This window comes from Geotrypetes seraphini, chromosome 10 (genome assembly GCF_902459505.1).
Source record: "Geotrypetes seraphini chromosome 10, aGeoSer1.1, whole genome shotgun sequence".
In the NCBI taxonomy this organism is placed as follows: Eukaryota; Metazoa; Chordata; class Amphibia; order Gymnophiona; family Dermophiidae; genus Geotrypetes; species Geotrypetes seraphini.
Window position 1 is genome coordinate 48,984,373 of NC_047093.1, and position 133,999 is coordinate 49,118,371.

A 133,999-nucleotide genomic window follows, 5' to 3' on the forward strand; every position below is an offset into this window, starting at 1 on the left:
TATCTCTGGGATTTGGCTGGCTGCAATGAACATACATGCTGCCAATAATAGGTGACTTCTAAATTTTTCTATTAATTAACCTTCTGTTCTAAGAGAGTGTGGTGCAGTGGTTAGAGATACAGCCTCAGCACCCTAAGGTTGTGGGTTCAAACCCCGCACTGCTCCTTATGACCCTAGGCATGTCGCTTAGTCCTCCACTGCCCCAGGTACATTAGATAGCTTGTGAGCCCATCGGGACAGATAGGGAAAATGCTTGAAGGACCTGTATATAAACTGCTTTGAGTGTGGTTGAAAACTACAAAAAGGCAGTATACAAATCCCAATCCCTTTCTCTTTCCCTTATAAAACAGGTTTTATGCCTTAGGCCCTCTTTTACTAAGCCACGAAACAGACTTCTACCATGGCCCGGGTCGCTAAATGCTCATAGGAATCCTATGAGCGTTGAAGAAGCATTTAGCATTCTGGGCTGTGGTATAAACCTCTCGCAGCTTAGTAAAAGGGGGGGAGGGTGTTAAATAGCAGGGGTATAAAATGTGATTATTCCTGAGAATACTCAGTCATTCTTGATGTAAACAGCTATGAACTCTTGAGGCAATGGTAGGATATAAATTATATATGTAATGTAAAAAAAAAATGAGCTTCTTACACTTTAGCACACTAAGCTTTAGTAAAAGGGCCCCTTAGTTATAAGGTTACCCAAGTAATGTTTGTGCGCATTTACACCAATGTTGTAGCAAGTCTAAAAGTGTGCTGATATAGTATTTGCATGCGATAGGGGATAGTTCTGAGATCTATTTTATAAAGGCACTTAGACCATCTCCACTATGAGTTGCCTTTATCAAACAGACATTTTGCTACTTTGACATAGGTGTTCTGTTAAAAATTTACTCTTGTAGGGGCCAATTTTATTCTAGGTGCCATTTTAAGTCTATTTACATTGTGAGGACTAAGGAAGCTTGAGTGGTAATGCTGTGATGGGGAGGGGATCGGGCAATGTGTTCTCCAGACATAGCTTTAACAAGTCCGAGTGGAGAGACATCATTGTTAGGGAAGAGGAGGGGGGTGATCAAATGTGTAAAAAGTTGGAGAACTGTCATATATATTACAATGTTGATGCTAAGTATGTCATGATTGCAATAAAAAATTTAATTAAAAAAAAAGATCACATTAGCAGTAAATTTGAGAGATTCAACATATTCAACATTCCCTAGCTTCAGTAGGAGCTCCACTCTTACATTGGTCTGTGTAAAATTCATTGATTTGAAGACATTGCTTGCATAGAGTGCTACATAACAATCCTACTCCTCTCACTTTGACATTAAGATGCATTTTACTAGTGCCTCACAAGCTCTCATGGTGGTATCTGTACAAAGAATTGCATAAGGCAGATTTGGTGAAATCTCAAGCAGGAGGAGAGTCCTGTCCTTTGCTCTGGTATACTTTTCATTTCTCTTCCTTATTTGGCTGTTAGGAGCTGGACCACATTATGCTCTGCTACAATTTCTGGCAGCTTAACCGGCTTCTCCCTCTGGGGGTGCAACAAATCCTGTTTAAAAAAAAAAGGAGGTCAGAATGATTCAGTGTCCTAAAGAGCTGTATCTCTTTCTCAATGGAAAGTTCAGGCCCTAAACTGAAAGAATGTTCAAGTGAAGTTAGCTTCAGGACTCTTACCTTGGGTACATCTGCGTTTGTAAGCAATGGCCCACGCTGGCTAGTCTTGGATAGCGTGCCTATATTGCGTAAAATCGCCGCGTTCAAAGCAGGGCGTGGAACAAGTCCTAGGTCACCTACCCGGTAGTGTGCTGTGAATGCTGAGCACTTCATAGGGGATGAGGAACTGAGCCAAAGAAAAGAAACAGACAGTGAAGGGTCTCTTTTCTCTTCCTCTGCCATTTTTTCTTACTTTTCCCCACTGCTTAAACCCTTTAGGAGTCCTTTTTTCCTTCATATGCTGATTGCAACCTGGTTTACTAGAATGTTCTTTTCAGTATAGGAGGAATTCATAGACAGTGGATCATCCTGTTTCTTAACCAATAGCCTGAACATTAGAATTCTCTTTTTCAACCCAGAAATTTCTTGGTAATAGAATCCCTCGGGGTTAAGCATTCTTGCCCAGTTTGTTTAAATACAATCATGCTGCTTCAACGTAACATTATTCAGAGTTAACATGTTGTATTTCTAGACCACCTTTCCAATTTTAGCTCCACAGGCTTTGGAAGACGGGAAGGGGCACAACATTTTACTGCTGGCTGCCTCCTTCTCTTATCTGATGTAGTAATACTCCCTTCCCCAAAAGCATCTTCCCCTCTTGTGTCTCCTAAAACCTTATTACCCATCACACCTCTTCTACCATAGGATTACCAGACATGTCCTCCTTTTGGTGGTCTATTGGGGCATCCAGGTGGCTTTCCTATTTGCCTGGGTTTCAACATTTAGGGGGTGGTAGCGATGAAGGGCAGCTGTGTGGCAGGCCGCAACTTGATTGACCCCATCCCATCTGTGAAATCTCAATTTTTGGGCCTCCTAAAAGCAGCAATGAACAGGATGCTCCTGGCCTGCTCCCTGGGGCCTTCCCTCTGATGACATCACTGATGCTGCAGCAGAGGGAAGCTCTGGCGGGCAGATCGGGAGCAGTCTGATCTTACCGTGTAGCGGTATTAGCAGCAATTCCCACACTCTGCCTGCCGCTGATCCAGAAGTCTCTCCGCGGTAGAGGGAAGACTTCTGGGTTAGCGCAGGCAGCATGTGAGAGTCACTGCTGATACTGCAACCCGAAGAAGCAAATCTGGAGTACAGGGGAGGAGAGAAAGTTGGTGGCACAGGGGGTGGGAAAAGGTAAGAGGAAGGAAAGTCGGTGGCATATGGGAGGGAAAGAGTGAAAGGAACTTCAGGAAGGAAAGCTGGTGGCACATGAGTAAGAGGTAAGAGAAAGGAAAGTTGGTGGCACAGGGGGTGGAGAGGGAGACATGCATGGTGAGGAGAGAGGATGAAATTGCACATAATGGAGGGGAGGAAGGTATATATGATGCATGGAGGGGGATAGAGAGATTTGACACAGGGCACAAGGAAGGGAGTGAGAGAGGTTTTGGACATGGGGATAGATGAGAGGGAGATACACAGGAGGAGGAAGGGGAGAAGGAGGGAGATGGATCCAGGAGCATGATGGAGAGATGCCTGGAAATGGGAGTAGGGAAAAGCGTGGAGAGTGCAGCAAGAAAGAGATAGGGAGATGTCAGGCTACAAAGGTGAGGAGGGGATGCTGGGCTATAAGGGTGGAGGAAGGAAGATGCTGAGAATGGTAGAACCCCCAAAGGGGAGGAGAGGGTGGCAAGGAAATGTGGTAATGGAGGTACATTGAAAATGAAAGGTGAATGGAGGGCCGAGGAAGGAATTAGATGGGGAATGGGAGAGAAGATGGAAATTTGATGGGTAGTTGGAAAGTGAAAAAGAGGAGAAGGGTAAGAAAAAGGCAGAAAAGAGCTAAAAAGGAATGATCAATATGTCTGAGGCAGGTGTAGTGAGAGAATAGACAGGAGAGAGTAGAAAAGACAAATGGATAGAAGCCACTTGAAGGAGAATTAGCAGAAAAAAAGAAACTGGAACCAACATGATGGAAAAATAAAAAAGCCAGACAACAAAAGTAGAAGAAAAACATTTTAACTGTTTAAATGGAATATGGATAATAATTAGTAAAAATATTGTTTAAATTTTGACAAATAAACTTGCAGAATTAGCTAGTTTTGAATTTTTTTGCACAGAATTCTGCCAGCAGTAAACAAAGAGGTAGAAAGGGTGAGAGGGAGAAATCTTGCTTATGTTGGAGGGGAGGGAGACATACATGGCTAAGAGAGAGATAAATGTTGGACATAGGGTGAGGGCAAGGAGAGAGAAAGAAATGTTGCACATGATAATGGAGGGGTGGAAGGAAGAGATGCATGGAAGAGAATAGAGAGGTTTGACCTAGAAATATTGGATATAGCAGTGGAAGGGGAAGGTACAGAAGCAAAAGATGAATGGTGAGCACGGGGAAAAAAGAAAACATCAAATGGGCAGGAGACCCTGGTGAACAAGATAACAGAAGACAAACAGAAATCAGAGCCTGGGACCAACATGATTTGAATAATAAGATGACCAGACAACAAAAGGTAGAAATAATTTTATTTCTATTTTTTGATTACAATATGTCAGATTTGAAATGTGTATCCTGCCAGAACTGGTGTTGGCGAGTGTGAGCTAGGACCTAACAGAGAGGGTGAGCTAGGACCTAAGAGAGAGAAAAAGTCTTTTTTGTTTTGTTTACATCACAGCACCGGCATGGGGTTGGAGAGAGCAAAGGGGGTTGGGGTGGATGAAGAGCTTACAAAAATAAACTCGCCAGGCCATTTTAAAAAAGGAAAAGCAAATCGAAAAATCAATTCAATAGGCCAAATCGAATCAATTCAAATTTTTTTTCCCTAAATCAGGCAGCACTAGCCTGGAGTGGGTCCCACGGAGGAGAGGACATCAGGAAAGAGCAGTCCATGCTAAATTGCTAATACAACGTTAAAATTCATGCTTTCTGGTTGCTGAGTTACTCTAAAAGTAGTTTTGTTTCCCTTCCCTTCCCTCCCTCTCACTTATAGGTCTAGCATCCATCCAACTCCCCTCCACTTCTCTTTACCCTGCTTGACCTGCTAGACTCTCACCCCACACACACTTATGTTGCACTTCCCTCCCTCCATGCGGTCTGGCATACTGGACCCCCCTCCCCCCCTCTCACTTACCCAAAGCAGCAGTGGCAGCTGATCAGCAGAGGCAGTGCTGTAAACAGGCTGCTCGCAGCAATCCGCAGCAGGGCCTTTCCTCTGCTGTGTCGGAAGTGATGCAGCAGAGGAAAGGCCCTGCTGGGGCTGGAAGAAAATCATTGAAGCAGTGGCTCACAATTAAAAATAATCCCCTGATGCAGCCGTAGGGCGAAACAGGGCCTGTTGGGATTTCTATGTGAATCAGTTTGAAGCGGAATTATTCACGATACCGCTCTAGAACCTTCGAATGACTCCTGCGGTGATTTTGCACTGTTAAAAATAAGATAAGTGCTCACTTTTCTAAGAAACTTATAAAATCCTTTTAAAAAAATGATAATAAATAGGTAAAAAGTATAGAAAAGTAAACGATAGAATATAAGACCAAGGATGTATTTCTCTATGACAGTATTTTTACTGGCATAGTTAGTTTCTCAGTTTTGAGAAACACTGAGGTCTTTTATCGTTTACATAAAGTAAAAAGAGTACTATACTTGTTTTTTTGACAGTATAATTATTTGAATATCAATTTGGTGTGGCTATATATTTGAAGATATTCAGTTTGTATTATTTATATACATTATATATGAACATAACATAACTTTATTCTTCCATACCGCCATAATCAAACAATTTCTAGGTGGTTTACACAGAAGAAGGCTGGACAATCAGCGAAGTACAATTAATTAAAATACAACAAGTTTCCTAAAATCTTCAAAGTAAGATTTTGGTTAACAGTAATATCCTCATTTAGGAAATAAATTTGTCAAACAACGTTGACTTAATTACTTTTCGAAATGTACCATAAAACAACATAACTCCACCAATACAATTACCCCACCAGGTCTGCTGCTTACTTGCTTGAAATGCTAGAGTCCTATCCAGAATAACACCTAAAAAGTGCATCATAGAATATGAGCACTTTAAATAATAAATATCAGTCTAAAATGAACACATTAGAACAGAAAAAGATATATAGAAGCCATCATATCTACCAAAATATATACAAAATATTTCATCGGAACCTTAATGTGTTACACAATGAATTAAAAAAACTTAAACATAATGATAACAAATATTAATCAGATGAAAGGTAAAAAGCATGATGATAACAGATTTTGGTACAATTCATATATAAAACAACCATGAAATCAATATGAAATAAATAACATATTAAAGCTCAAATTTGAATTAATCAGACAGAATGATAACCAATATTAAAAAATGATTATGCTAATGATTGCTTTAAAAAGATCAAAAGACGTGGTGTAACAAAATACAATGCAAAATAGGAACTTAATACAAAAGACCATCTCATCAAAAGTCATGATATATCAAGATGCAATACAGCTTAATAAATATAATAAACATTTCATCAAGAAGTATAATGTAGCAGGGGGTGCATGTTAGGGGCAAAGAGAAACACAAAACAGTACGTTTGTATAGAGAACATAATATGACATTAGAGGAATGTGATGCAGATGAGAGGAAAAGGCTGAGTGAAGTGGGCTAAAAAATGAATAAGATATAGAAAACCAAAATAAATAAATAACTTGAGACCATAGGACTGGCTAAAAACAAAACCAAAAGAAATGGAGAACGTAAGGCCATGGGACTAACCAGCTCTAAGGGAGAATGTAGCTGGCTAAATGCTATGCGTCCGCACAGAGGATGAATTTAACAAAGCTTAAAATAAAAAAGAGTGAAAATAAAACTTGAAATAATAATCAGAATTAAAGCGTTGAATATCCGTAAAAGACGATTAAGCCGGGTGTAGGAACATAAGAATTGCCGTTGCTGGGTCAGACCAGTGGTCCATCGTGCCCAGCAGTCCACTCACGTGGCGGCCCTCTGGTCAAAGACCAGCGCTCTAACTGAGACTAGCCCTACCTGCGTACGTTCCGGTTCAGCAGGAACTTGTCTAACTTTGTCTTGAATCCCTGGAGGGTGTTTTCCCCTATGACAGACTCTGGAAGAGCGTTCCAGTTTTCCACCACTCTCTGGGTGAAAAAGAACTTCCTTACGTTCATACGGAATCTATCCCCTTTCAATTTTAGAGAGTGCCCTCTCGTTCTCCCTACCTTGGAGAGGATGAACAACCTGTCTTTATCTACTAAATCTATCTCCTTCAGTACTTTGAATGTTTCGATCGTGTCCCCTCTCAATCTCCTCTGTTTGAGGGAGAAAAGGCCCAGTTTCCCTAATCTTTCACTGTACAGCAACTCCTCCAGCCTCTTAACCATTTTAGTCACTTTTCTCTGGACCCTTTCGAGTAGTACTGTGTCCTTCTTCATGTACGGCGACCAGTGCTGGACGCAGTACTCCAGGTGAGGGCGCACCATGGCCCGGTACAGCGGCATGATAACCTTGATAATGTGATGATTATAAACTGTCTTTGATAGTGATGGAAAGTCCTGCACATCTTTAATCAAAAACGGCTATATAGCAAAAGCCACACAATGAACCACCTGACATACCTGGGTGCTAAAGTAACTAACAAAAAATATAGATAAAATGTAAAAAATAAGGGTAATGATGTTATAAGTAAACAATGTAATTAAGCCAAAGAGGAACGGATGGCCTTAATAATTGAAAAGAAGAAAAGAGAAGGAAGACTCGCCGAATAGCAGAGATGGAAACACCCAGAATAGCCAACATAGAAACCGCCATATAAAAGACCCGAACTAAAAACATAGTTGTTATGCATTAAAATAATCTTATGGGTAACAGACTGATTAGATGAAGCTAATGGCATAGAAAGACCCCATATGAAGCAGAAGACTTACCAAATAGCCGGTGATAACTGGAGACAGGCATAATATCACAAAAAAATGCTATGGCTGCTTCTGCCGTGGTGCCGGACCGGTCTCATCTTGAAAATTAGGTAGGCCTCAGAATGGGAGCTCTATTTCCATCCCCGTGGGAGTCCCGTGGGCCTGGGAGGAGTCCCGTTGATCTTGGGAGATTCCCGTGATCCCCGTTCCTGTGCAGACCTCTAATCAGGATCATTGCCGCTGCTGCTTCAGGGAATGTATGGAGGGATGGGGGGGTTGTCTGGTTAGGATTGCTGCCTTTGCTGCTTTGGGGGCTGGAAGGAGGGACTGGGGGAGGGGTTGTGGATGCAGAACCCAAGGTAAGAGTTGAAAGCACTCTCGAAGAGGTAGGCTTTTAACTTGGACTTGAACACTGCCAGCAATGGAGCACACCATAGGGATTCAGGCAGTTTGTTCCAGGCAGCAAGATAGAAGGAACGGAGTCTGAAGTTTGAAGAGGAGGAGAAGGGCATATTTAGGAGGGACTTATCAGCTGAGTGGTGCTCACAGGGGGGGAGGGGGGACATAGAGGGAGATAAGTGAAGAGATATAGTGAGGGGCAGCTTAGTGAATACATTTGTAAGTCAGTAAGAGAAGTTTGAATTGTATTCAGAAATGGATGGGAAGCCAATGAAGCAACTTTAGGAGAGGGGTAATGTGAGAATAGTGGCTCGCACTGAATATGAGTCGTGCTGCTGAATTTTGGACAGATTGAAGGGGAGAAAGACGGCAGAGCAGAAGACCTGAGAGTAGTGAGTTGCCAGTAATCTAAGTGTGAGGTGACGAGGGCATGGGGGGAGAGAAAGAAGGACATGCTGGATGGAAGGGGATAGAAGGTAGAATTAGTGAAAGACTGGGGGAATAAGAGGAAGGGAAATGAGAAGTGTGGTGTGAGAGACGAGATAGAAAGTAGACAGTAAAAAGAGGGAAATTGAAGACTATAGAGTAAAAATGAATGAAGAGAGGGAGAAAAATAAACTGACGAACACTGAGTGGAAAAAAAACAATGTTAGAGATGGATGTTGTAGAGGAGATAAAGAAGACAGGAGGAGAGAGAAAAATGACAAAACCCTGGTATGAGAGTTAAGAGATGAGTCTAAAATTGAATTATTTGAACACCAGAAAAAAGGACATGTTTGGTGTACACCAAATACAGCATTCCAGGAAAGAGCATCCTACCAACTGTGAAGCCTGTGAAGCATGGAGGTGGAAGTGTTATGGTTTGGGGATGCTTTGCTGCAGCAGGACCTGGCCAGCTCACCATCATAGAATCCACCATGAATTCTACCATGTATCAGAGAGTGCTTGAGGAACATGTGAGACCATCTGTTAGAAAATTAAAGCTGAAGTGGAACTGGACCCTACAACATGACAATGACCCAAAACATGCCAGTAAATCCACCAAGAACTGGCTGAAAACGAAGAAATGGAGAGACCTGGAATGGCCGAGTCAAAGCCCTGGTCTTAATCCCATTGAGATGCTGTGGGGTGATTTGAAATGGGCTGTACATGCAGTCACCATGCAGGAAAAGGATCTAGGGTCCAGAGAAGAACGACAAGGATGATTAAGGGCATGGAAAACTTTCATATGCTGAAAAGTTGGAGAGGCTGGGGCTCTTTACCCTGGAAAAGCAGAGACTTAGAGGGGACATGATAGAGACTTATAAAATCATAAAAGGCATAGAGAAGGTGGAGAAGGACAGACTCTTCAGACTAACCAGGCCAACAAAAACAAAACGGCATTCAGAAAAATTGAAAGGAGACAGATTCAAAACGAATGCTAGGAAGTTCTTCTTCACTCAGAGGGTGGTGGACACCTGGAATGCGCTCCCAGTGGAGGTGATAGGGCAGAGTACAATATTGGGCTTCAAAAAGGGATTAGATGACTTCCCGAAGGAGAAGGGGATTGAAGGGTACAGATAGAGGGTAACTATACAGGTACTAAATGATTAGGAAATACAGAATTTAGGTTAAGGACCACTTACAGATCACGGACCTGGGGGACCACCGCGGGAGCAGACTGCTGGGCACGATGGACCCCTGGTCTGACCCGGCAGAGGCAATGCTTATGTTCTTAGGTATCACTGAAATCCTCTGCTCAGTGCGCAGAGGTGGCTAAGAAGACAAATAGAATGTTAGGAATTATTAAGAAAGGAATGGAGAACAAGCTGAAAATATTATGGCCCTGTATTATTCCATAGTGCAACTGCACTTTGAATACTGTATGCAATTCTAATCACTGCATCTCAAAAAAAAAAACTATAGCAGAATTAGAAAAGGTACAGAGAATGGCCACCAAAATGATCAAGGGAATGAGATGGCTTCCCTATGAGGAAAGGCTAAACAGGCTAAGTCTCTTCAGCTTGATAGCAGTTCATAAACTAGTGAATTAAGTGGAATTGGTAGACATGAATCACTTGACTGTTCACGCTTTTCAAAAGTAGAAAGACTAGGAGGCGTGCAATGAAATTACTAAATATATTTAGAACAGATCAGAGAAAATATTGCTTCACTTGCCCCCAAATTCTGTATATGGTGCCTAAGGTTGTGTGCGCACAACTTCATTGATTAATTGGCCTAATCAGCACCAATAACCGCCAATTTTTGTTTCAAGTGACACTAATTTACACTAATTAAAAGATGCACGCACAACTCGGGAAGCGCAGTTCTATAAAAAGTACGCACCAGTTGCAGTACGTGAATTTAAAAAGAAGACAGGGCCAGGCAGTAGTTAAAGCTACATCCTCAGCACCCTGAGGTTGTGGGTTCAAACCCACGCTGCTCCTTGTGACCCTGGGCAAGTCACTTAATCCCCCTCCCCATTGCCCCAGGTACATTAGATAGATTGTGAGCCCACTGGGACAGACAGAGAAAAATGCTGAGTACCTGAATAAATTCATGTAAACCGTTCTGAGTTCTCTTGGGAGAACGGTATAGAAAATTAAATAAATAAAATAAAATTGTGGGCATTCCTAAAAGTTATGTGCATTATTATAGAATATGCCCGATGCATGCACAATATAGATGTAGGCCTGGTTTTAGCTGGCCTAAATGAGTGTGCCTAAGTTATGAGACACTACCTCTAGTCCCTTATATTTCCTCACCTAAGTAACATTTAATTAGATTGTAAGTTCTTTCAAGCAGGGATCATCTCTTGCTTGTTTGTTGTGCAGAGCTGCGTACGTCTGGTAGCACTTTATAAATAGTAGTAGTAGTAGTAAAAGTGAGGACAATCAATTTATTAAAACATCCTATATTCATATCATATATATGTCATGTACATAAAATAATGCAGGCATAAAATTATAAATGTATAAACTGGACCCCAACATGATCTGTGTTTCAGCTAGGGTAGCCTTCCTCAGGGATGTGTAAAATAGAAGCAAAATAAATCATAGACATATATACAGTCTGAAGACATATATAATTACAAAATAAATAATATGAAGCATTGTAATTATATATGTCTTCAGACTGTATATATGTCTATGGTTTATTTTGCTTCTATTTTACACACCCCTGAGGAAGGCTACCCTAGCTGAAACACGGACCGTGTTGGGATCCAGTTTATACATTTATAATTTTATGCCTGTCGTATTTTATGTACATGACATATATTTGATATGAATATATGATGGTTTAATAAATTGATTGTCCTCACAGTGGTTTGACTCTGTGTCCCTTCCCCACTACTTTTTCGTTGACATAACATAACATAGAAATATATTTACAGTAAAACCTTGAATTAATTTTCACATGACTGCAAAACCTTGATGTTCTATGTGGTTTACAGGATAAAAGAGGACTGAAAATCACAGTGAAATACAAAGCATCAAACTTCTAAAAATTTTTGCAAATAAATATATTTTTAACAAATTTCCTAAAATCCTGATAAGCAGAACTGGTTATCAAATGACTAAAATCTTTACCCCAAGTAGCAGCCTGAAACAACAATTGTGGTTGAAAATATCTTTTATATAAATGATCTTTAGCAGATGGAAAGACAAACAAAGCCTTTAGGTGCTACTCCTATCCCCTCCAACATACCTGTCTTCTGTTAATGGCAGAGTGTGTGCCCCATGAGCTATAAACTCCTCCAGCTTGGGCCCAAGCCCCATCTTGGCAGCACTGCTGAGTAACATCAAGAGTGCATGCAACATCTGGTTGCGACGCAGTTGGAACTTGAAATCCAAATCCCCACACTCTTCATCACCGGGCTTCTCCTGCAGTGCAATACCATAGACTCAGCAATTGTCCAAAACAACACAGAGGACTGGCAAAGACCGAATGCTATGAATAAGGGATGTAGCAGGGTCAGTGGATCAATGGATTCCACCTTTAGCGAACTGCCTTACAGTCACACCATTAATAACTCCCCAATACACCATTAATAACTCAATTCCAAATGCTATTCTCTATGCACAGAAACAGTATACACATGGCAGAGAAACCTTATGGGTCCTTATCTAGTCTAGCCAGTTTTCTTCCTGTTGCAGCACTGAAGACCCCTTTGGAACCAAGAGTCCTCTGTGGTCATCCTACGGTTTCCTGAATTTCATCAGTTTTTGATACAGAATTATTTGAGCTTACTACTAGGAGCTTGGACAAATTATGAGCCCATGCTATGGGTCTCAATGGCTTGTTTGGTAACATAGCTAAGCTTGGGTTGTAACCATGGTAACTCCATATGGGTCATTTCAACCTTCTTAGAAGCTCAGTGCTGCTCTATCAGTGCAATTTAAGGGTTATAAAATCTGAAGAAACAGCTGGCAGTGTGCTGATATTGCCATTCTTCGACCCCCTTTGTCAACTGCCAAGACCACAAAATTCTGCTTTCCTCAAAGCACACATAACTGTCTAATAGGACAGGTGACAGGATGCTGCAGCACAGATTCACTGTGACAATTTGCAACCCTTGGAGCTTTGCTGTCGCCAGGATGATGAGCTTATTAATGCTGCAGGAGATGCAGAGATTTGTGTCTTTACCAATAATATATCCTTCAGTGCAAAGGCAGCTTGTTTAAGAATCTTCTCCAGCAGCTTACGATTCTTCTGCTCCTCCTCTAACTGCCCTGCTAGAGTCACCTCCTCAGTCTGGTGCTTTCCTGCCTTCTCCTCAAGTTCTGTAATCTGCTGCCTAACAGGAAGAAAAGAAAATCGACTAAGGAGAGACCTGGGTACTGTGTGCAAAAAGCTATTAACTAATAGGCCAGCGATGGCGAACCTATGGCACGCGTGCCAACTGTGGCACGCGAAGGCCTTGCAGCTGGCACACACAGGGCCGCCATCAGGGCAATACTACCAGGGGGTGCACAGGAGAGAGAGCTGAACGGGGACGATGGGGGACCCGCGGGGTTAAATATAACTCGAGCCGCGAGGCTCGTCTTCTACTCCGACTGCCCTGCCGCTCACACAGCCGATCGGAAATCTTCCCCGACGTCAGCGCTGACGTCGGAGGGAGGGCTTAAGCAAAGCCCGCCCTCCGACGTCAGTGCTGAAGTCGGGGAAGATTTCCGATCGGCTATGTGTGCGCGGCGGGACAGGCAGGAAATAGAAGACAAGCCTACGTGGCTCGAGCTACATTTTGCTAAGAAAGTTGCTAAGATGGGCTGGGAGACAAACGGGGAACACAAAAGGGGGAGGGAGTGCATTTTGGACACAAGGCATGAACTTGGGAGAAAGGAAGGGAGGGAAAGAGATGCTGAGGTGGGGGAGGGAATGGGTTTTTGGACACAGAAGGCATGGACTTGGGAGAGAGGAAGGGAGGGAAATAGATGCTGAGGTGGGGGAGGGAATGGGTTTTTGGACACAGAAGGCATGGACTTGGGAGAGAGGAAGGGAGGGAAAGAGATGCTGAGGTGGGGGAGGGAACGGGTTTTTGCACACAGAAGGCATGAACTTGGGAGAGAGGAAAGGAGGGAAAGAGATGCTGAGGTGGGGGAGGGAATGGGTTTTTGGACACAGAAGGCATGGACTTGGGAGAGAGGAAGGGAGGGATGCTGAGGTGGGGGAGGGAATGGGTTTTTGGACACAGAAGGCATGGACTTGGGAGAGAGGAAGGGAGGGAAAGAGATGGTTGTGTACACGGGGAATAGAAGAAAGGAGAATTTTTGGTCATAGGGAGGGAGTGAGGTACAGACAGTGGCATACCAAGGTGGGGGTGGGGGTGGTCTGCCCCGGTTTTACGCCCCAAGGGGGTGCACAGCTGGCCACCCTCCAGTGTTCTCCCTAGGCTGGCAAACTGCGTCTCTTTAGCCACTTGAGTGCCACCGCCGCCATTGGGAACAGGTCGGTGCCAAGTTCTCCCTGCTTTTCCCTGTGGGGCCGACCAACTCTCGCCACCCGCGTCAATTCTGATGTCGGAGAGGACGTTCTGGGCCAGACAATCGCTGCCTGGCTGGCCCAGAACGTCCTCTCCGATGTTAGAATTGACGTCGAGTGGCGAGAGTTGGTCGGCCCCGTGGGGAAGAGAAGCAGGGCGAACTCGGCGCCGGCCTGTTCCCGATAGCGGCAGTGGTAGCCTATTCCCCAGTGGCGGTGGCAGCATTTTCCCAATGGTGGTGGCATAGGGGAGAGCAAGGAGAAAGAAAGAAAGGGGGGGACAGGGAGCCAAAAAAAAAAAAAAGAAAGAGGGCTGGGTGAAACAAAGAAAAATGGGGCACGGAGAGAGAGAGAAAGACAGACATACAGAATGAAAGGGGGTATGGAGAGAGAGAAAAAGAAAGAAGGGGGCAGGGTGAAACAAAGAAAAAGTTTGGGGAGGGAATGAGGTCTGGAGGAGAGGAAGCATACAGGAGGCTGAAAAAAGGAAAGAAATATTGGATGCACAGTCAGAAGAATAAAGTGCAACCAGAGACTGATGAAATTACCAAAGGTAGGAAAATGATTTTATTTTCAATTTAGTGATCAAAATGTGTCCGTTTTGAGAATTTATATATGCCGTCTATATTTTGCACTATGGCCCCCTTTTACTAAACCGCAATAGCGTTTTTTAGCGCAGGGAGCCTATGAGCTTCAAGAGCAGCGTGGGGCATTCAGCGCAGGTCCCTGCACTAAAAACCGCTATCGCGGTTTAGTAAAAAGGGAGGGGGAATATTTGTCTATTTTTGTATAGTTGTTACTGAGGTGACATTGCATAAAGTCATCTGCCTTGACCTCTTTGAAAACCCGCGGAATATAAATGATAATTAACATTTTCTCTGCGTACAGCGTGCTTTGTGTTTTTAAAATTTTATTGTTGGTAGATCATTTTGACTTGGCCACAAAGGTAAGGGGGAGGGAGGGGAGCTGCTGAAAGAGTCTACCTTGACGTGGTTGCAGGTTTACAAATCTTTTGGTCAAAGAGTGCGGCGACAGAGAAAAGTATGTGTGTATTCGGCCCATGAATGAAATCATTAAAACATTATAAATTGCCAATAAATTGAAATGAAAACCAAAGGATTGTGAATCAAATTGATTCTCTGACAATACAAAGATTCCAACCTTTAAAAATGATGTTACATAGTTCAGGCAACTTTATAAAGAGTTTTTAGATACTAAAATCTTGTTATTAAGGTTTAATTGACGTGCTGGCACTTTGAGGAAATTCTTTGGTTTTGTGCGGCAGTTTGGGCACTCGGGCTCAAAAAGGTTAGCCATCACTGCAATAGGCTATAACAAATACACCTGCAACTGACAAGCTCTGTACCTCATAGTTTTCTTCTCTTCACGAAGGGACTGATAAGCAGTTTCCAGCGTGTTAAATTCTTGTTCCTTTTGTGAAAATTCTTCCAGTAAGATTTGCTGTTGATGGCATTTCTCTGTCAGCATTCGGATCATCTAAAATACAAGATAGACAGGAACAAGATCAGCAGGTGAAAATGGTGGTGGTAGGGGGGAGCAAATTCAAAAGATATGAAAGAGTGCAGCTATGCAGTGTTGGCTGTTGGGAACTATGCGGTGGGGTAGGGCAGGGGTGGGCAACAAGGGCCACGATCCAGTCGGGTTTTTAGGAGTTCCCCAATGAATCTGCATGAGATCCATTTGCATACAATGGGAGGCATGCAAACAGATCTCATGCATATTCACGGAGGAGCTCCTGAAAACCCGACTGGATTGCGGCCCTCGTTGCCCACCCCTGGGGTAGGGGCGCAAAGCCACGTCTCTCACCTTCTGGTTGCTCAGGTTGTTTTTCACCAGCTGCTTTTCGTTGTGCTCCAGCATGGCCACCTGCTTGCACTGCTCGTTCTGTGCATCCATCAGCAAGTCCTTCTCCTGAATTAGCTCCATGCTCCTCTCAGATATTTTGGCGAGCTGCGCCGAAATGGACACATTTTCTCGAATTGTGCGCTTCGTTGTCTCTGCCATCTGATTATTTGATATCTTACGAAATTCTGCTGCCACCATGTTCACTCGCAGTAGCATTTCCTTCTTCAGCCTGTACACAGATAACTAACTTTGAGTTTGACCCGTGCAGAGGCTCCTTCAACTCTTCCCCAGCTCATCAGGGAGCTGCAGTATGTCCCAGAGCACCCACTGTGGCCTGTTGGAGAGATGCTGCATGTCCCCAAAACTTTGCTGCAGTCCATTTGGGAGCCATGGTGTGCCCCCAAGTCCTGTCCTATTAGGGAGATGCAGTGTGCCCCCAAGCAGTGGTGTAGCAAGGGTGAGAAGAGCCCAGAGTGGTGATGCCCCTCCCATGCCTCTTCTCTGCTCCCCGCTCCTTCCCTGCCCCCCCCCTTGAGTGCGCGCACACCCTTTCCCTACTCCGTACCTCTTTTAACTTCCCCAGCATGAGCAGCATTGGTTCTCCTTCTGACATCACTTCCTAGGCCCGGAACCCGGAAGTGACATCAGAGGGAGAGCCAATACTAGCGTGAACAGCAGGTGATTGAAGTTGCTGCTCGCGCAGGCGAAGAGATAGAGGTATGGTGGGGGGGAGAAGTGAAGGCATGTGCGTGGCGGGGAAAGAGTGGGAAGGAACAGGGGATGGGGAATAGAGAGGAGGAGGGGTACTGGCACCTTCACCAAGAAGGCACCTGGGGTGGACTGCCCCCCTTACTATACCCCCAAGTCCTGCCCCGGCCCATCAGGGAGATGCAGTGTGCCCCAAAGCCTTGCCCCAGCCCATTAGAGAGATCCAGTATGCTCCAGAGCCCTGCCCCAGCCCGCTAAAGAGACCCAGAGCCCTACCCAGAGGCCCTAGAGTCCTACCTAGTCCTTTAGAGAGCTGCAACATGCCCCAAAGCCCTGCTCTAGTTCATCAAGGAGCAGCAGCCTTCTGTACTGACCTGTCTTTATCAATTACAGCTTTCTTCTCAAGATTGTAGATCATCTCTTTATGTTCCTCCTCTTGTTTTTTCAGCTGCATTTCAAGGGCTGCAAACCTGGCCATCAGATCTTCCTTATGGAGTCTAAACTCCTCCAGTCCAGCCAACCTCCCCACTAAAAGCAGAAACCAATTGGCATTAATGTAAGAGTGTGTACCGCTTTCTGGGAAAAAGGCATCCAGATCCTGCATGTCTCTCACAGAAGAAGAGGAAGGGCATAAATTCTTTAACCTTTTATATTAGAGGAAGGTGTAGATGCTGCAGCTGTGGCTGCCTCCACTCTGCTTACAGTAGAACATTTGCATAGGACCTAAATCCAGTGTATATGAACAGAAGAAAGAAAATTAGAATAAAGGCAGATCAAACTTTTCTTGAGGAAAAAAAAAAAGTACAGTTAGACCCACAAAGCAATCACTAAGTACCAACAGATATAAAGGTGAACATTTTTACAGAGCAGCAAGAAAATCACTAGAGATATAAAATCAGAAATAAGAATTTAACCACAAAAATCCAAATCTAACAGAAGCCTTGCTTGATAAACGATATACTGTACAATGCTAAGAAAAAAAGGAAATAAAAGTATCTAACCCTTAAGCAAAAAAGGACATATTCACAAACAAGTTGCCTTGCATTAGGCCCAAGCAGGCATCTAGATCATGCCTACCAGCGCCTAATGTAAGTGGTTAAATTGGGCTTAAGTGGCGCGATAATTGGTCATACCATAAAAACCCAGAAGCCCAGAAGTGGGTGTGTTTTGGGGCAGTGCCGGACTTCGGCATCACTATGTGCCTCTGGCCGCGATTCTGACAGGGCCCTGGGTGCTAGAAATGTAGGCTTGTTAAACCCTAGCCTACATTTCCGGCACCTAGGGTCCCTACTCAACGCAATTCTGGAAGCAGCACCTGTTTGTGATCGACATGTGGCAGGTGCTCATTTTGTAGGCGCCTGCCATGGCAGGCGCTGCTTTCAGAATCAACTCTAAAAGGTCCGATTCTATAAATGGCGCCTAACTGAGTAGGCACCTAGGAAAACAGCACCTACTGCGTTTTATTCAAAGTCTACAACTAAGGCACCAGTATATTAGGCCAGGTTTTTCTTGGCCTAAAATACCAGTGCCTAACTCAGGGGTGGGCAACTCCGGTCCTCGAGGGCCGGAATCCAATCGGGTTTTCAGGATTTCCCCAATGAATATGCATGATATCTATTTGCATGCACTGCTTTCAATGCATATTCATTGGGGAAATCCTGACTGGAATCCGGCCTTCGAGGTCCGGAGTTGCCCACCTAGACAGGAGAGAGAAGAGAGAGGTGGGGGTTAAGGGGGGGGGGTGTAGACTGACATTTTGGTTATGTGCAGTTTGCATCCGGGTTTAATAGCTAATGCAGTCCATACCACTTCCTTTAAATGAGCAGAGAGCCTGCATAGCTCTTTGCGCAGTTTTCTTCTGCGCTATTTTGAACATAGGGCAGTCATAATAATACTGAAAATTGTGTGCAGAACTTACATTAAAGGCTCCTTTTACTAAGCTGTGATAGCGTTTTTAGCATGTGCAGAATTTTAGTGCGCTCTAAACCCGCGCTACGCGGCTAGAACTAACACCAGCTCAATGCTGGCGTTAGCGTCTAGCGCGCGGGGCAATTTAGCGCACGCTAAAACTGCTATCGCAGCTTAGTAAAAGGAGCCCTAAGCTGCGTCCTAAGCTTCCCACACTTTACCACACTGGACCCTGAGATATATTTTTTAAATATCAAAATACTTAAGAACTTGGAAAGAACTTAAATCCAAAAACAAACTCAGTTTAGAATCCAGAATGCTAAAGTGTGAAGTAAGCACTCCCAGTTCTATGAAAGATATCAAAACCTGATGATCTCACAAAATATCAAAAACACATTAGAGATAAGTAAGAACAGCCATACTGGGTCAGACCAGTGGTCCAATTAGCCCAGTTTTCTGTTTCCAAAGTGGCCAATCTAGGTCACCAGTACCTGGCAAAAACCCAAATAGTAGCAACAAAATCTGCAGGAGAAAAGTCATCAAAGATGACCAAGTACCATGAGACACTCCAATAACAATGCAAGAAACTGACAAATGCATCCAAAACATATGCTCACTGAAGTATATATCCAGCAGCAAACTAACTAAACTAAACTAAACTAAACCTTAAGTTTATATACCGCATCATCTCCACGGATGTGGAGCTCGGCACGGTTTACAAGAACTTAAAATATAGGAAGAGAAGGAAAAAAAAAAAGGCTTATATGAACTTATATATAGAAGAGAAGAGTAAGGGGGGATAGAATTACATTTTAGTGAAAAGCCAGGTTTTCAGTTGCTTGCGGAATAATTGGAGGGAGCTCAGGTTCCGCAGCGGGGTAGTAAGGTCGTTCCAAAGACCTGTGATTCTGAAGAGAAGGGATTTTCCCAGTTTGCCTGCATAGCAAATACCGTGTAGAGAGGGGAAGGATAGTTTATACCTTTGGGCGGGTCTGGTAGAGTCAGGAGGAGTTATAAGATAGTGGGATTAAGGGAGGAAGGATGCCGTGAATGATCTTAAAAGCCAGGCAGGAGCATTTGAAATGGATTCTGGAAATCACTGGGAGCCAGTGAAGTTTGGCTAGGAACCACTCGTAATTATTTAACTTGGCTCTTCTTTCAGGCCATTTCTCTCAGACCTGGTCAGAGGGACATTCATTACACCAAGCCATGGGAATAGCATGAACCCAAATATAATTATAGATGGATCTACATCTACAACAGTTTGCTATATTATAAAAAAATACTGATAGAGTGAAGACAGAGGTGGGACCTATTGTTTCCTGTACAGATAAGCACATTGAGCCTCTTGTTATACTGTTTGTTTGCTTTACATAGCGCACCAATTAAATATTTGAGGAGGTTTTTTTTATGCCTGTGAGGTGTATTATTGGTGGTGGCCTTTTTTTCATGTTTGTTTATACCTGCTCGGTGGGCTCAAGCATTCAGTAAAAGTGTGATGATCATCACTGCCATCTCAAATCAGAGGAGTTTAAAAAAAAAAAAAAAGATGCAGACATCTTCAAGAAGGAGCAGAAAGTAAAAACAGATGTATCCTCAGTCTAGTCCTATAACACAAGGTTGCCAGCCTTTGAAACCCCCATAGCCTCTCTCAATGGCATTCTACCACTACCAGCCTACATAAATTCCTTTTCCTCGGACCTTCTAGTTTTGTATACTTGCAGCTTACCAGACAGATTCAGTAAAATTATTCACATTTTGCAAACAGGTCAGGTGCGTCTTATGGAGCGAAAAATACGGTAATAGCTCAAGTAGAGATCATTATTTATGAGTAGGAAGAAACCATGGACCCTCCTCCTCCTCCTTCCCAAAAATCTTTTCGGAGCAGCAAGGAATGTATTGGGATTTGTTTTTTTAAATTCTTCCAGTGTAATTGGATGAACTGGTTCATAACAAAATCATTGTCATTTGAATCAGGGTTTTCTATAGGAAAACAACTCAAACTGAAATAGAATAGGGGAAAAAAAAGAACGAGTGCTTAATATTACATTCCCTACTGCAGTCATAAAAACCTACCTCCAATATACAGTGCCCTGGAAAAGTCTTCATATCCTTCTACATTTTTCACATTCTACTGTCTAAAAATACAATTCAGACTACATTAAAATAGGAGTCTTTTGGATGATTTACACAACATATGCTATATTTTCAATGTTAATTATAGAAATATTCAGAATAAGAGACCAAAAAGTCTTGATTGCATAAGTCTTCACATCCTTGATTTAATACTTGGTTGAAACCTCTTTTATATCAATAACGGCCATAAGTCATTTAGAATATGCTTCCATCAATTTCCATAGAAGGAAAGTACAGTTTTTGAATAATTCCACCAATAAGAATAGGCAAACTCTCTTTTAATTTTTGATTTATGTCATGAAAACTTGATCTTGATTAGCTTCCAAGTTTATTAAAATTTTGATAAAACATAAATCGTAAATTCTAAGCATTTTACAGATTGAATAAAAAAAACTATGAACTCTCTGCCCCCCTCCCACCCCCCCCCCACCCCCCCAGAAGGGAATATAAAAGCAAAGGAGTCAATTAAAGCCCAAGCTCTTGGTGGTGGGGTCACCTATGCACTGCGGTCTGCAAATCTTGTCACAGATTTTCTGTTAGATTTGGGGTTGGGTTTTGACTGGGCTACCTGAGGACATTTTACCTTCTTCTTACTGGACCACTCCACTCCACTGTTGCTTTTGCTTAGGATCAGTACCCTACTGAGAAGTGAAGCTAGGCTTACCATATGGCTCCAGATAAAGGAGGATGGATTGAAACATCCGGGTTTTACTTCCACTGAAAGCAATGGAAGGAGGACAGACAGATTGAGACATCAAGGTTTTACTTCCATTGTATGGAAGTAAAACTCGGATGTCCCAATCCATCCCCCTTTTTCTGGAGTCATATGGTAGCCCTGGGTAAAGCTCTCCAGCAAATTAAAACAGTTTTCCTCCAGGATCTGCCTATACTTCACATCATCCATCTTTCCTTTGATCTCCTCAAGCCTCCCTGTCCTTGTTATAGCAAAGCACTGCCATAACATAATGCTACCATCATCATGCTCTACTGTAGGGATCAGTGGACTCTCCCTGTCTGCCTGCCCAGGTCCAGCATCTCTCCCCCTCTCCCCACACCCAGTTGCTTACCCACCCTCTGAGTCCTCCACAAGCACTAAAGACTGTCTTTCTGGACAGTAAGGCCTTTCCTCTGCTCCCTCCCACAGGAAGTTGCATCAAAGCAGTGAGACATGGCAGAGGAAATGCCCTGCTGGCCAGAGAGGCAGTTTTTAGCACTGGTGGAGAACTCGGTGGGCAGGTAAGCAGCTGGATGCAGGGGAAAGGGGGGGAAATGCCGCACCCAAGTTTGTAGACGGGAGTGTTCACTGGGCGGCCCTGGGCATTTTGCCGTGCCCACCCAATGGTAGCTATACCCTTAGTAGGGATGGGGTATCAGGGTAAAATTTTTATTTTACTCCATATACATCACAGATTTGTAGAGTAAGCTTAAAATTGTTGAAAAACCAACAATTTTCCCAGTCTCAGTCTGAGATTTTTTTAAACTGCAGCGACCTTCTTCAGCAGTTTCCTTAACTCATGGTATAGAATTTGAAAGAATGGCTTGATCAAAGCAATACCTTGATACCAAACTGTTTCCACTTAGCAACCATACCTGACAGTACCCCAATGGATATTCACAGATTGATATACAAGTTTTCCCCAATCTGTACCTTTGAATAACTTTATCCCAGAGTTCTTTCAGAGCTCCTTCTTGGAATGTTTAGAGCTTTCCTTCAAATTCATTTCATATAATAGAAATAGTTTGATCCTTCACCTAGGAGCATGTCACTCAGCTACTAAGACTGGAAACAAGTTGGCACTGTTTAATTTGATCATGTCAAAGCAAGTTTTGGAAATGGGTTTGCTACGACAAGGGGCATGGAGATTTATGCAATCAAGACTTTTTGGTTTCATATTCTTAATTATGTTTTCAATATTTAAATTTTTCTTTTGCATTAAAAGTGTACTTTAATGAATTTTGAATTTTTTTCAGATAGTAGAATGTGAAAAACATACAAGGGTGTGAAGACTTTTGCATACATACACATATTTAAAATATCTGTACAAAAATATATATTTAATGGATAATGGGTTGCAAGATATATACACACCTAGTACCATGTTCTCTGAGGTGAGCTGATCCTTGATTTCCTGGGCCTCGTGCCGTTCATGTGCCAGCTGGGCCTCAAAAGCATCCTTGTCTGCCTCCTTTGCCTGCTGTATGGTGATAAGATGCTCATTCAGCTCAGTCAATTCATCTGTGCGCTGGTCCAAGGTCCGCTTCAGAAAACTCACAATCTCCTTTTTGTCCTTGAGCACCTGGTCATACTTGGCCTGGAAGATAACCGCACTAGTTTCCAGCTCATCCAGTTTCCTTTGGTACCTGATAAAGCAAAGTAACTACTGAAGAATAATAACTCAGGAGCAGGAAAAGGAGAAAAGAGAGAGATGAAAACATAAATCCTACACAAATGAGAGAGAGAGAGAGAGAGAGTATGGATGGGGGTGGAAGACGATGCAAAAAAAAAAGAAGGGAAGATAAGGTGGCAGGAGCAGGGGAGAGGGAGGTAAAATATTAATTGGTTAAATGATAATTTGCCAGTGCAAACCACGAATTCACTCAAATCGACCCAAGGCTAACTTCCAGGTTCCTCTTTGCTGTGCAGCTCTTCATATTGGGGCAGGCTTGGGTGGACAATACACGTCAGCAAAGGATGAGAAATGCTAGGCATATTGGGGATCTTTCATCTAGTAGTTTAGAGTTATCTAAGCAAAGGACACAGCAGGAGCGTAAGAGTTATTTGGAAAAAAAAAAAAGGAAAATGCAGGCAGACAGTCCAGAAGAAGAGAACCCTCACCTGATCACTCTGCCCTCCAGGTCTCGGATCTGCAGCAAGTAAAACTCTTTGCTGAGCTCGGAGAGTATCTCCGGAATTGCGCCGCCTCTATCCACGCCTTTCGTGCTGGGCGGCTTTTTGCCAGCCTTGACCCCCCCTTTCTTCTTGGGGGGCATGCTGCGGCCGGGCGCAGGAGCCCGCACTACAGTCAGCTCCCGATCAGGGATCGGCTCGGTTCCGTTCGAGCTCTCCCTTCCAGCGCCTGCTTATAAGATTCGGAGGCGTTCTGTTGCTGGGGAGTGACGTCACTCGCTTAGCAACAAGCGAGGAACCGCTTAAAGCAACAACCCGCTCCGTTCGAGTTCGGGGCTTTGCGTGGGGATGACGTCATAGAGAGGGTGAGGAACCCCCCCCCCCCGGTTCCGCGGGTTTCTGGCCGTGTTTCCATGAAACCCACGGAAATGGCAACTCCGAGCAGTTTGAAAAACAAGCAGGGGAATGTCCCTTTGGCGGCCGTCAATGAAGATAAACTGTGCAGGGAGCCATAGAGCCTTTCACTTGTTAGGATGAAGATAAGAAGTGATATAGGCTCAGGAGTAATCTAAGGCAATACTTTTTTTTTTTTTTTTACAGAAAGGGTGGAAGAAGCGTGGAACAGTCCCCGGTAACGATGGTGGAGACAGACTGTGGGCCCTATGCGCTAAGCTCCGACACCACAGCAAGAATAGCTTGCAAATTAATAGCAAGAATAGCATGCAAGCTATTCGTGCAGAGCAGATTGGTAAAAGGGGGGAGGAACTGTGTCTGGTCCTTGCTCAGAAGCACAGCTTCTCCTCCTGCCTGCCAGTTACAGCTGATCTCATGGGGAATCCCCTCTCAGCTGAGCTGGCAGGAGTTTAAGTTCAATTTATTTGCTACACCACCAATATAAAACCAAGGTTAAAAATCTAAGCTGTTTATATAATAAACTATAGCTAACTAAGCTGTTTATAAAATAAAATATAAAAGGGAATAAAAAATACTAACACACTAGCACAATAAACATCACAGAAACATAAGCTGGCAGGACTGGGATGCACTGGGAGAGGCCTTAGGACTATCCCATGATGCACCAGGAGGGGGCAGGGCCACCATTTTAAAGAGACAGGAGGTATGTGGCAGAGGGGGGTCCCAAGCAAGCCCCCAAGCCAACCCAGCCCACTAGACCACCAGGTTTGCCTTTTGGGTAGGGGGAGCCTCGATGGGACAGGGGCCAAATTTTTTAAACAATTTTATTTTAATGGATGCTGTTCTATGTGTTGTGTGAACACACAACACAGGCACAACAGCTGAGCCCATTAAAACCAAAAAAGTCCTTTGCAGATGAGCTGACTTTTTGGATTTTATTTTGAGATCAGCTGTTGTGCTGGTGTGTGCTCACACCAGCACAGCAGCTCCAGAGCTGCCAGAAAATTTGTGCATCAATTATTTGGTGCTGGGGGAGGGGGTGTACCCTTTTGTGCTTCACTAGGAGAACTCATTTAAATACTAATGAGCTCCTAGCGATACATTTGCATAGGGTTCTCGGTAGCTGCTGCGATGATTGGAAGCAGTCAAAGAGAACCCTTTTCTGCATCAGGAGGACAGCTTTCAGTGCCAGTAAAAGTGCTTTAATGGCTCTAACTTTCTCGGAAAGCTTTTGTACATTGGGGTGTGTTTGTCTGAATTTAAGAAAGTGTGGAACAGGCTCGTGGGATCTCCTAACCCTGTCCTGGAGGACCACCAGTCAGTCAGGTTTTCGAGTTAACCCTAATGAATATGCATGAGAAAGATTTACATATAATGGAGGTGACAGGCATGCAAATCAGCTCCATGCAAATTAATTAGGGCTATCCAGAAAACCTGACTGGCTGGTGGTCCTCCAGGACAGGATTGGGAGCCATTGTCTTAGGGAAAGGAAGAGATAGTGGATGCTGCAGATGGGCAGACTGGATGGGCCATTTGGCCTTTATATGCCATTGTTTTTCTGTGTTTCCACAGATCTCTGCATGTTGGTTCCTGTCCAAACAGGAATGAGGGAGTGGGATCAGCTAGCTGCTAATTGCTGGGGCAGGAACTGGAGTGCACAATTTATCCACATTGATGGGCTGCTGAAGCAGGAAGCAGTGGGGAAGGGGATGCTTCCCTGTTTGTTTTTGTGGCTAGGGGAGGAAAAAGCAGGTAAGGCAGGGGGTAGGAAATAGGAGGAAAGAGAGAGGATGATGGGGGGAAGAGGCTGGAGAGAGAAATAGACAATGCTGAAAGGTGGAAGCAGGGAGGCTGAGGGGTCACAGTAGACAGTGAGGCGGTAGAGAAGGATGGACAATGCTGGATGGTGGGCTGAGGCAAAAATAGGTCCGTGACAATCTAATTGAAAACACACCACACGGTTCAAGTCAGTAGCAGTCTACTTTTGAACACAGCTTGCTGTTCAGGTTGACATTAAGTCTAGGTGTGGACACAGCACACTGTTCTAAGAGCTGTAATCCACAACTAGACTTATCAACCTGAACAATGAGCTGTGTTCAAAAGAAGACTGCTTACTTACTTGAACTGTGTGATGTATTTACAATTAGATTGTCACTGACCTGTTTTTCATGCAGCCCCTGACACAACCCCAGAGGGGGCGAAACAGGGCCATGTTGGGCAATTGAGAATGGTCAATGTTTGTTGCAACACAACTATTTATACAGTTTTATGCAGGTCTGCTGGTTTTGGTTTTGTACAATGCAGGTATTACAGACACTAGCAGCACATTTAAGAGACCGAGTTCATACCCTAGCTTACACCTAAGTTTCATTCTTGTCACGCGGAAAAAAACCCAAAACATTGTAAATCTTCAGCATCCTACCAGAAGGCATCTGTACTTTGCTGTTGCAGAACTTCACAGGCAAATAATAAATCAGCTTGAAACACTAACAATGGTGATACATGTAAGTCTTTCCAGGGAGGCTCCGTAAACAAAATGGAGTTGGGACAGGTACCTGCATATAATGTATACAGCACTGCATAGGTCTAAAAGCGCTATAGAAATGATTAGTAAAAGTAGATTCAATAAATGACTAGTATTCTGTAAAAGGCACTCTGCACCAGTGGCATAGCAAGGGAGGGAGGTGCCCAGGGCGGTGGTGCCTGGCATCGCCGCACCGTGTGCCCCCCTACTTTTCCCTACCACTCAAGTGCTCTACTGTGTACCTTTTTAAATGTTTACCTGACTCGAACAGCAATCTTCTGCCTCCTGCTTATGCCAGCCTCGGCTCCCTTCTGACGTTCTGTCCTGGTCCCATGACCATGAGATGTCAGAAGGGAGCCAAGACTGGCGCGAGCAGGAAGTGAAAGATGCCGATCGCACCGGTGAACATTTCAAGAGGTATGCAGGTGGGGGGGGGGGCAGGAGAGGCACTGGTGCCCAGGGCAATCCGCACCCCCTACCCCCCCTTCCTACATCATTGCTCTGCACAGAGCATCCTTATATAGATTAGCCTAGCACACATTTTACACCTAACTTTGGGTGTGAGCATTTATATCTGACAAGGCTGGTGTAAATGCTTACACCCAAATAATGACAGTTACACATGCAAAATGCAGGTAATATATAACATTGTGCATAATTTCTGGGAACACCTTTAATCTGCCTCTCTTATGGCCATGCCCCCTTTGGCGTTGCATACTATGAAATTTAAGTACGTTACAGAATAAGGAGTAGGGCCAGTGGCATAGCAAGGGTGAGAGGCGCCCCCCCCCAGCAACATTCCTGGCATGAGCAACAACCCCCAAGCTGCTGTCGCTCCAGCTCTGTCTCTTCCTCTGACATCAATTCCTAGGCGCGAGTCCATGAAGTGATGTCAGAGGAAGAGCCGACATTGGTGCGACAGCAAGTTAGGGGTTTCTGCTCGCACCAGGGACATTACAGAGGTATGGGGAAAGGGAAATGGCGTGCATGCATGGCAGAGATGAGGACAGGTTCCTGTGACCAGGGCAGAACCCTTCCCCCCTCAGCCCCCCTTACTACGGCACTGAGTAGGATAGCTCTGCACATTACCTTCTAATTTTTTAAAATTAGGTGCTTATTAACTACACTAGTCTTGAAGCCCGTTACATTAATGGGTGCTAGAATATATGTCTGTCTGTCTTTCTTTCTCTCTCTCTCCCTGGCACCCTTTCTTTGTCTTTATGTTCCTCTCCCTGTGTCTTTCTTCCTTTTTTTCTGTCTCCCTCCTTCCTGCTGTCTGTCTGTCATTTTTTTCCCTGTGCAGCAGCAACAGCAGCAGCAGTATTTCCCTTCCCCTCCAGGTCCCTGTGCAGCAGTAGCAGCATTTTTCCCCACCCCCCTTCCCTACTCTTACCACGATGTGGCCTGCTCCTTTTGGCCCCTCCCCTTCCCTTCCCGCGGTCTAGCCTGCTCCAAGGGCCCCCCTTCCCTTATTGCGTTCCTCGCAGGCAGGCCCAACTTCTCCCTGCACGTTACCTTTTTTTTTCATTCTGTTGCCCTCCCTCGCGTGGCTCCCTGCCTGCCTGGTCTTGTTGAGCGGCTCGCAGATGGAGTCTTTTTTTTTCGGCGCTTCCCTGCCCGCCCCGCAGTCTGGCCTGCTCCGGGCAAATTTTTTTTTTTAAAGTTTAAAGGTGTCACGGCGGCTCCTCTCGATCCCCGCCAGCATCAGAAGCCTTCTCCGACGCTGGTGCGGCTCGTGAGAGGAGCCGACACCACGATCTTGTGGAGAGCAGGGAGTCCAGCGCTGGCGGCCAGTCCTGCCCGCGAGTGTAGGTAGGTGCTGTAATCTGGGGACTCGCACATGCGCACTCCTACTGCCACAGACCTACTGATCATGGATGAGAGATCACAGAACACGCAGGTAAGAGGGCGCATGCGCGTCTAGGGTTTTATTATATTATTAAATTAGATAGATAATTGTTAGTGCTTAATTGATTAATTTACCTAGGATCCATACTCAAATTTGGGTGACCTGTACAGAATCTACTACTACTATTTCTTATCATTTCTATAGCGCACTGTACATCAAAACACAGAAGAGACAGTCCCTGCTCAAAGAGCTTACAATCTGGTCAAGACAGATAAACTGGACAAGGCAGTCAGGTGGGGGAATTAGAGGGAATGATAAGACAGATATTGGTGCATAGAAGGTGGTCTAGAGTTAGGAAGTGAAAGCAACTTCAAAGAAGTGGGCTTTGAGTCTGGCTTTGAATCCTGCCACAGACAGAGCTCTGAGAATGAGTCTCACTACCTACAAGTATTGCCCATGAAGCTTAACAGACAAAGGCAAAACATTTCAAGTATTCTGGAAGTGCCCTTTAACATAGGACTTCCTAAAGACTTATGCACAACCTAAAGAAGTATATAAGGCCCCAACTGTTAATCTATGAGTAAAAGGTTCCTCTTCATCAGGTAGAACCCTTTGGACCATACAGAGACAGTGTCCACAAGGTCATCCACAGCTGTTTACTGTGTGTGCCACCATTCATAGGCCCAGGACAGAAGAAGAAGAATGCAGCCAACAACAGTATTTTGATCTAGTGACCATGCAGGCGATGGACCAGTTGGATCATTATCAACAAGGAATAAATCCAAAGAAATCAATTCAGTTGGTAGCAGCTGGTCTGTGGTGGCTAGCCATTGTGATTATATTAAATCTACAGTAGAGAATGACATGGGGAGAAATTTGTCCCCGCAGGAACTCAATTTTCCCATCCCCCCCCCCCCCCCCCGTTAGTTTTGTTGCTGTCCCTTTCCTGTAAGCTCTGCCTTAACCTCACAAGCCACGAACACTTATGATTTTATAGTGTTTGAGGCTTGTGCAGATGAGGATGGAGCTTGCAGGAATGGGACAGGGGCAGGGACCGGAAAAGAACTCACAGGGACAGGATGAGTTCCCACGGGGATGGTGAAAATGTGTCCCTGTGTCATTCTCTAATCCACAGTGTGATTTTTTAATACTTCTATTGTACAACACGTATGCAATCTGACTTTCACAGGGTATCTGACCCTAATATACTGAGACCTAGCAGTTCACCTTTTCGTTCTGTTTCAGTAAGGGAATACTTTGTGTAAGCTGTTAGATAACACAGATGTAAGTGATGTTAAATTACAATATATGCAGTGCCGTATTAAATAGATACAAGTTTTACAATAGTAATTATTGTCAAGGAAGTTTATTTTGTTTAAAAATTACAGGCCTTGCTGCCATCTTCCCCTCCCCACACACATCCAAAAAAGCCCCACTTCTCTTTCCACAACTCCACCTAGTCTAGTGGTTCTCAACCCAGTCCTTGAAACATACTAGCCAGTCAGGTTATAAGGATAGAAACATAAGAAGTTGCCACCACTGGGTCAGGCCAGAGGTCCATCGCGCCCAGCGGTCCGCTCCTGCGGCGGCCCATCAGGTCTGTGACCTGTGAAGTAGTTCCTTAATGAATATGCATAAGAAAGATTTGCTTACAATGGAGGCAATGCATGTAAGTAAATCATGCATATTCATTGTGAATATCCTAAAAACCTGGGTAGGTTATGTCCCAAGGACTGGGACATAACCTACCCTAGTTCCTAGGATATACTGTCTGAGCCCAGGGCCTACAGCCCCATCAGGTAAAATCATAAACACACCACATGGGCTGGCCCCTTAGCTTTGGAAGCAACACTGGGTGCAGCACTCAGGTTCAAGTCAGGTGTCCATCAATACTAGCTGGAATCCCACTTAAGTGCAGAGCGAAAGGTCAGCTACAGTCTGTTACAGAGAACCGTGCTGAGAGATTGTCACAGAAGTGATACTCCTGCAGCCCTTGGGGCTGGCCAGACTGCTTGGTACAACTGTAGCATACTATTTGGGGTAAGGTTTTATAAATGAGGATAGAAACAGGAGTGGGGAATAATATAACAGAGAATCAAATAGAAGTTTCTTAAGCTCCACTACAAGCATGTCCTTCTCTGCTTCACCCTCATGTAACAAGGAACAGAGGTAGTGTTCAAATGCATTTAGATGCTTTACAAAACCACAGAATCATCCAAAAGGGAAAATGATTTGCAGTTTGTAGTGTGGCATTTTATATTGTTGTCCTTCTGTATGTGTGACGTCCTTTAAGGTTGCAGTCTATTAGCCCTGCATTTTCTCTGAATGTTTGAGACCCTTCTGAATGGCTGCCAGAAGTCACTAGTTGAAGGTCTAACATACAGCATCAATGACAAAAACACCCGTTTTTATGCTTGGCCAAGGGACAGGATGAAACTTGTATCTAGACTGCACAGCAGAAAGTTCACTTTGGTTCCCATGACGAGACTCAGTCTGATCATCCGTTGGTAAGAAAACCCACCCGTCTCCTAACCAGCGGCCAGTGTTCCGATGGCTCAGAGAATGTAGGATTGTCAGGCGTTGACAGACAACTTGAGTTGCAGGTCTTGTGTACAAAACGCAGAGAGGTGCATGGCTTCCAGGTCTGAATGTAAACAAGCACCTGTTACAGAAGAGAAAAGGAAGACATTGCTCACACACATGAGACAACAATGGCTTATATATCAGCTGTAGACATTCGTTTATTAGAAAAAAATCAGCTGAAGTGATGCTTAATTCCACCTTTTGATAAAGCCTTCAGATAAACAGCTCTCACAACACTTTCAGTCATGTGTCTGAAAGATTCTGGCCCTAAACTCCCCAATCGGGCAGGCATCTTGACTGCTCTTCTGGTATCATACGAGATTATCACAGTACCTTCTCCACCGAGATGATCTTCCAGCTGTGCTAATATATTTGTCACACAGGTTTACACTCTAGAGTTTTACACAAATGTCTGACATACAGTAATTGTGACATCTTTGCTTCTGGAAGCATGACAGCCAAAGAACAAAGCAGTGAGTGCTCCTTCTGTGTGACCTGCATGCAATTGCCTTGTGCTTCCTGTTCTTTGTCCTTACCTTTACTAGAGTTCACTGTGGTGCATATGACTCCTAAAGTCTCTCAGGGTTTTCTGTGATCTCTTCCAGTCTGTCTTTATTGTGTCATCATCCCATATAGTGGATATCTCGGTGTCACTGACCCAATTTGGGTCATCAGCATAACAGACAGGATACAACAGAAGGGGCTGTACCGAGAACACCTTCAGATTCCGGTTCGCAAAGTGTGCCTTGTACTGTTCACTGAAAGAGCACCAGAAAGGGTTTAGTCATCTGTTACACAATAACTATCTGATGAGACAGGAATTGTAAAATTTAGTCTTCAGGTTTTGGCAGGCAGAGGGAGGGCAAAAAATTTCTGCATGCACTTTGGATGAAGATGTACTGTTTTCTGACTCCAGCACAGCCTCACAGTGACACCCAAATGTTTAATGTTAAATTCTGAACACACAGAACTGTAATTTAAACATCTGCTAACTCAGCTGGAAGTATATTCTGTCATTTTACTCAGTGTAAAGAGCCTTGAATTTCTTTCTAATCTACAAGGTCACAAGACATCTATTTATTTACAGTGGAACCTTGGTTTACGAGCATAATTCGTTCCAGAAGCATGCTCGTAAATCAAGTTACTCGTATATCAAAGCGAGTTTCCCCATAGGAATGAATGGAAACTCGCTTTGATTCGTTCTACCTCCTCCTCCCCCCCCCACCCGAGGCTACCGGCGCTGCTCCATCACCCCCTCCCCCCCGCTCTAACCAGCATCACACCCCCTGAACCGGCATCGCACCCCCCTAGCGAACACCACTCCCGCGAGAACCGCATCGCACCCCCGTGCTGAAAGCGGCATCCGTCCGCCCTTCCTCCCAAACATTCTCCTTACCCCATCTGCCGGTTGTGCGACTGAAAGAAATCTCCCGCCTCTTGCCTGGGCTGGGCCTTGAGCATCTGCGCATGCTCAAGGCCTTCTGGCTTTCGTTCTCTCCGAGATCTCGGAGAGAACGAAAGCCAGAAGGCCTTGAGCATGCGCAGATGCTCAAGGCCCAGCCCAGGCAAGAGGCGGGAGATTTCTTTCAGTCGCACAACCGGCAGATGGGGTAAGGAGCATGTTTGGGGGGTAAGGGCGGATGGATGCCGCTTTTAGCACGGGGGTGTGTGTGTGATGCCAGTTAGAGCGGGGGGAGGTGCTCGTGTAGCGGAACATGCTCGGTTTGCGAGACAAAAGTTTGCTAAGTGTTTTGCTCGTCTTGCAATACACTCGCAAACCGAGGTTCCACTGTATTAGGATTTATTAATTGCCTTTATGAAGAGATTCAGCTACAGTGGTATACAACAGGTATGTAGGGTTAAGCACAGGAACAGGAGTGAAGGAGTAGCCTAGTGGCTAAAGCAGCGAGCTAACAACTAGAGGAACTCGGTTCAAATCCCACTGTAGCTCCTTGTGATCTTAGGCAAGTCACTTAACCCTCAATTGCCTCTGTCACTTAACCCTCCATTGCCTCTGGTACAAATTTAGATTGTGAGCCCTCCAAGGACAGAAAATCCAAATACTGGACCCGATTATACACCACTTTGACAGCTTTCAGATAACCACACAAAGCAACAGGCATACACCCCCTCCCCTTTCTCCCAACACAGTGTACATGCATATTCTCATAAACACACACAAATACCAGACAGGTTCAAAGACAAGATGTACAAGTGCACAAAAAAAACATAGAAAGATCACTATCACATGGTGTAGCCAATCTGCCCATTTAGTAAATGATAGCAGATGAAGACCATCCAGTCTACCCAACAAAACCCTTTTTTCTTCTATGCCCACCCTATTTATTCTTGAATTCTGATACTGTCTACTTCCATTACCTCAACCTTGGAAATTTTTCTCTTTCCCTCTCTATATCTCCCTTGTCATGCCTCTCTTTAAGCCTGTCCCTATGTACTTTATAACAAAGATCATTGCCCATTTTAATAACCACCCTCTGGCCTGGCTCTATCCAGTTATCTGCTTAAACATACACCCTGCAATATTCAGCTGGCACTGAACACGGATATTCAATACAAGGGTTTTTAAAAAAAATTTTAAGCTGGCTAGCACATGCCCGGTTAACTCATATTCAGAGCTAACTGGCCATTGGTTAGCACAAAGTTAAGAACATTTGAATAGTAATCATATTTATGCACTAAAACTGGCCATGCACTGAATATCAGGAGATAACCAGACTTCATCCCCACCCCCCCAAATGCCCTCAACATATCTGCCTTGCACTTGCACTTTAGCACTAAACACTCATTATCTGTGGTTATCTACTCTGAATGTGAGCAGTTAGCTGCCGATAAGTGAGTTAACTGGTCAACAGCTGTCCCAGCTGGTCAACTCACTTTGAATATCAGCCGGACATTTTCCAGTACTGCACATGTAGTCAGTCGTCCAATTGAAATGTCAGAGATAAGCACCATCAGCTTTTATCCTGCTGATTATTCCTCTCTAATACACCTAAGCTCTTGCCAGCTGGGTACGAGTGCTTTCTTGCAATGGTCGATTCTGTCTGCTTTAAAGTGCATTTTAATGAAATGGCTGGAGCCAGATGCCTCGACTCTTTCTTTGTGGAAAGGTAGGGAGAATGAGAGGACACTCTCTAAAGTTGAAAGGGGATAGATTCCGTACAAACGTGAGGAAATTCTTCTTCACCCAGAGAGTGGTGAAGTGGAACGCTCTTCCGGAGTCTGTTATAGGGGAAAACACCCTCCAGGGTTTCAAGACAAAGTTGGACAAGTTCATGCTAAACTGGTGAGACTGGTCTTGACCTAGGGGCCGCCACGTGAGCGGACTGCAGGGCAGCATGGACCACTGGTCTGACCCAGCAGCGGCAATTCTTATGTTCTTATGGAGGATTCAAATGATTACCTTGCTGATCTGGGAACGTCGGAGTGTCCTGACCTATCTTCAGCATGAGGCCTGCGTTTCACAGCTACCTGGGAGCTTTTCTGGAATACCATGACTCCTTTGGCCAGGAGTCGGATTTTGAATTGCTGACTGTGATGTTCTTATGTTTTTGTTTATTTTCCGTTGTCTTCTAGTATACTGTTTTGTTCTTTGATGCTTAGTAACGGTGGGACTCCGGGAGTGGGGGGGGGGGGAGGAGAGAGTTTGTATTTTTAAAAAATTTGTTTGAGCTCTGTTTATTGGATGAAAATGTTGAATCTGTGTATTTTTCTTGGCTCAATAAAAATAATTTAAACATACACCCAAGCTTCCTTCCAGCTCTTCCTGCTTCCTTTTCTACCTTAAGATTTAATTATTTATTTATTCAATTTTCTATACCGTTTTCCCAGGGGAGCTCAGAACGGTTTACATGAATTTATTCAGGTACTCAAGCATTTTCCCTTGTCTGTCCTGGCGGGGCTCACAATCTATCTAATGTACCTGGGGCAATGGGGGGAATTAAGCGACTTGCCCAGAGTTACAAGAAGCAGCGTGGGTTTGAACCCACAACCTCAGAGTACTGAGGCTGTAGTTTTAACCACTGCACCACACCATACTACAACTCAGATGGAAACTCAGAACCATCAGAAAATACTTTGATGCAGCATCATTCCGCTTATTGGTTCAATCTTCCATCTTAAGCATGCTCGATTATTGTAACATCATTTACTTGGGATCCTTCAAAAAAAAAACAAAACAACCCTTCAAAGACTCCGAGTTATTCAAAATTCGTCAGTTCAACTGATTTTTGGATTGAAGAAATGGGAACACATAAGCCCCTATTATCAAAAACTTCACTGGCTGCCCCTGGAAGCACGAGTTTTGTTTAAATTTTTTTGTCTTTGTTTTAAATCAATAGTTGGTCTGGCCCCCACGTACTTGGTTTCTCAATTTAATCTGGATAGTTCTATTAGGTCCACACGTAGAATTCATCTGTTCACCTATCCGACAATAAAGGCCTGGACAGAACTCTTGCCTTCCAGGCAGGTAAATGGAACGATTGGCTGGATAACATTATCACGCATTCCTCATCCTACTTCAGTTTTAGAAAATCAGTAAAAACGAATTTGTTTAATCGATTTGTAACCTAAGAATTTTATAGTTTTTCACCTCTTCCATTCTGTAAGCTTGCATTCAATGTCTTTGTATGGTGACCACTTCGCTGATTGTCCAGCACCTCTTGTTGTAAACCACCTCTAACTATTATGGCTTGTATTCGATGACTTTATATTGTGACCACTTCGCTGATTGTCCAGCACATCCTGTTGTAAACTGCCTCAAACTATCATGGCTTTGGCGGTATATAAGAATAAAATTATTATTATTACAATTAGCCCCAAGTCTCATTTTTCATTTGTGCCTAGATCTTCACTCCCTATACAGTACCACTCTCTTTTGTTTCTTTTTCAGCCCAAATGCATATCCTGCATTTTTTGAGGATCAAATCTTAGCACTTAATTCATCTAGGACAGTGGTTCCCAACATGTCCTGGAGGACCCCCCAGGCCAGTCGGGTTTTCAGGATAGCCCTAATGAATATGCATGAGAGAGATCTGCATATAATGGAGGTGCCAGGCATGCAAATCTGCTCCATGCACATTCATTAGGGCTATCCTGAAAACCCGACTGGCCTGGGGGTCCTCCAGGACTGGGTTGGGAACCACTGATGTAGCACAATCTTTTGACCGTTTCATTTCACTGGAAAAACTAACCATTTGCCAATCCACAAGATACTCCTCCCATCTCAACTTTTTGATTTCCTAACGAGCCTCTCTTGAGGGACTTTATGAAATGTCTTTTGAAAATGTAGACACTCAATATCAACTAACTTAATAGATGCTTCCGATAATCGCCAGGGTCCACTATAAATGCGCCTGTTTAGCTTTCAAAATCCTACATGGTATCCTCCCTCCCTTTATCCCTCTTTCTTGGAATTCCTCAAACCCTAATACCACCAGATCCTCCCACAAATTAAAATTATCCTTCCCCTCGCTAAAAGGCATTTCCCACACAGAAAAGCTAGGGACCTCCCTCCACTTCAAAATCACTGAGCTCTGGAACAACCTTACCTCCCCTCTTCGGAACTTGAGCTCTCTCCAAGTTTTCCGCAAACATCTGAAAACCTGGCTTTTCTTAAAAATGTAAGTCTCCCTCCTACTTAGGAATCAAGGAAACTCTTTTATCTTGGCATCCCAAGTCCTCTAAATTTTCTTCACACTTCTACCTCTAACCCTCTGTTGTAGTTCCTTCCTATTTCTCCTACTGTAAACTGCGTCGAGCTCTACGAACGTGGAGATGATGCGGTATACAAACCTAAGGATTAGATTAGATTAGATTAGTTAGGTATGACCACCTTTTGCTAAATCTGTGCTAACTTCGCCCAAGCACATATATGTTTATCATAGTCTTGATACAGACAGCACAGCAAAAACCCATAGAGAAACAGACGGACGGAAACATGGACTGACTTGAGTCGCACACGCAGAAGCCCAGTCATACATATTCTAAAAACTTGAATAACTTTTTTTTTTTTTAGCTTAAGACAATTATGGCTCTGTTGCTCACTTTGGATGTGTATCGGACATGATAGGCAGGAATTCATCCACAGGAAGCATACGGGGCAGTGGCTCTGCGTTTAGCAGCTTCTGTGCTCCCTGCAGAGAGATAACATATCCCAGCGTCCAATACGAATAACTTGCATGCACCAGATTCTTCACACCCGCCACAGGCTCCTCTGGCTCAGTGTTCACCTGTTTCCTCCCCAGGTAACTAGAAGAGAGTCATTCAATCAGCATTCACTTGTGTAAATAAATGTTTGTATTCAGCATGCGCAAAGTATGCGTGTGTGTGCGTGCAACTTAAGCATCGTTGTGTACATATAGACAGTTTTAGTGCTGCTCCATGTGAATGGATCTCATCCTTCAGCTCTCCAAGGCTAGGAAAGAATATGTATGAAGTACCTAAAAACTTACATTAAGTCCCAATTCAGTTCTGCCTCGGTAACCTCTTTTATCAGCCTTATTAGGCGTTGCTTAAAGAATCCCTCAAAGCGCACATCATCCTCCATCACCAGAGCATAGTCCAGCTGCCGTTCTACAACCTGCAATGGGAACAGCACAAACACTGCACCTTAACTCCAGAAGTGTAAATTTCAGAGACTGGTCTACAAAAGAAGGATCATTTCCATTATGGTGCACAGCAAAAACCACAAAACCAAAGGCAAAAGTGGAGGTGATGGACAATGGCAGCCAAGTTTATTACAGCCACTGTGCCAATGAAAAAAACCAATTAATAAAAACTATTGATAAAATCAAATCAATAAAACAGTTCAATAAACAGTCCAATGAGAAGTCTAATAAAGTCTAGTAAAAGCATGCTAGCTGGCAAAAAGGAAGCAGCAAAAAGTCTGTATCGTAGTATTGTGGAATGGAAAATATCCCAGTTAGTTTACATAGTAGATGACGGCAGATAAAGACCCAAATGGTCCATCCAGTCTGCCCAACCTGATTCAATTTAAAATTTATTATTATTTTTTCTTCTTCTTAGCTGTTTCTGGGCTAGAATCCAAATTTCTGCCCAATACTGTGCTTAGGTTCCAACTATTAAAGTCTCCGTCAAAGCCCTCCCCAGACCATCCTCCACCAAACAGCCATAATTATGCTTCAATAGTCGATTCCAATGTGGTAAGCAATTACATTGGACTGAAATACCAATGTATCAATCCATAAGATGGCTATAAATAATGGCTTAGAAACAGTGAAACTAAATCTAATTGGAATTTTACCTCTTTCCAGACTGTAAAGTGACTGAGGAAGCAACCAACTTCACCTTTAGTAAGAGTTCTGCCTGAGAAGGGGTCGAAGTATCCTGGCAGCAGGTCCACACCTAATTTCTTAATATCACTGCTGTTCAAGGCACTGTAGAGCAAACAGAAAAAGCAGAACTTAAGGCAAAAGGTCTATGGCTGGCACAACAGATGAGTCTCACAATCCTTAACTTCTGTACTCAAAGATAAACATAAAGCACGATACAGATAAGTGTATATAGATTATATTTGGTTGAATTGGCCAACCTCCTTAGGAGGTGAGTAAATATTGTGTACTAAGATGCAATACTAATCCTAGTATTATATGTGAATATATGTAGGATGATTGATTTTGGTATAAACATATGCATATAAGTAGGATGTTTGATGTGCCCATGTGTTGTAACACCTCACAGAAGCTCTTTGTAAACCCTCTACAGAAGCTCATGTATTGTAACACCTTTACGGAAGCTCATGCAAACTGCTCTGAATTGACTCCCCAGTCATTAGTAGCGGTATAGAAGCTCACTATAAACAATTCTCTTCCAAATTTCAAGATGGTATGAAAATTATTCCCCAATAAACTGAGCTCTGGGAATACTGACCTGTCCAAGATCACAATGAGTGGCACAAGCACTATACCATAGTCTTTCTCTGCTATCATGTACTAACTAACTTATTCAGTCTGCCCAATTAACTCTTGTTCACATTGCAATTGATTCTTGAAGCTGTGGAAGTTTGGATAAATGACTTTAGGTTCAAACTCAACCCAGATAAGACAAAACATTTTTTAAGCGTCTCCATCAGATGCGATCAAGGAGGACTCTTTAAATTTGAACAGTAACATTTATTCCATCCTACCGACTATCAAAATTTTAGGAGTCTACCTTGATCGCAAATTATCCTTTGATTTTCATATTACTTCTCATGTTATTTTTTAAAAAATTATTATTATGTTTTATTAGGATTTTATATACCGCCTATCAAGGTTATCTAAGCGGTTTTACAATCAGGTACTCAAGCATTTTCCCTCTCTGTCCCGGTGGGCTCACAATCTATCTAACGTACCTGGGGCTATGGAGGATTAAGTGACTTGCCCAGGGTCACAAGGAGCAGCGCGTTAGTACAGTCTCTTATTTTGAGTTCACTGGATTATTGTAATGTTCTTTATCTTTCGATTTCTAAGCAAAACATAAAAAGGTTACAGATCATTCAAAATACTGCGGTACGATTGATTTTTGGATTGAAACGAACTGATCACATATCACACTGGCTGACAATGGAAGCTAGAGTAATTTTCAAGTTCGGTTATATATGTTTTAAAGCTTTGAATGGACTTTTGCCCAGTTATCTTTTATGACCATTTCAAATTCATAAACAGAAAACATTTATGCAAAGTACGATTCTTTGACTTTCCATCAGTAAAGGGATGTGTTTATAGACGGTTCTTTGGTAAAATGTTAACATATCAGGCGGCTATATGGGAGAAACAAGTCAGCACTCGCATATCATTTTCCACTTCCTATTTGGCTTTTAGAAAAATATTGAAAACATATTTGTTTGGCAAATATTTTGACTAATTTGCTGTGCTCATACTATGTTGGTTAGTATTTCTTGATTTGTGAACTGCATAGAACCATGAGGTAGTTACGGTTTATAAGAATCTATGTTATGTTATAAAAAAGTTGAAAAACACGTCTTAATTGCCCAACCCAAGCAGCGGAGCAAACAAAAAAAGATTTTAAACAAATGGCCTCAAAGTCCAAAGGACCAATAAACATCCCAAGGGGCAGCCATTCTTATAAGGGGAACTATGTTTAATCATAGGCCAGTTCCGGATAAGGTACCACAAGGAAAAAACTTCCCAAAAAACAGGAGAAAAACCTTTGGTTAAAAAGTCTGGGCTACAAAAAGCACGTTATGTTATAAACCAGGAGCCAGCTACTGGTTTTCTACTATCCTGGGTAGATTAGCATACAACAAATTCCAACAGTTAACCAAACACCCGATCTTTCTCATATATCAGAAGCAAAATCTGCAGCAGTTGAAACTACTTCTATAACTAGTGAGATTATTGCCTAAACTTCCAATCTCCTAGGTCCCAGTGACCTTTGCTAGACATTCTGTTATCACCATCAACTTACTGGACTGGACCCAGTTGGTTTCTGAGGCGTAGTATTAACCTAGTCATACCATGGTTTACAATATCAATGGCTTACGCATATCTATTCCATTGCCTGAGCTCTGACAGAGCAGGTTATATGCAATACATTGTGCTATAACCACAGTTTAAGTCTGACACTCGAAAGGACCCTTAGGCCCATCTGTCTACCCAGTTTTACTCCTAGTGCGTAACCATGGCCACCAGTTCATCTCTGCTTTCTCATTGCCTCTTCAACACTAGGAAGTCTCTGTGATATCACTCGTTTCTTGTTGTTTTTTTTTATTCTCTCATGCCTCTTACACCTTTCTATGGGAAAATCTCAACTTAACATGTCTAATGATATACACAATTTAACAATAAATATGAAATAGAAAACAGCTACTACAGTCTTGACACTGTGCACACCCACATGAGGGAGCTGGAACAAACTATATTAGAAAACCAAAAATTACTCCACCCGATACTGCCATCAAAGAAAAATAGGGAAGCTTGGATTAAAAAACAAGAGACCACAGTCCCTCCCCCCATCCTCCCTATTGATACCAACATAAAATTACATTACCTTTTATTAGAAGCTTGGCACAAACAACAAACGTTAACCATTGTAATGGACAAAATATCATTACCCTAATGTATTTTTCCTTTGTTTTACTTTTCTTTATCAATTGTATTTCTAACCCTTATCTTACCCTATGTCTTAAGTATAAAATATTATGTATTAGTTTTTACCCAATGTTATTATTTAAAGTTTGTTTTGTATTGTATTGTCCTTATTAGACTATATTTAACATGTTCATCGCTTAGAATTTGATTAAGCGATTAATCAAGAAAAATAATAAACTTGAAACTTGAAACCCCTTCCTATATTATAGAAACATTCCAAACAATCACGTAAGTAAGAGAAATGACAGAAGGTCTGGGTTCTTGCTCCTCCGATCATGGTGTAGTGTACAGAGACAAATCCAACATTATCAACCCCCAACCCACTGTACCCCCCTCCTCCCCATGTAACTCTGCAAGACATGCAGTTTTTTTACACAGGGCACCTCTAGTAGCGCAAGCGGGGTGGGGTCTGGGCCAGTACACAAACAGCCAGACACAAGCAGAGAAGATAAAGGAAAGTTTTTTCTTAACTCAAAAAGTAAAATCCTACACCCCGTTACTTCACAGGGCCAGGCACACAGTGAGCAGTCTTTTGGTTCAAAAGTCCTAAGGTGGAACTGTGGCTGATGGGATCCAAGATCTGGACCGTGGTTTGTAACAGCCACTGTCCCAAACATAGTCTTGTAAAAGTCTTCCGTCATCCAGGTAACAAGGTCTGGTCCTAGCCAGACTTAAAAGTCAGGTTCCCAAGTATTCGGCAAGAAAAGGTTTGGCCAATCAGAATGTCTAGTGGTTGTAGTTAAGGTATATGATGGCGCCACTTATTCCTCCTTTTCCCTCTGGGCCTCCTTCACCTAGTTTTCCTTAGGCAGGGACTTTGTCGCCACAAATGCAGTGACATCACAGCTGACGGATCTGACCTGGAAAAATGGCAAGCTCAGTAAAATCTAGTAAAACATTTTGCGCATGTATACTCTTTCCTGCCATTATATCTACTGTGTAATATTACCCTGCCATGTCCCCCTTCAGTTTTTCCTTTGTCCACGGTTGCAGAATGACCCGTTTTTTCCCCCCCCATCACCAGTTCTTATCATTCTTTATGATTTCAGCCTAGCATCTCTTCTATTCAAGATGCCAGACAAAAAGCCTAGTTTCAAACAGTGTATATTATGTACACATAAAATGTCAGTTACAGACCCGCATTTAGCATGTCTCTATTGTTTGGGAGCTACTCGGATGTTAAAATATGCTGTAATTGCTCAAATATGCAACCTAAAGCATTGAAAAGGAGGCTGCTAAAATTAAAAGACTACCTCCAACAGCAAATTGCTTCAACTGAGATTAGGTCAGGAGAACCTCCGTCAAAACAGAGAAAACTACTGTAACTCCCAGTGACCCTTCAAACTTACCTCAGAAGTCTATCTCTCCCCAAATGCCTTCTGTAAAACAAGGACAGCGGGAGAACCCAGGGCATTCTCTCCATCTCTTTATGGTGACAACTTCAACTGTTCCCACTAACCTTCAAGGACTGCCTGCTATGATGATGTCGAAACCGATGTCAACATCAGCATCACTCTCAATTCTGCCATTGGCGCTCACCTCAACCACCATTCATCAGATGGAAGCTGTGGCCCCTCCTTCCAACACAACAGGCCAATTAGAGAGCTCAGTTCAACGTCAGCATTTGGAGAACTCCACACACCACGATCGACAACATTGTTCCCAATGTTGGAGTCAATCACCTCAATGTCCAGCAGGACAATGGCATCATGGTGAATATCACCACCTTTGACACCAATCTTCATCTGGTTATGTAGGACAAGTTAGAGAATACCAGCAGGTTGGACAACATTATAAGCAAGCAATTCACTCATGACTCCAGGGGTCCAATCCTTTGGAGGCCTCTGGTTTGGAGGCCTCTGATGCATCTGAATCAATCAGCTCATGCTGCTCGGCATCTTCTTTATCTTCTCAGAGCAAGCTTTCAAAGCATGGGATATCATCTCAAACTGGGGCTAGAGATTCATCAGAATCAAAAGCAAACTCAGCTACTGAATTATATCAACTATTTCAGCAGTTTTTGGTGCAACAGCATTGTTTCTACCATTCAATATGTACACATTTGGCAGCACTAACTGTTTGCCACAACATCAATGACTTCACGCTCATGAAGCACCCAGTATCCACATATGTCCACATATAAAACCGCCAAATCCCGCTTGGGATCCGATATGGCTCTTTCCTCCCTTATGAAGCATTCCTTGAGCCTCTACAATTAGTTGAGCTTAAGAGTTTGACATGAAAAACTTTGTTCTTGATTGTGATAATCTCTGCACAAAGAATCAGAGAGTTAGAAGCCGTAGTGTACTATGCACCCTATACTCAAAATATTGTACAACAAGAAACTTTTGCGCACCCATTCAAAGTTCCTTCCGAAGGTGGTGTCTCTCTATCATTTAAATCAGACTATGTTGCTCCCTACCTTCTATTCCCAATGACATTTATCAGAACGTGATCAGGATTTACATACTCTGGATTGTAAAAAAGCAGTAGAGATTTACCTTGACCTCACCAGTTTTCCACAGAAACCATTGCAACTGTTAGTTTCCAATGGACCACCTGCAAACCGAAGACTAGTCTCTAAGAGAACAATGTCACTGTTTTGTCATCAATTGCATGACACACAGACTACACCTCCACATATCACAGCTCACCATTTGAGAGCCATGGCAGCAACTACAGCTTATTTGCAAAGAGCTACACCACTTGAAATCTGTACAGCAGCAACCTGGTCATCCACGCATACGTTTTCCAGGCACTGTTGCATAGACCAAGCATTGCAGGAGGATGCATTGCAGAATAGCTACACTTCATTCAGTGTTGTGACGTGACAACCTGCCACCTCCTCCAGTTCAGGTAACAGTTTTTCTTCTATTCATAATACTGTTTACAGCAGGGGTGCCCAAATGGTCGATTGCGATCGACCAGTAGATCTTCCTGCCTCCCCGAACCAGGCCAGGTGTGTACAAGCGCCGGACCCACAAGTCTTCACCTCCAATGCCAATTCTGACATTGGAGAGGAAGTTCTGGGCCAGCCAATCGCTGCCTGGCTGGCCTGGAACTTCCTCTCTGATGTCAGAATTGACGCAAGAGGTGAAGGTTTGTGGGTCAGGCGCTTGTACGCGCTAGGCCTGGCTCGGGGAAGCAGGGAGATATCAGTATGGTGGCTTTTGGGGGGGGGGGGCAGGGAGAAAGAAAGAATCAGGGAAGTGGAGAAATTGGCACGATGGCTTTGGGGGGGGGGCAGGGGGAAAGAGAAAGACAGAAATAAAGAGGGGGCAGGGGGGGAGAGAGAAAGACATTGTTTTTTTATCATAATCGTCCTTCTTTCTATCATTATTATTGTATTCCATTACCCTGCCTTTCCCTTTGTTTTCCTTTTCTGTTTATTCTGTTAGTCATTAATTTAATATGTTTTGTTCAGTGTCCATCTGTCTTTTATAACCCCTGTATTATCTGTAAATTGAATGATTTGTTCATCGCTTAGATATATGAGTAAGCGATTTATCAAATACTTAATAAACTTGAAACTTACTAAACCGCGATAGTGGTTTTTAGCACAGCTCCCTGCGCTAAAAACCACTATTGCGGTTTAGTAAAAGGGGAAGGGGTATATTTGTCTATTTTTATATAGTTGTTACTGAGGTGACATTGTATATTTTAAAGTCATCTGCCTTGACCTCTGAAAAAAACCCCGAATACAAATGATTAACATTTTCTCTGCGTACAGTGTGCTTTGTGCTTTTTAAAATTTTATTGTTGGTAGATCACTTTGACTTAGTCATTTTAAAAGTAGCTCGCAAGCCCAAAAAGTGTGGGCACCTCTGGTTTACAGTATAACTAAAACTGATTACCTTCAAAGCTTGAGTCACTACATGTGTGGCGATGAAGATCTCTGTCCATGGAGATATAGAAATTGCTTACCTGTAACGGTAGTTCTCTGTGGACAGATGATCTAGCCACAAAACCCTCCCACCCTGTCACATGCTATATACGCAACTGAAGGGAAGCATGGTGAAGGGAATGTTATGCAGTAGGTACAGTGGTAGGAGAGGGCACACATGCGCAGAAAGTTTTACTAGATTTTTCTGAGATTAATATTTTTCTGTGTCAGATCCATCAGTTGTAATGTCACTATGTGTGTGGCTAGGGTTATCTTATGGCTCCAGAAAAAGGACGGATTGAGACATCCAGATTTTACTTCCACTGAAAGCAATGGAAGTAAGGGGGACAGATTGAGGCATCTGGGTTTTACTTCCATTGAAACCAATGGAAGGAAAACCTGGATGTCTCAATTCGTCCTCCTTTTTCTGGATCCATAGGGTAACCCTATGTGCGGCTAGAAGATCACCTGTCCAGGGGAACTACCGGTAAGCAACTTCTATTTCTGACCCTGCCTTATATATTTCCTGGCAGTTGTTTTCCTGTCTCTTCCTGCCCATGTCACTTCCCCCTAAGGAGGAGCTACCTAGGTGGTTCTGACAATGTGACAGAGTATCCAGCAGGGGGAGTGGTAGTGTCCTATAGACTCCCTCACAACATCCATTCAAAATTTTACTGTAAACTCTAAGAGAAAGCAGTTGTAAATATGGTTCCCATATTAAAATAAACTTCTTATAATATTTAGGACCTCTTCTAACCCTGTACAATTAATTTAGCTTGCATTTCTTTTAAAAATCATCACTGCATTTAGCAACTGTTTTATTAAATTGACTAGTTGTTTAGCCCGTTACATTAACGGGTGCTAGCAGCCCTTCTCCCTTACTTTTACCTCCTCCCTGTCCAGCAGCACCCCCACCCATTCCCTGCTCCCCCTATATAGCAGTAGCCCTTTTCCTTTTATCTCCCCCTGTTCAGCATCACCCCATTTCCAGCTCCCCATATCCAGCAGTAGCTATTCTCCTTTGCAGGAGCCCTTCTCCCTTCCTTTTATCCCCCCCCCTCCCGGTCTAGCAGTACCTCTTCCCTGCTTCCCCTATCCAGCAGTAGGCCTCCCTTCCTGTTACCTCCCCCCCTGTCCAGAATCACCTCTTCCCCGCTCCTCCTGTACTGCAGCACCCCCTTACCTGCTCCCCCTGTCCAGTCCGGTGATCTCCAGCCAACAGGATGGCTCCTGCAGGGAGTCTATTTCCTGTCCGGTCCGCGCCAGGCGTGCGAGCCTGCTCCGCCCCCTCCCGACCTGCTGGGAGTATTTGAATTAGACCCGACGGTTCCTGTTGAGGGAAGCACTCCTCACCGGACTCAGCGGTGAACTCCAGCCATCGGGCCGACATCCGCCTTGGTTTGTTGTTTTTTTTTAGTTGAAAGATGCGGCGGTGGCTCCTCTCATGATCCCCGCCTGCGTCGGAAGTCCAACGCAAGCGGGGATCGTGAGATTAGCCACCGCCGCGTCTTTCAAAGAATCGTAAGCCGCGCATGCACACTTCCTATGTGTCAAATGCAGGGCTCACGTGACAGTGGATCGCAGGCGCTCCTCTTGCTCTCTGGCTGGTGTTAACGTCTGGGGCATTTTTTATTGTTATGTGTAATCAAGGCAGAGATGAGAAGTGGCTCGAGCCGACGCGCTTCTGCTGGGGACTCGTACAGTCCAGTCCTTCTGGAGAGTGTAGGGCAGTGGGGCCGTAGTAAGAGCGGGGCATGCTGCAGTCTTGGCGGCCACGGACATACGGATCATGGAAGCACGCCGATAAGACTGCGCATGCGCCGCCTACGGTTTTATTATATAGATGAGTGGCGATTGGGCAATATATTTTTTTACAATAGTTTCTCTAGACATTTTTAGTAGGAAGAAGAGAAAAAGAAAATGGAGAAATGAAGAATGACAGCATCCCTGAGGACATGACATTATGACTGGATGTCTTGAGACTTCTAGGATTCAACTATAAGCAACAGTTTGGCGCAGCAGGACTAAACCGCATTCAAACTGTAAATATTTCTGACCCTTATCTTCCATTAACATTCAAATCCTTATTCTTACCACCTCAATAATATACTGTAGTTTCAGTTCAACAATTACTGGCAGCAGGGACCTACCTTCCATCCACAGCATCCATCACCTCACAGCTTATTTCCAGCTCGTATAGAGAGCGGAGCATCCGCTCGCGACGGTCTGTTCGGCGCTTCAGGTTAATTAGAAAAACCTGCCCATATAATGACAACCAATACAATCAGGGCTAAGAACTCTGTTCAGCACTTTCCTTCTTCTTTGGGTTTACTGCTCAACTGAAACCAGTCTCTATTGGGCTTTAATTCCATGAAGCCTTATTATTCCCTCCCACCCCCACCACACCCCTCCATTTTATAACTCCCCCCCCCCCCAATTCAAATAGCTCAGCAATTGTCTTCGGCCAAAGACCACAGAAACTCCCAAAATCCAGTGTGCACCCCAAGTAAGTGCCACCACTGAGTGATGGTTGAGACTATATAGGTACAAAATAGGTACCTGTCTAAAATATGTAAACCGCTTTGATTGTAATTATACACAGAAAGGCGCCATATCAAGTCTCATCCCCTTTACTCTTCACTATCACCCACCTTCCCATGAAGCTTATAGTTTGGTCACCACAAACAAGCCCAAACCCCACCAGCTTAGGAAGCTGGGTTATGGAACCTAGGAAGCTGGGTTATGGATTTTAATCAGGCTCCTGACCCCGACCTATATGTTGAAAGAACACAAATGTCTTACAAACTAACCTCACCAAAGCCCATCTTATCAGGGTGTTTGGGAGACATGGAGACATACTGAGAGGGTATCATAGAGGGACCGTCCACTGAAAAAGAGAAATGTTGTCAGACACTGCAGCACCAAAAATTTTTTTTAAAAAAAGAGTACACCTCCTGGACCGACCCGACCCTGCACCATTCCTCAGAGATGCATCTCATAGCGCCAGCATTTTTTTTTTTAAACATTCAAGTGAGATAAACTTCTCAGTAGTAAGCCGCTCCCCCACACCTCCTCCAACCATAGAAGAAAAAGGGGAACATGACAGATATTTGGAAGATTCTATCAGGCTTCAAAAAAGTGAGGGAAGATGGAACAGAAGAAAATTGCAAATCATGACCGTTGATTCAGCCAAGAGGAAGGTAGAAAGAGAACAAAATCTTTTTACTGAGAGGGTGGCAGGTGCCTGCAATAGTCACGAGCAGAGCTAGCAGCAAACAAAACTAAAATGGAAATTTAAACTACCTGGACAGGCTCAGAGAGCAATGGAATGGTCAGGTAGAGGGTACTTGAGTATTTGCTCAGTTGCATGAAACTTTATAGCAGGGGTGTTCAACCTGCGGCCCAAGGGCCACATGTGGCCCCGTGAAGTATTTTGTGCGGCCCCGGTCAAGGGTGATGCAGTGTTTTCCTCTGCTGCTCCCAGGTGTTTACTGTCTTGCCGGTTCCCTCCTCTGTCTTGCTGCAGCGTTTGTGCGGCCCCAGAAACATTTTTTTAGGCCAATGCGACCCAGGGAAGCCAAAAGGTTGGACACCCTTGCTTTAAAGGGTCAGAGAGGAAACTACACATGCCAGCAAGCTAAGAGTGACAGTACAACTGCATCAGGTGCCAAGATAGCACCGGGTAGTCTTCATGCCATGAAGCTGGGCTTAAACTGCCTGAGGTTGACTAGGGTGAGAACAATTGTCAGTGAGCATGTTAAGGCTACAGCTTCTAAAAACTGTGTGTAAAGACATGGAAGAGGGTCTTACTTCTGCTCTTTGCATTGGTCTTATAAGAAAGAAAACAATGACTGTTGGTAGGGGGCAGCCAACACTAACACAGTTTGGATACACAAGGGACAGGCGTGGTAGTTAATGTTAGGAAAAGACTTGAGAGGCAGTGGTTGTGGGGGATAAGGGGAGGAAGTATTGGATTTTATGGTTTGATTGCCATCAGTAAAATATATACTTTATAGCATGGGAATTCATGCCACTGCCAACCCTTTCCCTCCCGGGAGAATCTCCTCTCCACCACAGATGCATCAACCGGCGCCAAAACTCCCTGCACCCCTACCACCGGACAAACCGAACTGCTACTCTCTGCACAGTGTCAAGTTCTCCCTCTAGAAGTGTTTCCCCGCCTTACCTATTGTATTTAGCAGAAGATGTAGAAAGTTGAGTCTGTCCTCCTCCAGGCCATGGTGGGGCTGGGCTGGAATATTAATGTATCCAAACTGCTGCTGGTTGCAGAGGTAGACCTGTACCTCTAATAGAAAGCAAGCAAAGAGCATGAGTGCAGCAAGGAAACAGAAACAGGCAGAATTTGAAGTGGGCCTATGGGAGCAGCAAGACAAGCGATGAGCTTGGAGTAATTTACAAGGTAGCCCAAGCACTAGAGAATGACAGCCAGTTTGATCAGACAGTCCTTTAGGCTCTTTGTATCTAGAATCCAACTCCATTTCCTTAGGCCCATTTATTTTCTGCTCCAAGCTGTTCCCCCTCCCACAAAGGGGAAAAAAACCCAAAACCTGTTACTAACTCGTTTGCTTGTTATCACTGTTCATTAACCTTTGCCTGCTGCAGGGTCTTCTGCATAATCCTCATTATTGTTGAAGCCAGTCTTTAGCTAGGGAGTCCCACATGTAAGGCTATTATATCCTGCATGTCCTTACAGAAAGCGTAACCTGTTCTCAGAGGACAAACAGGCAGTGTCGTAGTAAGGGTAGGAGGCTCCCGCGGCGGTGGCATCCCCCCTGTGCCTCCTGCACTCCTGCACCCTCCTCTCTGTGCCCCTACTCCTTTTGCGTCCCCCCTGCTCCTCCCTGCCCCCAATTCCACACTTGCACTCTCCCTCCCCCTGTACCTCTTAATCATCGCCAGCACGAGTGGCTTCTGCAAGCATGCTCCTCGAAACAGCGTTGGATTCCCTCTGACATCACTTCCTGACCCTGTGACCCAGAAATGATTCAGAGGGGAACCAGGTTTGTACAAGCAACAGGCAGCTGCAGCCAGGAAGATGCAGGTGCATGCCCAGTGCAATGTTTTGAAACACTGCTGAAACGCCGTTCTCACTGGGATCTGCCAGATCACATTACCCTGCACAGAAGGCGATGTATTCTGCTGTCCTTGGAAACATCTGCTACAGGTAAGTAACTCTGTTTTAACCCCCATCCCCAAAATCTACAGTCCCTTATTCTGCATGCTAACTTCTGGTCCCAGCTTGACTTTTGTTTTTGATCTATTCTCCTAGTTCCAATCTCCTGGCTCCCAATGCATCTTAACTTCCTCCCAGTCTCCCAATCCTCACCTGCAGCAAGGCAGGAATATGCAAAGATGATGATGTCATCAAAAGGCCAGCTGTAGCTAGGGTGCGGAGGGTAGAACTCCAGCTTCTTTGAGTCACTTTTGCGAAGGTCAATCAAGAAGGCAGAATGCACCATAGGAACAGGGAAACATCCCTTACGCTGACGATTCTTGGTGGGGAAATATTCTGTTGTTCTCCGATAATACCCCTGGAAGCACCCATAGATCAGAAAGGATGGTGCATAGCACAAACCCTACTCAGAATGTAACAGCAACCTGTCACATGCACACAATGACCCCACATACAGAGCTTTACCAACCCCCAACAAGCCTCATCCAAAATTCCAGCTTATCCTTTACACATAGCCATCCTGGCTGCCAAGTTGATGACACGGTGACAAAATTCATCACCATTCCCATCCCCACAGATAATCGCATGAAACAATCCCATGTCATTCTTTAGTGTCCGTCTCAAACTCATTCCTTCTATACCAGCATTCTTCAATGCAAGACTTGAGGGTCAGTGGCTGTGCCCATTCATACTCTGATTTTTATGTGAGCCAAGTATAAGATAATGAAGCTATTGTGACATTACTGATGTGATTGGCTCTTAGGCATTGGTGAAATGAGGTACTATGACATCACAATATCTGCTCTAGATACCCAAGACTGTCATTCTTTAGTGTCTATCTCAACCTCAGTCCTTCTACACTAGCATTCTTCAATGCAAGGCTTGAGGGTCAGTGGCTGTGCCCATTCATACTCCGATTCTTATGTGAGCTAAGTACAGGATAATGAAACCATTGTGACATCATTGAAGAGGTTGGATCTTAGGCATTGGTGGAATAAGACATTATGACATCACAGTATCTGTTCTGGATACCTGAGACTGTCATTCTTTAGTGTCAATCTCAACCTCAGTCCTTCTACATCAGCATTCTTCAATGCAAAGCTTGAGGGTCAGTGGTTGTGCCCATTCATACTCTGATTCTTCCCTCTCTCCTTAAAGAATCACATGGAGATGGTTCCCCACGATTATCAGCAGGGACGGAAACGGTGATGTATTTTATCATTGTGTCATTCTCTACTACCAACCTCCTAGCCCCATCTCTCCTTACCTGTGGTGTTATCCCACACCAGAAATTGGAGTAATAAGTCTGGGAGTCCAGCATAGGTGCAATCACTGATCTATTCTCTGCCATGAGCAGCTTCAAGGTCTGATTATTCATCAGGATGCTGTCAGTATCAAGATACTAGTGAGAGAGAGAGAATATAGAGCAGTCACTCCACATACATCTTTTGAACTCCAGAAGAAAGCTACTATGGTGAGCACTATCAGTAAATTTGAGAAACGGATCATACTACACATACCCTGGCTTAGGAGTGAGGATCTTTATTATTGCGATACATTCAACACTAAAAATCCATGTTAGGTTTGATAACATTTTTAGATTTTTAAGGTTTGCTCCCTTGGCTGTTTGTCTTTGCTATTCAACCTTAACCCATTTGGAGACATTCTCCACCACACTAACAAATTCTGACTCCTCTCAGTACCTGCTGTCTTTTTCCAGGGAACTGGAGCAATCTCCCTTCCATCATATTATATTCTGCATCATAGGCAGTGGAACACTTTTTTGTTTTTTTTTTGGGGGAGAGCCCAGAAGCTCCACCCCAGAATGCCCAAACTCTACCCCAGACCCTGCCCCCATAATAACTGTAAATGCCATTTCTTCCATTCATTTTTCATATATACACACAATATAATCTTATTAACAACGATTATGCATGCTAGGATTGGAGCATCAATGATCTGTGGCTGGTGTAGAATTATGGAATGCCCTGCCTGGTATCTTGTGCTTCTGTATGGGGAGGATGAATTTTTTAAAAAAGGTTGAAAACTCAATTATTTGCCAATGCCTTCCTATGCTAAGGTATATTTCAGTTGATAATTGCCTTTTAGAATTTTTGATAGCAATGTATGATGTAAAGCTTGCTTGCATTTTTGAATGAATTGAATTTGCGTTCTATCACTGGTTACAACAGATATGACCATGATGTTGTTTTCTGGGGAAATTACACCCTTACAGCCAAAGACAAAGTCCGCAGCCTAGGAGTGACTCTTGACTCAAACCTGTCGCTCTCAGACCATTTATCAAATTTAGTATCTTCATCCTTCTATTACCTCCGCACTAAAATGCATCCGTGCCTACTTTTCAGAAAACGATTTTGCCCAGCTACTATATGCTACTATATGGTCATTCCCACTCTTAAATTTATAAATACCCGAAGACAATATATCTTCACTGTTACAGCACCACAAACATGGAATTCTCTCCCACTTTATTTAAGGGAGGAGAAAAATCTTGATAAATTCAAAAGCCAACTTAAGAGCTTTCTTTTTAAAGACGCTTTCAATACTTAATTGAAATGCCAATTGCTCTTTATAACTCCCTTTCATTTTAGTCAGCTATGTATACTATTTCCAATAAATTATTTTGTTTTCCCTTTCCTTTTGTATTTTACCCTTAACGGTCCCTCCTTTCCTATTATAAATTGTATTTCTTTACCCTCTATCCCAGTGTTTCCTGTTGGAATTTGTCTAGTTTTTAAATGAGTTTTATATTTTTACTATATTATTGTTATTGTTTTATTATGTATTCTTTGTATATGTAAATCGCTTAGTAATTGTGATAGGCGATCAATCAAATAACGAATAAACTTGAAACTTGAAACTTTGTACCATCCCGCTTAGATTACTGCAACGCTCTACCAGTAGGTTTACCAGCAAAAACACTCTCCCGTCTACAAGGTGTGCAAAACGCCGCAATCCAACTCCTAAAAAAGTTGGGCTTCCGCAACCATGTCCCCTGCACTAACATCCATGCACTGGCTGCCTATCCAAAAACGATGCGCCTTTAAAGTCTTAATGCTAGCTTTCAAGACATTCCACAAAATGACACCAAACTACATAGCATCAAAACTTCTAAATTACATCCCCAACCGATCACTGAGATCCCAAACTGAAAAACGGCTGGTCCTGTCACCAGGCCGCTCACTCACGTCTGAGAAAGCCCGAAGATGCTCATATTCCCATTACATACCCCTTCCACTAGATCACTAGACAGTCTTTGGAACTTCAGAAAACCATGACAACCTTCCTCTTTACAAACCCAGCTCTGTGAAGACCCACGTCTACACCCCAGACGGATGGAATCCCAAAGACACCACCTAATATACCAAACGGAAACTCGCTACACCTCGCATGCCACTGCAAATATAACTTGAATTTCTACCACATTCTCTGACAATCAAAGTTGCACCCACCTGCAAAGAAAAGCTATTCCACTTCCTAGTATCTCTACACTGGAAATGCTGCAATTTAAACCACCCTGTGTCCACTAAGTCTGTATTTATAAGTCTCCGTGTTATGTCTATACTGTAAAGTCTGTAAATGCTGTAAATGTTGTAAAGTCTATGTCTCACTAAAATTTGTCCTACCCATACTAAGAATGTACTCCTGTAACCCGTTCTGGGTTCCTTTGGGAGGACGGGATAAATAAATAAATTTAAAAAATGTCTATGTTATATGTGGTAATCGTAAAGAAATAAGATTTTATGTATGTGCTATGGAAACTGTAGCGTTGCATGTGGCATATAAATTTTTAAATAAATAAATAATAATGATAACCACAAAATTAAACTACACAAAGCACGCTCTTTTCCCCCTCCCTACCCCTGTACAGCATTTCTTCCTCTCTCCTCCACCCCCATGTGCAATGTCTCCCTTTCTCTCACTGACCATCATCTCTCTCATTCCCTCCCTCCCTTGCTGCAAAGGGAGTGGAGAAAGAGAGAGAGAGGGAGACGAATCCAGGGTGCATCTCTCCAACTCCTTCTACTGCCATATCCAACATTTCTCCCTCTCCTATCCTCCGGATTGTGTGTAGCATCTTTCGCCCTTGCCCTCCAGCCCCATGCCCAACATTTCTCCTTCTATCACCCCTCTCCAGCACCATGCCACATCTCTTCTTCCATTCCCTCCACCGCCATGTCTAACATTCCTCCCTCTTGCATCCCTTTCAGTCTGTCTCATTGTTCCCTGTCCACCACCACCACATCCAACATTTCTCCCTCTAATTTCTCTCTATCTCACTCCAATCCCACAACCATGTCCAATAATTCTTGCCCTATGTCTAACAATTCTCTTCTTTCTTCCATTCCCCATGTATACTATTTTTTTTCTCTCACATCCATTCTCTACAATTCTCCCTTTCTATTCCCTCCCCCCACCTCAGCATTTTTTCCTCCCTCCCCTCCATCCTTCCATCCTATGTCACAAGTTCATGCTCCCTCCCTTTTGTGTCCCAATATGCTCTCTCTCTCCCTTCTGTATCCCAAGCTCATGCCCCCTCCCAAGGATGTGTAGCTGTGTTCTGGCTGGCTCTAAGACATCCAAGTAGGCCTCCTCCTCCTTTCTTCCAGCTGCACTTCTTTCTTCACAAAACCAGAGGCAGCAGCAGAGCATGGCCAATTTTTGGGGAGGTCATGGCCCCAGTGGCCTCCCCCGTTCCGACGCCTATGTTCTGCAAATGACTCAAGAGACCAGTAGATGCTAGCCAAAGACCCAGTAACTAGTCTCTCCTTCCCAGCCTTGTATTTGTTGTACATAACAGCAGTCGTGCCCCCCCTTCCCCAACCCAGTTACGTCTTTAACGTTTGGGGCTCTTTTACCAGGATATAATCGGACAACTGTCTCCGTGCAAAGTTCAGTGCAGCCTGCTTCAAGTTCAGCACATGCTCATAGCGCTCCCGTGGCCAGTGCTTGGGGCCTAACTCTTCAGAATAGGAGCTGTTAAAAGGAAAAGAGAGGTAATGAAAGTCTCCACTCCCACATGCTTCAATTTATCCCCTAACACAGATACACTCACACACTTACTTTGCAGTTAAACCCCATATTGACCCACTGAACAGTCATGACACACAGCCTCTACACTACACTGCTTTTTCTTATGTAGATCTTGTGTTACGGAATTCTTTGTTTGACAAATTCTTTGATGGTTTTTGTCATATTTGTCATTGAAAACAGAATTATTTCAGCAATATTATGGAAGAAAACTGCGATGATTTTATTTATTATTTATTTATTCAGTTTTCTATACCGTTCTCCCAGGGGAGCTCAGAACGGTTTACATTAATTTATTCAGGTACTCGGACATAATTCTCTGTCTGTCCTGGTGGGCTCACAGTCTATCTAATGTACCTGGGGTAATGGGGAGCGGGTGACTTGCCCAGGGTCACAAAGAGTGCAGCGTGGGTCTGCATCCACAACCTCAGGGTACCTAGGTTGCAGCTCCATAGGATTTTCCTAAGATTGACTTGGTTCTGTTAATTAGAGAATGACACAGGGACTAATTTTTCCCCGTCCCCACAGGAACTCATTTTCCTTTCCCATCCCTGCGAGTTCTTTTCCTGTCCCTGCCCCATTCCTGCAAGCTCTGTCCTCATCTGCACAAGCCTCAAACACTTTAAAATCATAAGTAGCAACATTCTAGAGCTCAGATTGTGATGTAATAAGGCCTCATTCCACCAATGCCAATGCACAAGCCTCAAACACTTTAAAATCATAAGCAGCAACATTCTAGAGCTCAGATTGTGATGTCATAAGGCCTCATTCCACCAATGCCTAAGCTCTGTTCTCATCTGCACAAGCCTTAAACACTTTAAAATCATAAGTGTCAGAGCTTACAGGAATGGGGAAGGGACAATGACAAAACTCAAGAGATAGGGAAATTGAGTTCCTGCGGGGAAAAATTTGTCCCCGTGTCATTCTCTACTGTTAATTTGAACTACTGCTTTATTCTGTTATTGTTTTCTTTAATAGGTTTTGTGAAGCAACTGTATTGCATTATAATATGATTTTTATTGTACACCGCTAAGTACTTTGTGTCAATAGTGGTAAATCAAATAATCAATCCAATCCAAACAGTATATTCACATTCCCTTCCACAGCTACATTCCAGACTTGTTACAATCCCCTTACCCTACCCCAAGGTTCCCTTACATGGGCTCATCCTCTGCTCCCCATTCAATGGAACGATAATGTCGCTGCATAGCCAGGAACCACTGCTGCAAAACTTTACTAGTGTTATCAGCATTGTGATCTGTTGCACACCTAGAAACAAAACACAGCACATGTAACCTTCCAATACCCAACACTCAATGCAAAATTGAACATTGTGAAAACAAGAGGAGAGCCCAAGAATGGCACCATTAATGTTTAGGCCACCCCCTTTTCCAGTAATGGCTCGAGAAGAATTAAGATAGGGTCCAGCAGATAGGTCTCGGTCTCCAGAGGGCTTACAATTGGTTAGCTAGTGTTACTAACACACATCTTTTATTATTAGTAACTAACCTCCTCTTCTACGAAACCGCGCTAGCAGTTTTTAGCGCAGAGAACCACGCTGAATGGCCCGCGCTGCTCCCAACGCTCATAGGAACTCAATGAACGTCGGGAGCAGTGCGGGCCATTCAGCGTGGCTCTCTGTGCTAAAAACCCACTAGCGTGGCTTCGTAGAAGAGGGGGTAAGTCCCACTGCATATAACTGGACGTGCAAAATAGCACAAATTAACGGTGTTAGTGCACAACTTGGTAACACCCGAGGCAATGACCAGAAATTCAGAAACAGCGGAAGGGTACATTTTTCCTTGGAAGGGATAAAACAAGCTCTATCACAGCTCTCTGATGGGGGGGGGACACAACATATTGGGAGTGCCATAGCCTCTGTGGCTAACCCTGTTTTGCTTTTTACAGATACACCTGGAAGTTCTTATTTAGATGGAACAAGGTAAAGACAGGATTGTCATAGGTTACATCTTAGGAATTCCAAAACAAATGCAGATTTTGAGGAAAAACAACATGAGAAAATCCGAGATTATCTCCAACATACCTTGATTTAAGAGAAAGGTTTTATTATTAACATGGAACATGCAGAATTTATAGCCTCAGTACTCTCCTCCCACTTTTCAGACCCTGCAAGAAACCCACCCTCATTAAAACCATTGTAAAACTCCCCCATCCTAAAATATGGACAAGATGGAACGAGGGGAGGGGGGAAACCTGGAAGCAGTTGGGTTCGGCTGGGACTGGAGCAAAACAGTGGGGATGGGTACAGTGTTACCAGAGTAAAAAAGAGCCAGGAGCTGGAGGTCGGATGGTTTAGATTAGAACTGAAAAAGAGAGCAGCGCTCACCAAATGGATATGTATTGTTTGGGGTAGTCCAATCTCTCCAAGGCCCCTAGGAAGTACGGCAGCGAATGCACAGCATTTCTGGCCAGGATGACAAGTACCACTGTAGGCAACTCCTGTTCGGACTCTGGGTTTTCACTTTCCCCGGACTGGCCACAAGTCAGCAGAAAACAGAAGAGAAGCAAGCCAGAAAGGGAGAACATGAGTGCGGCTGCCTGGAACCGTACGCGTCAGCAGCAGAGAGGGGTCTCGGGAGGCGTGGTTTAGAGGAAGAGTAATCCCGAAGCCAGACAGAGATTGGGGGGGGGCGTGGCTAAAAGGGGAGTAGTCCTTGTATGAGTCTTAAGGAGGAGGAACCCAGGAGGCGTAAATTATAGAAGTCCCGGGCGTGGCTCAGAGGGGAGGAATCCCGGTTGAGGTTTTAGGATAGGAAATGCTGGGATGCTGATTTACAGTAGGAGTAGGAGTCCCGGGCGCGGTTTAGAGCGGGGGGGGGGGGGGTCGTGGCATATTTTGAGCTCAGATTCAAGATTCCTATAATAGCATAGCATGACAATTTTGCATATGAGGCCAAAGTATGATGAGAGTCACGCATTAAAATAGAATTATAACGTCTGCCCTGACATTTTTTTTTTTTTTTAATTCGCTCGCTCTGATTCTTACGAATGATTTTAATCCATGAACGTGTGCAGTAGGCTTGGAGGCGGAGTTAAGGGCAGGCTGAGGGTCTAGCATAGAAGTTATACTGTAGATAGGTCATGAAATAAAACTGTTCTGAGTATAACTTATAATTTAGGCCAGCTAAATAACAGGTTTACTTAATGTGCGTGAGCAGAGACAAAATGATCGCCTATATGGATCAAGTTAATTTAAAAAAAAAAAAAAAGCATCACTTTATTCTTTTTATTTTTTTAACGTCTGTTTCTGTGTTTTAAAATGGATTAACCGACAATCACACCACTTTATCCATATAATCAATGAATGGAACCACTGAATATGAGCATAAAGATAAGAACTAGTGGTACAGAAATAAATAATTATAAAATAATAACAGTGACAGTAAAATGAATTTATAAAGACAAGGACAACTGCCAGGTTCTTCTGGTAGTGCTTATTATTCCTGCTCAGACTATATTTCGGGCCTGGTGGCAGGATCCATCATAGTTTACTGCCATAGCTAATGTTCTTCCAGTTTTCTGTAGGATTAAGGGATTATTTTTCCAGTGGTCCATTCTGGTACAGATGTGGAAGCTTCTCTACGCCTGGCTATCACTACAGATTAGGCAGCAGGATGGGGATGGGCCACTGCAGGGACATGGCATCATCAGATTTTTGATACAATACAAAAAAATGAGAGATATCAAACCTTTGCTTTCAAGAACAAGTTCTAAAAATTTAAAGGAGAAGGTATTTAGGTGACTTACCAAACTAAACTCCCCCTCCCCCCACCTTTTACAAAGCCACAGAAGCGGTTTTTAGCACAGGCCAGTGCGCTGAATGCTCTGCGCTGTTCCCGACACTCATAGGAACTCTACGAGTGTCAAGAGCATTCAGCGCACCGACCTGCCCTAAAAAATACTTCCACAGTTTTGTAAAAGGGGGGTGGGGGGGGAAGCACAACTATAATTTTAGCAGAAATATAAAAATGTGCCATAAAAGAAGGGTGACATTAAAAATATAAATAATGATAGGAGGTCAAAGGACCTCCTATAGTGCACAGCTACTCCAAGTCCGGGACCCAGATCAGAGTTTCAAATCATTTGTCAATCCTTCCTCAAAAAACAAAAATATCCCAAAATATCCACAAAGAAGAAAATCCAGAAAAAAACAACAAAAAAAACCCTCTGTGGAGTGACGATGTTCCTAAATGGACTTTATTTGAAAGTGTCAAAGTTCCAAAGGTAAACTGAAATCATCCACATAAAATAATTCCATCCACATAAAAATAAATCATCCACATAAGAGCCTTGAAGGACCTAGTCCGCTAGGGATACAGGACCCAACACGGTCCGCGTTTCAACAAAAAAGTCTTCTTCAGGGGTCCCTGGGGGTCCTATAAAGGTGAGTACATGGGAAACAATTGTGTGGTGAGCCGGAAGTGAGACACTGCTTGCATTTGCAATGGAAAAAAAAAGCAGTGTTTCACTTCCGGCTCACCACACAATTGTTTCCCACGTACTCACCTTTATAGGACCCCCCAGGGACCCCTGAAGAAGACTTTTTGTAGGTCCTCCGAGCACGCCTCCCTTTATCCCCTCCCACCCACAATCCCCCACGGCTGCGACGACCGGATAAAGGGGGAGCCGCGATCCCAAGGCAACGGACCGCCCCCCCCCGCCCCCCCCCCCCCCTCCTAGCCCCGGCTAGCAAGCCCCGACGAGCGACTCAGCGGGCCACCCAGTCCCGCGTTAGGGTCGCCCGTCGAGACCAGCTCTCGGGCTTGCTTATTCCGGCTCACCACACAATTGTTTCCCACGTACTCACCTTTATAGGACCCCCCAGGGACCCCTGAAGAAGACTTTTTGTCGAAACGCGGACCGTGTTGGGTCCTGTATCCCTAGCGGACTAGGTCCTTTAAGGCTTTTATGTGGATGATTTATTTTTATGTGGATGAAATTATTTTATGTGGATGATTTTAGTGTACCTTTGGAACTTTGACACTTTCAAATAAAGTCCATTTAGGAACATTGTCACTCCACAGAGGTTTTTTTTTTTTTTGTTTTCTCTCAATCCTTCCTCAAACATATTTTTATATTGTCACAAGCAACAAAATAAACTTTCTGAAACTGATGTCAGTGCTGAAACAAACAATACCGTTTTTGGTCCCAATATTGTTTCAGTGTTGATATCTGGTTTCAAATGTGATTGCTTTCTATTTTACTTATCCCAGGATTATTGATATTTCTACAATTTGATCTATAGTACAATATAAATTTAAAAGGATGATTTGTAGTTTATGACACAGTTAAAAAAAAAAAAAAAGTTTGAGGAAGGAGTAACAAATGATTTGAAATGCTAATCTGGGTCGTGTGACACCTCTCCTTAAGAAAGCGCATTGGCTCCCAGTAGCTCACCGTATATTGTGTAAACTAAGGGCTCCTTTTATCAAGCTGCGCTAGCGGGGTTAACGCGCGTGACTTTTCATCACGCGCTAACCCCCGCGTTGGCCTAAAAACTACCGCCTGCTCAAGAGGAGGCGGTAGTGGCTAGCGCAGCCTGTGGTTTAACGCGCGCTATTAACTGCGTGCAACCGCTAGCGCGGCTTGATAAAAGGAGCCCTAAGTCCGCTGACTTTCAAATCTTTGCTATACAAAACTCCTGCTTTTATTCATAAATTACTGATTCCCTACACCTCAACTAGATTATTGAGGTCAAATGATCAACATTTACTAATAATTCCCTCACTTAAAATTATTAATACACAGCGGCAATTCATTTTTTCTGTCACAGCCCCTCAAACATGGAACTCCCTCTCTATCTATTTAAGGGAAGAATGCAATTTGGACAGATTTAAGAGCAAATTAAAAAGCTTTCTTTTTAAGGATGCATTTGATAATTAAAAGCCTGACTAGGAGCCTTATTTCAATTGCACTTCATAACTTCTCTGAAGTACTTGGATCTCTCCCTCCCCATATGTTTTTCCCCATAAGTGTCTTATTTGGTGTCAGGTCAAAAGCACGCCGGGACAAAGGCGCACCCAGACAATTGAGCGCAGCGCGGAGGCATGCGCCGCTCAAAATTAATGTTTTCAGGGCTCCGACGGGGGGGGGCATGGGAGGAACCCCCCACTTTACTTAATAGACATCGCGCCGCGTTGTGGGGGCGTTGTGGGGGGTGTGGGGGGTTGTAACCCCCCACATTTTACTGAAAACTTCACTTTTTTACCCTGTTTTTAGGGAAAAAGTTGTTTACAGTAAAATGTGGAGGGTTACAACCCCCAAACCCCCATAACACCGGCGCGATGTCTATTAAGTAAAGTGGGGGGTTCCCCAACAAAACCCCCCGTCGGAGCCCCTAAAAACAGTAATTTTGAGCGGCGCACGCCTCCGCACTGTGCTCAATTGTCTGGGTGCGCCTTTGTCTTTCGCGCCGTTGTCTATGAACCGTCTTATTTACTATCAAACAACTTGTATTGCTCTTCCCTTTCTTTCCTTTTGTTTTAATATGTTTGTAAGGTTAGTCTTTAATATGTCTTATAAGATCTAGTTTTTGTCGTTTGTTTTGTTGTTCCCTAAAAATTTGTAATTTTATTGCTGTGTACATCGCTTAGAATTTTGAATAAGCGATCAATCAAATTTATATTAAACTTGAATAGCTGTGCGCTGTAGGCGGTCCTATGGCCTTGTTATTTATGCTTATGATGTCACCTTTCTTTTTTAGTATATTTTTATATCTGCTAAAATGATAGCTGTGTTTAGTTTGTAAGGCACTTAAATACTGTCTCCTTTTTATTTTTAGCTCACTAAAGGCTCCTTTTGCAAAGCTGTGGAAGAAGTTTCTACCGTGGACCGGCGAGGTAAATGCTTCGATGCTCATAGGAATTCTATGAGTATCAGAGCATTTACTTCGCTGGTCCACGGTAGAAACCTCTACCACAGCTTTGTAAACGCCAGTAAAAAGTTTTGCCCAATCAGCATTAGCAACAATAATTCTCAAAACCCACCCCTTCTTCTACGAAACTGCGCTAGCAGTTTCTAGCGCGGGGAGCTGCGTTGAATGGCCCACGCTGCTTCCTACACTCGTTGAGTTCCTATGAGCGTCTGGAGCAGCGCGGGCCACTCAGCGCAACTCTCTGTACTAAAAAACGCTAGCGCGGTTTCGTAGAAGAGGGGGTTAGTGCGGGCAGTAAGGCCAATTAGCATGGGTATATGAAGGGGTGCTGAAACATTGTCAGCCCAACCAACCAACTTCCTAAATTCTGAGCATTATTTTGCCACCGTAGCTGAAAAGAGTGTTATCTTAAGCGCCAATTTGCAGAAACAAAATTCTTTGTTTTGACATTGTTTCAGATCATCAATTGAGCCATATCCAAGTCATTCTCTTGGGTGGGTGGGCTGAGAACTTTTCAGCACCCCCTAATTGCACACATATAAATTTGTGCGGAATGCTCCTAGGGCTTTAGCATGGAAAACAATGTGCATGGCAGAGAAGAACGCAAATTGTATTTAAGTGTAGTCAGTGTATGTTAATGATGTTTGCTATGCCTTCCCAATGCTCAGAGAACAGTGCACAAGCAAACCCTTCTCTTACCACTGGAAAATTAATGGCAGCTTGGAGCTGGTGGTGGAAGATTTGATGAGAGGATTTCTTTTGATGTACAGTTTAAAATCTTCTGGTTTTGATTTCTTTTGGAAGCAGAAGACATCCTGTGCATGCCTATCAGTGCCAGTACTGAGAAAGAAATGTGTGTGAGTCTAGACAAATCTGAGAGTGAGAGCACATATTGACTCCTGTTTTCTGTGCTTAAATATAAGCTTTCCAAATGAAAACATAGTAAATGACGGCAGATAAAGACCTGAACTGTCCATCCAGTCTGCCCATTAGTTATACCCATTAAAAATACATGATTAAATTAACTTGTCTCTTCTTTGATATTTCTAGGTCATAGACTGTAAAGTCCACCTGATATTGTCCTAGGTTCCAGATGCTGAAGTCTATCCTACCATCCTGTTTGCAGGATATTTACCATAAAGTCTGTCCAGTAACATCCTCATGTTCCAAGTTAGTGGAGTTCCTATTGATGCCCTCCCCAGCCCATCCTACCTACACCAAATCACCACATATGGGACACAGACAGTACCGGCCTTAGTTCTTTAATTTACATCCTTCATTTTCTAATTAGAGATCTTCTGTTTATCCTATGCTTTTTTAAAATTCCATCACCATATATTAAAGAGTGAAGAGTGACATAGATGTGTGCTGCACAGTGGGATTTGCCTGGTGCATGCACAGAAACTGCGCTTGCTGCAAAACTCTTCTGCATATGTGCCCAGCAGGTTCTTCCCCTTGCTTTTACAGCACACATATAATTTGAATATCTTTTCCTTTGAGCATTTGAGAGCTATTTTCTTCACTTTTTTGGCTATATGGGATGTGCACTGTTGGCTCTACCATGGAAGCTCTGAGAATCAGCCTTTAGGAAACAGGGTAGAGAGATTGACTTGTTTGGACCCCCTTACCAAAAAGATGTTCTGCTGGCCCTAACACAAATTGAAGGATTTCCTGCTTCTGACTGCAACAATAACTGCCTATGAATGGATCCCTTCAAAACTTCTGATAATAGAAAAAGGTTCTGCAGGTGTTAGTTAACAAAAAAAGGTTTTCAGTATGAATAGGTTAATCAAATTCTTCTTCTGATGTTAGAGCTGCTCAATTACAATCAAGGCCTGTAGATGGTGCAAGTGTTCAAAGCCTGAACTTGTAATCAGGGCTGTGGAGCTGGAGTGAGTAAAAATGTACCAACTGCGACTCCAGCTTTGAAATAAAAACTGACATTTATAATATATGGTAAATGTATCATTTTAGATATATTTTTATGTCCTGGATAGATATATTTTTATGTACTTTAAGTCTAGAACAAAAATATATTTACTAGTAGTTTAAATCTACTACAAAAATATTAAGCTTAATATCAATCGGAGTCAAAGGTTTGATGTACTGACTCCACAGCCCTACTTGTGATATATATGACTCACTTTGAGTGTGTATTTAAGTTCTTATATATTCTGCCTTCGAAGCTGAAAGCTATCAAAGCAGTGTACGTTTAGGGACAGTAGGTATTTTTCTGCCCCTGGAGAGCTGAGGCAATTGAAGAGCAAGTGACTTACCCCAAATCTCAAAGAGCTGCAGGGATTTGAACCAGGCTCCCCTGGTTTTAACTATTAGGCTACTCATTCATTCCACTAATGAGCACAGTCAGATACTGAACCATCACTTGATACTACCTTTTTACTGCTAAGACAAAACTTCGCTGTGATAGGGGATTAACAGAACCGCAAATAACTTTTTCATATGTTATTCGCTGTTTTCGATTAAAAACCATCGTGAATATAGTGAAACTGCAAATAACATGGTGGGAGACCTGGTCTGTTCCTGAAGGAGAGGCAAAACAAGGTGAAGAAAGTGCTGGGAATCAGTGATTTTCTCTGTAAACGCTTGAAATCAACTATTTCTCTATGCAAGCTGATGTCATTTGGGGGGGATTAAAAACCGTGAATAATCGAAACCGCAAATGCTGAAACCGTGAATACGGAGGGAGAAGTGTATCTGCATGAATGAATTAAAGTTAATATCTGGTGAAGTTTTCAGAATAGATAATGCATCTAGAATCTTAGGTGTAATCCTGGATTCTGATTTAGATTAGAATTAAATCACCATATGAGAATGCTCTGAAAAAAATTATTTTTCCGTCTTCGACAGCCGAGAGTTATAAGATCTATCTTGGCACAATCCAATTTTCGAGTACTTTCTCAATTGATATTATTGCCATATTTGGATTACTGCGATTCTATTTTACTGTGGAGCATCTGAAAAGGTTCTCACCTGATTACTGTTGTTTCAAAATACAGTTACTAGACTAATTTTTTCGGTTTGAAAATTTGACAGGGCTTGACCTCTTTTGCGCAAATTGCACTGGCTTCCAATTAGATATAGGATTAAATTTAAGGAATCATGTCTAGTACATAAGACTTTATATAGTAATGCTCCAAAACAATTAACATCTCTTTTATGTATTCCAGCTAATTTTGGGGTCTTTTTACTAAGGCACGCTAGCTGATTTAGTGTGCGCTAAATCAGCTAACACGCCCGTTTTACTCTATGGACACGTTAGCATTTAATGTGCGCTAAATCGGCTAGCCCACCTTAGTAAAAGGACCTCTTTATTACTACATAGAGTAATTGTAGCTTTAAACTTCAGTTTCCAACAGCTTGTAGAGTAATTAGGAAGAATCAACTTGTACAATTGTTTCTTATCAGGCAGTTCAGACCTGGAACAGTCTTCCTTTAGAAATAATAAGCCTGAATTTGTATATTATTTTTCATAAAGTTTTAAAGACCTACTTTTTTGATAAATGTTATTTTTTGATAAATGTTATTCTTTGTGCAGTACTTTTAAAGTATATATACTTCCCTTAATGTAGGATTCTTCTTATAATCCACATTGAATCCAAATTGAAAAATAGTGGAATATAAGACTACTGATTAAATTAGATTGAGGATGGGCTGGGGACGGCTTCAATGGCTGGGAGGGTGTAGATGGGCTGGAGTGAGCTTTGACGGAGACTTCAGCAGTTTGAACCCAAGCACAGTACCAGGTAGAGCTTTGGATTCATGCCCAGAAATAGCAAAGAAGAAAAAAAATTTAATTTAAAAAATTTAAACTGAATCAGTTGGGCAGACTGGATGGACCATTCGTGACTTTATCTGCCGTCATCTACTATGTTACTATGTAGATTAGAGCTCACTTCTGAAATCCTCATGCTCTCTCATCTGTCCCAGAGAAAACCTGGCAATGTTGTCAGTTTCAAATACATAATAATCTAGTAAATGATGGCAGAAAAGACCAGCATGAGCCATCCAGTATGCCCAGAAAGGTGGCTAGGGTTGTACTTGCCACTCGCATGCAAGTTCTCCCCCCTCCTTTGTTCTTTAGGGTTGTAAGCTATGTTCCCTCTAAATGGAGCATGTGAGCAATCACTGTTACATTTTAGGAATGTCGCTAACAGATTTTATATGGTCGCTCACAAAAATACTTGCAAATATGGAAAATTGTTGGGTTTTAGAACTTGTCGCTCACACCCAAAAAAATTTTTTTGCATGCGCCCGGCCAATCTTTAGAGGGAGCATTGGTTCTAACTAGAACTCTGTGCAGGTTACCCCTTCTTTATCTTTTTGTTAAAATGTGAGTCATTTAGATCCCCTTTTACAAAGTCGTGTTAGGCTTTTTTATCGCCGGCCACAGCGAATTCCTATGAGCGTCGGAGGTAATACTGCCATGCCTGGCGATGAAAAAGCCTAACATGGTTTCATAAAAAGGGGGGGGGGCTAAGTTTTACTTCGAATGGACATGCTCTATACTTTTATTCCATCTTCTTGATATATGTGGATCCTCTCTATTTATCGCACACCATTTGGAATTTTGTCACTTTTTTTCATCTCTACCACTTCCACTGGGAGAGCATTCCAGACATCCACCACTCTTCCTGTGCTAAAGTATTGCCTGATGCTTCTTGCTTGCTTTTAAGTTTCCCTCTTTGCAGCTTCATTTCATGTCCTCCTGGTTTCGGAAAAAGTTTGCTTGTTCATTAATACTTTTCAAGTATTTAAAAGTCTGGACTGAGGAGAAAATAATATCACCACAGAGATGGCAGCATAACCTATCGGTTCCGTGAGGAGATCAGCAAAAACCTTAAGATTTTAGCAATTTATCCTAGTGATCCTGGTGACTGGGTTACTCCTTGCTCTTTTGAAACCCATTCGTCTGGTCTAGCAGCCACAATCAGCTGAGGGAATCCAGGGTGACTGTGTGCAGACCTTGGCACATGTGGGTGCTGCTGCGTTGGCATCGAACAGTGATAATGAAAATCAAAGTTGGACTCTTGGACCCTCACTGGTGCAGAGCTTCAAGCCTTGTTTACAAAACTAAAGGGAGACCAGAAAGCAAAAGTTGGATTGGCGGCGAGAGACTTGCGAAATCGATAGGAACACCACCATGATGGGAACCCGTGTGGAAGAGGCAAAGTGGCGTATTGGGACGCAGGAAGGTGATCTTACCAGAGCAGATAAGTTGGAGGCCGTATGAGGGCAGATGACTTATAAGCTGGAGGACATAGAGAATAGAGCACGCCGCAATACTTTTAATTTATTTATTAAATTTTCTATACCGTTCTCCCAGGGAGCTCAGAACAGTTTACATAAATTTATTCAGGTACTCAAGCATTTTTCCCTCTCTGTCCCGTGGGCTCCCAATCTATTTTATTTTTTTTTTTATTATTATTTATTTATAATTTTCAAATTAACAAATCAAGATACATCTTGTACAGAAAGTGATTACAACAAAAAGAACAAATAGAAACATAATGAATTATATAGCAATCAAATATTTGTATAATCTCTCAAGTCCACCATTTTGATCCATGATGTGAATTAAACGGAATTTTAACAAAGAACCATATTATAAAAGATAAGTGGTACGTGGTTAACTGAAATTCCAGGCGCCTTATATCTCAAGCCCTCATTCTTTCCCCTTTTCCAGGCGAGACATGGAGAGAAGGGCCGTTAACTGATTTGTCCCAATCTATTTTATGTACTTTGTGGGTGCGCAGAATACCAGAGGGAGAACCTTTTATGACAATGTAGAAGAAGTAGCCCAGTGTGTGCTTGGTCTTGTTCTAGTGTTCACCAGCTGCTGAAAGTGCAGGAGAGGAAGTCTTCATTGAGAGAGCGCACCGCTCTTTAAGCCCTCTGAGATCTAATCTTCTCCAAGATATAGTTGTGTGTCTGCAAAGGCTTCTAGGTAAAGAGCACATTTTGAAAAGAGCTGGATCATGAGCAGAGATGTCTCCAGATTTATGGAGATTAATCAGTGGCAACCTTCCAGAAGCACCGCGAGTTTAGAGATAGCTGCGCTGCTGTGGAAGCATCCGGTGCGATACCGCTGGCTGCACTCGATAGGCTTATGATTTGCCAAAAGAAAATGGGGCAAACATTCATTCCAAAGCTGCAAACTGGAAGAGGCCTGGCACACTTGTGTGATGCAGCACTGTTGAAGAGTTGACCCCAAGATGACATCTAAGTATGGTTACAGCATACAAGGAGTCTGGATTGGGATGAGGAAATCTGCTTAGTTTGTAGATGGTTTACTTTAGATCAGGGATCTCAAAGTCCCTCCTTGAGGGCTGCAATCCAGTCGGGTTTTCAGGATTTCCCCAATGAATATGCATTGAAAGCAGTGCATGCACATAGATCTCATGCATATTCATTGGGGAAATCTTGAAAACCCGACTGGATTGCGGCCCTCAAGGAGGGACTTTGAGATCCCTGCTTTAGATTGAGGTGTGTCTTGGGGTTTTGTTGTTTTTTTTAAATTGTTGTTTATTTAAACATCTCTGTAACATTTGATATGCTTGATCAACAAATTCTGTTACGGTGTCTGCATTCTTATGCCCTTGTGGGAACCATACTAAAATGGTTCACATCTTTTTTTGAGTAATAGGAAGCAGGTGGTGCAGAGGTGTGATAATGTCTCAGCTGTACATACATTGGATACCACAAGGTTCAGTGCTGTCTGCGGTATTATTTAATATACCTGGATCTATTATGCTGTTTCTTGTGATCTTTGGATGTTTCTTAATGGGTTTATGTGGATGGCATCCAATGTTCTTTTTTCTCTGTCAGCTTTCTGTTCCTGGAGATTACTACTATTAATTACTACTACTATAAATTATTTCTATTGTGCTACCACACGTACGCAGCACTGCACAGAAGAAGAAAACAATCCCTGCTCGAAAGAGCTTACAATCTAAACAGCCAAGACAGACAAACAGGATGCCATAGCTACAGTTAAGGGGAGTAGTAGGGTTAAGGATTGAAAGCTATATCAAAAAGGTGGGGTTTCAATCTGCTTTTAAACACGGGAAGGGAAGGGGATTGACGGACAAACTCGGGTAATTTATTCCAGGCATAGGGGGCAGCTAAATGAAAAGATCAAAGTCTGGAGTTGGCAGTGGAGGAGAAGGGTAATGCTAAGAGCGGCTTATCTGAGGAACGGAGTTCTCTGGGAGGTAAGGAGAGAGAAGTGAAGAGAGATATTGAGGGGCAGCAGAATGAACACACTTGTAGGTCAGCAATAAGATCTTGAACTGTATGCGATGGCAGATAGGGAGCCAGTGAAGTGACTTAAGGAGAGGGGTGACAGTCTATTTTTGACGCCATATTATTGGCTAACAAAGAATTGATTAATGTTGAATATTACCAAAACTGAGTTGATGTGTGTTGTTGGTGATTCAACTATGACATTATTGTAATATCATTTTTTTAGGTTTGCCATCCTCTTGTGTCCATTCTCTGCAAATTGTGCAGAATTCTATGGTGTGTCTATTGTATGGTTTAATAAAGTCTGAGCATGCTAAACTTATCTTAAATGATTGTGTTGGTTGCCTATTGCCTACCACATTACACTTAAGTTGCTTTTGTTAGTTCATTGTATTTGCAAAATACTGTAGAGCAGTGTTCTTCAACCACTGGTCCATGGACCGGTGCTGGTCCACAGAAATTTCCTGCCAGTCTGCAGGGCCAGCACGTGCATCGGGCCCACAATTTAGCCCATTGTTCTTCAACTGCCGGTCCACGGACCGATGCTGGTCCACAAAATGATTATTTTATTTCTGCCAGTCCTTAGGTGTCAAAAGGTTGAAGAACACTGCTGTAGAGTGTTATGTGCCAATAGGAGAAAATATTTTTTCACTCAGAGAATAGTTAAGCCAGAGGTTGTGGTAAGAGCAGATAGCGTAGCTGGTTTTAAAAAAGGTTTGGACAATTTCCTGGAGGAAAAGTCCATAGCCTGTTATTGAGAAAGACATGGGAGAATCCACTGCTTTCCCTAGATCAGTAGAATGGAATGTTGCTGCTCTTTGGGATTCTAGAATCTTGCTACTCTGTGGATTCTGCATGGAATGTTGCTACTATTTGGGGTTCCGGAATCTTGCTTACTCTGAGATAATGGAATGTTGATACTCTTTGGGTTTTGGCTAGGTACTAGTGACCTGGATTGACCACTGTGAGAACGGGCTACTGGGCTTGATGAACCATTGGTCTGACCCAGTAACGCTATTCTTATGGTCTTATCAGGCCCTTGTGGTCAGCAACAGCTTGTGATTTGGTGGTACCTGCTTTACAAAGGTTGCAGTTGAAACAAATCAGGAGAGGAGTTTTCTGTGGTATGAATAAAAGAAACTATTTTTAAGGATAAAAAAGCTAACTTATTTGGTGATATTTAAGCACCAGCTAAGAAACCATTTGTTTTGCTTAGCTGAGTCCTGGTTGATCATGCTTCAGAGCTTCAACTCTCCTCTTCACCTCCTTAGCTTAGTTCCCATAAGTCTGTAGAGCAAAGAGGGCTCTTAGAATTTGCAAAGAAAGTTGCCCTTCCATGAAGATTCCAAATTAACCAGTTTAGGTTTAGTTCCAAGGTCACTCTGGATGGAACAACAGCATCAATTCCTTCTCCTCTATGGGCCTTACTCACTGGGAATATCACTAAAGCTGAGGCACCAGAGAGCTCCTCAACTACTGGCACATCTGTAAAAGATATCACCACCCACAATAGGGAAGATAAGACATTCCGATAGCGAGGTTGCAATAGAAAACCAAGAGGGACGTCTAAGTCTGACTTGGATGTTTCTTGCTAGACATCCAAATTCAGAAGCACAGAAATGTCCTTTTTTGAACAGGATGCCTAAATTTTTTTTTTAAAATCGCCTATTTGGACATCTTGGCCGCCAAAACATCTAGACCAGTGGTTCTGAACTCTGTCCTGGAGGACCACCAGCCAGTCAGGTTTTCAGGATAACCCTAGAATATGCATGGAACAAATTTGGATGCCTGCCACCTCTATGATATGCAAATCTCTCTTATGCATATTCATTAGGGCTATCCCAAAAACCTGACTGGCTGGTGCTTCTCCAGGACAGGGTTGGGAACCGCTGGACTAGACCACCAGGACGTCTAACTTTATTAACCATTTTTGAACACAAAAATGTCCAAGTTTGAAATGTCCAAATCAGCACCATTTAGAAGTGGGAGTGGCCATCATTCTAGAGGACCGGCCACATAGACATGCCAACAGAGCAGCGGTGCACCTTAGAGGGCACTGCTGTGAACTTGACATAAAGGGTGCCAGATATACATCTCACCATATACCCTTATAATTTATGGTGAGCCCTCCAAAACAATATTGCAGATAAAGTCTCACACCCAAGTTCAAACACCTGTGTGCATTCATTATTCACCATGATTTGAGCTGAGCACATATAATCCTGCTGAGTCTCTCAAAGTGCAATTCCTATGGAGGCAGCTGTCCGTTCCAGGCTTCCGAGTGTATCAGTGCCTGCCTCTGCCTGTCTCTCTTCATTCTCCATCCCTTTCCCTCCCAACTTCTTCCACTGCGAGTGCAAACATAATGAACCTCAGAATGCCAATTGCACAAGGAATTTAACTCTAAGGCTACCAAAAGAGACCAAGAAACTTGAAGCCCTAGCTGAGAATGAGAAATGCAAAATGTAGGATTATATTTCTCTTCACACCATGTCAGCCAACCATCTGCAAGTAAGTGTAGAGTGAACAAAAATGAAGTTTGAATATGCAAATGAATGAGTTAGGATGGGATTTGCTGGGATTATATGGGCAAGCATGCACATGTGTAATGGGGTGTGTGGGGAGGAATTACATATGGTGGGAGTTTCTGCGATTATGTGTAATGGTGTGTGTGTGGGGGAGGGAGAAGTTGCTGGGGAGTGCTGCACAGATGTAATGAGCTGTGGGGGAGGAGTTAGATATGGTGGGAGTTACTGGGATTATGTGGGTGAGTGTGCACATGTGTAATGTGGTGTGGGGGAGAGGAGTTAGATATGATGGAGTTACTGGGATTATGTGGGTGAGTGTGCACGTGTAATGGTGTGTGGGTGGGGAGGGAGAGGTTGCTGGGGAGTGCTGCACATGTGGGGGAGGAGTTAGATATGGTGGGAGTTACTGGGATTATGTGGGTGAATGTGCACATGTGTAATGGGGTGTGGGGGAGAGGAGTTAGATATGATGGAGTTACTGGGATTATGTGGGTGAGTGTGCACGTGTAATGGTGTGTGGGTGGGGAGGGAGAGGTTGCTGGGGAGTGCTGCACATGTGGGGGAGGAGTTAGATATGGTGGGAGTTACTGGGATTATGTGGGTGAGTGTGCACATGTGTAATGGGGTGTGGGGGAGAGGAGTTAGATATGATGGAGTTACTGGGATTATGTGGGTGAGTGTGCACGTGTAATGGTGTGTGGGTGGGGAGGGAGAGGTTGCTGGGGAGTGCTGCACATGTGGGGGAGGAGTTAGATATGGTGGGAGTTACTGGGATTATGTGGGTGAGTGTGCACATGTGTAATGGGGTGTGGGGGAGAGGAGTTAGATATGATGGAGTTACTGGGATTATGTGGGTGAGTGTGCACGTGTAATGGTGTGTGGGTGGGGAGGGAGAGGTTGCTGGGGAGTGCTGCACATGTGGGGGAGGAGTTAGATATGGTGGGAGTTACTGGGATTATGTGGGTGAGTGTGCACATGTGTAATGGGGTGTGGGGGAGAGGAGTTAGATATGATGGAGTTACTGGGATTATGTGGGTGAGTGTGCACGTGTAATGGTGTGTGGGTGGGGAGGGAGAGGTTGCTGGGGAGTGCTGCACATGTGTAATGAGCTTTGGGGAAGGAGTTAAATACGGTGGGAATTGTTGGAGTTATATGGGTGAGCATGCATGTGTGTAATGGACTGTGGGGGAGGAGTTAGATATGGTGGGAATTACTGGGACTATGTGGGTGAGTGTGCAATTGTAACGGGGTGTGTGTGGGGAGGGAGAGGTTGCTGGGGAGTGCTGCACATATGGGGGAGGAGTTAGATATGGTGGGAGTTACTGGGATTATGTGGGTGAGTGTGCACATGTGTAATGGGGTGTGGGGGAGAGGAGTTAGATATGATGGAGTTACTGGGATTATGTGGGTGAGTGTGCAATTGTAACGGGGTGTGTGTGGGGAGGGAGAGGTTGCTGGGGAGTGCTGCACATATGGGGGAGGAGTTAGATATGGTGGGAGTTACTGGGATTATGTGGGTGAATGTGCACATGTGTAATGGGGTGTGGGGGAGAGGAGTTAGATATGATGGAGTTACTGGGATTATGTGGGTGAGTGTGCAATTGTAACGGGGTGTGTGTGGGGAGGGAGAGGTTGCTGGGGAGTGCTGCACATATGGGGGAGGAGTTAGATATGGTGGGAGTTACTGGGATTATGTGGGTGAGTGTGCACATGTGTAATGGGGTGTGGGGAAAGAGGAGTTAGATATGATGGAGTTGCTGGGATTGTGTGGGCAAGCGTGCACCGTAGATGGTCAGTGACTCAACTCTTTGCAGAAGCTAAGGTGAGATGGGATGGGATATGGTGAGGAAAATTACATTTCTTAGGGGGTGGGGAGAAAACATATGTCAGTAGTAAAGGGACAGTAGGGAATGACCCTATTACTTGGTATCAGTCAGCTGCCTCCCCCCCCCCCAGTACTTCTGTTACTAATGGTATTATGTACATTGAATACACTCCAGGGAATTAAGTACCCAAACAAATAACAATAATGCACACCAAAATAATATAACATATACTGCTGAACTGTGGAACTTATTGGAAAGAATCAAAGAAGTTGTTTGGGGGAGGAAATTTAGGAAGGGGAAAATAATAAAATTATAAAAGTGTCATTACTGTTGCATGGTTGTTGTTTTTTTTCTCTATATTCTATGAATGATGTTGATTTCTGTTTTACAACATTTTGAATGACAAAAAAGAGATTTTCACATAAATAGAATAATATTTGCAGTATTCTGGAAATATATGCAGGTACTTTAACACTTAGCTTCCAGTCAGCACCAGTATCTTCCTGAGATTCTGTGGTTACTGGCAACCATAAAATTATTTACCTATCACTATAAAAATTCCACTGTAGTATCCAAACAAATTATCGAAACTCTAGTAAGAGATAACACGAATTTGAGAAAGAAATTAGAATCCTTGGAAAATTTTTCACATAATAATAATCTTAGACTGATTAATTTTCCTCGAGTAGCAACGATACCACCTAGAGATATGTTAAAACACTGATGGAAGTTCTGCAAATATCAGAGGATCTGTTACCACCATTCTCTCAGGTGTATTATCTACCTAGAAGAGAAGGACAATTAAAACCACAAGAAGATGATCAGCAATCACCTAATATTACATCGATCTTGGAACTCTCGGATAGGGAGGTGGCGACAGCGGCAACACTTTTCCTTACAGTAGCCTTAGCACCAGATAAAAATTGGTTACTTAGACTTTTCTTTAAAAACAAACAAAAGCAATTTCTTGGATTCAAAATACAAGTGTTTCCAGATCTGGCACGAGACACACAAAAACGTAGACGTGAAGTTCTTATTATGAAACCGGGTGTTATTGCTCTTGGGGCGACCTTCTTTCTTCGTCACCTATGCAAATGTGTGATACAATATCAAATGTAAAAATATGTTTTCTTTGATTCTAGCCAACTGACAACCTTCTTATCAGCGGCTCGACTGAAAACTGGGATAACATGAATGCTCACTGAAGTTTGATATACTTCCTCATTGATGGATTTTTCAGATTTCTTATTTTGAGTTTAAAGTTAAATATCCAATTCTTATTATTTTGCTAGATCATTACTATTTGTAATGTATCCTTTCTTTATCTTTCTGTACAAGTGTATACTTGATATGTTAATGAAAATATGATAAATTTAAAAAAAAATTAATTAATTAATTATTTACCTATCAGTTTTTTTTTTGGTAGCTTGCCAAATGGCCACCATCTTCAAATCTGCTGGCCTTTAGTTTACTTCTGAGTTGGAATATGCATTATCTGAATTAGCTATAACTAATGGTTTGAGCAGCAAGCTCTGTGATTACGTACATCTATAATGTGAGGTCAGGGGCCTTCAGGGGATTTGCCCCACCCTCTAAAAGCCCCAAGGGCACTACTCTGAATTTGATTGGTTGAGCAGGAAACAGGCAGATGCTGCTCAGCCAATCAAATTCAGATCTTTACTGTCAGGGCCTTCCAGGAGTTCAGAGAATCCCCAGCCCAAGAGCCCTGCTTTTTTGTTTTTTGGTGGTGGGGTTTACTTTTTGTTTGATGCAGGATGCCTGCTCAACAAATCAAACCGCATCAAGCAAAAAGTAAACAAAAATAAAAAAGTAGGTACCTGAGGCATTAAGTGGCTTGCCTAAGGTCATAAAGAGCAGCTTGGGATTTGAATCTATAACCTCAGGGTACTGTGGCTGTGGTTCTAACCACAGCACCTCACACACCTTTACTTAAACAAGCATGTTGGCTACCAATTTCTCATAGAATCTCTATAAAATTCTTTTACAAGTATTTAAAACCTTGATGACAAACTGCTTTCTCTAAATTACTGAGTCCATTTTGAACACTCAGAAACAATATACACCATTTTGAAGACCAGAAACAATGAGTGATTCCCACATATAGAGAAATAGTCCACGAACATATGCGCAATGCTTCATTTTCAGTATGAGGACCCATTCTTTGGAATTCTCTACCAAAAAAGTTACGGTTACAAAATAATCTGGAACAAATTAAAATTGACTTTAAAACTTTTCTTTTTTTGTAGATGCATTTCGGTGAATTGTGGCAACTAGTAAACTAGCACATTACCTTATGTTTTTTTTCCCTTTCCCATCTTCTTCCCGAAAAATATTGTATTTCTGCTGTTTGCCCTCACTATCCAGTTTGTATTAAGATACTCCCGCCCTCTATTTTAACCCTTTGTTTGGCATTGTTGCTCACAAGCAACATGTGTCTTCTATGGCTCTTATGGGAGATCTGCATCTCCAAATGCCTGTTTACTTGGCATTGTTGCACTTGTTCAACATCAAGTTACGTAAAGCAGCCGTTTTATCATGTGCCAATTAAAGGGTTAATCTTTTTAGAATTGTAAACTGCCCTAGAAGGTCTTACTATAATGTGCAAGATAGAAAATTTTAATAAACTTGGAATATCTAGGGATGGCCTATTGAGCAGGGTTTAAGTGAACAGGAGCCTCTCTTGCCTGCGTCAACCCCTTTCAACAACTAGCCCGAGTTTTCACTTCAGGTAACATTATGTCCTTGGAAATATGCCTGGTACATGTCTTTTTTAATGTAATTTAAAATGCTGACACTGTGAATTTAACAGTATCTGGCTGGAAATCCTCTGAGGTGGTTTAGCCATCCTATTCAGATAAACCTTATTTTTACCCACATATACCCCCTTTTACAAAACTGTAGTGTGGGTTTTAGTGCCGGCTGTGGCGGTAACATCTCCGAGGCTCATAGGAGCGTCGGAGCTGTTACTGCCAAGGCTGGTGCTAAAAACTGCGCTACAGTTTTGTAAAAAGGGGATAGTTCCTTAGAAAAGCTTTGAAAAAGCCCCCTTTTTGTATTATGCGTTTTAGGGATTGGGTTGTATGACCCTGTGTTTATGTAGACCACATGTTAGTAGTGTATTTGTTGAACATCTAGATCAGGGGTCCCTCCTTGAGGGCCACAATCCAGTCGGGTTTTCAGGATTTCCTCAATGAATATGCATGAGATCTATTAACATACAATGAAGGCAGTGCATGCAAATAGATCTCATGCATATTCATTGGGGAAATCCTGAAAATCCGACTGGATTGCGGCCCTCGAGGATGGACTTTGATACCCCTGATCTAGATACTGTATATGCTGTATGAAAATTTTGTGTGCTTGAGCTAAGCCTGCACTGTATGGATATTACAAATACTTGAAACCGGCTTTTGCTTTATGGAAATTGCAACTCTCTGAGACAGGCCTGCCCTGTTCAGATGTTACACCAGGGGTGTCAAAGTCCCTCCTCGAGGGCCTCAATCCAGTCGGGTTTTCAGGATTTCCCCAATGAATATGAATGAAAGCAGTGCATGCAAATAAATATCATGCATAATATTCATTGGGGAAATCCTGAAAACCTGACTGGATTGCGGCCGAGGAGGGACTTTGAGACCCCTGTGTTACACATACCTGAGAGAAGTCCACACTGTACGGATGTTACAGGTGCCTTACACATGCTTGCACTGTATGAATGTTACAGGAGCTTGAGACAGGAATGCAGTATGAAGATGATCGAGGTGCATGAGCCAGGTCTGTGTTCTACAGCCGTTACATGTGTCAGAAAGGCCTGTGGTATAAGGTTGGCGCAGGTGCCTGATTCAGGCCTGAGGTGTGTGGTTGGTGCAGGAGCCTGAGGCCGATTAGTAACGTTTGGGTGTTGCAAGTGACTGTGCAGATCGGATGAACTATTGTGATCTTTATTTGCCAACATCTTAGTTAACATGTGATTGAGATAATGAGGCATTTCCTTCTCTGAAGTGACTGTTCTCTCATCATCTTGCCTTTTCTATAAGGCGGCATTTTCCTCACCGTAGACCTTTGCCAAGAGATAAATGGCGATTTCTGTAGATACGCTGGATATTTCAGTCCCATCACCTGCTTTAAGAGCAGTCAGACCAGACTCTTCCTACTGCATCCTGTGCCTGCTGGAAGAACTCTTGATTACTGAGGTACTAAGTCCCCATTCATGATTTCTTAGGGCACAGATGTTAGAGGTGGGACAGCTCTTATTTCTGATTCAGTGACCCAGAAGCTCCTAGTTTCTGCCTTCCGTTCTTTGAGCAGCTCCAGTCCAAACGCGGACAGCTGTGACAGAAAACAAAGGCTTTTCATTCACACAATAACATGCTATCCCAGATTCCCAGATGCTGACTGCTGTGATGGACAGTGACCTGGCCAAAGAAGTATTCAAGGACTATGCCAGGCCCCTGCCGGCAGAAGACAATGTTGGCAGTGATGAAGAGTAGATATTTCAAAAGGTTTTGTTTTCAGATGACCCACAGAATCAGAATGACCTTTCACCATTGACCCCCAGCCACCCATGCTCCTTCATTCCAATAGCAACTGTCCACATTCCTGCCAGCAAGATAACAATGATTGTGTCACTGAACTACTGAGCAGGCGTTCCTCAGCACAAAGGCCAGACAAAGGCTGGGTCTGGGGAAAGTGGAGGCATCCTTAACTGAGACCTCTTCCTTCTCCCCACCAGCTCTGCCAATGCACCCCATTCCTGTCTTCCATTATCCCTTGCCATTCCAGAACTGAGTTCCCCATGCATAGCTCTTGCCCTGCAGCACCTGCTATGATTTCAAAATTGATGCCCCCACCCTCATCCCCAAGGCACAGATCTAACAATGTACCTAATTCCTATTCTATAGCACCTCCTGCCACTCCAGTACTGAGAACCCTCTCCCACATACTGCTCTGCCAATGCGTCTCATTCCTTTCCTGCATCAGTCTCTGCTAGTCTCATACTGAGATTCCCACCCAGGGCTCTGGCAATATACCTCATTTCTGTCCTGCAGATCCAGTACTGACACTCCACTCCCCACCACATGCACAGTCCTACAATGCACCTGACTCCTGCCCTGCAACACCTCCTGCTACTCTAGTACTGAGACCACCACACGCGACTCTGACAATGAATCTCTCTCCTATCCTGCAAGATTCTTTGCTCTACCAGTACTGAGACCCCCATCCACAATTCTGCTAATACACCTGCCCTGCTCACTCCCTGCCATTTCTCTACTGAACTGATAACTACGGTGAGATACTCCTAGAAGCTGCTTTTGCTGCTCCGTTGGGTTTGCCCATAATACCTAATGTTGTCATAGTTCCTGGTATCTCCTTTCAGTTTCACTTCTTAAGGGGTTGGGAGGGGAACAGCATCAACTGGGAGATTATGGAAAGGCCATGCTTTAATCCTTCCAGTTGTCAGCAGGTCAATCACAGGATTACCAGTCGTCCAGATCTCCCCAGATATGTCCCCCTTTTGAAGCGTCCTGCAGTAATTTTGAAATGTACATGTGCAAATTGCATGTAAATTTTTTTTTTTTTTTGCAGAAGGATTATGTCTGGGGGGTGGAGAGTGGGCATGGCTTTGCTAATCAGCACCACAAACAAACAAAAAAGACAGTAGAAACAATGTTCTTGATCTAAAAGTCTTTAATGAAAAATGTTCTTCTCAAATAAAAGCAATGTAGACAATGTAAAGTCAATCCATTTAACACACAGCAAAAATTGTGGTGCAAACCCGACACAGTCCGTGTTTCGGTAATGGATAAGGTGACCATACGTCCTGTTTTGAACGGGACCATCCCGTTTTTGGATCCCCTGTCCCGTTGTCCCCACATACAGCTTCGGGATGACAAAATGTCCCTCCCTGCCGCACCAAAAAAACCCCTCCCTCCAGGTCCACCGCAGCTGCTTCCCTGCTCACCTCTGTGCTGCTAATCGTGCCCAGAAGTCTTCTTCCCGATGTCAATTCTGATGTCTGAGAGGACGTTCTAGGCCAGCCAATCGCTGCCTGACGGGCCTGGACGTCCTCTCCGACGTCAGAATTGACGTCGGGAAGAAGACTTCTGGGCACGATTAGCAGCACAGAGGTAAACAGAGAAGCAGCATTAGCGGACCGGGGGGGGGGGGGGGTGAGGTTTAAATCGGGCCTGGAGGGAGGCTTTTTTTTCCTGCAGTAGGGAGGGAAGGAGGTAGGCAGGCTAGCTGGCTGGCTTTGGGGGGAGGCAAGAAGGCTGGCTTTGGGGGAGGCAAGCCGCAGGCTAGCTCTGGGGAAGGTAGACAGGCAGGCAGGCAGGCTTTGGGGGAGGTAGGCAGGCAGGCTTTTTGGGAGGGGGTGGGACAAAGGCTGGAAGGCAATGAGGGGGACATAGGAAGGAAGAAGGAAGGAAGGAAGGAGAGAAAGAGGAATTCAGAAAACGTCTAAAAACTCAACTGTTCCTAAAGTATCTAGACAACTGACCCACTCATCTTCTTTCTCCTCCATTGTGTTTCCTCTGTCCTGTTAATCTCTTTCTCCTCAACAACGCATTTTCGGTCCTATTAACTCTCCTCTTCTCCCCTCTTAAATTCAATCAATTTGTACCTCGCTTAATCTATTGTAAACCGCATAGAACTTAACGGTATTGTGGTATATAAACTGTTATTATTATTATTATTAAGTAGAAGAAAGACTAAAGAGATAAAGGCCTGGACCAAAGGGGAAAGACAGGAGGCAGAAGCAGGACTATGGAAGGTGCAGACAGAGGGGGAGAAACCCTGAGGAAGAGCAGAGAGAGAGGCAAGATCATAACAGAGGAGGGAGAGAGAGGGAAACCTGGAACAAAGGTACAAAGGAGAACTGACACTTGATCGGAGGCACTAAGGGGCACTAAGGACATAGGAAGGAGGTGCTGGAGACACTAATGACATAGGAAGGAGGCGCTGGGGACACTAAGGACATATTAAGGAGGTACTGGGGACACTAAGGACATAGGAAGGAAGGAAGGAAGGAAGGAGGGAGGGAATAGAAAGGGACAATTGTTGGGCCTGAGTGCAGAAAGAAATGAAAGAAAGGATGCACAGTCAGAAGGAAACGCAACCAGAGACTCATGAAATTACCAGACAGCAAAGATAGGAAAAATGATTTTATTTTCAATTTAGTGATCAAAATGTGTCAGTTTTGAGAATTTATATCTGATGTCTATATTTTGCACTATAGTTGTCTATTTTTCTATAGTTACTGAGGTGACATCTTTGAAACCCCCCAAATATAAATGATAATTAACATTTTCTCTGCGTATAGGGTGCCTTGTGTTTTTTAAAATTTTATGGTTACCATTATGAATAATAAGATATTGTGTGCACATGAAAAATGAATGGAAGAAATTGGGGGTGGGGCTAGAGTGGGATTGGGGGTGGGGCTAGGGCGGGATTGGGGGCGGGACTAAATATTAATAGATGTCCCATTTTGATGAAAGAAAATAAATGGTCATGTTAGTAATTGATAACCTCCTTCTGGGGTCCAAGCGAAACACACCATGAAATTTGATACACATTGGAGCATCCAATAATGTTTGAAAAAAATCACAGAGCACTGACAGTGTTGAGTGCACGCTAAATCGCAGTTGAAAATACATCAGCATTCCTGTGTGCTAACTGATTAGTGCATGATTAGCATATGAGCATTTTAATGTCTACAGAATGGCTGGCGGTAAGGGTCCACCTACTAATGGCTATGTACTAATGGCAGCATTAGCACGTGGCCATTGATGCCAAGAATAGAAAATTGGCTGATTTCCAGCAGCAGAAAAAGTGGCTTAAGTGTGCAAGATGATAAAGGGGATAGAAATCCTCTCTTATGAGGAAAGACTAAAAAGGTTAGGGCTCTTCAGCTTGGAAAAGAGACGACTGAGGGAGATATGATTGAAGTCTACAAAATCCTGAGTGGAGCAGAATGGGTACAAGTGGATCGATTTTTCACTCTGTCAAAAATTACACAGACTAGGGGACACTCGATGAAATTACAGGGAAATACTTTTAAACCAATAGGAGGAAATATTTTTTCATTCAGAGAATTGTTAAGCTCTGGAACAAATTGCCAGAGGTTGTGATAAGAGCAGATAGTGTAGCTGGTTTTAAGAAAGGTTTGGACAAGTTCCTGAAGGAAAAGTCCATAGTTATTGAGAAAGACATGGGGGAAGCCACTGCTTGCCCTGGATCGGTAGCATGGAATGTTGCTGCTCTTTGGGATTCTAGAATCTTGCTACTCTTTGTGGATTCTGCATGGAATGTTGCTACTATTTGGGGTTCCGGAATCTTGCTTACTCTGAGATAATGGAATGTTGATACTCTTTGGGTTTTGGCCAGGTTCTAGTGACCTGGATTGGCCACCATGAGAACAGGCTAATGGGCTTGATGGACCATTGGTCTGACCCATTAAGGCTATTCTTATGTTCTTATGAAAGACCCACATAATGGTGCACTAAGGCCACTTTTTGCCATAGCTTTGTAAAAGGGCCTCTTGGTTTCTTAATGCATCTTAACAATTTTGGGGCCCTTAAGCACTTAACCCATGGAAACAGCTTTCTGCATAAATGTGTTAAAGTGTTTTGTGGTTGACTAATTTCCTTGAAAGTTCTAACAACAATATTAATACTGGGACTACCCTCTTTGTTATGTGTTCCACGGACGAGAAGAAATTGATGGTTCTTAAAGCTTACTTTAAAAATAAAACTTGTGGGCAAAGAATTCAGGTCTTTCTCAATGTGGCTAGATCTACTCACCAGAGAAGGAAGCAACTCCTGGATTTAAAAGCTCCAAGGCTTGCTGTGAGAGCTACATTTTTCTTGCAGTTCTCATGCAAGTGTTTAGTTGGTTGGCAGGGGAAGAATTATGTCTTCTTTGATCCTATACAACTTGAAACTTTTCTGAATAATAGTAAAAGTTCCCAGGTTTTTTTTTTGTGGGGGGGAGGGTTTCATTGGGTGAGGTTAGGTTCTCTGATAATAAATACTCCTAGAATAGTTTGGAATGCTCCTACTTTGGGAGTGGGATACATTTTTTTGCATGTTTTCTTTATATTTTATTTCTTGGTGTATTTTGTTTGCATGTTATGGTTATGTAAATTATGAATTTTCCAATTAAAAAAAACAAGTTTCTTCCCTGTTTACACGTGCTAAATTGTGTGTTATGGAATTATTGGGATCTTTTTTCTGTGAGGAGGTATGGAATGGGCAGAGAATGGGCATGGAAGTGTTAGCCAGCTGGAGCATTGTAACTACTGCTCATTAACTAACTAGCACCGAATTAAAGCGGGACTACTTACGAGAGGCCGCTGAAAAGTTCTTAGCCCAACCAACAAAGTTAGGGGAGTCTCCATAGCGGTTTAACGCGCGTAATAGCACACTCTAAACCGCCAGCTGCGCTAGCCGCTACCGCCTCCTCTTGAGCAGGAGGTAGTTTTCGGCTAGTGCATGATGAAAAGTCGCACGCGTTAAACCCGCTAACGTGCCTTCGTAAAAGGAGCCCTTAGTGATTTTCCACTTTATTTTGTCCTGTCAGAAAAATATTTTTTTTGTTCCCTCGCTTCTTCCCCAGTCCCGCCTGCCACGCTTGTTCCCCCCTTCCCTTCCCCCATATCCCTAGTTGAAGTTGTTGCTAATGAGGGGTCAACAACATGCTCCTCACGACCCCATCGGCTCGCCTGCTGACATCACTTCCTATGTGCAGCACCCAAAAGTGACATCAGTGGGAGAGTTGATGGGGTCATGACATCAGCAGGAGAGCCGATAAGGGTCGTGAGGAGCACGTTGTTGACCACCATGAGCAACAACTTCAACTAGAGGTATGGAGGAAGGGAAGGGGGGGGGGGGCGTGCGTGGCAAGTGGGATCAGGGAAGGAGCGAGGGAACAAAAAAATATTTTAATGACAGGACAAATAGAATAGGACCTTAGGTGCCTGGGCCAACTGGAATTGGCACAGTTGCCTTAGGCCCCTCTTGTAGGCAGGGCCTTAGGCACATGGGATGGGTTGGTTCGGGGGGATCGCAATCGTGCCAGGAGAGATTAGGCATCTTTCCTGCCGTGATCATTGCGTTGGGGGGGGGATTTGATCAATGCGGAGGGGGGATTCTATAACTGGTGTTGTTTTTGACAGACGCCGGTTACAGAATCCAGCTTTTAAGGAAAGGACTGGCCCCTCCTTCTCCTAAAAGATCTTGTTTTGGGCATTTGGGACTTGGGCAATTTTTTGGTTCATAATGTGTTTTAAGGTTAGACGTAGTGATGGTCTGGGTGATTAAACTACTCAACGTAAAGGTAGCACAAAACAACTCCTCAAAAATGCCAAAGATACTTCAAAAGATCCAAATAAAAGGCAAAAAACAGTCTAAGGATTCTGAGAGTGTTGAATGCTAACAAGACACCCCTAGGCAAGGTAGCATAAACCCTGTAGTAAATAGAAACTATATAAATCAATAATTTTTAGGGGAAGAGGCAACCTCAGTGTGGAGGATCAGCAAAGGGAGAAAAACTCCAGCGCTTCACACAAAGGGCAAAGGTACACCACCTTTGCCTGCACACCATCATGGATTGCCTCACATGTGCAGAAATCAAAATACAAATAAGTGCTAAACCACAATAAGGTGTAAGTGACATTAGGAGTGAAAAAATAGCAAAAAAATACTCAAAGAACCCTCCCCAGCCAACTCCCCAAGAAAAATAAAAAAAGAGGCCACAGCCGACTTAGCTTGAATCTGCCTTGCAAATGTTTGTAGAGAACGCAATGCCGGGTTCAACCAAGCCCGGTTTCGGGAGAGTAATATCCCTTCATCAGGAACCCTTGAGTGGAGACATAGATATCATCAATTGGAGTCGGCTGGGGGGAGGAGGCTGATGAAGGGATATTACTCTCCCGAAACCGGGCTTGGTTGAACCCGGCATTGCGTTCTCTACAAACATTTGCAAGGCAGATTCAAGCTAAGTCGGCTGTGGCCTCTTTTTTTATTTTTCTTGGGGAGTTGTCTGGGGAGGGTTCTTTGAGTATTTTTTTGCTATTTTTTCACTCCTAGTGTCACTTACACCTTATTGTGGTTTAGCACTTATTTGTATTTTGATTTCTGCACATGTGAGACAATCCATGATGGTGTTCAGGCAGAGGTGATATACCTTTGCCCTTTGTGTGAAGCGCTGGAGTTTTTCTCCCTTTGCTGATCCTCCACACTGAGGTTGCCTCTTCCCCTAAAAATTGATTTATATAGTTTCTATTTACTACAGGGTTTATGCTACCTTGCCTAGAGGTGTCTTGTTAGCATTCAACACTCTCAGAATCCTTAGACTGTTTTTTGCCTTTTATTTGGATCTTTTGAACGTAAAGGTAGGCCATTCTCAAAAAAATACCTTGGTATAGTCAATGAAAGTTCTAATACGCATACATACAAAAACATTTTTATTAAATCAAATGTGTGAAATGAGCTGAGAAAAACCACCCCCAAATTATGAAAATTTCCAAAAAGAAAACCCACAAATTAACTGACTTAATTTTGGCCTGTGCTCATCCCTAGTGTCTACCAACTTTGCATAGTGAGATGGTGCCATTCTCTTTGGAATAATAGCTCAGGCCCAAGTTAGCTGGGCATCTTCTATGGACTACAGTCTTGACACAGATTTTCTGTTAGATTTAAGTCTGAGCTTTAACTAAGCCACTTAAGGGCATTTGCTTTTTTCTTGTTGAGCCACTCCATTGTTACTTTTTATTTTGTACTTAAGATTATCATCCTGTTTCTCTCCAGTTCTAGATGTGTAGCAAGTTAGCACAGGTTTTCATCCAGGATCTGCCTGTACTTTGCACCATCCATCTTTTCATTGATCAATGCGAGCTTTCCTTTTCCTGCTGCTGCAAAACTAAGACTTGTCCAAGAGCATCTGCTGCCTACGCAAACTGTCATCTGTATTCCTCACATTCATGGGCCACTCAAGGTCCTTTCCCCCTCCCCCTACCCAGTCAAGCATCTCCCTTTTCCTAACACTCTGTTGCCAGGATCTACTTTTTCCTTCCCTACTTCCTGTGTCCAGCATGTCCCCTTTCCTTTTGTATTCCCCCACCAAGTCCATCATTTCCCTTCAATTCCCTACTTCATGAGACCAGAATCTCTCCTCTATCATCTCCATAGTTCAGCATCTCCCGTCCCTAAGGTCCAGCATCTCATTACCCCCTTCTCTTTCCTGCCTCCCCATGATCCAACAGCTCCCCTTCCCTGATGTCCAGCATCTCCCCTCGCTCCTTTTCCCCCTGCTATGGATAACATGAGGAAGGACCTAGCAAAGCTTGAGGAATGGTCTGGAATTTGGCTGCTAAGATTTAATGCTAAAAAAAGCAGAGTCATGCATTTAGTATGCAAAAACACAAGGCAATGGTACAGTATAGGGGGTGAAGAACTTTTATGCACAAAAGAGAAGCAGGAGTTGGGTGTCGTCATAAACTGTATAATGATCTTAAGGTGGCCAGACAGGTAGAAAAGGAAATGGCAAATGCTAGAATGATGCTTGGGTGAATAGGGAGTGGCATAGCCAATAGAAAATAGGAGGTGATTATGCCCCTGTATAAGACTCTGGTGAGACCTCATTTAGATAGTGTGTACAATTCTTGAGAATGCACCTTCAAAAAGATATATACAGGATGGAGTAGGTTCAGAGGATGGATATTAGAATGGCCAGTGGTGATCATGATGCATACAAGGACAGATTTAAATATCTCAGTATGTATACTTTGGAAGAAATGCAAGAGAAGAGAAATATGATAGAAATGTTTAAATACCTCCATAGCATAAATGCACATGAGGCGAGTCAATTGAATGGAAGCTTTGTAATGAGCGGGCATAGGAATAAGGTGAAAGGGGACAGACTCAGAAGTAACCTGAAGAAATACTTTTTCATGGAAAGGGTAATGAACGGCCTCCAAGTGGAGGAGACAAAAACTGTATTTGAATTTAAGAAAGCCTGGGACAAGTACATAGGATCTCTTAGGGAGAGGAAGGGGATAGTGGATGTCATGGATTGGTAGACTGGAGAGACCATATGGTCTTTATCTTCCTTCATTTTCTTGTTTTTCTCTTTTACTCTAAAATACCACTGTGTAGTCAATAAAACAAAGATATAAATTGTCTTTTCTCTGAACCATTGTCTATCCTGTACCATCTCTTCCTGATGTTTCCTCTTCTAAATCTTATTAGGGTCTCCTTTAGACACTGTTGAACAATTGATGTGAGTCTAGTTTTAATGATCCACAAAAGTAAAAGAGAAGGGAGAGTGTGAAAAAGGACCCTTACCTAATCCATATTTATTGATGCAGGAAAGTAGAAAATCTAGGAGGCACCAGGAGAGGATGGCGGGACCCTTTATGGCTGCCCTTTTCATACAGAGGTCACATGTCACCAAAATCTTTTACTTTGTCTTTGGATTGGTTACATTTTGTTCTTTTTTTTTTTTTTTTTCAATTGGAGTTGCCAGGCAACAGCTTAAAGCAACCAAGATATTCTGTCTCTTTCAAGTAGACCAAAAAGCAGTGTCGGGGAGGGAGTTAAAAAGGAGTTTCCACAATAAACATTTTAGAGGAACACATAACTTCATTAACTGAAGAAGAAAAAAGTAAAGATAAAACACTAGTAATGAAATAAAGTTAAAGGCGACTAACCTCCAAAAGCAGCTGGAATCTGAAATAATTACAAGGTCAGTGTCCTATTTCCAGGGAACCCTCCAAAACCCCTCAACAACCAACAAATATTCCCCCACAAATACCAAACCATAGAAGCCAGCGCTTTGAGCAGAGCATCTGATCTGTCCCATTCCCATAGGGCTCCTTTTACTAAGGTGCACTAGCATTTTTAGCACACGCAGGATTTTAGCACGCGCTAAACCCGTGCTACGCTTCTAGAATTAATGCCAGCTCAATGCTGGCGTTAAGGTCTAGCACGCACGGCAATTTAGTGCACGCTATTCCGCACGTTAAGGCCCTAACACACCTTTGTAAAAGGAACCCATAGTGTTTCTTTGGGGAAATGAGTGATGCGGCCCCCGAGGACAGGGTGGGGCAGTGTTACAGATTTATGTCAAAGTAAAACCATTATAGCATAGCTTCATAAACCTGTCCTGGGGATCCCACAGCTAGTCAGGTTTTCAGGATATGGGATATCCATAATGAATATGCATGGAATCCAAATTTGCATATGCTGTGTCTCTAGTGCATGGAGATTTACCTCATGGTTATTCATTGTGGATATTCTGACAGGCTGATTGGCTGTGGAACCTCAAGCTTTGGAAACCTCAAGAGACTCATTGGTGCAGAAAATGTGGAAACTAGAGAATGACACGGTGAAAAAATTGGTCCCCGTCCCCGCCCCGTCCCCGTCTCACCATCCCCGTCACCGCCCCGTCCCCGTCTCACCATCCCCGTCACCGCCCCGTCCCCGTCTCACCATCCTCTTCACCGCCCCGTCACCGCCACTGCCACCCCATTCACCGCCCCGTCACCGCCACTGCAATCCCATTCACTTTTCTTTATTTACGTATAAAGGAAACATTCTTTAAAACTTTAAAACTTAGTTAAATATTAGTTAATAACTATACAAAAACAAAACACGCAGAGAAAAAATTAATTAATATAAATTCTCAAAACTGACACATTTTGATCACTAAATTTAAAATAGTTATTTTTCATACAGTTTTTCAATCACTAATCTTCCACCACCCCTGGGGCTAGCAATGCAAAAACAAACACGACATGTACTTTAAATGCTTACAATGTTAGCCTATATGGTAAGTAGACGCGGCCGCTGTACCTAATCGCGGCAAAGATCTCCCTGCCGTGATTAGCATAGTGACCGCGGCTACGGCTGCAAGTCTCCCCTCCCCCCAGCGATCACGGCAGGAGGGCACCCAACCCCTCCTGTAGACCCCCCCAACGGCCCTCCCGACAATCGCAGCAGAAGGGTACCCAACCCCTCCTGCCAGTCCTCCCAATGGCCTCCCCTAAGATCGCCGGCAGGAGGGTACCCAACCCCTCCTGCTGGACCCCCCCCAACGAACCCTCCCACCCCGGAACCCCCTTAGTCTTACTTTCCAAGTTGGACCGGACGGCTCCTCACACGTATGGCCAGCAGGCTTGCCTCCGTCCAAATGAGGCGGACCCGCCCCTACCCTGCCCAACCCACAGGATCCTAGGGCCTGATTGGTCTAGGCACCTAAAGCCACTCCCGCTATAGGAGGGGCCTTAGGTGCTTGGGCCAATCAGGCCCTAGGATCCTGTGGGTTAGGCAGGGGAGGGGAGGGGCGGGCCCGCCTCATTTGGACGGAGGCAGGCCTGCTGGCCAGACGAGCGAGGAGCTGTCCGGTCCAACTTGGAAAGTAAGACTAAGGGTGGTGTTTCGGGATGGCGGGGTTTGTTGGGGGAGGGACCGGCAGGAGGGGTTGGGCACCCTCCTATTGGCGATATAGGGGGCCGTTGGGGGTGCCGGCAGGAGGGGTTGGGCACCCTCCTACCAGTGAGGGCGATCGTCGGGGGGGCGGGTTCTATTGGCAGGAAGGGTTGATCTGACAAATGAGGAGCACGGTGAAAACACAGGTAAATAGCGGTTCCTAGAAGGGGGGACATTGGCCTGCGGGGACAAATCTATTCACCGTTTTTGCGGTCGGTGAAAGGATTTGTCCCCGCGTCTGCGGCGATTTGCTAATGAGGTCACCATAAACCGCAGCCACGCAGCGGTTCGCTGCGGGGATCGCTCCCCGTGTCATTCTCTAGTGGAAACGTCTCCCAAGATACAGACAGATAGCAAAGAGGTTTGTGTATCATGTATATGGTATACAATAAACAACCTGATCTATTTTTTTTTTTTTTTTTAAAGGAGTTCAGTAGAGATACTTTCCAAGAAATACTACCCCTGAGGAAGCATTATTGTGAAACTGTTGAGCCACCATTGGGCAAAGTGTTTTCTTTTTGGTGAAATTTGAAATTTCATTTGAAACTTTTTAGTGAAGTTTCAAATGAAATGAACAATATTTTTAAAGTGAAGAATGAAGTAACTTTTGTTTAAGTTTTTTTTAAAAAAGGGGTCAGAGAGGTTTCTTTGTAGGACTTAGTATTGCAACGGAAAGTGAAACGAAACAAAAATCCATACGAAAAAGGAGATTACCGCTGAAAAATAGCTGGAAAGCGATGACCACAAATGCTCGCAGTCTAAGCAACAAAGTTCATGATCTGCAAACCCTGATGTTAGAGGCAGATCTAGATATTGTCGCTATCACAGAGACATGGTTCGGTGAATCCCATGGATGGGATGCAAACATACCGGGATATAATCTTTTTAGGAAGGACAGAGATGGTCAAAAAGGTGGAGGAGTAGCTCTCTATGTAAAGATCAATATCCAAGCGACCGAAATGCAAGGGACCTGGGGAAAGGAAGAAGCGATATGGATTGCTCTGAAAAGAGAAGATGGAACTTCTATCTACGTGGGTGTAGTCTACAGACCTCCGTCTCAATCGCAGCAAATTGATAAGGATCTGATTGTGGATGTCCAAAAGTTTGGAAGGAAAGAGGAGGTTCTGCTGTTGGGAGATTTCAACCTGCCAGATGCAGACTGGAATGTTCCGTCAGCGGAATCGGAAAGAAGTAGGGAGATTGTGGATGCCTTTCAAGAGGCTCTGCTCAGACAAATGGTGACGGAACCCACAAGGGAAAAAGCGATATTGGATCTGGTCCTCACAAATGGAGAGAGTATCTCTAATGTTCGAGTGGGTGCTCACCTGGGAAGTAGCGATCATCAAACGGTTTGGTTTGATATAACGGCTAAAGTGGAGAGCGGCGCACGTTACTTAAAGTCCTAGATTTCAAACGTACGGACTTTAATACAATGGGAGAGTACCTGAAGAAAGAGCTGTTAGTATGGGAGGACATAAGAGAAGTGGAAAGACAGTGGTCTAAGCTGAAAGGAGCGATAAAAAATGGCTACGGACCTTTATGTGAAGAAAATCAATAAAAACAAGAGAAAAAGGAAGCCAATATGGTTTTCCAAACTAGTGGCAGAGAAAATAAAGGCGAAAGAGTTGGCGTTCGTGAAATATAAAAAAACCCAAGAAGAGGAGTGCAGAAAGGACTACAGGGTGAAACTGAAAGAAGCCAAGAGAGGGATACGTCTGGCGAAAGCACAGGCGGAAGAACAAATGGCTAAAAATGTAAAAAAGGGAGACAAATTTTTTTCAGATATTTTAGTGAAAGGAGGAAGATGAAAAATGGAATTGCTAAACTAAAAGATGCTGGGAACCAATATGTGGAGAGTGATGAGGAAAAAGCAAATGTGCTAAACAAATACTTCTGTTCTGTGTTCACAGAAGAAAATCCTGGAGAAAGACCGAGATTGTCTGGCAAAGTTACATGAGAAAATGGAGTAGATTCTGCGCTGTTCACGGAGGAGAGTGTTTATGAGCAACTTGAAAAACTGAAGGTGGACAAAGCGATGGGACCAGACGGGATCCATCCCAGGATACTAAGGGAGCTCAGAGAGGTTCTGGCGAGTCCTATTAAAGACTTGTTCAACAAATCTCCGGAGACGGGAGTGATTCCTGGGGATTGGAGGAGAGCGGATGTGGTCCCTATTCATAAAAGTGGTCACAGGGATGAAGCAGGAAACTACAGGCCGGAGCCTCACTTCAGTTGTTGGAAAAATAATGGAAGTGTTGCTGAAAGAAAGGATAGTGTACTTCCTTGAATCTAATGGGTTACAGGATCTGAGGCAACATGGCTTTACAAAAGGTAAATCGTGCCAAACGAACCTGATTTAATTTTTTGATTGGGTGACCAGAGAGCTGGATCAAGGACATATACTAGATGTAATTTACTTAGATTTCAGCAAAGCCTTTGATACAATTCCTCATAGGAGGCTGTTGAACAAACTTGAAGGGCTGAAGTTAGGACCCAAAGTGGTGAACTGGGTTAGAAACTGGCTGTCGGACAGACGCCAGAGGGTGGTGGTTAATGGAAGTCACTCGGAGGAAGGAAAGGTGAGTAGTGGAGTCCCTCAGGGTTCGGTGCTGGGGCCAATCCTGTTCAATATGTTTGTGAGTGACATTGCTGAAGGGTTAGAAGGAAAAGTGTGCCTTTTTGCAGATGATACCAAGATTTGTAACAGAGTAGACACCAAAGAGGGAGTGGAAAATATGAAAAAAGATCTGCAAAAGTTAGAGGAATGGTCTAATGCCTGGCAACTAAAATTCAATGCAAAGAAATGCAGAGTAATGCATTTGGGGATTAATAATCAGAAGGAACCGTATATGCTGGGAGGAGAGAAGCTGATATGCACGGACAGGCAGAGGGACCTTGGGGTGATAGTGTCCGAAGATCTAAAGGCGAAAAAACAGTGTGACAAGGCAGTGGCTGCTGCCAGAAGGATGCTGAGTTGTATAAAGAGAGACGTAGCCAGTAGAAGGAAGAAGATGTTGATGCCCCTGTACAGGTCATTGGTAAGGCCCCTGTAAGTATTATGTTCAGTTTTGGAGACCATATCTGGCGAAGGCCGTAAGAAGACTTGAAGCGGTCCAGAGGAGGGCGACGAAAATGATAGGAGGCTTGCGCCAGAAGACGAATGAGGAGAGACTGGAAGCCCTGAATATGTATACCCTAGAGGAAAGGAGAGACAGGGGAGATATGATTCAGACGTTCAAATACTTGAAGGGTATTAACGTAGAACATAATCTTTTCCAGAGAAAAGAAAATGATAAAAGCAGAGGAAATAATTTGAGGTTGAGGGGTGGTAGATTCAAAGACAATGTTAGGAAATTGTACATTACGGAGAGGGTGGTGGATGCCTGGAATGCGCTCCCGAGAGAGGTGGTGGAGAGTAAAACTGTGACTGAGTTCAAAGAAGCGTGGGATGAACACAGAGGATCTAGAATCAGAAAATAATATTAAAAATTGAACTAAGGCCAGTACTGGGCAGACTTGCAAGGTCTGTGTCTTTATATGGCCATTTGGTGGAGGATGGGCTGGGGAGGGCTTCAATGGCTGGGAGGGTGTAGATGGGCTGGAGTAGGTTTTAACAGAGATTTCGGCAATAGGAACCCAAGCACAGTACCGGGTAGAGCTTTGGATTCTTGCCCAGAAATAGCTAAGAAGAAAAAATTAAAAAATTTAAATTGAAATCAGGTTGGGCAGACTGGATGGACCATTCGGGTCTTTATCTGCCGTCATCTACTATGTTACTATGACTGATGATTTAATACATTACCCCAGTAAAGACACAAACACCTATTAGTGTCTGGGTGTATGAGGTCCTTTCCTATCTGTACTGAATAGTTCATAGTCAAATGCACGTAAGACAAAAGTGTGCAGACATTTGCACTAAGACAACTGAGCGCAAGACAACTGAGCGCAAGACAACTCAGTGCAAGACAATTGCACGCAGGACTTTATAGCGTAAGACAATAGCGCTCAAGACCTTATAGCGCAAGGTAAATGGGTGCAGGTCTATATTGTGTTTGCAGTATTGTGGTCTGTTGCCCCTAGTGCCTTCTTCCTATGCCTGCAGTGTCTATTCCTCTGATCCAAGCTAACCTGATTCATTCCTCCTCTCTCCCCTCCTGTTCTTTATCTTTTGCTGTGGGGGTTTCACCTGTTTTTTTCTGCTAATACAACCCGGCCACCTACTAGAGGTGTGTAACATTCAGTAAGTTCCATTATTTACATTATTCCAAGTTTATCACCTGTAATCATTTATTTGTATTTTTTTTCCCCTGCAGGATATTTTTGTTCTATGACTTCACAAAATGTGGTGAAGCTAATTGCTCATTACATTTGCATGATAATCGCTACATGACAGAATACATTTTTCAAAGTGTCTTGCGCTCAGTTGTCTTAGTGCAATTGTCTGTGCGCTTTTGTCTTGCCACCACCACAAATACAACCATAGTTAGTCTAAGCAGTTTACAATAATAATATATAATTTAAAAAAAAAAATTTAAAAGACATAACAAGGGAGGCAATAAACAAAAACATAAGTTCAACCAACATACAAGCAAAAATGGGTACAAGGGAGATAAAGAAAGGGGAGGTTACAATAAAAACAAAAAGGCTGGGAAGAGATGGAGTGGAACAAAAGGTAAGGGAAATTACAGAGAAATTATGCCCAAACAATTAAGGATATAAACTATGAAGTCAAGAAGAAAAGGGTGATCGATAGCATGAGTAAGGTAAAGAAAAAGGTTGCCAGAGAATATGCTGAAATCAGTTAGCTTAGCAAGGTTTAAAAACATAGAAACATGATGGCAGATAAAGGCCAAATGGCCCATCCAGTCTGCCCATCCGCAGCAACCATTATCTCTTCCTCTCTCTAAGAGATCCCATGTGACTCTCCCAGGCTTTCTTTAAATCAGACACAGGTTTAGATAATTTCCTAAAAGAGAAGTCCATAGGCCGTTATTAAGATGGCTTGGGGAAATCCACTGCTTATTCCTAGGATAAGCAGCATACAATATGTTCGCTACTTGGAATCTAGCTAGGTGCTTGAGACTTGGGTTGTTTCAAGCACCTGGGTTGGCTTTGCTACTTAGGATCTAGCTAGGTGCTTGAGACTCAAGTTGGAAACAAGATACTGGGCTTAATGGACCTTCGGTCTGTCCCAGAATGGCAATTCTTATGTTCTTATATCAAAGTAGAGATGTATCAACTGGAACTTTATTGCAAAAAATGAACAACTGATTCAACATGGTCAGTATTTCGGTACCTAAGTGCCTTCCTCCGGAGTCTATAAATAAACAAATATACAAACATAGACAAATAATCAAAATGCATAAATACCAACCACATGTACATATACTTTCAATATAATAGCAAATCACACTAAAAACATAATTAAAAACATAATAAAAACACTTATCCCTCTCCCTTCTACAAAACTGTAGTGCATTGGAATTCTATGAGTGTCGGAGCTGTTAGTGCCGTGGCTGGCGTTAAAAATTGCACTACGGTTTTGTAAAAGGGGAGGTTTAATGCATTAAAAAAATATATAACAAACAGCATATGAATCTAAATTACAAGATCCTTTAGAAATCAATGCATACCAAAATGTTGCTATATTATGGTGTTTTGATAGATGATACTTCATATAATGCAAAAATCCCATACACTGCAATATCAATCCAATGGTTTTCAATGGACAATACTGTACATCAATAAAAACCATTGAAAACCAAAGGACTGACATTGTGGTGTTTGAGATTTATGCATCATTACCCACCCCACCCCCTTTTACAAAACCGTAGCACAGTTTTGTTAATTATATCTTTATTAATTTTCAATTTAAATTCAAGCTTAGCACTTGTACAGAAAACAATAGTCATAATAACATAAAATCATAAAATAAATTTTAGATCCAATAAGGAATACATTATTTAACTATTTATGCTCAAGTCCTCATTCTAGATCCAAGTTTTAGAAATAGCGAAAAATTGAAGAAAACAAGAAAAATAAATTTTTTTTAGCAAGATGTTAAAGCTATAGCACTGAAAATGAGATCTCATAATTATATATAGGGTTCAAGATATTATTCCATCCAGATGAGACATTGCTACAAAAGTTGTCAATTGAGATGGTTCAAAGAATACATACTTAACAGAGCGGTAACACACTATACATTTACATGGATGTCTCAAATAAAAGGTAGCCCCCAAAGATGTAACCCCAGGTTTCAAAAGAAGAAATTCACGGCGACGCTTCTGTGTCTCCCTTGTGAGATCAGGAAACATCTGTACTTTACAACTGAGAAAAACTTTTTGTCTAGCGCAGTTTTTATAACCAGCCTTGGGTGGTAACAGCTCTAATGCTCATAGAATTCCTATGAGTGTCGGAGCTGTTAATGCCATGGGCGGCGCTAAAAAATGTGCTATGGTTTTGTAAAAGGGGAGGGGGGTTACATGAAGTATCTATCTAAACACCATAATATAGTAACAGTTTGGCATGTATTAATCTATAAAGTATCTTGTAATTTAGATTCATATGCTGTTATATATTTTTAATACATTAATATGTGTTTTTAATGTTTTTAGTGTGATTTGCCATTATATTCAAAATATATGTACATGTGGTTGGTATGTATGTATTTTGATTATTTATATTTGTATATTTGTTTATTTATAGACTCCTGAAGAAGACACTTAGGTGCCGAAACACTAGCCATGTTGAGTCAGTTGTTCACTTTTTGCAATAAAGTCCCAGTTAATATGTCTCTTCCATCTCTACTTTTGTTGGTTTTGTTTGATATTTCATAGAGCTGTCCACTCACCCTGAGTGAAGTAAGGTGCTGAAAAGGACTGTTCCAGAGCAAAAAGCTGAGAAAAGCAAGAGCTTCTTCAGGAGCTAGGTGACCCTCAAGGGGAAGAATGCTGTCTTTGGCCTAACCCTTGATAAGCCTGATAGGCTAGCCTGCCTGGTAGAACTTGGCTTCTGGGGGGAGGGGGATGTGTGAGAAATTGGGAGAGTCCTCACGGAGAGCAGCTGAGGGATGGAAAGGAGTCTTCAGGAGTGACTGGGAGAGTCCTCACAGAGAGCGACTGAGCAACTGGAAGAAGTCCTCAGGGTGTGTGTGAAACATTTCTTTCTCCCTCTCCTACAAATTCTCTCCCCCAAACATCTCTCCCACCGGTTTCCTTTCCTACCTCATGCTGTCCAGCATTTCTCCCTCTCTCCATTCCTGTATCCTGCTGTCCACCATCTCTCATTTGTCCCTTAAGCCAAAATGTCTCCCTATCTTTCCCTCTACCTCACCATTCTAACTTATGCATCTCCCATTTCTTTCCCTGCATTCGAGATTCAGCATCTTTCCTTATGCTTCTTTCTTTCCTCCTGTGATCTGGTACCTTTTCTATCCCTCCTCTCCCTGCAAGCATCTTTCTTTCAAACTCCCCCCCCTACCCCCTCAGGTAGTCTGCCATTTTGTCTCTCTCTCTCTCTCTCAAACCGATTTTACTACAGGAAGAGGCGGTCAGAGCAGACCGCGAATGAGCGAGTTTGTGAACCGCATATTCACAGGGGAACACCGTATATCAAATCCCATTACCCTTATCCTTATAGGAATATCAAGTACCTGGAGTGGGAAATCAGAAATGATCAGATCAAATCAATTCTTATCGGCTGCATTGTACCTTATCAACTCAACGATGATAATATATTAGAAAGAGCCTGATTATACTCTAGAGATTTCTCACACATATGGATAATATTTTACCAACATTAATATCTTAACAAATCATTGAAGAGAATTGTTTTAACTCTCTTTCTAAACAAACCATAGTCTGATATTGATCTTACTAGATAGTTCCAGGTGACAACTACCTGATAAGGGAAAGATGATGAAAATACCTTAGTATGATTAACTTCTTTCATAGATGGATAGTTCAACTTAAAAAAATTCCTCAGATCATAACTAGAATTTCTAGTAAATGTAAGAATTAACTCCCCTTTTACTAAGCCGTGGTAGAGGTTTCTATCGGAGCCCAGAGAGCTAAATACTCCGATGCTCATAGAATTCCTATGGGAATTGGAGCATTTAGCATCCTGGGCCACGGTAGAAACCTCTATCATGGCTTAGTAAAAGGGGAGTTAAATCAATTAATGCGGAGCCAATCTGTGATATATCTTATATACCAACACATCTATATATGGAAAACTGAATGATGGTGTTTACTGATCTTATAATTTAAATTACGTTAGTAACTCAAGGAAAAAATACTTCAAGTGCTCACAGGTGCCTGATGTTAGATAAATCTTGTCCGAAGACCTCTTTGTGAACCATCACTAGTCTTTGAAAACTCTTTATGTTTTTATTGTTTATATTTTTGCTTTTCTTTTAATCTGTATGCTTTTACTTTTTATTTTCACATACTTTTTAGTTGCTACTAATGTGGCAATTTGCACTGCATTTTTGCATTTAAATTAGTTGGCTTTAGCTAGGAGCTGGTGGGTGAACGGCTAGAACCTTTGTTTCTGCCGAGACTGAATTTTCTTCTCAACGGAGCGTCCCCGTTTCACTTTACTAGGAGCTTCGTCAGGAGTGGCTTTTTCCAGGAATTTCCCTTAACTAAAAGAAAGCACAACCACCAGTATGAAGGCAACCGGTCACTGACTAGATAATTTATCTCATTTATGTACACTAGCTCACCCTGAGCATATACTTAGCACTGTGTCACTATGCTGATAACGTGTTATTGAAACTATGTTTTAAATCTATGTTTTACTTAAGCAGTTTAAAACTGATAGCTAAAACGTTTTGAAAATGTTTTGAAAATGTAGTGATTACCTGTGAGTAATGCACAGCCTGTTTTACCTCTACGTTGGTTTAAAACGCCAATCCTCCGTTCGCTTCTGCCTGTGCGGGAAGCGTCGGTGTTATCAGTATTTCTAATAGACCTTTAACCAATACTGAAAATGTGGTGTTGACTAAAGGATTATCGTTTATACCAACAAAGCCATATGATTCATCAGAACGCTATCATTAAAGATATATTTTAGGGATAAAGGGTATAGAAAGGGTATAGAAATCTAATTTGATCATGCTATGATAGCTGTTGTCAAGAGGACCCAACACCATTACCTCATGTACCAAATCATCCCCTTCTTTTACGAATACATAGTGCGGGTTTTGCAGCAGCTGTAACTGCTCCGACGCTCAAAGAATTCCTATGAGCGTTGGAACAGTTACCGCTGCTGCCGGTGCTAAAACCCACGCTATGCATTCGTAAAAGAGGGAGCATGTGTCCCACTAATAACTAGATCTAGAATTGCTCCCTTTTTGTCAGGTATGCTGGGAATTCTATAAATGGGGCTCAAAAGATTGGTGCTATAAAGGGTACCAGACTTACGCCTGCTGAAACCTGGGCACAGAAACCCAATATTCTATAACAGTGTTTCCCAACCCTGTCCTGTAGGATCCACCACCCAGTTGAGATTTTGGGATAACCCTAATGAATATGCATGAGAGAGATTTGCATATAATGGAGGTGGCAGGCATGCAAATCAGCTTCATGCATATTCATGAGGGCTATCCTGAAAAACTGACTGGCTGGTGGTCCTCCAGGACAGGGTTGGGTAACACTGTTATAGAATATTGGGTTTCTGTGCCCAGGTTTCAGCAGGCGTAAGTCTAGTACCCTTTATAGCATCAATCATTTGAGCCCCTATAACACTGCACAACTTTTTCTGGGATGGCCATGCCTCTTTTGGGTTGTGAACTGTAAGATTTAGGTGCCCATAGTTCTAGAATAGTGTGCAACCAGATGCATGTGCAAATCCTAATTGGTGCTAATTAATGTCAATAATTAGTTGTTAGCATTCAATTTTTAGTGGTTAATAGTTCATCAGCCAATTACGTTGCGTGCACATCTTGGAAGCATGCCCAAATCTGTGCACCATATACGGAATCTGGGAGTATGGGTGGAGGAATAGAAACAAAGAAAACATGGAAGAGTAGGGAATGGATGTAGGGGTCTTTTAGAGACAGAGGAAGGAGAGGGACAGGCAATGGTGTAGCGAGGGTAAGAGGCACCCAGGGTGGCGGCGCCCGATGCCCTCCTCTCTGCCCTCTCCTTCTGCACCACACTTGTGCCCTCCCTTCCTACCCCTAAACCTCTTAAAATCTTCACTAGCATGAGCGAGCTTGTACTGGCTTTCCCTCTGATGTCACTTCCTGGGCCTGTGACCTGGAAGTGATTTCAGAGGGAGTCAGGCCAGCACAGGTAGGAGGCTAGAAGTAGTTGCTCATGCTGGCAAAGATTTTAAATAGGCACAGGGGCAGGGAAGGGAGGGCCTGAGCGTGGCATAGGGGGTGGAGAGGTGCCGGTACCCCCACCAAGATGGTGCCTAGGGAGGTTTGCCTCCCCTTACTACGCCATTGGGAACAGGAAATCTCAGGGAGGGAGAAGGAAAAAGAGAACAGAATGGGGATGGGTAGAAGAGAGGGAAGGGAACAAGAATTGTGGTAGGGAGAGTGAGTACATTTCCTGAGGAAAGGAAATGTGCTGAGAGTGCAGGGTAGGAAGAGAAAAGAAAACAAAAAAATTGGGGAGGAAGGATTGAAGATTAGGGAAACATTTCTGGGCAGTTATAAATGAAGATTTATGTGGCTAGGATCCTAGTCCTGATTCTGAATGAGCTGGAAGCAGTGGCGTACCAAGGAGGGGGCGGTCCACCCCGGGTGCACGACCCAAGAGGGTGCACAGCCGGCCACCCTCCCTATTCTGCTGCTGCTGCTTTCCTTAACCAGCAGCAGCAGCAGTAAACTGTAAACAGGGGTGTCCACGGCCCAGCTTGTGCTCCCTCCAGTGGTTGGATGGAAGGAGAAAAGAGAGGGCAGATGTTGCATGGAAGGGAGAGAGGACAAACGCTGTATAGAAAGAAGAGAGCGAAGAGAAGATGATTAAAGCAGAAATGACAAAAGATAGTAAGATTTTTTGTTGCTTTACTTAGAATCAAGTAGTATTATAACTGTATTGATAAAAGTTTATAAATAGGAAATGGAAATAAGGCAATTTTTTGGACCCCTTTCCTCAGGTCAGGACAGGACACCATAACAGCAGTATACTGTACTGTTCAGAAGAAAGATTTGGCCTCTGAAAGCTAATTGAAAAATGGATTAGTCCAATAAAATGGTATTTTCTTATTTCTCATTATTTGTTTTATTTTTATTTGTTAATTTGTAAAGTGGTGATTGTTATGTATCAGTTTTTTCAAATTTACATCTACTGTCTTTATATTTTGCACAGTATTAGGGGACATATGTTCAGGGCCGGATTACCCAATAGGCCAACTAGGCATGTGCCTAGGGCCTGAAATAGTCAGGGGGGCCCGCTGAAGGATGATATACCAGACAGCAATGGGCCCCCCTCTTCCCTCCCTGCACGGCAACGGGCTCCCACCTGACAACAATGCCGGCCTCCTCCCAGCAACGAGACCCCACCCGACAACAACGCCGGCCCACCCCCCAGCATCGACCGTCGGCAATGTGCAGGCAATGAAGCTCGAAGAAGATCCCGTGATGACTTTGTCTGCCGGTCCATCCCCCTCCGACTTCACTTACTTCTTCCGGCAGACAAAGTCATTGCAGGATCTCCTTCGAGCTTCATTGCCTGCAGATTGTCGACAGTCGATGCTGGGGGGAGGGCCAACGTTGTTGTCATCGGGTGGGGGCCCATTGCTGGGGGGGGAGTTGTTGTTGTCATCGGGTGGGGGCCCGTTGCTGTGCAGGGAGGGAAGAGGGGGGCCGTTGCCGTTGCTGTGTGGAAAGGGTGAAGAGGACATATGCTGATGGAATTGGTGTGCAGAGAAAGAGGGAAAACAAGGGGGAAGGATACTGGATGGATTTAGGTTGAAGGGAAAGAAAGGGGGCAGATGCTGATGGAAAAGGGGGGAAGAGAGAGAAGAGAATGAAATGCCAGACCCTGGGGGTGTGGATGTGGGAGAGGGAAGGGAAGAAGAGGAGAGGAGAGAGATGCCAGATCATTGGAGGAGGGAATGGAAGAAGATGGATGCCAGACCAATGGGGGTGAAGGGAAAGATGGAAGGGGAGGCATACAGTTTCTGGAAGTGGCATAGGACAGGATAGTTGGAAAGAGAAATGGAGAGATGATGGACCCTGGGATGGTTGTGAAGGAGGGAGAGATGCTGGATGAAAGGGTAGTTGAGAAAAGGACAGATGGTGGATCTGGGGATGGTGGGGTCAATTGCCAAAGCTGCAGATATGGAGATGAAAAAAAGGAAAGATGCCAAACCTCCAAGGGAGGGAAGGGAAACGGAAGGGGAGGACAGAGATGAAAGATGGATGGTTAGCACAGAGAAAGAAGAAAACGACAAATGGGCAGGAAGCCCTGGCAAGTGAGTTATCAGAAGACAACCAGAGCCTGGGACCAACAAAAGGTAGAAAAAATAATTTTATTTTTTGTTTTGTGATTATAATATTTTGTTTACACCACAGAGCCGGTGTTGGGGTTGGAGATGTTGTAACCCTATATGTCTGCTAAGACTAAGCCTTAGTCACTTAGAGGTCCTTTTATTAAGGTGCACATTTAGTGTGCGCAAAATCAGTTAGCGTACCTTAATAAAAGGACCCCTAAGTATCTTAATTAAAAATTTGACCTGCAACTTAGCCTTTTTTTCAGATTTTGGCCCCTTCTGTGATTGAGTTTGACATCCCTGATGTAGAGTGAGGCAGTTAGGCGATGTAAATTTGGTTATTAATATAGACTTATATTTCGGATAGTATTACTGCTTTACAATATATTTTAATGCTTTTATATACGTATTGAAAGGGTTCAGAGTTAAAGTCCTGGGTAAGTAGGTGGGAAGGAAAGAAAGGGGATTTGTTCAGAGATGTTTGGGGGTTGCATAGAAGAAAAACTGTGCACTGGTATGCTAATCTTTGTTTGTTTTGAATTTTAAAAAAAGAAATATAAGTGGAAATAAAAAAGTAAATAAGAGAACAGATAAATGGGGGCGGGGTGTGGGCGGGGCATGGGTGGAGCGAGGGGTGGGGCAGGCCCAGGAGGGCCCAGTGTACTTGTGTGCCTAGGGGCCCTCGAAGAATTAATCCTGCCCTGCATATGTTACTGGTGTTGTGTTGCATTGTATGCAGAGTCTAGTTTCTTGGCGGTTCAGTTTAACTTTTGTCTATATATTTCTATTTTTAATTTGTGATTATTCCATATTGGGCAAGGGTGTGTATGAAAAGGACATAGTTTTCAGTTGGCATTGACTGTGCAGGATCAATTGACTGTGCGGGATCTGGCTTATTTAGTTTTTCAATGTATGTGTTGGTGTTCTAGTGCTCACTGCAGTGTTTAAGATGCTAAACTAAACCTTAAGTTTGTATACTGCATCATCTCCATAAAGATAGAGCTCGACACGGTTTACAGGTAATTCAATAAATGAGGGAAGGACATAATAAGAAATTAGAGGTTAAGAAGAGGATAGCTAGTTTTACATTTTAAATAGATAGCTTTACGTTTTGGAGAAAAGCCAGGTTTTCAGATGCTTTTGGAATAATTGGAATGAGCCTAGGTTCCGCAGTGGGGCAGGGAGGTTATTCCAAAGCTCAGTGAATTTGAAGAAAAGGGATTTCCCTAATTTACCTGCATACATGACACCTTTTAATGAGGGGAAAGATAGTTTGAGTATGTGGGCGGATCTGGTAGTGTCAGGTCTCGAAGAATTCCAGGATAGTGGGATTAGGAGAGGAAGAATGCCATGTAGGATCTTGAAAATTAGGCAAGTACATTTAAAGTGAATCCTAGAAATCACCGGAAGCCAGTGAAGTTTGACAGAAGCATGGAAACATGATCGAATTTGCTTTTTGCGTAGATCAACCTAGCTGCAGTGTTCTGGATCCACTGAAGTCTGAAGATTTTTCTTGGTTAGACTTAGATAGATGGAATTACAATAGTCCAGTCTGGAAAGAATGATTGATTGTACAAGGACAGCAAAATGTTGGCGGAATAAGGATCTCACTTTCTTCAACATGTGAAGACTAAAAAAACATTTTTTTTTACCAGAGAGTTGAGATGATCATTAAAAGAAAGTGTAGAATCAATAATGATGCCCAAAACTTTCTTGAGAATTTGATCTGCAATGTGGGACCAGAAGGTAATGGAATGAGCATGGGTAACTGATCTAATTTTGGGCCAAGCCAGAGTAGTTTTGTTTTGGACTCATTCAGTTTCATTTGTACAGAGAGGGCCCAGGATTGGAGTTTCGTTATGCAAGCTGTTATATTTTCGGTGAGGTTAGTGAGGTTCGAATCTATCTCAAGAAGGACAAAGATGTCATCTGCATATGTAAATAGAGTTTCAAAGGGAGATAGAGGGAAGAATTTCAAAGACATATAAATGTTGAAAAGAAGAGGGGACAGGGGTGATCCCTGGGGAACACAACATAGCGGTCTCCAAGGAGAAGACATGGTTCCATTCATGTTAACAATGTAAGAGTGGGATCGTAAAAATTTTGAGAACCAGTCTAAGACTGTGGAATCAATGTCTATCTTAGAAAGTTGGTAAATTAGGATATCGTCGTGGACAGTATCAGAGGCCGCAGATAGATCGAATTGTAGTAGGATAGCAAACTTATTACGAGATTGAAGTTGTTGAATCTTTGAGATTAAAGAGACCAGCAGGGATTCAGTGCTGAAATTGGGTCTGAAGCCATATTGGCAAGGTAATAGAATGGAGAATCTCTCTAAGTAAGATGAGAGCTGAGTCGATATAATAGTCTCAAGCATTTTGGTCAGGAGAGGAATATTTGCTATAGGACTATAGCTGGAAGGGGAGGATGGGTCTAGATCAGCTTTTTTTCAGTAGTGGAGTCAGGGCAATGTGTCCCATTTGTACGGAAAATAGGCCAGATAGTAAGGCTGAGTTGATAAGTCTGGTGAGATGAAATAGGCTGCACGGGAAGATGCTGCCTTTTCCTAGGTACACTCTTGTGCATTATGTGGATTGTTACTAAAAATCATATTTTTCATATAGATGAGGGGGGGGGTGTCAAAAAATGATGGGCCTCGGGTGTCACATATGCTTGGTACAGCCACTGGCTGGAAGCATAGAGGAGCAGAAAGAAAGTACCTTGTTATCCCTTCCCCCAAAGAAAGGAGTGAGGAGGAAAATTGACTGTCTTCAAGTCTCCTGGGGGCTATCTAGAATCTGAACTTCAGGATTTTACAGGTCCTATCTGGACTGAAAACAGAAGGATTGGTGTTTATGGTATCTGTAGAGTTTGTTAAAAACTCACAGCTGTCCCACACTCTCTCCAGTCATGCCCCCCCCCCCAAGTGGCTTTATTACCTTTTGAGACAGACACCGCAGTAGTCTCTCCCTCCCTCTAACAAAACAGACCAGCCTCCTGCCCTGCACCTCCAAATTCTTGACGTGCCAGTTTCTATCTTGTGTCATCCCTGGACCCCCCGTTAGTTGCCCCTGTTAGGGGATTCTTCTTAGCGTCGTGGAAGCCAGTCTGGTTTCAGCCTCAAGCGCAGGTGCTCAGGAAGGGACTCAACTGCCGACACTCAAAGACGAAGTAGATGAAGTAATAGCCTAAAACCTATTCCGGTGCCTTCAGAGAGAAAGGAAAAAAAAAAAAAAGGCTTCCCGCAAATCCTAGGGAAATGGCTGTCTGGTTAGCGCCGTATTACAGGGATTTACTCCCAGCTGTGGTTCCTTAAGCACTAAAAACGACGACAAATGGACTGTGATAAGAGAAGGGGGAAGGAGAGAAATGTTGAAATCGGCTTCGAAACTGAAGAATCACTTAAAAAATGGGGAGGAAACGTTCATCGTGCCCGATGAAAATTCTGTGGAGAATCCGCATTACTTAGCTGCGGAATTAATGGACAGAAATGAAAGAAAGCAAAAACCTTCCCGTGGTCTTTCGAGACCATTTTCGAGCGATCCCGGACGCCTCAGCTCCCGGGGTGGGTGGGAGTCGGGCACTTTTTTTTTTGGTGGGGGGGGGAGGAGGAGGGGGGCTGTGTCTTTAAGAAGTGGCTGCTCCAGGTTGCAGCTGCCGTTTCTGTGCTCTGAAGACAGTCGAGATTCATGACTCCTAAAAACACAATGGCCATTTATCACCCTGTGGTGTTATTCAAATTCAGTACCAACGAAGGCCAGCCCCATTCTTCGCTCTCTTCCCCTGCAACACATTTATTGTTCGGCCGCGCCAGTTAAAGCCCTTGAAGGCGCGCGGGAGCGTCAGAGGCACAGGGGGAGCCGCAGCGCCTGGCCACTGCCCTCCTCAGGGACCGGCGCGAGGAGGGCGCGAGGATGAGCCCCGGTGGCTGCGCGCGGCGCAGCTTTCCTCTCTTCTAACCCGCAGTTGAGCCCGCGTTTATTTTTCCTAGAGCCGAGCGAAATGACGTAGAACTGCAAAGTGTTGTTTTTTTTTTTCCTGCACAGCTCCGGCGCCAAAATAAATATTTCCGACTTAAATGAGAAATATTTCAATTTCATGAGGAGAAAAAAAATATATATATAAATAAATAAAAGAAACGATTGTTATCTATTTTAGGACTTTTCATTCTTAATACCAGGCGTTTGATTTTTTTTTTCCTCCCCCCCCCCCTTCTTTTCTAGTTCAAAGCCGGTTTCTTAACTTTTTGAAATCATAAAAGGATTGGGGGATCTGTCGGAAGGAAGAGGGGCTTTTTCGGGTCCAGCCCACTTTCGCCCCCGCTGCAATCATATTTCACACTTTGCCGTCAAGGACAGGACTCGCTCGGCCGGGCCGGGCACTGGGGCACGCCGGCGACGGATCGGGGCTCGGACACAGAAACCCTCGCTACTGATTGTCCAAACGCAATTCTTGTGCCATTTGACAGCAGCAGTCAAGAATTGTGGGGGGACATCGCTAGCTGCGGCTTCAGCTCTTCGCAACGGCGGCTCCGGATCCGGGCCGGTGCTGGCCAATGCGTCAGAAGGGCCACCCCAGTTTCTTCCAGCCCTGGCATCCAAAGGTATCAAAGTGAGGACTGAAAAGAACTCGAAATTACTGTAAGAAAAAAAACCAAAAACCACATTTAACCAAAGTTCAATTTTTTTAATATATATATTTAAAATCGAAATAAATGCTCAGCGTGCAAGGATTCCCATTTTACTCTCGGGGAGGTGAGTCTTCGTTAATAACCTTTTTTGCATCCTTTGCTTCCTAATCGTGTACCTTTTTTTTCCCTTGTGGTAGAGAAGTAATTCGTTCCTGATTCGTTTAGAAGTGATCGAAATCATGGGAAAATCAAGGGAAAATCGGATAGAAACGAGAAGTTTACCCTGAGCAATGGAAAAGGCCACCAAACAATTCTCGAAAGAGGAAAACGGGTTCTTTGCAATCAGCAGAATAGTAGGGGTGCAATAATTGTCTTATATCATCATCAAATAATAGCAAACAAATTGATAGAAATCATAATAACCTTTACGACACATAATTAAATATATACCTCGTCTGACCCAACAGTGGTTCTAGCAGAGGCGGCGGCTCCAAGAAGGGCCAAGAATCACTTTCCCGATCAATCCGTTTATATTCTGGGCTTCTGAGCTGGGTCAGACCGATATCAGAACCGGGACAGCCCGAGGGCACGGTTCCGAAACAAATCACGTTCAGTAGCAGTTTAGCATTGCTTCTAGGGACCCCGGGGGGAAAAAAAGAATCGACTTCGAGGATTTCCCCATATTCCCAATAAAATTACAATCAAACATATTACGTTTCTAAAAATAAGAGGAAATGTCTGCAGTACTAGTTCCACAACGAGAGTATTAAACAATTTTTTTCTCCCAATTTTGTGTATATAATCCATGGTTTGCAGGCCAAGGCAGTGCGCGTGTATTTCTCTGTTGGGCTATGTATAATCCAGAAACTGCAGGTCACAAAAGTGTGTGTACTATACCGGCCTAGGTATGATCAATGGATTGTAGGGGACCGCAGTGTGCGTGTTATTATATTGAACTATATAGAATGCATGGATTGTAGTATATTGTATATGTGTATAACCCATGCACAGTAGGATACAACGGTGCATATTACTGTACTGTTCTCTATCTAATCCACAAATTGTACGGAACAGCTGTGGGTGGTACTATATTATACTGGGCTGTACATTATCCACAAAATACAGGGGGAAATAAAGTGTGACTGATTGTACTGGACTGTATATAAAATCCATGGATTTTAGGGAATAACAATTTGTGCTACTTATTGAATTGCCAGCTTTTAGGAGACACTGGGTGTGTGCATTACTGTATTGCATGGTGTATAAACTCCACAACTGTAGGGGACAACAGTTGTGTGTCTGGACTTGTCCTGAGCTGTGTATATTCCATGGCATGTAAGGGACAGAAGTGTGTATTGTACTGAGTTGCAGTGTATGTATTACTGTTGTGTATAATTCACAAATTTAGAAGATGTCTTGTTATGAAAGGTGGAATAACAAAACCTAGATAGATAGCCAGAGTGTGTGCACCTGCACTAAATTGTGTAAAATCATGGACTGCAGGGGACAGCGGTGTGTGAATTCCTGTACTGAACTATGCATAATCCATGGATTGTAAGAGACAGCAGCCTGTAAATTGCTGTACTGAGCTGTGTATAAAATCCGTGAATTGTAGGGGACAGCAGTGTTTATATTGTTATACTGCATTGTGTATAATCCTCAAATTTTAAGGTACAGCAGTATGTATCTCATTGTAGTGGACTGTGAGTAATCCGTGGATTTCAGGGGACAGCAATGTATGTATTACTGTACTGGCTGTATATAATTCACAAATTTAGAGGAAGTTTTATTATGAAAGGAATAACAAATCCTGAATAGAAAACAGCAGTGTATATATAACTGTACTGAATTGTGTATAATCCTCCGATTGTAGGGGACAGCAGTTTGCGTCTGTAGCGGATTGTGCATGGTTCGTGGTTTTCAGAGCACAGGAGTGAGTGTGTTACTGTATTGGCTGTGTATAATTCACACATACTGAGGAAGTCCTTTTATGAAAGATGCTATAACAGACCCTGAATAGAAATGATGGCTGAAATGTCGGTTCTACCTACCCAGACGTGGCAAGACCCGGACAACTGCAACAATGTGTTTGATTGTACTAGACTAAAATCCATGGATTTTAGGGGACAACAGAGTGTGTATTCTTGTACTGAGTTGTATATAAGCCACAAATTGTAATGTGTCTAATTGTACTGTACTAGTCTGTGTATAATCCATGGATTTTAGGGGACAGCAGAGTGTGTATGCCTGTGATAGGGACAGTGGCATGTGTATTTGTACAGAGTTGTATATAAGCCAACATTGATAAGGAACAGCAGTATGTTTATTTCAAACTTGATATACTGCCATTTTTGTCAGACAGATTATAGTAGTAAAAGCAATATTTCATCAAGAATCTCAGAAAGGAATGCCATCAAATTACAGAACAGACATCATTCACACTTAAAGAGGGAGTAGGATTAGGGTCTCTGTAACCAAAGAACAGGCATTTCCTCCCTAATCAGATTGGAAAACCCAGAAACTAGTTAAAAATTTTTTTTTTTTTTTTTTTTAAGAAGGATTTAAATTTAACAAATGAGACTTTAGATCTGATAACTGATAGTATGTGTTTGATTTTACAGGACTATGCATAATCCATGGATTTTAGAGAACAGCAGTGTGTGTATTACTATATTGGCTGGCTGTGTATAATTCACAAATATAGAGGAAGTTTTGTTATAAAAGGAGGAATATCAGATCCTAATAGAAAACAGTAGTGTGTATATTACTGTGCTAAATTATGTATAATCCATGGATTGTAAGGGACAGCACTGTGTTTTACTGAGTTGTGTATAATCTACAATTTATAGAGACAGCAGTACTACCCTACAATGGCAGAAGGATGTAAACCCACACGCTCAAAAATAAATTAAATTCCAATCTGTAATCTAGGAAGTATGTCTCATTATAATGTCTATTGGACGTCTACATAGCTCCTTCAGGATTCCCAATATTTCAAAGACAAAAGGCAGTCAGTTCATTGAAGAGAAACCAAGCAAACCATGTTTTTCCCCATAATCAGTCAGAATGAATTTGCTTCCTTCTGTTTTTGCAGGGCAGAGTCCCTGATTGCATAATCCACATATTTTATAGGATAGCAGTGTATAATTCACTAATTACAGAGGACAGCAGTATGTGCATTATTGTATGAAACTGAGTACAATCCATGGGTGGCAGGGGACAGTAGCATGTTTACAAGGGGGTGGTGAAAAGTTCTCAGTTCAACCAAGAAGAGAATGATGTGGATATGGTTCAATCAATAATCTGAAACAATGTCAAAACAGGCAATTTCGTTTCTGCAAATTGGCACTTAACGAAATAAGACAACGCTCTTTTCAGCAACAGTGGCAAAATAAAGCTCAGAATTTTGGAAGTTGGTTGGTTGAGCTTTTCAGAACCCCCTCATACTATTTGGGTTTCTGCCAAGTACTTGTAAACTGGATTGGTCACAGTTGGAGACAGTTTGTAGGTTAGATGGACCATTGGTCTGACCCAGTATGGCTATTCTAATGTGAGCCAAGTATAGGACAATCAAGCCATTGTGACATCACTAATGAGGTTGACTCTTAGGCATTGGTGGAATGAGGCATTATGACATCACAATCTCAGCTCTGGATGTTGCTATGAGGGGGTGCTGAAATGTTCTCAGCCCAACCAAGAAGAGAATGATGTGAATATGGTGCAGTGATCTGAAACAATGTCAAGACAGAGAATTTCATTTCTGTAAATTGGCACTTAACGAAATAAGCTAATATTCTTTTGAGCTACAATGGCAATGCTGAATTTAGGAAGTTGATTGGTTGGGCTGAGAACTTTTCAGCACTCCCTCATATTGTTGCACTAAACTGTATATAATCTACAAATTGCAGAATGCAGCAGTTTGTGTCTGATAGTACTGGATTGCATATAATCCAAAAATTATGGGACAGCAATGCATTTTTTTTATTGTATTGGGGCATGTATAAGCCACCAATTGAAGGAGACAACATTAATGTGTGATGTTGAACAGAGCTGTGCATAATTTACAAATTGTAGGGGACAGTAGTATGTGCCTGATTGTGCTGGATTTTGTCATCCAGTGTTTTCCAAATTGGTCCTGGAGTACCCCCTTTCCAGTCAGGTTTTCAGAATAGCCTCAATGAATATATATGAAAGAAATATGCAAACAATGGAGACTGTATATGCAATATCAGTCTCATGCATACTGATTGGGGATATTCTGAAAACCTGACTGGCAAGGGGGTACTCCAGGACCGACTTGGGAAACACTGCTATAGGGGGCAAAAATGTATTTGCATTAGTGTACAGAGATATAGGCAATCATGAACAGATTTTTTGACTATAGTGTGTGTTTGTGTGCATGCATGCACTCTGTCGCTTCTAGTGTATACACAATCTGTATTCTGATATGCTGCTAACAGTTTGGTATAAATTGCACATGAATGCTGAATATTGTATTGAGATATATAAGGCAGAAAGGTTCTCTATCCAGTCAGATTTTCAGGATACCCACAATTAATATACATGAGATAACTATGTATGCAGATTTATCACAGGCATATTCATTATGGATCTCTTGAAAACCCGACTGACTGGTTGCATCCCAAGGTCTGGTTTCAGAACTCCTACTCTAAGGGGGTTTAGTTCAGTCAGCGTGTTTCCCCAAGGAAAGAGCAGGAGAAAACGTAACTTGCTGTCAGCCGCGTCTGTGCGGTCTGTTGTATTCTCTCTCTCTCACACACACACACAAAATACACCTCCATGAGAATTATATCAAATATCTTTACCAGTCATCACATTACTTGCTATATGTGACCTCAACATTTTATAATATCCCAGTTTAAAAACCCCCACACTTTAAGAATCTGTCATGTGACACCACATAGTATACACTAACAATCAATGAGCTATGCAGGAAAAAAGGATCACAAAGATTTGTGAAGATGCAAAGGCCTGGCAGCCTTTTATTTAATAAAACAGAGCAGTCAGAGGATCAAAATCAGGTTGAAAGCTGAGAAACAACAGTCAGGACAACAGAGGTAGGAAAAGAGGTGTCTTTCAACAAACTGCACCAGATCAGAGCTCCTTCGTATATTCAGAAATAATCACAAAAAGAGACCCAAAAGTGACCTGACAAAGTCTGAGGAGATGCAAGGTTGTTATAGATAATTAAAAGCAAATCTAATTGTGACAATGTATAAAGAATTTCACAGAATAGAGTGACAAATGAGTTGTACCAGAGGTTCCATATAAAGAAATGCACATGGGGGAAAAAGAAACCAACCTTCTCACAAACTAGTGGGTTCTGGTGTGATGATATCATTCAGCTGTAAATGCTTTTGTACAAACATCCATATGCCCAATGTGTGATGGAGATTTAAAAAAACAACAACCTTCTACAATCTTGGATTATAATAAAGTCCCTTAACTTTTCCAGAGAAGGGCCATGACATTTAAATCACTGAAAGAGCTGGTGAGTAGGGTCCCCAGCAGAGTTTTCTGAGCAGAGTGGGGCATGACACCTTGGAGCGTCTTCAGCTTGTGAGCATGACATATTGCCATCCTTGTCTTCTGCTGGGGATTCTCCAGCTTTGCTTCCTTTAGCCTTGCTACCCATGAATAAAAGCAGATCTTCTTTCAGGGGTCACATTAACCTGCAGGCAGGCCGGATAGAATGGACTTTTGAGGCCAGATCTGGCCTGCCCATAGGCTGTTATTTGGAGATCCCTTGTTTACAATTGCATTCTGAAAAGGTAGGGGGAAATGTCCCTGCAGAAAACCAAACAAATAAAAAAAAGAAGAAGCAGTGACAACCAAAGGGAGGGATGATGATAAGTCCACAAGAAACAAAGAAGACATACATTACCCACAGAAAGCAGCCAAGCAGTCACAAGGAAGCGGGAATCAAAACAGGCACACAAAAAAAGGTGATGAGGTATAATTGAGGCTATAAGCTCTTTATATGAAAATTCATACACAGGACTCAACACAAGCTGTGTTTCGGCAGAATGCCTTCATCAGTACTTCTATTTTGGGTACTGTGTATAAATCCTTTTTTTTTTTTTATAATTCTTTATTCATTTTTAAAACTTTAATCAAGTGTACAACAATCATAATAAACACACTTTATAATAAAAGCACTTGCATATCTTATCATTATAATCTAAAAATACAAATGTAACCCTCTCCCCACCCTCCCTCAAAGTCCTTCATTCATAATAAGAAACCTATATTTGTATCCCTCCCCCTCCCAATACTATATGTTGTATAACTAATAGAAAAATGGCATTTAATCATGACAAAAAGACGTTAATGGCTCCCAAATTTTAATAAAATTATTATAATTTCCATTTTGTATTGCTATTGATCTTTCCATTCTATATATGTGATATAATGAATTCCACCAAAAATTAAAATTCAGCCTACTATGATCTTTCCAATTATTAGTAATATGTTGGATGGCAACTCCAGTCATGATCATTAAAAGTTTATTATTACACGATGATATCTGACTCTTTTTTCTCATATACATTCCAAATATCACAGTATCATAAGATAACGCTACATGGTTTTCCAATAAACAATTTATTTGATCCCAGATTGAGTTCCAAAAGGCTAAGATATGGGGACAGTAGAATAATAAAGAGCTTATACAGTAGACTTAATTTATATCTCATCACCTTTTTCATGTGCCTGCTTTTGATTCCCACTTCCTTTTGACTGCTTGAACAATATTAGAATCCATCAGATTCAACATTTTTATTCATTGGTATTCACAAACCATGTTTCAGTGTGATGTGTCTGCATTTGGTGTCCTCTAACTAGGATATGCTAGAACTTAAATTCTAAAGTGAACAGGAGTCCTTGATAATCATTAAGCTCTTTCCAAAACAAATTCTGCTTGCACTTTCAGCACTGCAGTTCACCACCAATTCTGCTGAAAGTGGCTAAACAAAGTGAGATTCATTAAAAACTCAAATTTTCTGGCCACTCCTATCTTAGAAAGGACATAATTCATCTGAAAAAGTTACAGACAAGACTAGCAATGAACCAGAGGTAGACAAGGAGAGGATCATTTAACAGAGTAGTTTAAGGGGGAAAGTTATTAACAAGGGGTACCATTAAGATACATTATTTTACCACTAATTGTGCATTTTTTAGCACAGGGTTCCATTTTATTCAATGAGACACTCATCTTAATGGTAGCCCATGTTGATAACTTCTCTCCTAAGATCAATTGGCCAATTCTTACTTCACAGTTATTCTAGCCCTTCTTAATAATGGTCCAACTGTCAGTCTAAACCAGGGATGTCAAAATCCCTTCTCGAGGGCCGCAATGCAGTCGGGTTTTCAGGATTTTCCCAATGAATATGCATGAGATTTATTAGCTTTATTGGCTCCTTATCCAAATTAGCTTTTGTTTTCTTCCTCATTGGTTCTCCACCATCCTGTTTAGTAGTTTACAAATGTAATCCAACAAGTCACTTAATTCTCCACTGCCCCACGTATATTAGATAGACTGTGAACCCACTGGGACAGATAAGGAAAATTCTTAAGTACCTGACTGTAAACTGCTTAATACACCTTGTCCTAGTGGTATATCAAATCCCAATCCCTGAATCCCATCCAATCCCTCATCCCATGTTTCAGCAAAATGGGCTTCTTACCCAATCGTGTGGCTGCTTGGGAGTCTGTGGCTTCACTGCATGGTAGAGTTGCAACCTCCTAAGCTTGCCCCTACCATTCTACCTGTCCTATGCGTGCTGGAATTCTGTCACAAAAGCTCTTTCCCGCTTTCTGATGTTTCCTCTAAACCAGGGGGCCCCAAAGTCCCTCTCCTTGAGGGCCGAATCCAGTCTGGTTTTCAGGATTTCCCCAATGAATATGCATGAGATCTATGTGCATGCAGTGCTTTCAATGCATATTCATTGGGGAAATCCTGAAAACCCGACTGGATTCAACCCTCATGGAGGGACTTTGGGGACCCCTGCTCTAAACCTTTCTCCCCTGCAGCTTCAAATTATGCACCTTGGATGTTTTCAATGGAAATTTCACTTTCTCACAGCAGCTTATTGAACTCTGTCAAATATTTGAATGTTTCTATTATGTCCACAAGGTCAGCTTAACCATTGGAGCAGATGAGGCATTGGTTCAAGGGGCTGGGTGATAAAGGGCAACAAAATCCCCAGCATCTGATGTTATCAGCAGTGCCTCACTTGGTCTAAACTAAGGTTAAGCCTTTTCTTTCCCCCCTCCCCATGAGTTCAGCATCTACCTTGCCTGCACAGCCCAGCATTTCTCACCTTCTTTTCTCATCCCCTACCCCCGTTCTGGTCTCTCTTCCATCACAGTCCTGTATACTTTACCTTGTTTGCCAGCAGTACCATGAATAAAGGGTAGCTTTCTGCCTGCCCCTGCATCTTCCCTCTGCTGCATAATGCCTACAGGAAATTACATCAGAAGAGGCAGGATGCAGTAGAGGGAAGACACAGAAGTGGGCTGAAAGCCACTTGCTAGAAACCAGGATAAAGCATACAGGACCATGGTGGATGAGGGAGGGAGAGAGAGGCTGGACCAGGGGGGTGGAGATAGAAGGTGAGAGACACTGAACTGAGTGAGATTCTGGACCCATGGGGATGGAAATAATATGAAGGAGGGGCACTAGGGACAGAAGAAATGTGTGTGTGTGTAGGGGGGCACTGAGGCAAGTCAGCTTTGCATATCCCCTCTCCCTTCCTTCTTTGTTCCCATGAGTATAAATTGAGTGTCATAACACAGTAGCAAAGACTGATTGGCCCATTTCATCTGTTCAGCTACTTCATGGCTGCTCGCGCTGAAGATAAAATGGTACAGGGGGAGGGAAGGGGCAAATGCGGCAGGGGGGCGGAGAGCAGGATGGGTGCCAGCACCCCAAGGACAACTGCACCTGGGCCTTACCGCCTCCCCCCCCTTACTATGCTACTGGCTGCAGTAAATGCACCAAGCCCATTCAGTTCCTATAGATCTCAGTGCATTTACTATGTCAGCATCACTATCACTAAGGGCTTTGTAAAAAGGGCCCTTAACATTTACTGCCTGTTTTACAAAGCTGCACGGCAACAGCCCCAAAGCCCTTTAAATCTCTATGGGCTTCGGGGCAGTTACCAAGCAGCAGCCGCTAGCGCGGCTTTGTAAAACAGGCCCTTAGTCTGCTCTATATTTCAACAATGTTATCTTATCAAAAACAAAAGTGCCAAAATGCAGAGTCACTTCAGATGTCAAATCAAACAAAACACAAACGACATGGTCACATTTCAAGTTGGATATTCTGCCTCAGGGTTTGTGCATCTCAACAGTTATTCCTAAAATATATCTAAATAAGTTTCAAACAATATAATATTTTTTAAAAAGCATCATTTCCCCTTTTCCTTATACTTTACCATTGTTTTCCCAAGCAATGTAAATTTTAATTTATAGCTGGGCATCATCATCTTTTCAGAATCGCTGGGAGAAATGATAGTAAAGTCTAAGTTATAATTGTTGATAACACTGTTGAAATATAGAGCAAACTTACGGGGATATATGATTAAAATTTTAAAGGCATTGATGGCTATTTGTGACTATGATGAGAGGGTGATCTGCCTTTTTTATTACTGTCCTTTTGTTATTAGAGATTTTTTGTAGAAATAAACTCATTTTTTGAACCTCCATGGGCATTAATTATAGTAATTTAATAATATTTTGAGATAAATTTGGAAGTGGGTTTTTTCAATTAGGAGTATGATACAATGGAACATCTTAAGAAGAAGCTGAGGGGGCAAGTGAAGTTAAATATATACACACATAGATAAAATGGGTAGAACAAAGTTGCTGGATTAAATTGATGAGGGGCTAAATTGAAGGTAAATTATATGTTTCAAGTTTATTAAAATTTGATATCCCACCTTTGACTTCTAAGCGGTATACATCTAATATATTAAAAAAACAATAAGCAAAATTAGGGGGCACAGACAATTCAACAAACATACGCACTGGAACATAAGGGTGGAGGGGGAGAACTACATATCGGATAGGCTAGAAAGACAAAAATGGGTTGCACATTTGGAAGGGGCCCTTCTGTATGTTAGGATCTACTCTATCCTCATCCTTCTCAATCTGTCTGCTGCCTTTGACATTGTTGATTACCGCCTATTCCTTGATACACTGTCCTTGTTGGGATTTCAGGGTTCTGCCCTCCTGGTTTTCTTCCTATTTCTCCCATCGCACCTTCAGTGTATGCAATGGTGGTTCCTCTTTTACAGCCTTCCCACTATCGATTTGTGTACCTCAAGTCTCTGTCTTGGGACCACTCTTTTCATAATCTACACTTGCTCACTTGGAGCAATGATCTCCCATGGCTTCCAATATCGCCTCTAAGCTGACGACTCCCAGATCTACCTCTCTGCACAAAATATCTCTACTGAAACCCAGACCAGAATCTCAGCCTGCCTGTGCGACATTGCCAACTGGATGTCTCACCGCCATCTTAAATTGAATATGGCTAAAATAGAGTTGCTCATCTTCCCGCCTAAACCCATCTCTCCGCTTCCCTCATTCTCTGTCTCTGTGGACAACACTCTCATCCTTCCTGTTTTGTCTGCTCATAATCTCGGGGTCCTCTTTGACTCCCCTCTCTCCTTCACCACCCAGATACAATATATCGCTAAAACCTGCTGCTTCTTCCTCTATAATATTACCAAAATCCAACACTTCCTCTCCGAGCACACTACCAAAACACTTATCCACGCCCTCATCACCTCATGCTTAGACTACTGCAACTCTCTAGTCTCAGGTCTTCTGCTTAACTATCTTGCTCCCCCTCCAATCCGTCCAGAATTCGTCTGTATGACTCATATTCTGGAAGAGTTGCTTTACTTACATTACCCTTCTCCTAAAGTCACTTCATTGGCTTCCCATCCATTTCTGAATACAATTCAAGCTCCTCTTACTGACCTATAAATGCACTCAGCTGCCCCTCACTATCTCTCTTCACTTATCACTTATAAGAACATAAGAATTGCCGCTGCTAGATTAGATCAGGGGTCCATCGTGCCCATCAGTCCGCTCACGCAGCGGCCCTTAGGTCAAAGACCAGTGCCCTGAGACTAGCCTTACCTGCATACGTTCTGGTTCAGCAGAAACTTGTCTAACTTTGTCTTGAATCCCTGGAGGGTGTTTTCCCCTATAACAGCCTCCAGAAGAGCGTTCCAGTTTTCTACCACTCTCTGGGTGAAGAACTTCCTTATGTTTGTACGGAATCTATCCCCTTTTAACTTTAGAGAGTGCCCTCTCGTTCTCTCAACCTTAGAGAGGGTGAACAACCTATCTTTATCTACTAAGTCTAGTCCCTTTGTTATCTTGAATGTTTCAATCATATCCCCTCTTAGTCTTCTCTAATCTCTTACTCTATGGCAACTCCTCCAGCCTCTTAACAATTTTAGTCACTCTTCTCTGGACTCTTTTGAGTAGTACTGTTTCCTCCTTCATGTACGGCGACCAGTGCTGAATGCAGTATTCCATGTGAGGGCATACCATGGCCTGGTACAGCGGCATGATAAACTTCTCCAATCTGTTTGTGATCCCCTTCTTAATCATTCTTAGCATTCTGTTCACCCTTTTCGCCACCACCGCACATTATGCAGACGGCTTCATTGACTTGTCGACCAGTACTCCCAAGTCTCTTTCCTGAGAGGTCTCTCCAAGTACTGCACCAGACATCCTGTATTCGTGTATAAGATTTTGTTACCAACATGCATCACCTTACACTTATCCATGTTAAACCTCATTTGCCATGTCACGGCCCATTTCTCGAGCGTGTTTATGTCTTGTTGCAGGTCTTCGCAATCCTCCTGTGTCTTCACTACTCTGAATAACTTCGTATCGTCTGCAAATTTAATCACCTCACTCGTCGTTTATAAATATGTTGAAGAGCACAGGTCCAAGCACCGAACCCTCATTGACGCTTTTTAAGTCTGAGTATTGCCCATTTACCCCCACTCTCTGTTTCCTATCCGCCAGCCAGTTTTTAATCCACATATTTCACCCTCGATTCCATGGCTCGCAATTTTTTTTGAAGTAGTCGTTCATGCGGAACCTTGTCAAACGCCTTCTGAAAATCCAGATATAAAATGTCGACCGGGTCACCCTTGTCTATCTGTGCCCTTCTCTTCAACTGCCAACTCCAGACTCTGTCCCTTCTGCCTTGCTGCGATATATGCTTGGAACAAGCTGTCCGAATCCCTACAGCAGGTTCCGTCCCTGGCAATGTTTGAGGCCCAGTTATAAGCCCACCTCTTTGAGAGTGCTTTTGAATCCTCTCACCTTGGGTTCTGCATCCACAACCCTATATGTCATGTCTGCCTGTCCAAGTTAGATTGTAAGCTCTTCTGAACAGGGACCATCTATAAATGTCAAAATGTATAGCGCTGCATATGGCTTTCAGTGCTATATAAATAATAATTAGTAGTATAGTCCCTCTGGGGATGAGTTTCAGATTGGGAATCACTGCTTTGCAAGTCAAGATTGCTTTGCTTTCATATAAGATCTCCACTGTCCTGGACAGACAACTGCGAAAGCTCCCATCCTCAGTCCAACACCTAACCCTTGGGCACCATGGCTCCAACACTGTTATTTCTTGGCTACCCCATGGCCTGCTCTAACTGTACTTTCTTTCTCCACCTTTTGTGTTGTCCTGAACACCTTTCCCCTTGCTTCTGTTCTTCAAAGAATGAGGGATTGTACATGAACATAGAAACAGAGAAAATGACAGCAATTTAAGTTAGAAATACCACAGCCTATTTTCACAGTATATTTTCAGGGGTCCTTTTATAAGAAGTTGAACAGTATACTTACAAAATTTATTTGGTTGGGTAAGACTGCAAGAATTGCTTTAGTGTCTTTAAAAAACCCCAATTGTGGCAGGTGGGGTAAATTTTCCAAATTTTTATAGACATCATCAGGCCTATATACTGCGTCAGGGTATGTATTGGATCCTTCCTGAACTTATGGGACATCTCCCTGATTGGTTGTACTTAGAATGGCACATTATGTCCCATTTATCAATCCTTATGGCTAAACTCCAAGATTCAAATTGATGGGTCTGGAATCTTCTGGAAGAATTGGATGCAAGCAGGTATACGTATATTGGAAGATGTTTTATCAAATGGTAAAATGCTTGATTTTTCACGACTGCAACAGGTATTTGGTATTTCAAAGTCTCAAAATTATAGGTGGTTGCAGTTGAAGCAGGCCATTAAGAGTGGGTTCCCTCATTGGCAAAATTTAAAAAATCATTTTAGCTTGCAGGTCCTATGTTTCCAGACAACTTTTTTAGGACATCAGGCTGCCAGGTGGTATAAATTGTTATCTGAATTCTTGAATAAAAACCAAAATCTAGTCTTAGAGATATTTGGAGCATCGCGATAAAGCAGTATATTTCTGTGTCTCGATGGCCACGTATTTGGACTTGGAGGATGAGATGTACAGCGTCAGCATCTATGAGACAAACCTGGTTTTTCTTGTTACATAGATCTTTTTGGTTATAAAACCTTGTTAGGTTACAAAAGTTAGACACTTCTAAATCTAATAGATGCTGGCACTGTCATCTAGACATTGGGACACTGGATCATCTGTTGTTCTAGTGTCCATTGATACTTAACTTTTGGAAATCTATATGAGGACAGATTAATCTCATATTGGAATCTACAATTCCATTGACTTATGAAGTAGTAATATGTGGAACATTACTGTATATTAAGCCCTCCATGTACCGCTATAAATGCCTGCTTTTTCTGATTATGACTGGGGTAGCCATGCAGATGATAACTCGCAATTGGAAAAATTGTGATCGACTTAATTTTTCTTTTTGGTGGGCGAGCTTGTTTAAGCTATAGGTATGAGAAAATGAATGCCGACATACTAGGATGTTCTAAGATATTTAACTTAGTTTGGGTTCTATTGACGTCTTTTGCACAATTGTTATAGTTCTTTTATCCTTCTTTTTGCTGGTATAATTCAAACACATCCAGGAGGGGAGGGATACACCTTTAGTGTGATTCCTTGATGTAATTGTGGGGTGGGGGAGGGCTTATATTGTTGCAATGCTATTGATCAAATTTAAGTGCTCAGTTGTTATTGTTACTGATATAGTATGTTGCACTTTTTGTTAGTAATGGAAAATCAATAAAGACTTTTAAAAAAAGAAATACCACAGCCTACCAAATCTGTTCTTCCCACTGTTTTAGATCGGGTTGACCTATTGCTCCGTTCTACTGTCAGAGCAATAGTACTACTACTACTTATCATTTCTATAGTGCTGACATATGCAGCGCTATACCTCAAAACACAGAAGAGACAGTCCCTTCTCAAAAGAGCTTACAATCTAGTTGAGACAAACTGGACAAGAAGGTGCATATATACACAGTGCTCAGGTAGGGGATTACAGAGGAAATGATAGGACAGATATTGGTGCTTAGCAAGTGGGTTGGAGTTTGGAACTGAAAGAATCTTCAAAGAAGGGGGCTTTGAGTCGTTTTGAATACTGCCAGAGACAAAGCCTGATATATTAAGTCAGGCAGTTTGTTCCAGACATATGGTGCAGCAAGATAGAAGGGATGGAGTCTGGAGTTGGCTGTAGAGGAGAAGGGTCCATATAAGAGAGACTTATCTGATGAGCAGAGTGCCTGCAGAGAGTGTGGGGAGAGATAAGAGAGGCAGTGACGTACCTAGGGTATGTGACACTTGGGGCCAATCATTTTTTAATACCCCCTCATATAAAAAAATATTTTTAGTAACACCTCCCTTGGTATACCACAACCCGAGGAAGGGGATTTTGGTCTCCAAAACTTAGTATAAATTGCATTAAAATTAGTTCAATAAAAATATTACCTTATTTCCATTTTTTATTTATAAATGTTTATCAATACAGCTACAATACTACTTTATTTGAAAGCAACAAAAAAAACCCAAAACTTTTTTCTACCTTTTGTCATCTCTGGTTTCTGATTTCCTCATCTTCTCTTCATGCTCCATTCCATCCAGCATCTGCCCCCTCTTTCTCTATCCCTTCCATTTTTCTCTTTCTGTCTCCACTACCTCCCCCATGCCTTGGCATCTCTCTCCTTCTTTCCTTCCTTCCCATCCCACCCCAAAGGTCTAGCATCTGCTTCCCTTCTCCTATGCTCTGGGATCTCTCTCCTCTCTTCTCCTTCCATCTCTCTATCTCTATGTTCTGGCATCTCCTTTCTTTCCTTTCCCTTCCTCCTTTCCTGATGGTCTGACATCTCAATCTCCTTCCCTCCCCCATGCCCTGGGATCTCTCTCCTATCCTTCCCTTCCATCTCCCCCTCCCCTCCATATTCTGGCATCTCCTCTCCTTCTTTCCCAATGGTCTGTCATCTCTGCCTCCTTTTCTCCCCCATGCCCTGGCATTTCTCCTCTCCGCTCTTCCTCGCCTTACCCCTCCATACTATGGCATTTCCTTTCTTTCCTTTCCCTCCCTCCCTTCCCATGGTCTGGCATCACTCTCTCCTCTCCATTCCTTATCCCTTCCCCCAAGTTGGATGGCTTTCTTTCTTACCCCTCCCTCCCTCCAATCGAATGCACGGTGCAGCATTTCTCTAACTCCCCCCCAACGGGTATCTCTCTTTCTGTCAATGTTGGCAGCCTTCACAACTCGCTGCTCTGCTGGGTCCAGCCTGCTTCAGCGAAGGCAGGACCCAGCAGAAAGGAAGGCTCAACACCCACAGAGCAGTGAGTTGTAAAGGCTGAGGTTGTTGCTGCTGGAGGGGAAGATCCCATACCATGACGCCAACCTGGTCTGAACCGGGGGTGGACCGCCCCCCTCCCTTGGTATGCCACTGCTCTGCATACAATGCAACACCACAGAAACTGATATGTCCCCTAGTATTGTGTAAAAATATAAAGATAGCAAATGTAAATGTGAAAAAAATGACAAACAATCACTACTTTACAAATTAACAAATGGAAATAAAAACAAAAAAAGGAAAATAAGAAAATACCATTTTATTAGACTAATCAATTTTTCAATTAGTTTTCATAAGCTGTTATGGTATCCTGTTCTGACCTGAGAAAGAGGATTTTACTGGCTTTGGGCTTTCCTCTCTTCTGGGTCCCACCTACTTCCTGTTTTTGCAAAGGCAGGACCCAGCAGAGAGGACGGCCTGACATTGGTAGAGCAGTGACTTCTGAATGCTGCCACTGCCGGAAGAAGTTCTCAGAGTCGGACCATGATGCCGGCCCTTGCTTGGAGCCCCGTCTTATGGACTACACCCGGGGCAGACCCCCTCCCCCCCTTGGTATGCCACTGGAGAGAGAAGAGATACTGAGGAGCAAATACACTTGTAGGTCAGTAAGAGGAGTTTGAGCTCTATGTGGAAATGGATAGGGTGCTAATGAAGTGACTTGAGGAAAGGGTTAATGTGGGCATAGCGACATTGACAGTATATGAGGCGTACAGCAGAGTTCTGAACAAATTGGAGGGGGAAGAGAGAGTTTAGCAGAAGGCCAGTGAGAAGCAGCTTGCAGTAGTCTAGGCAAGAGGTAATGAGGGCATGGATGAGGGTCTTTGCAGTGTGCTTAGAAAGGAAGGGTCTGATTTTAGCGATATTGTAGAGAAAGAAAAAACAGGTTTTGGCAGTCTGTTGGATATGTGAAGAGAAGGAGAGAGATGAGTCAAAGATTATCCCAAGTTTGCGAGGCGACAAGACAGGGAGGATGAGGGTTTTGTTCACAGAAATATAGAACAAGGGAAGAGGAGAGACAGGTTTAGGTAGAAAGATAAGGAGCTCAGTCTTGGACATGTTTAATTTTAGATGGCGGCGAGACATCCAGGTAGCAATGTCAGACAAGCAGGTTGAAACCCGGGACTGAATGTCTGTTGCGAGAGATTGATCTATGAGTCATTGGCATAAAGGTGATACTGAAAGCCATGGGAGGAGATTAGAGAATCTAATAAATATCTCAAACACAACCCCACACAGAACAAACGAACCTGCTCAGCAACGCTACAAGGCTTAAACATACATACACCCAACCATCCACAGCAGGAGAAACACTCAATCAAACAGAAAACAAAAAAAGAAGTGGAGAAAAAGCCTCAGTTCAGCTTCATTTGGCAAAAAACTCCACTTCACATACACTCCTACACAAACAAACCGGTAGGGTGAAGAAAGCACTGTAATAGCTTGCAAAGTCAATGTTCAAAAGCACCAGGGGTACATAACCCTACACGTGAAAAAAAATGTGGCAACAGGGCCCTTTTCAAATCCGGGTGGAATTGGAAACTTTTATTAGGAGGTTACAATTGAAATTATTCTTTGAAACCACTGCAGATTCTTCTATGGACCGGTCTGTGCTGCGTAATAAATCTGGTTGGACTCTTCCGGGTCCATTAGATCCGGTTCTTTGTGCTTTTCACCTGGCTGTGTTAAAAGATATCACAGTAATTGAAGAGATGAACATAAAGTTTCATCATAATTTGACGCAGTTGGAACGTACAGCTTTGGCGAAGCTCAGAACTGAGACCTCGATTATAATACGCCGCGCAGATAAGGGAGGTGCGGTAGTGGTATGGGATCGAGAACAATATTTGAGGGAAGCCCATCAGCAACTTCAACAGGCTAGCAATTATCGTTCAATAGAGAGGGATCCCTCAGATAATATTTTTGATATTCTTCTCACACTTGTGAATGAGGGTAGAAAGGCTGGCTTTCTTACTATGACAGAGTATAAATTTTTGACCTTTAAGCATTTCAAAGTACCAGCTTTTTACCTTCTCCCTAAAATACATAAAAATCTGTATTGCCCTCCAGGTAGACCTATAGTGGCAGGGAGGGATTCCCTCTTAGAGCGTGTGTGTCAATATGTTATGTTCATCTTCATCTTCAACCTTGTGTGGTGGGGATTACCGTACTTCTTTATTGAAGGACACTACCCATTTCTTGAATTTACTTACCAGCTGGGAGCCAAGGATGTCTGAGGTCACCTTTTTGGTGACGATTGATGTAGCCTCCCTATACACCTCCATTCCCCAAGATGAGGCTTTAGAGGTGGTGTCACACTGTTTGGATACATTACCTCGTCGACAATTGGTTCCCTCTGACTTTCTGGTTAGACTTACCTCTCTGGCTATGAAGATGAATTATTTTGTTTTCGAGGGCCAATTTTTTATGCAACGATCTGGGGTGGCCATGGGTGCTACCTTCACGCCTACATTTGCCAACCTATACATGGGTTATTTTGAAGAAAAATATGTTTATCCTTCTGTGTTTCTGTTGGATGGGCTCGATTCATAGACGATATTTTTTGTCTGTGGTGTGGGTCCCTGGAGGAGTTAATGTCATTTCATGATTACTTAAATGCGTGTCATCCTGCATTAAAGTTTGATTTGAAGTTTCATCATGAGAAGATTGCCTTTCTGGATGTGATGATTGAGTTATCTACTGGGTCGCTGTGTACGACGGTCTATGTGAAGGAGACTGATCGTAATACTATTCTACAGTTTGACAGTATGCATCCTTACCCGATGAAGACTAGTATCCCTTTCGCCCAATTTCTTCGTTATAGGCACATTTGCAGTTCAACTGCTGAATTCCTTGTGCAGTCTGCCACCTTACAGGATAAATTGTTATATAGGGGATATCCGGCGCAAGTAGTAGTGAAAGCGCAGAAAAGAGCCCTGTATAACCATCGGGAGGCTTTATTGGAATATCGTACTGCACGGTCTATCCAAGATAGGGTCCCCTTTGTGTCTACTTTTAATCATTTGTCCAGGAGATCTCAGGGAGTAATTCGTTGACACTTACCCATTTTGAAATTACATCCTAGCCTGCAACATCTCAGGATTTGATTTTCATATGGGCGTAATCAAAATTTGAGTGACATTTTAAGTTCAAGTACATTGAGACCTGTTGTGTCAGATTCACAGACAGTGACTCCAGGGGGTCACCGTTGTTCTGGCCATTGTTCAGTGTGCTCCATGATGATTGTATCTGATGTGTTTATTCATCCTCAGACTGGTAGGGTGTTTAAACTACGCCGGTTCACCTCATGTTTGACAGAAGGGGTGATATATATTATTGTTTGTCCCTGTTTGAAAATATACGTGGGACACACATATCGACAGCTGAAGATCATATTGATTGAGCATAGATCTTGCTTGAACACTCGGCGTATAGAGGAGCCTCTGGTAGCACACTGTCTGGAGTTCTGACATGATTTTGGATCTTTACAATGTACTGTGATTGAGCAGGTAGTTTATTCCACTCGCCGTGGTAACTGGAGACGTCTCCTGTGGCAGAAGAAGCAAAGTTGGATCTATCTGTTAAAATCGGTGCAGCCTGATGGATTGAATGCCCAGATTGAGTGGGTGGCTTTCTTTGGGTCCTGAATGTTACTGGATTGGTGGATGTCAGCAAGGGGAGGAGTTTGTGCTGCTTTTTCAGCGTGTGTGCTTTACTGTTTTTCCTGCACCTTTTTTGTGATTCATGACGTGGTGGGTGTACTAGAGGAGCATCGAAGGATCCGTGGACTGGCAGATGAAGCCGTGTGGATACCCCTGACGCAGCAAGAACTGGCGAAACGGGAGATTCCCTGTTGGGTACTCTAGCTGCTGTGTTACTACGCTGGATTGAGACTTATCTGATGGACTTTGGCAGCTAAGTGGTTTTTTTGGCCTAATGCTATGATTTTGGATCACTGTGCCTTTGGGCCCTGTTGCCACATTTTTTTTCACGAGTGGGGTTATGTACCCCTGGTGCTTTTGAACATTGACTTTGCAAGCTATTACAGTGCTTTCTTCACCCTACTGGTTTGTTTGTGTAGGAGTGTATGTGAAGTGGAGTTTTTTGCCAAATTAAGCTGAACTGAGGCTTTTTCTCCACTTCTTTTTTTGTTTTCTGTTTGATTGAGTGTTTCTCCTGCTGTGGATGGTTGGGTGTATGTATGTTTAAGCCTTGTAGCGTTGCTGAGCAGGTTCGTTTGTTCTGTGTGGGGCTATGTTTGAGATATTTATTAGATTTAAATTGCCCTTCTTTCCTTAGTTTACATAATTTAGGAGATTAGAGAACCAAGGGAAGAAGTGTAGATGGAAAAAAGAAGTGGTCCCAGAACAGAGCCCTGAGGAAGTTGGAGAGGAAGGACCAATAGAACTAATCCAGAAAACAAGAAGATAAACAGTGAGGAAAAGGGGGGAAAAATTAAAAGTAATGCAGTCTGAATTAAAACAATGTACATAGTGAAAAGGAATTTACCTCTCTTTAAATTTCCTCTACTTCTTGACTTAGATTGATAGATGTTTAGAAGCCTTTGTAATTCCAGTATAATTATCTCTAAACATATCTTCTTATACATCATTTTCAACTGACACTCTTTAAAGTGGAGAAAAAAGCATCAGTAAAAATGAGACCAGTCCTCAGGAACTTAAGGACTGTCTCAAAATCAGTCCTTGACTGAAAAAAACTCCACTTGACACATGCATCAAACATCCAAGTTTCACATCTATATAAAACAGATTCCTACACATGTCATGTAACATCATTCTCTGTGCCAATGTCTTTTTTCAACATACGTACTTCCAAAATATAGTCCACAATCCAATCTTCAAAGGCAAAGAGGTCCTAAATGCATGAGACTTATGGCTTATAGAATCTCAGTTCAGTTCCCCCCAAAAACAAAACTCCTGTTTAATTTGTCACCTCTGTTAATAAAGTCCTCTTGCCTTCAACTTTGACACCAAGGTCCCGACAGGAATCCCATTTCACAATCAAGTTTGCTGCTTTAGGGGAAGATTGGCCTGGTGAAAAATCTTTTACTGGCTCATTATCCTTCAAAACCACAAAATGCAAAAAAATGTCAACTTATAAAGAAAATCCGCCAGTGAATCTAAACTCCTCCCTTTGACACTAACCACTCTAATGAAGTCAGATGCTAACATTCACATTGTCCAATCAGCAGAACAAAACTAAAGATCAAACAAAAAAGGCTTTCCACTCTACTGATGAATTCAGCCCTGCAAGAGCCAGCATGTTCAATGAAAAAAATTCACCTTTGTTCCCACTGACTAGAGAATGACATGGTGACAAAATTCATCAGCGTCCCCGTGGATAATCGCAGTAAACCATCCCGTATCATTCTTTAGTGTCTATCTCAACCTCAGTCCTTCTACACCAGCATTCTTCAATGCAAGGCTTGAGGGTCATTGGTTGCCTGATTCTTCCCTCTCTCCTTAAAGAATGACATGGAGATTGTTTCCCATGGTTATCCGCAGGGACAGTAACGGTGATGAATTTTGTCACGTCATTCTCTACCACTGATGTAACTTATGTCTGATGTCACCTTGTCGCATGGAAGAAGACACTTGTTCAAGAACCACACAGCATTGCGAGCAAAATCCTTGCAATGAATTACCAAAGGTTCCACTAACTTGCCAATCTTAATGCAATGTTGATGTTCTACGAGTCTCATTTTCAATAACCTAGAGGTTTACCCAATGTAATAACTGGCAGGGACATAAAACCAATAAATTTAATTTTGAAACAAACAAGTTGTAAAATTTCAATTCAATATTTTTTTAGATCGTTGATCCACAAGTTTCCATCATGATGTGACACACAGAACAAGTCTCACATTTCCATTAATCCAATATTGACTGGATAAATGACACACCAGAGCATGCTAGAGGTAAAATTCCTAGACATTATAAATGACTGCTTCTTGGAGCAACTGATCCAGGAATTGATAACAGGAGAAGCTATTTTAGATCTAATCTTTAGTAGAATGTAGTGCATAGTACAAAAGATAATGGTATTGGGTCTGTTGGGAAACAGTGATCATAACGAGCAAATTTGAGCTAATATCTGAAGTGAAGTCACAAAGGAAATCTACTGTAGCAGCATTTAATTTTTGAAAGGGTCATTGATAAAATGAGGAAATTGTTAAAAAGAAGCTAAAAGAATCTGATGCAAAGGTTAGGACTTTAAATCAGGCATGGATGTTGTTTAAAAATACCATCTTGGAAGCTCATACCAGATGTATTCTACATATTAACAAAGGTGGAAAGAGGAGCAAATGACAACAAGCATGGTTAAAAGGTGAAGTGAAAGAGGCTAATGGTGCCAAAAGAACATTCTTCAAAGAATGGAAAAAGGATCCGAATGAAGAAAATAAGAAGAATAAGCATTGGCAAGTTACTGTATCTGCACTGCAAAGCATTTATAAGACTAAATATGAATATGAAGAGAAACTTGCCATAGGCAAAAACTCACATTAACAACTTTTTCAGGTACACAAGAAGCAGAAAGCCTGTGAGGGAATTTGTGGAACTGTTAGATCATAAAAGAGCAAAATGGGCACTCAGGGAGGACATCGCCATAGTGGAGAGACTGATTAAATTATTTGCTTTGATCTTTATGGAAGAAGGAATATGAGATCTACCTGTACCAGAAATGATTTTCAAGGGTGATGAAATCTCAGTGAACCTGGAAAAACTACTGAGCCAAATCAACAAATTCAAGAGTAGTAAATCACCTGGACCAGATGGCATACACCCTGGGGTACTGAAAGAACTCAAACATGAAATTGTTGATCTGCTGTTAGTGATCTGTACCATAGCTGTCCAATTTAGGAAAAATAAAATTTCAATTCGATTTTGCCAATTGAATCGATTTTTCAATTCGGTACGATTTGATTCACTTTCTATTACATAGTAACATAGTAAATGACGGCAGATAAAGACCCGAATGGTCCATCCAGTCTGCCCAATCTGATTCAATTTAAATTTTTTTATTTTTTCTTCTTAGCTATTTCTGGGCAAGAATCCAAAGCTTTACCCTGTACTGTGTTTGGGTTCCAACTGCCGAAATCTCTGTTAAGACTTACTCCAGCCCCTCTACACCCTCCCAGCCATTGAAGCCCTCCCCAGCCCATCTTCCACCAAACGGCCATATACAGACACAGACCGTGCAAGTCTGCCCAGTACTGGCCTTAGTTCAATATTTAATATTATTTTCTGATTCTAAATCCTATGTGTTCATCCCACGCTTCTTTGAACTCAGTCACAGTCACGTAACTCGTTCTTAACCGGGAACTGCCTGTATATGAATAATCAAGCCATTATGACATCACTGATGAAGTTGGCTCTTAGGCATTGATGGAATGAAGCATTATGACATCACAATATGAGCTCTGGAATGTTGCTACTTAAGAAAGTGCTTGCGGTTTCATTTGATTTCACTGAGCAGTATTTCCAGTGGCAGAGACTCCTACACTTCTCCTGCAGCAGATTCAGGAATGACGCATGGCCACATTAAGAACAGTGTGTAGTTGTGCTTGCTGTACCTTAGAGGGAACACTGGAGGACAGTTGTCCCTTTTGTCAGTTGGGAGCAGAATCCTAAAATCTACAAGTTCCGAGTTACATACAAACCCGACTTAAGAACAGTTTTAAAAATGTAACTCGTTCTTAACCCGGAGACTTCCTGTATTGCATAACAGTGAACCCAAAACAGATAGTGCATCATGCATAATGACAGAGCATGACTGGGACATGGACAGAGCTCCCACCTATGCGTTTATCCAATGGAATACTGCTACTTACATGGTCAGCTTCCTCATTCAGGCATAACTGTGAGTGCCTAAGTACTGGGTTACTATAGCATTATACAACAGAACCTAGGTGCCCAGTTTCTGTTATAGAATAAGGTTCCGCCACATGGCCTTGGGGCATCTACATGAAGATGTCCAGTCATAGGATTGCTCCTATTATGTGGTGTAGTCAGTAGATTAGATATTTTTTTCTTAGGCATACGATAGTAACAGAATGAGTATAAAGTACCACTAGCCCTTAAGCACATATAAATGAGGCAATTAAAATCCAAATAATTATTGAAATGAAATTATATTTCAATTAAATTTTCTTCTTCAAGGTTAATCTACATAGAAGTATCTTGCTAGCTGTTATTCTCTAATCACAATTAAATATTCAATGACTTACTCATAAAACCATTTCTGTAAAACGGGGCCTTTTTTTTGGGCTGACAAGATACTTGTACCACAGATCTGTCATTCTATTGGCTAAATTGGGTGTACAAAATTCTTATGAAAAATCTACCATTCCACAGAGGAGTGAAATGGCAGATTCGGGCCTTGACTTTCCAAACCCAAGTTCTAAATTCATACATAGTAGGTAGGTCCCCAGGGCTTATAATTTAAGCCACTAATATTGTAGCTATGGCAGCAGGTTTTTTAAAATGCTGGCCACAGCTTTCGACAAAAGACATATATTCAGGACTGGGGCTTAGTACATGTGGAGTCTACTGACCGCTAGCAACTCTCCTACCAATTCTATAAAGGGGCTTAAAATTGCATATGCAAATTTGGGGACCTATGCAATTGAATTGACTAATGAGTCTATTAGTACCAATAATTGGACATGAATTATTAGCATTAATTGGCCACAGTTCAAGTTGCGTCGTAAAATCCTGTCTCTACCATTTACGCATGATTCGTTCCATATCAAAATTTCTGGAACCCAAATCAATATATATACTAATGCACTCATTAATTATTTCCAGACTTGAGTACTGTAATTCTTTATGGGTATCACATAAAAGGAAAAAAACCCATCTACACATCATTCAAAATACAGCTTTTAAGCTCATTTCAAATGCGAAAAAGTACAACCATATAACATCTCTATTACAAAAGGCACATTGGCTGCCGATCAGTCATAGAATCCCATTTAAGATCATATTACTATTATTTAAAACACTATCATCTGATGAGCCACAATTTATACATAAACTGCTCATTCCTTACATACCGTTACGTACACTTCGGTCAATCGACCAGCATCTATTGACTGTCCCGTCATTGAAAATAATAAGTGCGTGTCGTCAAGACCTCCATTACTGCACCAAAATTTTGGAATGCCCTACCACTATACCTAAGAGAAGACAAGAACCTAGACCACTTCGAAAGCAGCATAAAACGTGATCTATTCAAGGATGCTTATACTTTAGAACTTCCCTCTGACATATTTTATTTCTAAGCATCTAATCCCCTCCTTATCGTTTTTTACCTTAAATCTTCATTTTTCTAGAAAAGATTGTATTTCTTCCCCTCCTCTCCTCTCCTACCAGTCAGTCTTTGGGCTCCTTTTATTAAGGTGTGCTAGCTCAGTGTTCTTCAACCACCGGTCCATGGACCAGTGCCGGTCCACAGAAATTTCCTGCCTGTCCACAGGGCCAGCACGTGCATCAGGCCCAAAACAGTGTTTTTCAACCGCCGGTCCACAGTGCGATCAATGCGGCGTTATCTTCGAGCCAGCTCCCTCTTCCTCACTGTTTCAGTGCACAAAGCCATAGGCAGTGGTTCCTGCGCCTGAACCGGACACCTTCTCTCTGACGTTGCAACGTCAGAGGGAAGGCTTCCAGATGAGGCACGAGACGTGCAAGGTGCAATTAGTACTATTATGGGGGTGGGGTCTGGGTGGAGATTGGGTAGAGATAGGCGGGGTCTGGCACACGACTTAGCCCCGTGTTCTTCAACCGCTGGTCCACGGACCGATGCCGGTCCATAGAATAATTCTTTTATTTCTGCCGGTCCATAGGTGTAAAAAGGTTGAAAAACACTGCGCTAGCTAACGCCTCCACAGAGCTTGCATTAGTATTTTTCGTTTAGCGTGGGGTTTGCGCGCGCTAAAAGCGCTAGCGCACCTTAGTAAAAGGAGCCCTTTGTTTTTGCGTTCTCTTCCTGATTGTACTTTATATCAATATGTAACCATTTTTTATTTAAATTGCACATCACTTAGGGGGTCTTTTACTAAGGCGCGCCAGCCGATTCAATGAGCGTGCTAAATGCTAACGCGCCCATAGAATATAATGAGTGCGTTAGCATTTAGCGTGCGTTAAATCATCTAACTTGCCTTAGTAAAAGACCCCGTTAGTAAATTAAGGTGAGCGATGAAATCAAATTTTTTTTGTGTTCAATATTTTTATTGTTTTTTTGCAGCAAAGAAAGACAGTAGAACATATTAGAACATGACAGCGGGATGGACAACACTGGAATCATAATGGCAATATAGGTGTTAGCATGGTATATTGCAGACCTTGAGCATAATGAAGTATATACAGAATGGACCGATACTTGGCACAAATTGAGAAAGACAAACGAGACAAGCATTTACAGGATAAGATAGCACAAAGCAGTAGTAATAGCTGAAGATATCGTGTGTGATTAATTTTGTCATAAGGGAAACCGTACCCAAATGAATCAGCCCGTTTAGCAAGAGGGTGGCAGTGTCGGAACAGGTCTGAGTATCTGAGCATTACAATAGCTAGATAGCGGTTCCCATACACGAAGGAATTTGTGATAAGTATTTGACATTTTAGCACTAATACCCTCATATTGCATAATTGTACATACTAAATTCCACCAGGCTGAATACGATTGGTTGGTGGGATGTTTTCAGTTTTTTTTTCCCATGAAATTTTATTGAATTTTCAATAAAACACAGAAACAAGAAAACAAAAACAGATGATGTACATAAAAGATATACAAAAGGCACATTGCATAAACATCCAGATTTGGCACTATACAAAGCAAATCTACATTAGGTGCAAGCATCTTGTAGATATAACGAAAGAGGAGACCAAATTAAGGACACTTATTTGAACTGACCTCTACGTCTATATAACATAAGTTCGTATCTATGATGCTGTAACACTAGGTTCTACCAGTGATGAGAGTTAAGAAGAGTCGATGATTTCCAATTAGTTAGGATCAATTTTTGTGCCAATGTTATCAGAATGTCAAAGAGTTTTTTATGTTGATCTGGTAAAGTTATTATAGGGGAGTGTGACTTGAACATCACTATTGAAAAGGACAAGTCACTATGAAACTGAAAAATTTTTTGCATATCAGACCATATATCAGTCCAAAACGACTGAACTATAGGACACTCAAACATCATATGTACAATGGAGCCTTTACCTTTTTCACAATTCCAACATGTGTTAGACTCTGAGAAGCCAGTGATATGAAGTTTGTGGGGGGTCCACACGGCTTTATGATATAGGAAATACATAGATTGGATTGTGCTAGCCGATGATACAGCACGAAGGGATTTTGACCATAGAAGTGCCCAAGCTTGGTTATCAATCTGAGAGTCACAGTTTGAAGAGTAGAGCAGGAAGGTACACACCACAGGAGAAATAGTTTATATAATTTGGACGCAACATGACCAAGAGTCAAATATTGCAAAGCCAGAGTATGTATAGTAGGTGTTTGAGAGGAGAGTAGGGTAATAAGCGATGAGTTAGATATACAATGATGTAATTGGAGCCATTTAAAAAAGGCAGAAGATGGCAATCCAAATTTCTCTTTTAGGATATTAAATGGAAGCATTTTACTATCAGAATCTAAAACATCATAAAGAAATAAAATTCCTTTATCTATCCATTCCTTCCAAAGAAACAATTTTTTATTAATGAGTATATTAGTATTAAACCATAAGGAGAGAGATGGGGATTTAAGGTAAGAGTGTTCAAGATGCGAGTCAAACTCAAGTAAGCATTTAGAGGTCATTTTCAATAGAGGATCATCAATAGAAGCATGTGGAGCAGTCATATAGGCAGGTGGCTGAAGAGGTTGCATTATTTGCTTTTCAATCTCAAACCATACTGGCGAGTAAATGTCAGAATCTACAAACCAATATAAACCTTGATGTATAATAAAAGATTTATGATAAGTATAAAAATCAGGGAAGAGAACTCCCCCTTGTTCTTTACTGAGTTTGAGTTTATGTAAAGCTATA

At 42.7% G+C, this 133,999-nt stretch overlaps 2 protein-coding genes across 3 annotated transcripts; both read right to left on the reverse strand.

Moving 5' to 3' along the window:
* Positions 1 to 1,123: 1,123 nt before the first annotated feature.
* Positions 1,124 to 24,353, reverse strand: CFAP157 (cilia and flagella associated protein 157). 2 transcript variants are annotated; one of them, XM_033960027.1, is made up of 9 exons: positions 23,370 to 24,351; positions 22,623 to 22,894; positions 16,864 to 17,017; positions 15,743 to 16,010; positions 15,282 to 15,412; positions 12,581 to 12,731; positions 11,642 to 11,817; positions 1,672 to 1,837; positions 1,124 to 1,546 (listed from the first exon to the last, which is right to left on the reverse strand). In XM_033960027.1, the coding sequence occupies exons 1-9, from the start codon at positions 23,522 to 23,524 to the stop codon at positions 1,457 to 1,459; spliced, it is 1,563 nt and encodes a 520-aa protein (XP_033815918.1). In that variant the 5' UTR covers positions 23,525 to 24,351; the 3' UTR covers positions 1,124 to 1,456. The 2 variants fall into 2 exon arrangements, with proteins under 2 accessions (XP_033815918.1, XP_033815919.1); XM_033960028.1 differs by lacking the exon at positions 1,672 to 1,837 and having other exon boundaries at positions 23,370 to 24,353.
* Positions 24,354 to 29,231: 4,878 nt separating this feature from the next.
* CERCAM (cerebral endothelial cell adhesion molecule) lies at positions 29,232 to 57,668 on the reverse strand. The gene is made up of 13 exons (XM_033961962.1): positions 57,358 to 57,668; positions 56,169 to 56,279; positions 54,839 to 54,956; positions 51,226 to 51,360; positions 50,112 to 50,316; positions 48,951 to 49,070; positions 47,575 to 47,651; positions 46,915 to 47,021; positions 38,034 to 38,166; positions 37,222 to 37,349; positions 36,815 to 37,018; positions 31,288 to 31,509; positions 29,232 to 30,830 (listed from the first exon to the last, which is right to left on the reverse strand). The coding sequence occupies exons 1-12, from the start codon at positions 57,555 to 57,557 to the stop codon at positions 31,293 to 31,295; spliced, it is 1,755 nt and encodes a 584-aa protein (XP_033817853.1). The 5' UTR covers positions 57,558 to 57,668; the 3' UTR covers positions 29,232 to 30,830; positions 31,288 to 31,292.
* Positions 57,669 to 133,999: the final 76,331 nt, after the last annotated feature.

Bases quoted from the DNA above. Each gene is read 5' to 3' on its own strand.
- CFAP157 (XM_033960027.1), bottom strand. From the start codon at position 23,524: ATGCCCCCCAAGAAGAAAGGGGGGGTCAAGGCTGGCAAAAAGCCGCCC. The intron at 11,818-12,580 runs GTAAAGACACAA...ATTGCACTGCAG, and splicing joins CACTGAAGGATATATTATTG to GAGAAGCCCGGTGATGAAGA. The intron at 1,838-11,641 runs GTATGTTGGAGG...TCTTTGGCTCAG, and splicing joins CTGCCATTAACAGAAGACAG to TTCCTCATCCCCTATGAAGT.
- CERCAM (XM_033961962.1), bottom strand. From the start codon at position 57,557: ATGTTCTCCCTTTCTGGCTTGCTTCTCTTCTGTTTTCTGCTGACTTGT. The intron at 47,652-48,950 runs GTAAGGCGGGGA...TCTCTTTTTCAG, and splicing joins TCTTCTGCTAAATACAATAG to TGGACGGTCCCTCTATGATA. The intron at 37,350-38,033 runs GTAAAATTCCAA...TTCCCATTGCAG, and splicing joins ACTTTACAGTCTGGAAAGAG to GTTGTAGAACGGCAGCTGGA.